This window comes from Symphalangus syndactylus, chromosome 8 (assembly GCF_028878055.3).
Source record: "Symphalangus syndactylus isolate Jambi chromosome 8, NHGRI_mSymSyn1-v2.1_pri, whole genome shotgun sequence".
Taxonomy (NCBI): Eukaryota; Metazoa; Chordata; class Mammalia; order Primates; family Hylobatidae; genus Symphalangus; species Symphalangus syndactylus.
The window spans coordinates 110,166,278-110,310,456 of NC_072430.2; the positions used below are offsets into that span (position 1 = coordinate 110,166,278).

General features: G+C 45.6%; 1 protein-coding gene across 11 annotated transcripts; it reads left to right on the top strand.

Annotated features, from left to right (window-relative positions):
• Positions 1–4,718: 4,718 nt before the first annotated feature.
• On the top strand, positions 4,719–120,328 carry NRP2 (neuropilin 2). 11 transcript variants are annotated; one of them, XM_063645019.1, is made up of 18 exons: positions 4,719–5,296; positions 5,471–5,743; positions 19,899–20,076; positions 38,797–38,978; positions 45,084–45,314; positions 46,391–46,546; positions 48,517–48,686; positions 50,477–50,632; positions 62,990–63,134; positions 65,672–66,021; positions 68,228–68,372; positions 72,212–72,328; positions 75,320–75,460; positions 86,211–86,473; positions 88,032–88,128; positions 89,347–89,367; positions 114,783–114,833; positions 116,993–120,328. In XM_063645019.1, exons 2-18 carry the CDS (start codon positions 5,671–5,673, stop codon positions 117,295–117,297), a joined length of 2,781 nt encoding a protein of 926 aa, XP_063501089.1. In that variant the 5' UTR covers positions 4,719–5,296; positions 5,471–5,670; the 3' UTR covers positions 117,298–120,328. The 11 variants fall into 11 exon arrangements, with proteins under 11 accessions (XP_063501089.1, XP_063501088.1, XP_055146315.1 ...); XM_063645018.1 differs by having other exon boundaries at positions 4,789–5,296; positions 89,347–89,382; XM_055290340.2 differs by having other exon boundaries at positions 4,789–4,969; positions 89,347–89,382.
• The last annotated feature ends 23,851 nt before the right edge of the window (positions 120,329–144,179 follow it).

A 144,179-nucleotide genomic window follows, 5' to 3' on the forward strand; every position in this document is an offset into this window, starting at 1 on the left:
CGTAGAAAGAACACAGGATGGTAGACAATAATATGAACGTAAGCCAGCCCTTCTCTTCCTTAGCCAAACAGACAGTGAGCATTTTCAAATGCTGCCTTGGTCATCAGAACTTCTGCTGATACTGGGGTTCCTTTCTTGGCAAACAAGTATGGTAACCACAGAGATTGATAAGGGTGTGAATTTCTATGGGTTTCTATGGGAATTATTCAGCTCTGGTCTTTTGATTCTGAAGCTGAGTTGTCCAGCATGGTAGCTGGTAAGCACATGTGGCAATTTACATTTAAATGAATAAAATTAAATACAACCTACAATTCAGTGACTCACACTAGCCACATTTCCAGTGCCCAGTAGCCATGTGAACAGCACAGAGACCACCGTCCTTGCAGAAGATTTAACGGAGAGTGCTGTTTCAAGGGAGACGGTTGACTGGGTCTTTTTGATACACTTATGCCTCAAAGGTAGAAAAATTAATGTAGCGTAGGAAGATCAGACTCATCCGAAAGCCAGGCAAACTGGAAGAAGCAATAGGGCTTCTTTACATTCTTTTTCCAAGGATTCCAGGGAGGTCCGAATGAATTTTGCACATTTTGCTGCTGCTTTTTAAATTTTGTCTCATAAGGGCCCCTCCTACCAGATCCAGTGTTTGTGTCTGAGGAAGAAATGAGATATACACACACTATGGATTGAAGGAGATTTCAATATTTTATGGAAATCTGTAAGGATTCCAGAAACCCACCAAATAGAATATACTAGAAATATCAATTTAGAATAGAAATGTCAAATAGAAACTACTGGGCAATATTCAAGTATGCTGAAAAAAACAGTTGATTGTTTAAAAGGCGAGTAAGAAAAAAAAAAAAAACACCTTAGTGACCAGAAACCTGGACTTTGACATCAAACAAAAGAGAAGATAATAAATTAGGACCTATTCCATTTTAACTGAAGCTTTGCTTCTGAGACAGATGTAGCTAAACCTTAACTAGGGCAGTGTGGTAAATTACAGATTAACATGCAATTATGCCTTAGATCTTTCCTTTTCAGGGTGAGAGCTTATTGATGTTAGGGCTCCGATAAGGGGAAGCACTATGTGACACGTGATATCTATTGTGGAAGCATGAAACTTCTGGAGCTTTTAGATCGTGTGTTCCCGAGAGGCAAGACCTAAATCTCTGTCTTGCTCTCATACCTCTGGCATAGTCATGCATCCATGAACATTTCGTAAGTACAGTGGGATGAACACAGATGGAAAAGCATACCTGAAACGAACTTCTAGTAACCACCAATGGCTGAGTGGGCTGGTGGTGAAAGGTCTGGCTCCAGCTCATAAACCCATCAGCCGCTACTTTGAACATGTCCCTGCAAAGCTCCTGCCGGCATGAGGCGAGGCTTTTGGTGTTTTCAAATTGGCTCTCTGCAGTTGCTGCTAAAGGTCACAGGTAAACCCGGGAATTCCACCATTGCAGCATTTTCGAGAACTTGTTCTTGGTGGTTTTTCCAAGAAACCTGAAACATCTGCCCCATATTGAAAAGTACCCAGAGAGGAAACGTGAAGGAATACTTGTCCAGGTTTCCTTCAATGGAAGAGCACTTATGGAAGGCCGAGTGTAAATAGAACACATCAGATCAGAAGTTCCCAACTACTGGTCTGTGGAGGCTTTGCATCAGAATCACCTAAAATGTGCGTTAAAAATACAGATTCCCAAAGACCACTCCAGACCCAAGGAATTTCATCTGCAGGAAAATGGTTCCCAGGGATCTGAATTTTTAACACGTGCTCCAGGTGATGCTGGTATACCCCTAAGGTTTGGGACTGTCTAGCTGGGAACACTTAACTTTCCACGGGGGTGTGGCTTGGCAACAGCTTTCTCTTAGCATCATTTACGAACCTGTTTCATGTTCCCCCACATCCCTTCCCGTCAAAGGAATGGAATGTGGGGTGGATTATCTAGTATTATTTTACAATTAAGGATAATGACATGAAACATCCTAGGTGAGTCAGTGATGTGGCCAGGAATCTCAGCTTCGCTAATTAGCTGTCTTCTAGTCAGCTCAGTGTTTTTGTTCACAAACCCGATTTTTGACACTGGCCTTTAGGTAGGCAGGCTTCCCTATGGGCCAGGGATGTGGACTCACAAAATACTGAAAATCACGGTGCCTACCTAGCTCTTTACCACTATACCTCTGGTGGAAACCAAACCAACTGCAGTCAAACCCTGAGATCCCAGTCTAGAGGGAAACAAGACTGGCAGGTCTGAACCAGTCCCGGTGTGAAGAATTTCCCTAAAGATTTGTTTTCCATGTGGCACATGTGAGATTTGTGTTTAGTTCCCAAGAGTCCTTGGAAGTCTTAGGTTAAAACAATTCTAAGCCCTCCCTGGGCCGATGGGGTCTTGTTCAGAGAAGGCTGGGGAGAGATCGGCCTCACTCTAAATCTTCTCTAGTCTGATAAAGGACTTTGAACTCCTTGGAATTAAAAGCACCACCAGAAGTGTGACCCTAGGTGGTGTTACCATTGTTTATTGAGTGCTGCCCCCTAGAGGATTAAAAAATGGTCTGGCCGCTTGAGTCCCCAGGGATGGAAACCTGAGACTCACTCTCTGTCCAACTGCAGGAAATGAGGCCTTCACTCAAGGGGAGTGGGAAGTCTTGCAGCCCTGGTACAGGGGACTCCCAGGAAGTAAGTGAGGGTCCCCCGTAGGACACCGCTGAAAAATGAAAAGTTATAGTGTGGGCAACCAGGTCCAGGAACAAAACTGATTCTGACTTTTCTGTAATCTGGAAGCAGCCTAATGGGGACCTTCATCCCTGAGACCCCAAGACCAGAAGTCCAGGGTTGTCATTCTTATGGTTCTCCAGTGGGCTTAGGTTTACTTTTTCTCTCTTCTTTTCCCCTTTCACAGTGCCCTTCACCTAAACCCTGGCTACATTATTCTCAGAAACAGGAGTCTCCCACATTGGGCACTGGCTAAAATGGTTTGGCATGCCTGGTGAGTGGTGGGGAGAGGTGATACTAAATGGCCCTCTCTATTCAGGGACTGTCACTACAGATAGTGTTCTTTGTCCTTAGATTAGCATCTTGGGAATGACATAAACCGGGATCTCTGCTTAAGGTTAATAATCCAAACTGCTCTTTTATTTTGTTAAATATTTAAGGCTTGGAGTCATTCTTTACAATTGAGCTTTAAAGAGGAGAAATGTAAATCTGGAGTTTTTAATAATATAGATGTGTTCTCAAGCCTAGAAAGGAAGGAAGAAGGAAGGAAAGGAGGGAGGAAGAGGAAGGAAGGAGGCAAAGAGGGAATGTAAGGTAGCATTTAGGCTAGCCAGGAGACATGCTCCCTGGAAGAACTCAGAGGCCTCTGTTCTGTGCCTTTCCCAACCAGGCATCTGAGATTAACAGTGTGATACTCAGCCTGTGGGTTTCCACTCTAAAATCCCACCCCACCCCCCAACACAGCTTGGCTCAACTATTTGCAAATCACTTCTGATTCAATTTTGTTTTGGTTATCTCAGTGTAAATAACAGTTAAGTGGGAGTTACAGATTTTTCAAACACTAAAAGTGATAAACAAAGCTAATGGGCAAGTCCAGATAAGGAGGGAAACCACCCAGAAGAATCCACAACTACAAGCCAAGAAGAAAATGGGTAGTCAGGTGTGTGTTTCTTGTCACCGAAACTGTATTTTTCTTAATCTACAGAAAATTTTACTTTCTTAATTAAAAAAAATCTTAATCTGTAAACATCTTTCTGAATTTTCTTATTTTTCATATACCTCTTTTGTGGCATAAAAGGTGTACATGTGCAGGGTGTAATTTAGGCTGTTTCGGTCGGAGTTTTTATGATAATGTAGTAATAGGTGTCTGGTGAAGCAAGACAGTTTGGAATCCACAAAGCCATTCTCAGAAACAAAGATACAAGTGTTTCCCCAACTGTTAGCTTGCAGTTCCCTCTAAACAGTTTTCACGCCTCCATTTAAAAATAGTTGGCATAATGATGTTTTCTTTCTCTGGGCTTTGTGACCACGTTTCCATGGGGGAAAATGTGAATAGACGTAGTTACAGTAGCATTTGGATGAGACGCCTTCAAGCATCTATACTTTTTCAGGGGAACTTGATGGAATCCAATTTAATTACCTGAAGAAATTCTTCGCTGAAGAAAGTCTTTCCTCTTTTTAGGATAGTTACAAGTTAAAGGCGCAGGGGTAACGAAATCCTAACCCAGAGAGGAGCAGAGCATGTTTGGGACATAACAAAGGATCTGAGTAGTAAACGTAGCGAGTGTTTGGGGTTTTATTCAGACCGGGCTGACGGTGTGTGTTGCTGCCACGCACCGCTGCCTGTTCGAACGCATGGCTGAGCTGCCGACCGGCTCGCTACCCCAAACACCGTACGCCACCCAACTCCTCTTGTAACACCATTGCGCGTGGCATTGTGTTGGGTTCTGCGTGTGTGGCATCGGAGTCGTGGAATTTAGGGGAAACAAGGCTTTTCCCCCCTTCCCCCCCCTCCCCAGGTCTCCCTCGGGTGGGGGCGACACGGCCAAGGGCAGTGCGCCCGCCCTGGGGGCGCTTCTTCCCCAGGGCGTTACGCACCGGCGGCCCGGCGCGGAGGTGCGCGGGGGCGATCGGGAGATGCGGGGCGGGCGAGGGGCGGTGGGGTGGGCGCCGCCTTAACTTCGATCCTGCGGCGGCCGGAGAGAAGCCGCCGCCGCCCCGCCCGAGCTGGGTGCCGCGGCACAGGGCTCTGCGCCGCGCGTCTCCGCGGCTGCCTCTTTAATCAGGAACACAGAAGGGGCGGGCCCTGAGCCGGCGCGTAATCGGATAGCTCTGCCGCGGCTCTGACATCCACATGCTGCTCGGCCTGAAAAGGCAGTGGGGAGCCGGAGGGGAGGCAGAGATCGCGAGCGAGGCACCAGCCTGCAGCCGGCCACCAGCACATCCTCAGCCGCGCAGACACTCGGCGAGGTGGAGGTGAGGGCGGGCGCAGCGAACTCGGAGAGGGGCTCGCTCGCTCCCAGGCGATCCCAGCCGCCGCCGCCGCCGCCGCACCAGCAGCAGCAACAGCCGCAGCAGCTTCCTTCCTCAGACTCCCCTCGAGAGGCTGGCCAAGCGGGTGTAGCCGTTGGGGGAGGCTCCCGCCGGGGGAACCCGGCGAGGACAAGAGCAGGGCGGCCGCCTTCCACTCGGGCTGTCCGGCGGCGGCTGCCTCCGCCCGCGTGTCCGTCAAGGGTGCCGCGGGATGTGTCAGTTTACGCCTCTGAGATCACACAGCTGCCTGGGGGCCGTGTGATGCCCAAGGCAAGTCTTGGCTTTAATTATTATTATTATCATTATTGTTACGCTTGGCTTTCGGGAAATACTCGTGATATTGTAGGATAAAGGAAATGACACTTTGAGGAACTGGAGAGAACATATATGCGTTTTGTTTTTGAGAGGAAAACCGTGTTCTCTTCCCGGCTTTGCTGATTTCAGGAGCTACTCTCCTCCTGGTGAGGTGGAAATTCCAGCAAGAATAAAGGTGAAGACAAGCCACCAGGACTCAGGAGGGAAACGCTGACCATTAGAAACCTCTGCATAAGACGTTGTAAGGAAGAAAATAAGAGAGAGAAAAACACAAAGATTTAAACAAGAAACCTACGAACCCAGCTCTGGAGAGAGCCACCTTCTCCAAAATGGATATGTTTCCTCTCAACTGGGTTTTCTTAGCCCTCTACTTTTCAAGACACCAAGTGAGAGGTCAACCAGGTAAGCCACTGAAAGTTTTTTCTATTTATTGCAACATGGTTTCGCCTTTAAAAGCGACCGCTAAAGCAGGAAGGCCACGCAGAACGGCACAGAAGAAGGCTCCCTCAGTACTCAATCATTTAAAGAGAGATCCCAGACGGCCCTTCCTACACCACCACGGCTGCTAAAACCCAACTTTCCTCTCCTGCTAGGAGTGTGTGTGTGTGTGTGTGTGTGTGCGTGTGTGTTTTGAAACAGAATTTGGCGGTGTTCAGATGTCACATATGGACTGAATCAAAGGTTTAAAAATACAACAAAGCCTTTGCATTACAGTTTTGGGGAATTTTTTTTCCCTGTCTTGAAGCAGAACACATCTCCCTTGAGTTTCTCCAACTAGCCAGTGAAATATAAATCATTTGCATTCCCTCCACTTAGCCACATTAAGCAATGTTAACTGAAGGGCTTGGGAAAGACAAGAGTTTAGTTTTGGTTTTCAGATGCTGTAGATGCTTTGGAGAATGGCTGGTTATGCCTCAGAATCATAAGGTTCAGGCTGGTGGAGCAAGTTGGCTTGTGGCTGAGATAGGGGCTTGGGGTTGGGCGCTGCTGGCAACCAAGACGGTTGGTCTCTTCTCTCTTCATCCATGTGTTGTCTGGGAAAGTAAATCATATGTTCTTTTAGAAATTACTATTAGCTAAAACAAATTGCAGGCCCTCGAAGGTCTCTCACTCTTGTGAAGTGGTTAGAAACTTTTGAGTGGAATTTGTTCTCAACCACTGCCAAAAAGGGTGTGTGGACAGGCTGCTGTGGAGATAAGCATTTCGAGGCCCAGAACAGTCTGGGGACCGCATTTGTGGGGAGCGGCAAGGGGTATGCTCTGGAAAGGGGAATCCATGGGGAATGCAGTGGGGTTTGTGCTTCCTTCTGGGACCACTCTCTAGAGTGAGCCTCTCTACCCCACTGAGAACAGTGTCTGGAATCTAACAGCAAAACTCTTAGCAGCTGCTACAGGTGATTGGAGATGGAGAAGCCATCTATGGAGGAAATGGGCGAAAGAAAGGCGAAAAAGCCTTCCTGAAGTGCCCTCACCCAAGGCACTTGCAAGGTGATGGCGGCAGTGGTAGGGCTAACTCTGCAGCCTCCTGGGCATCCCCAGAACATCAGCTAGTGGGTCCTAGCCTTGCATCTGGTACTGTCACCCTTCCTTCTCCTCACGCCCCCCACCCAGCACACACACCACTTTAAGCTTGGGCATTTATTTGAGGGGGGAAGAAAATTCAGAAATGCCTTTGCCACCCAGATCCGCACGTTTGCAGCTCTTTCTTTGCCATAAGTGGTCTTCAGGGCAGCTGCAAATCCTACCAAAGGGATGGGTGGGGGTCCCACTTGGGGAGGTTTTCTGGGCCTCCCCCGTTCCCTCTTGCCTTATGTCTAAATTCCCAGCTTGAAGCGGAATTAAATTACCTCTCACAGACCTAGATGCTGCGTAAATTATGTATGTTTGTGTGATTCGCTGTGTGCGTGTGTGCACGCGCGCGCGCGCCGTGAGAATGCCCACAGTATATTATGTATTCAGACACGGACTCCGGTAGGCCCCAGCGCGCGAGCGCGCACACACTGGCACTCACACTGGCGCGCACACACATGCAACTTCAGGTTCCGTGTGCTGTGCGGAGCGGGAGGGGTCGTGAAGACTCAGGGGCCATCTCCTACCCCAGATGTTCGCACATCTGTCCCCGAGCGCTGCTTGGAGTGTATGTACGTGTGTGCGCGACACCCGCTTGGACCCACTCCCGCTCTGCCACCTGCCTCCCGCGCTCTCTGCAGAACCCCCTCCCATCCCAACAGTGCTGCGTCACTTCCAGAGAAGCCCAGAGGCGCGGAGTTCGGGGCAACCTCGGACCCAGGGTGGGATCTCAGGGTGGGATTCGAAGCTGGGACCTTCCAAGGACCTCCAGCTCCCCAAAATGCAATCTCAAGCCGTGAGCTGCTCAGACTTTCAGGCGGAGCAACGCACTGGCACCCGGGCAGCCGGCAGCGGGTGGCCAGGGCGAGGCCAAGCTACACCTCTGACTCACCCGGTGTGCGCCGGCCGGGAGGGGAGCCTGGTTCAGCCGCCGCCGCCGGCGACAAGAACCAATTCTGGGAAGGAGCAAGATGGGGCAGAAGGTGCGCGCGGGGGAGCAATTGAGCGAATAACACGGCGGCCGCGGCGCGCGGCACCTTGGGCTGGCGCGTGGCTGGGAGGCCGCATGGGCGACGCGCACCAGGCTGCCCCTCTCCTCACTGCGCCGCCTCGCCAGACCGCAGTGCAGCCGCTAGCCTGTCTCCCTCCCTGCCCCGGGCGCCCCCGCCAGTCCCCTGCGCTCCGCTCTGCGCGGCAGGCTCGCCGCGACCCCTAGAGAGACGGCTTTGAGTGGCGGGAGGCCGAGGCCGGCTGGCTTGGGAATCCAAGCGCTGGCCCAACTGGGTGATAGGAAACTGGGGTGGGATTTCGGAGAGGAGGGCGGAGAGAGGCGGGAAGCAGCCAGCTTGAGCCGCAGGAATGCGCGCAACTTGCACAGCCTCTAGAAGCGCGGCGCGCCCAGCGCCCGCCGGTGCGCAGGAACAGGTGAAGAGCACGCGGCGCGCGGCCATCCACGTGGTGGGGACGTGATAGCCCCTCAGCTCTCCTCCTAGCCCTCCCTCCCCTTCCCCGCCCCCCAGCGCCGTCTCTAACGCCGCATCGATTTGTTTGGGCTACGCAGCAGAAACAGAGCCCAGCGATCCATAAACATTCTATTAAGCAAAAATATTCCCAGCGAAAGCAAAACCGAGGCTGAAGCCTCCGCGAAGTTGGCCGTCTCCAACTACTCCATGCTTGTGCTCTCCTCCTCCTCCTCCTAAGGACACCCCCAGGGGAAAGCCTGCGGCATTTCCTCAACGCTGCCCGACGCCGGAAAGTTAGGTCTCGGCTGCAGCTCCGGTCTCCGGAGAAGCCTCTGCCTGCAGTCGCCGGCGGGTTCCCGCCTCCCCTCCCCAGCCGCCTCGCTCTTTGCTTTTCCACGTGAGAAAAAGAAATATTCACGGCCGATGCTTCGTTTTCACTGATTGATTTCTTTTTAATATCAACACAAGTTAATGGAGGCAAGGCGCGCTGTGATTAAAGGGCTACCCCCGCCCTTCGACTCGGGCTGGCCGCGCTGCGGGTCTTTCTCACCGGGTCTTTCCCACCGGGTCGCAGGCGTCCAGCGGCTGGGTGGCGGGCGCCGGTAGCCCTAGCGTTTGGAGGTGGGGGAGGGATTTGGAAAGGACTTCTCGCCCCTCTGGGAATCATCTGGGTTGGGGAACCGTCGGGAATCAGCTTTCCGGACCAAGTTTTAGGGGATCTGGCCCATATGCGTTGCGGTTTCTGCGGCTCCGGCTGAATTTCTTCTGAAGGGTAGGAGATCCACGCTCAGGTTTATTGGCGTGTGCGCCCTGCTCGGCTCCCCTCCCTCCACTTCCTTTCCTTTCGGTTTCAGACAGAGAGGAGAGCCCCCTGGCGCTAGCCATTCCCGATCAGCGCCCACTACGAACGTCCCCTTTGCTAGAGTTAATCATGATCTGCGGGGGACTGGGTTTTGCCCAGAAAACCATTCAAGTCCTGACAATGGGTTTCTTCGAATGGTGGCAACTCCCAACCCTAATGTCCCCACCTCCGGGACACATCGCTTGGGGCCAAAAGAACCCAGACCCCATAACCATCTACCCCTCCCCTCCTCGTCTGGAGAGCTTTGATCTATGCTTGGGTTTTAACGCCATTACCATGGACACGCGCAGATTCTCGGTCAATTCACCCTTCCGTCTGGACTGGATGATCAGATAAGAGGTGTAAATTGGCTGTGGGAGACAGGTCTGGGTTCAAACAAATCCTGAAAGAGAAGCAATGACGGTCTAGGCGCCGGATAAGGGTTTGAAGTGTTTCTTTTAGCCTGTCTCCCCAAAATGTGAGATGGCCATTGGCGAGCATAATAATTTGCAAGTAAACTGTAAACTCCTAGATTTTACGCAGACGGCCTGCTCTAGGCTCTAGGGATTGGTCTCATGCCCACATTAAATGGGTGCCCAGTAAACATTTCCCCCGTGATCAGCTCCCGGAGGTAGGGAAGCTGTGGCCAGTTGCCAGCAGAGCACGCAGTGCAAGACAGTGGCAAGAGGAGCACTCCCCAAAGGGCCCCGGGCGGGCCCCTACTTGTCCAAGTGGTGCCTGGTAGAATTGTGAATGCGCGAGCGCACATCAGGTTTGGAGTTTTATGTCATCCCATAGAGCCCTCAGACATTAAGCCACGGAGCACTCAACTGGCAAAATGAAAGACTGGAAGGCTGCAGTGACTGGAACCCAGGCTACCCAGACAGGACTCCTGCTGTCTACCAAATGGCTCTGATCCCCTGCTGTTGAATGTATCAAGTCCACATTCTGCAGCAGAAAGGCCAGTTCCTATCTTCCAGGCATAGAAAAAGCTAGGAATCCAAATGCCAATTCATATGCAGTGAGGCACAAATACAAATAACAGTGAGGGAGGGGTCTGGGGTCAATGAGGAGAGACACCAGGGACCAGATGATTCTGGGGACCCTGGTGTTTTTCATTTCACTCAAGTCTTCCTTAAAGCAATCAAGAAAATGAACTGACTCAGGGTGACCTGAGTGTAAGACAATTCTGAGTTGACAGAATTCAAGAGCCAGGTAAAGAGGTTTCCAAATATATTCTCCAAAGGTCCAGTTTGGAAAGACTTTAGGAACTTGAGCTGAGATCTTCCTTTTTTAAAAGATAGAGCAAAAGCAGAATATCTTTTTAATTTCTTGAACTGACAAGAAAGGACTTGAAAAGTGACATCTGGGCAATGGCTTGTAGTGTTATTAACATATTTGAGATATTTTATTATCTGACCATCATTTGCAACTGGATAATCTTTGAGGTACCTTCCTTGAGTGGCAGATAAGTATATTGGTCACGAGAAGTTAGTCTTTGTACTGTTCCTTCCGGGTAAGGACTTGGCTATTTGCTGGTTTTTGTTTTTTAATTAACCCATTTCTGGAAGATGCTGCAGAAGTTTGTCCTGGAGATCCTACAGTATTTTTCAAAGCTTTATCTGCCTTGATGAGCAATGGCCAAAGGCTTAATGGTTTCATTGCCTAACAGGATTCAGCGGAGTTGGATTCCAGGACACAGTGGCCTTGTATCATGGCTGGCCCTCCAGGAGAAAGCATCTTCTAAAGGTTTAGGAAGCTGTCAAGTTTAGATAAGGCTGAGCTCCGATCCTCTGGGACCTTGGTTGTATTAATAAGGAGAAATTAATTTTTAACCACTGGGAACATTGCCAAATTATGTGACCTTTGGCAGACCAGCTGTGCTATAAAAATAAATCCCCCATTTCTGAAAATGCTACTCCTATCCAGTAGAACAATAACAATGTGGCATTTAGGATAGAGAAGAGTAGGATTGAGAAGAAAGGAGAGAAATAGGAGTTGGCAAAAAACAAAACAAAACAAAAAAACAAAAAAACCCTTCAATGTTGTGATACATGGTTTCAGACCTGAACGTCCTATATCCATCACCCCTCCTCCCCGGCCCCATGCCTAGGGTTTCCAGAACACAGGAAAGAGGGCCAGGATGACAAGGAGCTGAGTGCCTGTGTGTACAGGGAGTGGAGAAGGTGTTAAGTGCTTCCAGCCCACTCACACCCCAGCCTCAAACACATCTCTCATTGTTCACACAGACAGAGTACTGGCACAGGCAGAGAAAAGGGGGTTTTCAAACAGGCAAAATGTTTGTCTTTTCCTAAATGCTACCAAGTAGGTTTGCCACTGAGAAGTTTTGTGGGGATCATCCCTGGCCTTCCCACCTTCTGAAACACGGGAACTAGACTGCCTGGGTTTAGAATCTAGCTCAGCCACTTGCTGGCTCCGTGATCCAAGTATCCTGTGTGATCAGATACTTAGTCTCTGTGCCTCAGTTTCCTTGTCTGTAAATGTGTTTGGTAACAATACCTACTTCATAGGGTTGTTAGGCTATGTCAGATTATGTAGAATACTGTTTGGCACATATGAAGCCGATTCTGAAGTCACTGAATCTTTAAAACTGTTTCAGTGGGGTTAATGGAATCTCGTGATCATAGAGAGCACACTATAACCATTGTGGTAAGTTGATTTTTATGAGAATTTAAAAATAATTCTTATTCTCAGTTCTTCCACCACCAAACCTCTGTGTTTTGTAAGCACCATATTATCTCTCGCCACGCTCTTCTTCAGAGAATATTCTCTGCTGGGTTCTTATCTTAGATTTATGTCTCCCTTGCATTTTTTTCCTCCTTCTTCTTCTGTTTTCAGTATTCTTACCTCCTATTTTCTTTTTAATCTCTCATTTCCTTTCCTTTTCCTCCCCTTCCATCCTTCAACACTGAGAGTGTGCTCAGCAGGGAACATTGTGTTTAAGGCGCTCTCCCGAATGTGTAATAACTTCTACTCTGGCACTAAGGCCCTTCAGCAGCTGAACTCAAAAAAGTCATCATAAAGACAAAATAGCTTTTACCCAGCAAGACTCTTAATAATCCCATTTCCCTCTGGGTCTTCATAAAGGAGTCATTATCTAACCCAGAAAAAAAAGGAGGGGCTGGGAGTAACAAAAGAGAAGCTCTCGGTAGCGCAGAGTGCACGAGGCTGCTGGCCAGCTGAGTGCACGTGGCCGTGGTACCCTGCTCCCGCCTCCACAGATCCTGTGATAACCAGTAACCAGTTCTGGAGAGTCTTTCAGCAGAGAAGATAATGGGAATTGCAAATTACTAGACCAAATGCTAATAATAATTGTTTGGATACAGGGGAAAATATAAAACAGATGTGCCCCAAAGGCATTCTAGGGGCTAAAGAAAGGAAAACAAGGAGGGGTTGAGTAAAGAGAGGTGGGCTGAAACCAAGCACAAGAAAATCCAATACCAACAAATGGCTTAGTGATGAAGTAATAGTCAGCATCTTCCTGGTGGTAGAGATAACCAATATTTAAAGTTGCCTTTGGAAGTGTGGGGGTTGGAGTGAAGGGGACAAAACCCCTGAGATAAATTAATTTTACTAATATTAAAATTAAAATGGCCGAGCGTGGTGGCTCATCCACCGCACTTTGGGAGGAGGAGGTGGGCAGATCACCTGAGGTCAGGAGTTCGAGACCAGCCTGGCCAACATCCAAGATCCCATCCCTGCTAAAAATACACACACACGCACACACACACACACACACACACACACACAAAATAGCTGGGTATGGAGGTGGGCGCCTGTAATCCCAGCTACTCGGGAGGCTAAGGCAGGAAAATCACTTGAACCTGGGAGGCGGAGGTTGCAGAGAGCCAAGATTGTGCCACTGCACTCTAGCCTGGGCGACAGAGTGAGACTCCATCTCAAAAAAATAAAATAAAATAAAATAAAATAAAATAAAATAAAATAAAATATCAATGTGCTTTGAACTTTATCATTATTATCTGCTATAGGGTGTTCTAGCAGACATAGTTCACACTAACTCTACCTTGACCTACTTGTGACTAGGTATTATTATCCCAGACAAGTTATTCAAACTCTCAATTCACCACTAAGACACATTTGCACTTAATAACAGCTGGGGGTGGGGAAGGAAGGGCAGTAACTGTGGCCGCAGAATAATTTCTGATAGAACTCTGAGTCTGTCCTATCTAGTGATACTTTCGATGTTCCTTTGGTCACTTCTTAATTGGTTAATTCACCAAATCTCGATGAGTCTGACTTGGGAAAGGCTCTGGTTTGATCCTGTAAGGCTTGCCACAGATGGATCAGCAAGGAGTCATGACCTCAAGTTGCTGGTGGCTCAGTAGACTGGATGAGGCCCTCCAGAACTCTCACACATCTCAGAAGATGCTAAAGAGCTTCAGCCTGTCAGATGCACAGAGGAGAAAGACCACTCCCAGTATGGGAGAAGAGAAAGGGCAGAGGCCTGGAGTGAGAGGGTAGGTGGGATTTAGAGCAGGGAAGGGCATACCAGGGGAAGGGGAAGGTGTGAGTAGAGAAATGGATGCTGGGTTGGTTTGGGGAACACTCAGAAGCTGCAGTTTAGAATGTATGGTGGGAAATAATTGCAAACAAGATTAGAAATAATAGCTTGGGCTCAATTCAAGGCCCAAATTGCTAGGCAAAGAGGTTTGGGTTTCACTTGCTAACCAATGGGGAGCCATTGATGTTTCAACATAAGCTTCAGTTAATCAAAATAAATGAAGACAATATTATATTACCTTTTTTTCTCCTTTGGTTTTTGGAGAGACCTCAAAATTATTCTTCTGTTTCCTTCCCCAAATGTCTCCTAAAATGGTCAGGAATTGTAATCCCAGATCTCTCATCAATGGCATCAAAATTGCATTTGCAATGAGGGCTGGAAAAGAGCGGACATAAATATAAACTAATGACATTATATCGGCTGCCCTATTGGAATTGCATTTGTTTATGATATAAGATGACAAATAACAAGGTTACCACAGGTGGCATGATTCGAGGTCAGGAGAGGTAATCGCATCAAACTTACATTTTACCAATTAAATGAGGCTTCATTTTTAGAATCTAGATTGAGGGGAGAGATGTTCTAAAGGCCCCATTTCCAGACCCAATTTCCAGTTCTCTCCTAAGTGAATTCATTGGAGGTGTTTTAAGAGAGGGGATTTGCTTTGTTCTTTATTCATTTCCAAACTCATATGCTGGCTTCCTCTCCTGCTCTCTGCTTCCCTCTCTCCTTCCCTCCTAGACGGCCCTTTTATTCAGATTTTGAACTTTATCACTGCAAAAGTTCAGAAGGATTTCCATTTGCTGTGCCTTCAGGAGTGCATCATTCACTGCCACCAGTCTCCATAAATTGAGTAGATTGCATCCCTTCCCAGTTGCCTTAGGAAGTGGTCAAACAGCCACATTCCTGGGCTGATGGATTGGCTCATTTCTTCCCAGCTTAAGCCAAGATACAGATTTTATGAGACTGTCTTGTGACAGGCTGAAGTTGCTTTGAATAAAACAAAATCCAGCCTCAGCTCACAGAAATAATTCTTAAAACGCAGCTTATCCCGGGTTGGTGAGCAAAATTTGGTTAAAACCCTGAGCCAACGACTTAGATGATCTGGGTGAGGGATTTGAAGAAACTCCTTTTGGTTTTTCTTTTCATGCATCACTGTTGTTGACATGCTCACACACAGAACTGTGTATCCATAATATTTATAAATATGCAGCCACAGACTCAGTTACAAAAAGAAACTCGTGTTAGTAGACCTGATGTGATTAAAGGAGACATTTGAACTCCCCATAATGCAAGACAGACATGTTTTCTGAAGAATCCTGCAGTTTTGTTTCAGGCTTACCAAGCAGATAGAACAGGGGTAGCACCTTGAATAAATGTCTTATTGTCTAGGAGGGTAGAGAATCTTTTGAATTTTTGGCTCAATGTATGGGTTATAAGATCTATTCCTGACCTCATTATATGGGCTTTGGATTTTAGCACTGGAACTGACCTTTAGAATCACCCCTCTCATTCTATAGATGAGAAAACAAAGGCTCAGAGTTGTCTACTGGCTTACCCAAGGTCACACAGCTTGCTAGTGGTGAGGCTAGACTTGATTACTAGGCTTTTAAATCCTGCCAGTGCTATTTCTAATAAACTTCCTGGTGGAGTAAGCGGCAAGGTGACAACCTCCTTTCTTTTTAAGTAGAGCAAAGAGTTTCTTCTTTGCCTTGCTACCAATAATTAAATGAAAACAATGCTGTGGAAATAGGGACAGGGTGGGATGATGCTGTAGATAAGAAATAAATTATAAAGTAGATAAAGTGTATTATTTTCAGAGGAAATGAGACCGATTGCTTTTCTCCACTAAGTGCCCTCAGGTATACATAGGAAATAGATGTCTCCTAGTCATCTGCTCTTTCTCTTTTCCATAGCATGTTAAAGTAACAGGGAATCGAGATGCCCCATTTAGGGGGTTTCAAACCATGTTCCAGGAAGCCCCGGTGGACTTGCGGAGAAGCCCTTCTGAGCTGACGGCAAGAACTAGGAGGCCTGGACACTATGCTGCTTCTGGCCACCTCCCTCCCAGCATCCAAGAAGAGCTCCCTTTTGTTTTCTTTGTACATGGGAGGTCTAGGTAGAGTTTTGTTCAAGAAAAAAAAAAGGTACTTCAAAAAAACAAATAAATTTGAAATCTACACACCTAATTCAGTCCATTCATTGAATTACAGTTTGTGAAGCTGAGCCCTAGAAAAGTCAAATTGAGTGAGTTAAGAGCTGGGTGCCATCTCCCATCTTTCTGCTAATGTCAATCCATCCCTCTCCTGGTAACCCAGTCCCATCACCCCAGACTCACCTTTTACAACAACTGGGCCCTCTAATCCCACATTCAGCCAATGGCCAAGTTTCCCTGGTTTTGCCAAGGACTTTTTCCTTCAGTTCAGCTAAAGCGAGGGATCTGATTGGTCTTTTACCAAGGTGTCGTGAAGTAAGCTATAGTAATCAGATTGTTCACTACAGTCAGGCTTCAGTATTTAGCAAATATTATTGTCAAGTTCAGGTTATACAGTGTTCCTTTAAAACAATGCCAACTACATTTTTCTAGAAGGCAGACCAGATTTCTAAGAGATCTTCTTTTCCCATTCTTAATACTTCTGAAAAATTAAATATTCGCAAGGAAAGTGATTGGGTTCTGTAGGAAGGTGGGTTCCTAAGTGAAGGGGTACAACATCCCTTGGCCTTTTCAGGGCTATGTTACCCCTAGGCAGTGGCAGATGGTACTTAGGCTACCAGCAAAACAACAATACTTAAGAAGGAGAAAAAGAGCAAGACAGAAAGAGTTTAAAACAATCTGATATTTTACATTTCAAATAAAAACACCTAAGTAGTCATTATAGGAGGAAAATCAGAACTTGGTGACTTCAGAACTTAGTGTTCTATTTCCAATTACATCTGGAGATGTCACTTTATTCCTCTCAGCCTTGGGCCTTTCTCAGACCTGACCTGGCTCATCCTGCAGGCTTCCCTCCCAGATGTAGGAGAAAATGCTCTAACAGTCCAAGCCTGGGTTTTGCTATCTCTCTTCGGATGATGAATTTGCCCCAGGTGAAAGGTATTCACGAAATAGTTGCAGAATGAAGTCTTTTGTCAACTCACTGAACGGGCTCAGTAGCTTAAACAGGGTCAATTTCCCCTCCGTATATGGAGATTGGCCTTAAGGGTTTTGCCCTGGAGTTCAACTCTCCTTTGGCTTAGCTTGACTCCTCTGAAACAAGACAGCAACCATGTATAAAGTTCATTGTGGAACACAATAAAGACCTACAAAGTAATGGATGGTATAGCTCTTCAGAAGAAATTTTAGCTGATTTCTACTGGGACATGTTTGTATTTAAGAAATGATGTGTCCCCAACCCTAGAAAGGAAAGATCAGTTATCAAGAGGAGATGTAGAATGATTAAGTGTGTTTTCTTTACAATTTTTACTGATATGTTTCAAGAATTCTGTTCTCTCCAAGAAAAATAAAAACAGAAATTCTAGTATTTATCTTTGTGGATATATGTTTGTGCAAGTGATGTGTGATATTTTATGAGAAGGTGTGAACGTGTATATAGGACTAAAGTGTGAATTACTGATACGTATATGTACTTGAAGTATGTTCAATATCTATGTTTGTGTGTGTTTCTGAGTGTGAATGCAAGCCAAACAAGAATGTGAATTTATAAATTTGTGAGTATTGAAAAGGTTAACCACACACAACTGAAGCAGATGTTCTAATGAGTTCTCTGATACTTCAATAAGGGCCTTGATTTTCTTCAGGTAAAGAAAGGATAGAAAAAAAGAAATGAATGACTCCTTTTTCTTTTAGTTTAACAGCAGACAGTACAGACTATCGGCTATGGGATATATATAGTTTAATTTTTTTTTTTTTTTTTTTGGTAGTGGAGAAATGATCGTTTCTGCTGTAGATGAGAAATTAAACCTTCCTGTGAAGAAGTTTCCTGTCTTTATTGCTGATCTGTGTGCCAGGTCTAATTACTAAAAGCTTAAACCTGGGGTGTGGGGAATTGAGGGAGAAAAGTTCCCCTTTCAAGAGTAATTGGAGAGAAGTAGAGGAAGGGATGGGGAAGGGAGGGAGAGAGTGTGGGTGGGGAGAGTGGAGAGTATGTGGAAACCATAACAGTTACTAAACAGGAGCTCAGCTCAGGTTTCCTCTGATGAATTCCAAGGCAAAAAAGTGTGGTTTGGGGTGAGTTGGTGGCAGGGCTGCAGTTTTCTGCAAAATAGCTGGCGGAGGAGCTGGACCCGGTAGAAAATTCCCCCTTCTGCTAGTTGAGTAAGAGCAGCTGGTGATCTATGTCCTTACACCTCTGCCTTGTCTCAGAGGACCACTCCACCCTATTTCATATGCATAAGCCAGGACCAACGGGCCTCAATTTGGCTGGCTAGATGACATTGGGTTCCCAGCATGGGGGAGTGGTGTGGGCACCTGGAAAGCCTGTGGGTATTGGCTGCAGAGGAACTGGGCCTCGTGGCTGGCCTCATGTGGTCTGGGTGGGAGGGATGAGCTCATTGTCCTCATGGGTTGGGGTGGGTGCAGGGTCATTAGGTAAGAAGATGATATGCTGCGTACCAGCCTGAGGAAATGGCTGCTTTTGTTTTCCACCCAGTAGGAAATGGACCTGAATTCATTCCATTCTGGGCAGTTCAATACGGCACAGTTTGAGCTTGTGGAGGCTTGATGCCGAAAAGGCTACTTGTGTGGATTTGTGTCCCAACCACCCGTGTGCAGCGTGCCCATCTTTTATGCATTTAAAGCCTGTCAGGCCGGTAGTCTAAAGCAGAGGTCTGGGAGATAGTAATGCCAACAGACATGGGGAATAGTAAAGTGCACCTGTAGAGTTAAAAAATGCATGACCTGTTCCCTCAAAGAGTGAACACAGGAGAAAGACCCATCCTGGAGGGCGACTGCTGAGTCGTAATACATAATTCACGGGCCCATGCTGCTCCATGCAGATGGCGATATTAAATCGTGATTGATGCTAAGAGACACACACATCTCAGGAAGGTCTCCGAGAGGCTTCTGAATATTTCCATGTCTCATGTGCCTTCCCAGCTTCTGTTCTACCGTGGTATTTAAGCAAAGCTCCCTATTTCCCAAGAATCCCTGCTGGGGATTGCGGAACTTTACTCCCGAATAGATGAGATTCCTCAAATGTCATCACCCACCTTTGGAGCCTTTGAAGGTGGCTCCCTTCCCTCCTGGGCCACATGAAGCTGTTTGCCTCCAGCCAGGCACTGCGGGTACAGGGAGCCAGCTCTTCCTGCAAACGGCCAGTTATGGCTGGACAAAGCAGCAGCACACTCTGGTGGTGGTGACCAGGCAGGAGGGACAGTGGGCAGACAGCGCAGAAGAAACAGATGTTCATTCAACTCAAAGCACCTTTGTCGAAATTCCAAGGCTAGAGCCAGTAGATTCTCTAATACAGATTTTTCCATTCGGTGTATAATGAAATAATAAATCAAATTTGCGGTATATGTGGAATTAAATGTTTGGGGGTTTTGCATTTTTTTTCTTAAAAAAAAATGTAAAAAGGCTGCAATCACCCTCCAGGGCCTGTTCTGGCCCAAAGCTGAAAGTGCTTCCTCTGCACCACATGTAATTGTTACCAGGCTCGCTTGTGGGTCGGCACCACAAAACCACCATTGTCAGTTCCCAGATCCCTGACTGCTGGCTGCCTGGGCTGGGCTGGGAGACACCAAATAAAATGAAGGATTTATGAGATAAAGATAGAGATGGGAGGTTGAATGAGGAGAGGAAGATGGGCCAAGGAGGGGAGGCAGGAAAGGCAGGGAGGCATGTTGAGTTTGCAGTCCTCTTGTTTTTTTAATCACAGACCATGTAATTGAGAATATTTATGGCCATGTTCTGGAATACTTTCATCTGTGTGTGTGTGTGTGTATAGTCGGGTGGGTAGGGGGGAGGGATGAGCTGGAATAATCTCTTCCACCGAATGAGTAAGTAGGTTAGTCTTCTGGACTGCCATAAAAGGTCTGTAAAATAGTTTTAATCAGACACTGGTACAGAAGAGAAGGAGGGAGTGTGGGGGGAAGAACGCTGTAACATATTTGAAGTTCTTTGGGTTGTTGATTTCTCTTTCAGACCCACCGTGTGGAGGTCGTTTGAATTCCAAAGATGCTGGCTATATCACCTCTCCCGGTTACCCCCAGGACTACCCCTCCCACCAGAACTGCGAGTGGATTGTTTACGCCCCCGAACCCAACCAGAAGATTGTCCTCAACTTCAACCCTCACTTTGAAATCGAGAAGCACGACTGCAAGTAAGCACCGTCCTGTCCCACTGTGTATCCCATCCGTGAGATGCACACGCTCTGCCCCCACCCCTGCTCTTGTCACTTCTATCACCCCTCACCCCAAGACCTGCTGCTAACCAGTGGTGGATCCTGGCCCCAGAGGAAAACCTCAAGGGGCATTCCTTTGCCAGGGAAATAAAGGTGTGGCTGATCCCACAGTATGGTGGAAAGAGCCTTCTTGAGTGAAAAGTAGAGAATATTACCCTACCTCCAAAAGCCGGTAGTGGAGGAGAATTCCCCTGTGGTGGCAGGGGCTGGACTACAAAACTCCACCTCTTGACTTTGGGTTACCTTGCACTTGGACATCTCCCCATTTCCACAGCTGCTACATGTATAAAGCCCACCCGCTTCCTTAATAAGATAGTAGCTGTATCCCCAAGTGGAGACTTCCCCCACATCCAGCCATGCAGGACCAGCCTGTTACCTTATATAGTGGTAACTGGTTCCCTTATAGAAAAGAAAAGGGTGAAAAAAAAAAATCTAAGTAGTTCTAAGATTCATATTGGTTCTTGATAGCTGTGCTACACAAGTTAGAGTCTCAGTGTCATGGATTTAACAAACACTCTTCTAATTGCATTACAAATATTAATCCATTTACTTTGCACAGTGGGCCCTGGGAAGTTAGTGCCATTATGATCTCCATTTTGCAAAAGAGAGAAAACGGAAGCACAGAGAGGTTAGGTCAGTCACCCAAGGTGACTCAGCTGGTCCTACAACATTGGTTCTGCCACCCTGGAAACGTGTGGCTTAGGAACTCCCAAGTGGACATTTAGACGCTTGGGAGTACTTTAGAAATGCCATGTTACCACCGAGGTCCCTCAAAGTTAAGGGTGGGAAGCAGGCAGCATGTCTAGAATGCAGATGTGCTGTAAGCTGTCTACTGAGCTCCATCTTAAAGTCTTTTCTCGTTGGAAATAAAGCGAGAGTTTTTGTGCAGAAAAGAATGTGCCAACAGTCATATTCTGCCCCAAATGAGCGCCTGCAGCATGCTGTTACTCTGATAAGTATTCAGTGCTCCCATGTGATTAATAAATGTCTAAGCCTTCCTTGCTATTAAGCAAGGAATTGCAAATACTGAAAAATTAATAAAGGGGCCAGCTGGCAGGACAGGTACCAAGGAGAAGGCAAAACTCCTACAGGCCAGGTCTGGGCCAGCACTTCCTCATGGAAGAAACAAGGCCCCTCTTTAACTAGTGCTAGACTGTTAGGCTCAGTGAATTGATGTCATTATTATCCCCCTAGGACTAATTTGCACCTACATAATGGTTTTCTCATAACAAGAGGTAGTCTTTGTTGAAAACCAAAGGGTTTCCCGGATGAATGCCTCATGTGACGGAAGAGTCATAAGATGAAGTTTCTAATCCCAGATCCACTCTTGACTCAACGGATGACAGAGAAACTCACCAGTTCCTCTTTGTCTAAGTTACTTGAGTACCCTGGATACATTTGCTCTGCATCCCAAGCCTTCTGATTCCCTGACAGTGAACTTTATCAAACATTTCTGTTAGAAGAGCTTCTTTATAAGGTGTTTTGGGCTCTGATTCCTCTGGCTGGACTGCAGAAGGTTGGCACAAACGGAGGCATAATATACAGAGACAGCCTGGGTCTGAGCTCAGAGAAATTTGACTAAGCACCTCTCTCTACTAAGGGCCAAATTCTGTTATGCTTATGCCAGCAAATCTCCCAGGGAAATTGCCAAGAGGTCATCCTATGTGTATTCATAGTGGCAGAGGGAGAAAGCATGGCTTTTGGAAGGAAAAACTTAGAAGCTAGTAAGCATGGCTTAAAACATGTTGGGAAGGACGAAAGGCCAGAAAAACACGCTCCTGCCCTGACTTTGGGCTGCAGGGTACCCCTTCCAGGGACAGGACTCAGTCCCAGAGATGGGGAGAACTGAAGGTTGCCAGAGCCTCTGACAAGGGGAAGAAGAAGGCATTGCCCCTTGCTGGAGGTGGAGTAGGGGAAGCCAGCGATTTACAGGGTTATCTTCTGGCTTATCATCCTCACTAAATCACTTCCTGTTTTTCTCCCCATTCCATGACCTCATGTGTCTGGGTTGAACCTAAAAAGTGAAGGAGGTCAGAAAAAAATCTTTCTGGGGTCTGTTTCTCCCAGTGCCAAACTGTCAGAGAGGCTCTGTTGGGATTAAGCCTCATCCACTTAACCTTGTCATTAATTCTCTGTTCCTCCCCCCATTTCTCCCCCACTCCCCATTTCTCTCTCTTTCTCTCTTTCATTAATTTTTGTATTTAGAAAGACACATCTGGTTTTCTCAGCCTCTCACTCTTCAAGGTATTTTTGACATTTCCCCTGGCCATTTGCATTTGCAATAAATGGGCTTCCCCTCCCCACTGCCTTGTTTCACTTTCTTGTGAAAGGAACAATTAATCTAATTGAAGTCCTGGAAGTTCTGTCTTGTTCCGGCTCTCCCTCTCTCTTCCATACTGCATTTTCGTTCCAAGGGAGCTCCTGGGTTTGGAAAGCACTCACTCTCCAAGGAAATTAGCCTGCTTTCTCTTTTTATTTTGGGTGCATGCTTCAAATTGGATTTGGCTCTGCAGGCCCATAAGGTGGATAATTCTCAAAAGAAAACTGCCTGGGCTGGTCTTCCTATCACAGAGCACAGCAGCAATGCCCCAGCAAAAAGGGGAACTGAGCAAGAAAGTCAGGAGAAGCAGCCAGCTCAGCTGTGGAGACAGAGCAGTGGTCAGCACGCCCAACCTCGTGTTTGCCCGGGTTCTTCCTACGTGCAGGGTTAACTGCAAAGATTGCCCCGAGGCCTGGAAACAGGGCCCTGATATGAAAGAATTTATCCTGGGCTGTGGCCCCTGGGCCCTTGGCTCCCTGTATACCTTGAACTCTACATCCCAAAGGTTGAGACGGTTGCTGAGTAAACCCCAGATAGACCTTTTCCCCTAACCGTTGCTTGTTAACTTTGTTCCATCGAAGCTTGCTGTCTGCTTGGAAAATTTCACTCACAAGCCGCAGCTCTGCCTGACTCAGTGCAATCCAAGGCCACCATCTCTGGTGAACTTCCCTTGACTCCTCCCTCCAGTCACTTGCAGAAATGCAAATCCTGGGCACCCACAGGCTGTTTTGGGGCCTGTATAGAAGCTGTGGGCAGAAACCAGAGGCCACTGTGGTACTGCTGGACTCCTGCGGCCAAAGGACAAAAGGGTGAGACTACGGACCGTCTGGGCAAACAGAGAGAAGCCACTTTATTCCCTGTGGAGTGGAGGATGCTAGGATGTTGCTGCTCCGGGCAGACAGAGGCCTTTCGCTTGAGTCATCAGCCAACAGACTGAATGTTATGGTTTTAGAAACCCATACACAAAGTTGAGTGTTTTTTTCCATTTCTAAAATTTAAAATGTATGTATTTTTAAAACACCCACCTGCATATAACACACAGCTTGTTCAGGAGTTCTCAAACAGCCCCAGCACCCACCCCATCCCAGAGGCTCAACCAAATAAAACCAAAACCAAGAGGCTGGGTCCTTTTAAGCATTGGTAATTTCTACCTGTAATCCCAGCACTTTGGGAGGCCGAGGCAGGCAGGTCACCTGAGGTCAGGAGTTCGAGACCAGCCTGGTCAACATGGTGAAACCCCGTCTCTACTAAAAATACAAAAAAAATTAGCCAGGCTTGGTGGTGCGCACCTGTAATCCCAGCTACTCTGGAGGCTGAGGCAGGAGAATCACTTGAACCTGGGAGGCAGAGGCTGCAGTGAGCTGAGATTGTGCCACTGCACTCCAGCCTGGGTGAAAGAGTGAGACTCTATCTCAAAAAAAAAAAAAAAAAAAATTGGTAATTTCTAGATGGGTATCTCAATGGGTCTCAGAAAGTGCAAAACCCACTAGCAAGAAATGAAAGAACATTTCTTAGGCTAAAAACCTCAAGGAAGTCTACATAAATGATTGTATGTGCTATGTTCAGCACAGCAATATCTCATTTACCACGTATCATTGAAGAATGACATTCCGTTTAGGTGAAGTGTCCAGATACTGAAATATCCACCTTTAAAGTTCTTAAAAAAGAACTTTAAAGAGTTCCAAGAGTTCTTTTTAAAAGGATTTCTAATAAAGAACATTCTAAATCATGTGCTGCCCTTCCCTATCTTTTTAAAACCTACATTGAGAGGAGTCAACTTTTTCTCAATGATTCAGGCTTCTAATTCTAAGCTTCACTTTTGTGACAGCAGCCAGTATTGCCATAATTGGAACAGGCAGATTAAGATTTGAATTTTTATTGACCTTGTAAACTTCCCAGGCCTCAGTTTCCTCATCTGCAAAGCTGTCATAATAATAAATATTTTGCAAGATTGCTCTGCCTTTTTATGTAGGTGCCCAATAAGTTAGCAACTGTGTTAGCATCATTGGACTTTGTCAGGGGACAGTTTGGGACTTTCTATCAATCCTCCTGCTTTCACACATCCTATTACGAGTATGCCTGTCTCCTATAGCCTTCCCCTTCTGACTTGTCTTTGCTTTTTTATTGGGTTATCAATTTTGCTTCAGGAGCCCTTGTTGTCTCTTGGGAAGTTTGAGTTATGGGACCTAAGCTTTGCCCAAGCCAGTGCAATCCCAAGGCCAGCATTTCCAGTTGGCTTCAGCCAGCCAAGCTTGCAGCAGAGTTAGGACTGGGGAGTGATCCCAAAGTGACAAAGCGTAAGAGCAACAGAGGATGGAGTTCTCAACATCAGTGTAGCTGCTCATAATCTTTTCTTTTAGGCTCCCCCACACCCTCGTATTCTGCATATTCAAGGTTTTGGATGTTTGCCTCTAAGTGTCCTAGATAAACAAGGTGCTCTTGTGTTTATTTACAGCCAGAGGGGCCCTCTATATCTTAGAAGATGTGTCTGTTTCTCCCAAAGTAAGAGATGATGTCTTAGAAAGGTAGCAGTTTCCCAGTTGATAACCTGATCATAATAAACAGAGAGATCAGACCAGACCTCAGTCATCTGGCCCTCCCCACTCAGCCAGCAGTGTTTCCCTGTGCTCAGTAAACACCGTCGATTCCCTGCAAACAACCAAGCGTAGTCTTACATCTGCGTGAGCCCCCTGAATTCCCAGGGCTCCAGCCCTCCTTCCCCTCCCTCCACGGTGTCCAGCTGCAAGCTCCCATCTTCCTCCCCTGAGTTTCCTTGCTTCCTGCAGTTCTCTCTTATCACCCCCTCCTCTGAACTCCCAGAGCACTTGATGTTGCCTGAGTCCCTTGCTTTTTGTTCATATGTGGTCATCTTGAGTTCTCAGCAAGTAAATTCTACAAGGGCACAAAGCATGTACTTCATATCTAAACTCCCATGGCGCCTAGTCTAGGAGGGTGCTAGGCAGGTGTGTGCAGGTGATTTAGTGATATTTTTTACATTGGAAATGCCAAGCAATAGGTCAGCATGAACTGAATCTGTGTTGGAAGGCAGACAGATCTGTTTTCCCTATTTGTCCATCTAGGAATATGACATAATCTTAGGGAGTAGGACACAGGCCAAGAATGTCACTAACTGATTTGGGACATGAGTCTCTCACCAACAAAATGGTAATAGACCATTCATTCATCCATCAGGAAATAACTATTAAACACCTACTATGTGCTAAGCACGTTGGTAGTATTGGGAATACAGTGATGAATAAATCATATTCTTTTCCCTAAAGTCACTGTTACTTTTTCCATTTTACAGATGAAGAAACTTGGACTCAAAGAAGTTAAGCAACTGGCCCAAGTTTCCACTCCCATAAGTGGCAGAGAAGGGTTTTGAAGCCAGATACCCTAGTTTTCAATCTCTGCTTTACTCTTGTGCTGTCTGCCTCCCCGACATCACGCATTTGGCAGAGGATATGATATGGACCTGTTATGTGGGCCCACAGCATCCAGGTCCAACCTAAGCTGGGAAGATCAAGGAAGGCTCCCTGGAGAAGGTGATGCCTATACGAATTCTAAAGAAGTTGGCCAGGCAGCAGGGAGTGTGTTTGGCTGGTGTCATAGGCAGACAGCAGCATGCCCAAAGACAAGAAGGAGGGAGGGTTTGATGCCTTCAGGAACCAAAATAATTGAACATGCCTGAACCCAATTTCTTAACCAGTGAGCATTGTAAGGGTAGAGTAAAAGGGGCGGTCCTTGTGACTTGCTGACACAAACCCTTTTCCCAGTGAAGAGGTGCCTGAGCAATACTATTTAATTGTATTTCCTGGCCAGACAACTTCCACCATCTCCTTAGGAGACAGGGTGGTCAGGAAGCAGGAAAGACTGAGATGATGGGGACTCTCTGCTGTCCCAACCTTCCCTGTCCATCATAGGGTCTCTGCAGCCTCATACCCTATGTCCAGCGACCCCCCAGTGGAAGGCCTGAAAGTGGGGTTTGGCCTGGGAAAGTCCAGGTAACACTTCAGATTAAGCTCCTCTTGTCAATTTCCTGCTACAGAAGACTTTCTGAATCCAAGTCTCTTTCCTATGAATAGAGGGCGGGAGGCCAGATTGCCCAGTTGGAGCTGTGGCTTCAGCTGGTGTCCGTTGAAGTCTGAAAAGCCAACAAAGCATAGCGAGAATTCTGTGTGGTTCAAGAGGGTGCCTTGTGCTTGTTGAGGAGAGGCTGTTGGCTTGATCACTCACAACATTATTACTGACGTTATTATTTACTGCCTGCCCAACCACAGAAATATTCTGATTCCCCTAAGGAACCAGTGAGCAGTAATTCTTTTCTGTATTGCAACAATCCTCCTAATGACAGAAACAGATCCACCTCCAGGTACGCGGTGGACAAATGGGAGCAGCTGGCTGCTGGCCCCACATTTACCAACCTTGACCAAAGGGTCCACCCAGCAACTCCACCTCGCCCATGGATCAAGGGGAAAAACAACTCACAGACTGTTCTCCTCCTCTTACCAAGGTTAAAAAGCAGCTGGAATTACTTTGGGCAGTTTGTTTTTAAAAATGAGTGTTGCAATTGTAACTGTCTCAATGCAAGCTTCGCTGTGGATGCCCTTCTTAACAATATGCTTTATCTTCTGACTGAGAAAATCACTTGAGATTTGATCATGCACAATCCCACTTGTTCTGCCTCTCCAGCCTGGCACCTTCTCCAAACCCAGAGATCCCAGAGGGCCAGCATCTCACCCCATGTAACTCCATGTAATTCTCCCATCTAATTACACCGGCTGAGAGTCTGTCTTAAGAAATTCAGTGGGAGCTCCAGGTGTGGAGGGGATAAAGAAGAGATGGAAATATACCAAGTGAAAACATCAGATTTTTCTAAAAAGGGATTTGTGTATTTTCCTGGAGTCATGAGTCCTATAGAAAAAAATTTATATTCTTTTTGTTTTGTCCTTTTTAGTGGCAAGGGATTTAAGCCTTTGGATTAAGAGAAACTCAAAAGATAATTTAATTCCATTCTTCTACTTCTGCCTGGATAAATAATTCCAGAAAAAAGAAAAAGGTATCAGCTGCCCTTGTCTTTCCTTCCAGAAAAGAGCTTCTGTAATCGTCCTTCATTATGGGACATCGTGCCTCACAACTCATCTCAGTTGATTGCAGAGTAGATGGTTGTATTTAATTTACATAATCAAAATTTTTTTTTCCTAGAAGGAGAATCCCTGAAAAATGTTAGCTGGGTCAAAATAAAATTTTCTAAAAAGAAGAAGGAAAAGGAAAAGGAGAAAGAAATGTGAGTTGGGCTTAGGTTTGGGAGGGCAGCAGAAAAGCATGACGTTTTTATGCCTTTTTTCGAGCTTTGTAGCAAGCATCTTGGCAGTCTCTAATATTTTTCTACTTTTTTCCACTGGGGACTCAACTGTATGTTTGTGGGTCACGTGGAGGAACTCTCAGAATTAGACAACAATAGCAAACATTTATTGAACTCTGGCCAGACATCAGGTCCTACCCTAAGAGCTTTCTACGTTTAACCTCCACAGCTGGTATTGGTACTACTGTTATCCCATTTAACAGATGGAGATACTGAGGCCCTGAGAGATCACACAGATAGTAATCGTGGGGCTGGGTTTGAAGCCAGGCAGCCCACAGCTGCCTTTGTATACCTGTGTCAATCTGCTTGGAGCTGTCATCTGCTGTCCCAGTGCTTAGGTATTTGGGGCCTCTCTGATTTCTTTAGATATCCTTGACAAGCCTTTTCTTTTCCTTTTCTCTTTTTATTCCTTTTCTTTGCCTCTTCCTGGCATGCAGTCACCTCCGGATGCCAGCGGGGCAGTCAAGGAGAGAGATCTCTTTCTATGTCTTTAAATACAAGCCAGAGGCCTCTCAGTCCATCGTCTCTCTCTGCCTCCCTGTCGTCTACCTCCTACTCCCCCAATCCCCCCGCAGCCCCGCTCACCATCCTCTTCAAATTCCCTGCCATCCTCACCACCACCTTCACTCTCTATCTGGAGTCCAAACATGTGAGGGCCAGTAATAGATTGTCAGCGGAAGTAATTGATTCCTCACACAGAGAGAATTCGCCTGCCTTTAGTGTCAATGGAGCTGAACCAGAGTCTTGGAGGGTGAGCGAGACATGTAAACAGTCCATGGCCCAGCTGTCAGGACGAAGCCAGACACACCGGAGAGTGAGCGAGGGGGGAAATGGTGGAACAAATAATTGTTTTATTGGAAAGGAAAGGAGTAAATAATATTTCAGCCCAGGAATTGGCAGTTTGAAAGAGATGGTTGAGAGCTCGGAGCAGAAGGATTCGTGATGCAGGTTTTTAATGCAAGAGATTTTCTTTGTCTCAAAGTAGGAGGTTTCGTCCCCACCCGACCCCCCCCATTATCATCATTAAAATAATTACTGTAACAATTACAGTTGATGAGACCTCAGGTTTATACAGCACCTTTCATCTAAAAGTTCAAAGCGATTTATCTATGTGTCATCTTTTGAGAGTGGTAGGAGGGTAAGAAAGTATTATTTTGGGGGGTCATCTGCTGGGAAACTGAGGTCCAAGCAGATACAAGATTTAGTCCAAGCCTCAGGGCAGGCTGCTGGGTTAAATGTTGGGGTACTGAGTTATCTTCTGGGGGCCTTTTCTGCTGTACTCTTCCCTGCCTGGGCCTTTATACACATGTGGCCCTTGAAGCTCGTCCCTGGCACTGATGCCTCCTCCCACGCTGCCAGGGCCCCCACTGGTCGCTACAATATTGTGGCCAACCAGCCAGAAGCCCTGTGCGCAAAACAAACAGCCTGCTTATGGCTGTGAGATGAATAGAGATCCTTCAAGGTCTGACTCACACAGCTCCCATCCTGCTCAGAGACTTCCTGTAATCTGGTTCCCTTTCTTGTAGAAGCTCATGTCCTTTCTAAACATCTTTCTTCATGGTCTTATGAGGCTCTAGCCAGGAGCACCCAATATTCCTAAATGCTTGCTTCCTCCACCCCCAACAAACCCCGACCTGTTCTCTCAGAATGGAAAGGGCATTTTGGGGATGGGGAGAGAAGGTGAGTGCTTTAACATGCCTCAGGTGGCCCGGGCTGCCTGTGCAGCATGATTCTTCAGAATGCAGCTGTCGAGAGCATAGTCACAAGCGGAAGCAGTTCCAGCTGACTGGCCCCTGAGTGCTAGATTCAGAGTCTCCACCCTGGCGTGGCAGCAGCCCCTTCCTGCTTGGACATTAGTGCAGGCCCATCATTTCCACACCATGGTGTTTTTTGCACAGTAGTGACAAGTTTGCCCCTGGAGCCAGGAGAAGCTCCAAGCTCTGTAATCTGAAGCTCCAAGTAAATGAACTCCAAAAAGGGGGGCCCATCACACCTGCCACCTACTCTCAAACTGTCCCCTACTTGGATTTCTGCATGGCATGTTTTTCAGATGAGTTTTGCATCTTCCAAGTTTTGTTAGGGAGGCTGCATGCCAGCAAAGGGGAATAGAAAAATGATATGGAGCCTAAATCCCTGGAAAAACAAAAAGGACTTTTCTGTTGCTGTGGTGGATTCCCCGGTGCCCAGTACACTTCCGTTCCCAGCAGGCTCCCGTTTTTTGGACAGATGGGGAAGTTATGATTTGCCCTCACAACTGGATCCCTGGGAGCCAGAATTAGTGTGAACACCTATTCCGGAGGGAACTGTTCACCCTGCCAAGTAAAGGGGCACTGCCAGCACACCAGGGGCCCCAGATGCTGTGCTCTGATTGCCCTTCAGTGGTCACCCATGCAGGCAGCCCCACCAGGCACAAAGGCATGATTCCTGTTCCCTTTTGTCAAATGAGGCAAACTGAGGCATGCAAGTGTGATTGACCCAGGCCAGCACAGGAAAATTTAGTGAGTCCTGGCTCTGCTGGGATTCACCTTTACACCTGCTAGTGCTGCTGCTGCTGCTGCTGCTGCTGAGAAAAACAGAAATGGAAAGAAATTGTGGACTACTCTTCCTTTGCACTCTGGTATCATTCCAGAATGCTAGCAAGGGGCCCTTTAAGTTGACTGCAGAGGGTGAGGATTTTATAGACACAGAGCAGACCAACGAAAGACCCAACACTCATGCTGAAAGCAGCCTGCCCCAAAGCCTTAAACTTCACATTGGCACCAGTTGCCTAGAAAACCATTCCTTACATAAGCAAACATGTTTCATCCAAGTGGCCTCCAGTGTGTGTGCTGGTCCAGAAGCAGAGCAGACCCGTGACCACACAGCCTCAGGAATGTGCCTTGCTGGCCAGCCGGGTCAGCGAGGGAAATGGTATTCACCCAAAGGACCAGTACAGAAGTGGGGGAGGCTTTGTTGTGTGCCCTTAATTCTCTGAAAGTTCACCTTCAGAGAGACTTATCAGACGCGCTGTCTGGAGTGGCCTCCTTCCTCATGTCGGGAGGCATTCTTGGCAGCCTGCTCCATGAGGAACAATGAGATTGGCGGGGCCCTCACCATCATCGCAAGGCCTTTGCGGAAAAAGAGCCAGCAATTATAAATAGATGTTATTTGTCGTTTCCATTTTCTTGCCTTCAAGGTTTTGTGGAATAATTCCTTCAGTTTGTTTTGGGTTATTCTCTCCATGTACTTCCTTTGGTGGGTGGTCAGACTTCCTCCTTTCTGAAGAGCCGTGGTGACCCTGGTTGTGAGGGGATTGTGGATAAGCAGCTCAAAATATCAGCGATTTGTGGTGGGAAGAAATGAAGGAAGAAAATGCAACTGCAAACAGCCACTATTAAAAAGGCACTTGGTACCGATGCAGATACACAAAGAAACACAGAGTTTGGGAACTGTTGGAGCCTTTGGCGTTAAATAGCAAACAAGAATAACAGCAGCAGTAACAACAAATGGCTATTCATGGAGCACGTACTGTGTGCCATACACTGTGCTGACCCATTTTTTTTTTTTTTTGAGACGGAGTCTCGGCTCACTGCAAGCTCCGCCTCCCGGGTTCACGCCATTCTCCTGCCTCAGCCTCTCCGAGTAGCTGGGACTACAGGCGCCCACCACCACGCCCGGCTAATTTTTTGTATTTTTAGTAGAGACGGAGTTTCACCGTGGTCTCGATCTCCTGACCTCGTGATCCGCCCTCCTCGGCCTCCCAAAGTGCTGGGATTACAAGCGTGAGCCACCGTGCCCGGCCTGTGCTGACCCATTGATGGGCATTAACTCACCAGCCTCTTGGGAGCTTGAGCACCTTGCTATCTAAGACAGCAGATGGAGGACGGGTGGTTTTGAACATAGCCTGGGCTCAGAAACACAAGTTTGAAATAAAATCTCGAAAACTCAAGTGTCTGAAACACTTGATGGATTTGTGCAGGGGGATGATTTTTTAGAAACCCAGCCCCAAGAAGGGGGGTATTGAGACTGCCTCTAACTGTGCTTTTCGTTTCATCTTCTCCTGTATGGCTCCCAAGGTGTCATGTGTGTGTAACTCTTCTCTTCTCCACATCCACCATCCTGTTTTGTTTTACGCTGGTAATAATAAAAATAGCCAGGGGCTCTCGGGCGCTTCCTAAGGCATCTGGCACTGTGCTGGGCCTGCATGTACCTTCGCAATCCTGCCACCACCCCCAAAGGTGGAGACCGTTATTATGCCCATTTTGTAGATAATGAAACTGAAACTCGGAGAGGTTAAATACCTTGTCTGTAAACACACCATGAGCAAGTGCCAGAAAGTAGCTGGGTCTGTCCGCAAAGCCCACATGCTACACTTCCCAGGTTACACAACACCCTCTTAGGTATGTTTCAGTTAACAGTAATGTAACGTTTCTTTTGTCACAGACCTTTTCCCTAGAAAAATGTGCCTACTCACAAACACAAAATTTCAGCAAACAAAGATAGAGCTTCCCCAACCCACTTACACTTGTGTGTAGGCCCTAGTAGAAATCCCCGCATTTAAGAATATGTGCTCTAGATGATAGCTTAAGAGCTTATAAATATACGGGATGCTGCTTTCTCACTCCATGGGCCATATGTTCACATATGGATATATATGTGCTTATAAAAATACTCCACTTACAAAAATTAATATGTTATCCCATCTGAACTCTTGCAAGCTAGATTTCTGCTGGGTGAGTCTTGAAATCATGGATTCCAAATCCGCTCACTTTTCGTGTTGGTGATTTGTCTATTAATTTTGGTAAGTCCTTCAGCCTTGTTTAAACGGAACAACTCAAAAGAGCAAGATTCTGTTAAGTCTTTTACATACCTTATGCCCATTTTGTGGAAACCTAACTGAGGCCATAAGGATTCTTTACACCTGGTACCTGCTAATGCTATTGTGCTATGGCAATCTGGTATTTTCATTGCCCTCAGATCTTCCTCCCACAAGGAGACAAAGGGAGGAAGGGGAGGTCTCTGTGCCCTGGAGTTTGACTACTTGGGTTCAAAGCCTGTCTCTGACCTTTCCTCCTCATGTAAACTTGGGCAGGTCACTTAACTTCTCTGGGCCTCAATGTCTGCATCTGCAAATGGATAGTAATTGTAACAGGGCCTGGTTTGGATGAAATGAGGATTAAATGAAATAATATCTGAATCAACGGCCTGGCCCATAGTAAATGCTCAATAAAGTGTGAACAGTTTGCAGATATACCAGCTTTTTAGTAAATGGGTGGTACAGATACAAGGCAGAAATTCAAGGAAATGAAATTTACTTTAAAAAGTCTGACCTGACAGTGAGCTGACTTCTCCATAAAGCCCAGGTGACTGTACTGAGCCTAAGGAGCAGGTGGCCTGGCTTCAGGCCGGAACCGAGCAGAGACCTCAGCACTGTGCAGATCTGCCTTGCAGCCTTTTTAGGCATCGTGCAGCTTCTTTGTTGGGAAGTTGTGTGTGACAGTGCTGTTTTTTTCCTCCCAATTTCCTCACAGGTTTTAATGTAAGGATTAATAAGACAATGTTTGTAGGTGTCTTTGAGCCTCCTGGAAGAAAGGCACTCCAGGAGGTGATAAATTCTCTGGCCTGGATAATCTACTCATGAAATATGGAAGTTTGAAAGTGTGAGAAAAATCTCAAATCACTTTGACAGCATTTTAATTATAGTTGATTTGTTTGCCGCTAATAGTGAAAATGCTGTCAGCATGATTTGAGATGTTTCTTCCACTCAAAATGTTATATTTCATGTTTTTGAGTCACCAGGCAACATTTTGGTTTTCAGATACAACCAGAATAGCTCAGTAAATGTGTTGGGGCACAAAGACAGAGAGTATAAAATGGATCAAACTCCACAGAAAGCATCATCGTAGCACGCGTTCTTCTTAACATGGAACACCAGCCTCAAGTCCCTTATTCGTTTACATTTATTTACTCAACAAAAAGTGAATGAGACCTCCTACATGCCAGGCACCAAGCAAGTGTCGTAAATTCAGCAGTGAAGAGGCAAGGTCCTTGCCTTCATGGTGCTTATTGTCTAGTGCAGGAGCAGATCATAAACAAATAGGTATATTGACCAGACCTTTCCAGATTGTGATCATAGCTATGAAAGAAGTAAGACGATGGTGAGATAGAGAATAAGGGCATGCCATCTGAAATAGGGTGGTGACAGCAGGCTTCTCTGAGGAGGTAACATTTGTACTTAAGCCTGAAGGATGAGCAACAACCAGCCCTGGAAAACAACAATGAGGAGTATTGCAGGCAGAGGAAAGAGCGCTTGCAAAGGTCCTGGGGTTGGAAAGAGCTCACCATATACAAAATGTCTGCAACATCTTATGATCTTATGATGAGCGGTGTGAAAGGAGGCCTTGCTTGGTTGGCAAAGGTGATGATGTCAGGACTTGGGCAGAGATGTTCTGATACGTACACCCAAAAGAAGGGGCAGAGTATTCTTCCTCGGAAGACCTAAGTACTCTTATCTTCAATACAGAAATCCCCTTCCAAGTGGTTCTGTGTGGCATCCCTAAAGCTGGATTCTGACAAGGGCCAGACATTTCGGTGCCCTGAGAGAAGGACCTAAGCTTGGTGAATCTTCCAGCACAGGCTCCGTTGACTAACCCAGCCTTTGGTGCCCTGCTGGGAAGTGTCAAGCGTGGAGACAGTTATGGAAACTAGAAAGCCCTTTTTCATGTTTGCCTAGTGATGAGAGGAAGAGATGAGATTGTTGCTTTTTCGTATCTCTCCCATGGACTCTTAAAATTAACTTCACTGTCAAAATTTCCCATGGCCTAAATGTAGGTTTGGGGAGAGAAATGTAAGACTTTGAAGTTGAGAAAGAAAGTAGAGAAAGCATTCTCTAGACAAATGCTCACCAGGCAGACGTCAGAATTTGTGAGGAGACAAATAAAAAGGCACTCAGGGAACCATTTTAGAGAGAAAATAAAGAACTGGGAGTAGAGATGGCTACTTCAGCTCAGGAAAAAAATAAATAAAACAATACAAGGTAGTGTTAAAGCTTTGAAAGGAATTTTTCATTTAGGAGAGATTATGAATAATGAAATGCAAACACTCTAGTTAATATGTCTGTTAGCTGGTTGATGTTGCCTTCTGGAAAACGAGTGATACGTTCTAAGACGAGCAGCTTTTCAGGTTATCCTACTTGACTATCACTGGGGTGAGCTCTGAGTCTGTACCCCAGATTCCTTTACCAAACACTGGATATTAGACACTAGATGCAAAGCCGTATTTATTCCAAAGCCAGAAACTTCCTAAGCCTCTGCCTAACTCTTCACAAATGAACCTGACAACACTGAAATTTCTAAGGAGATTTACTCCAGCTGTAGCAAATCCCTCATAATAAGAAATTTCCCCAAATGAGTCAGTCACACAGGAGGTAAATGAGACATTCTGTATGAAGTCAGCATGTCATTTGGAGTGTGCCCTTTATATAAAAGGCCCAGCCAGAAGACCATGTGGTTGAGTGGGGCTTGTCCAGAGGGCAGAACCAGAACACTGGAAGTTGGGGGAATTTCAGCTGCTGAATTGTAACTGTGTCACTTCCCCTCAAGCAAACCTTATAAAAAAAATCTAGTTTTTCTAAGAAGTTCAAGTAAGGTTTGTTGATTATTTGCTTCACAAAAGGATTCACCGGAGGGGTCCTTTAACTAACGAGCTCAGAGAAAAAATTTGTAGTATGATTGAATTATGTGAAGCAAAATGCATCAAAATGCATTTTGAAGGGATCAAAAATGCATCCCTTCTCTATATGTGTGTTAGATACATAAGGATGCATTTGTCGCAGGCAGCATTACAAGAAGGGATTTGGGGTGGTCTATATCCGTTGAGTAAATTGAGGCAAGCTTGTAACAGTGGCATTTGTTGGGCAGCCCTGCTTCATTGCTGATTCTGTTAATCCCCTAAATGACTCCATGGGTGATTAGGCAACCAGATAAAACCCTCTCACTTCTGATGAACAAGCCAGTGGGATGTCAGGGCCTCTCTTTGTCCTTCCTAGAGAAACTGGCAACACAAAGACTGGAACTATCTGGTGATCCTTTTAAAAAAAGTTTAAAAAATTATTTATTGAATGTGGGTCATGTCCCTGGCACTGTTCTAGATGTCCCGGCCTACTGTGTCTCATTTATTCCTCACTCCAGTTCTGTGACATGGATGATGATGGTGATGATGATGAACTTACTTCTACATCTGCTAAATCATGACAGCTGGATTCTTTTATAAAAAAAGAGAGTAAAAATTACCAATTATCCCACCACCCATGTCTGTCGCCATTGTTCATATTTTAGTAGTCTTTCAGACTTCCTCTGTGTGTTTGTGTAAGGAAATGTGTGTGCACCTTTTAAAATATACTTTTTAAAAATCTCCTTTTTAAAAAGTTAACAGTATAGCATGAACGTTTTTCCATAAAAACAAAAAATTCTAGACCTGCAGACTGTTGATTGTAGCAGGAGAGTATTCCATTTTATAAATATCCCAAATGCATTCACTCTCCCTCGACAGTTGGGCTTTGAAACCATTTATAAGCAAAATATCCTCCCACTTTTTATATTTTTTCAAAATATATGCACAAAGATGCATATGCGTCTTTGCACAATTGTCTGATTATTTTCTTAGGAAAAATTCCTAGCAGTAGGATTGCTGGATTAAAGGCTATGTACATATTAACTTTTGTCACATTTCACCAAAATGCCTTCCAGAATGTTTGAACAGATTTCCATTCCCGCTGATACTACACCTCTGCTCATTTGTTCCATCTCTTAAAACAGGGTCGCTTCTGCTCTGTGGCTCAGCCTCCTCGCCTCTGAAATGGGTGTGAGAATACAACAAATCACAGTTCACATTTACTTAGCACACACTGGGTGCCAGACTATGGACTAACACTTTATATAGATTAGATTTTGTCATTTAAGTCTCACATCAACCCTGGGAGAAAATTGTAATATCCCTACTTTACTCTTTTTCTCCCCATTTCTCAGGCTCAGAAAGGTTCAGTAACTTGCCTGAGGTCACCCAGCTAAAAAGTGGCCAAGCTGGGGTGCAAGCCCAGCTCCGTCTGCTTCTGGGATTGGGACTCTTGCGCTCTGGGCCATGCATTTCTTAGTCCAGATGAGTTGTCTGATTAATGAACATGGGTGGCAGAGCCTCTCAACCTTTGTGCACATTGCCAGGGCATCACCATTGCTCACAGGAATGTGTCTGTCCAGCAGTGCTTGCCTTAGTGTGAAAGTAGCAAGGAGGGGTTTTCTGGAAGGTTTGGGAGTTTCCCCTGAGAACAAATGAAGCGTCTTTTTACTTTTGTTTTGGAAATGAGGAAGCATGTTTTCAAAGTCAGCACCATCTCCCACACTGAAACCACAGACCTAAACAGATTCCCCAACCTCACAGTCTTCTCAATCTGTGACCATCTCTCCATTTCTCCCTGGGGGTTGCAACTGCCATTTTGACTTCTCCAGACTCTAAGGAGATTCAGCGCTTCTTTTTGGACTGTGGGAGTCCAGCCCTGTGGGGTCTAAGAATGAATTAATCCTGGCCCACTCCTTAGACTTCCTTTACAGGCCTATTATTTGAAAGTGGCTAAGTAACATAGCTCCTGGGGGCTGAAGTGAGGCCTCAGGCCTCCCCAGCTCACACCAGCCACTCCTGCCGGCAGCCGGCAACCCCAGATCCTTGTATGTGACAGGAACCATTGGCAGGCACATGCCAGAGAAGGGTGCATTCCCAGCCCTCTCTTTACCCGCAAGGAAGAGATTTCTTAAGTGTTGCTTTAACAGGTTGATGCAAAATAAATAAACAGAAAAGGAGAGAGAGGGAGATGGATGGTTTTCAGTAAAGCAGCGGCCAGCAGTTGGAAGGGAGCTGGTGGGGAGGAAGTTTCCCACCTAAGCAGTTGTGACAGGAGTATTAACTGGGAGCCCAGAAAGCAGCACAAACGCAGCACAGTGAGGACTGCCAGAGCACATGACGGGGCTGGAAAATGTGTGTCAAGATAAAATGGTGCATTATGTTTGCACCTTCCCATGAACGGAGCCAAGGGTGTCTTTGAGGTGCCTTCTTCCCAGCCCTGGCCGGTTTGACTGTGCTTCAAATGAGCACAGGCCTCCACTTCAGGAGGGCAGCCTGCCCTGCCTCTCACTGAGGCTAATAGTTGTGTGCACGTAGATGGTGGGCCCCTGGAGACTCACCCCTGCTTTTGGAGAAAGGTTTTTATTGCCTTATCTAATATGAGGCTGATTCCTTTTAAGAACACATGTTGACTAGACACTGCTGATGGGAACCTCGCAGAGTCATCTTAGGGAGGGCGGTGGCCCACGGGTGGGGAGTCTTTGTCACTAACAATTAAAGAAGGGATGGCCCAGGGGAAAATTGAAACGGGGCTGGAGGGAGATGGGAAAATAAACAAATGTCTCTGAAACATCCCCCGTGTGCCTGGCACAGTGCCTAGCCCCTTACGTATATATTTTTTTTCATTCTATCTTCTCCCCAGCCTTGCGGAGTGGATATTTTTATCCTCATCTTACAGATGAAGAAATTGATGCTCAAAGGGGTTCAGCAGCTTGCAATGTCACAGAGCTAAGAAGGAGAGACTAAGATTCTGAGAGAGCATAATGGAAATAAAAATGGTGCTATTGAAGGAAGAAAAAAACGTGTTTTGTGATATTTGATAGAATGATGCTCCTGCTCTTACGTGGGCAAGAGATAAGGCCTTCCAGCCATGTGTTTATTCACTCTGCGGCTTTCACAAAGCACAACAACCTGCAATATCTCTGTTTGCCAGTCTGTACAAGCAGACATAAGTGCCCTTCGCTTATCCATCTGAAACACCTGAACGTCTGCAAATGAATAGAGAGACATGAGTGGGAGCGACACAGCGGTCCTTCTCATGTCCTTCGAATGATCTTTTCTTGTCTGTGCCATCCCCACCCAGGTATGACTTTATCGAGATTCGGGATGGGGACAGTGAATCCGCAGACCTCCTGGGCAAACACTGTGGGAACATCGCCCCGCCCACCATCATCTCCTCGGGCTCCGTGCTCTACATCAAGTTCACCTCCGACTACGCCCGGCAGGGGGCAGGCTTCTCTCTGCGCTACGAGATCTTCAAGACAGGTCAGTGTGGTCACACGTAGGGGCCGGGAGATGGGCGTCTTAGAGAAGAAGGAGGGACAGCACCCAGTGGGCTGAGGCACTGGGTAAAGGTGACAGTGTCATCCAGCTTGAGCATGGTGAGAGGTTCAAGGTGAACCCAGAGACATCCTGAGAAGAAGAGCCAGCTCAGGTTATCCACCTGCTTAAGGTGGTGGGCTGCAGAGTGGAGGGGGGGGTCAAAACAGCCATTGTTTGTGGTATTAGACAAACAGAAAAACACTTCTTGAAAGAATCGGATTTTTGTATGTTTTTTAAAATCAAAATAATCTTCATGGGAAAAAGCAAAACTCTGATGACTTTCTCACGATTACTTCATGGTCTAATGTTGTCTTTATTTGGAACTACATGGGGCTAAGGACATAATCTTTTCATTGTCTGGAGTCTCTAAAGATCTTGCCATGACCTCCCAAATGGGGTCACACCATAGCTTTTAAATTAAAATAAGGTTCCTAGAAATTCCCCTTGGCAGTCCATGTTACCACCTCTGTCCCTTGAACCCCTACTCTCTAAATGCCAATGAACTTGACTCCCTGAAAAGCAATCAAAAAATAGCAGAAAAAGAGTCAGAGGGCACCACACTTGCTTTAAGTTGACTGCTTGATTTCCATCAGGTCCCCCTTAGATTACTTTAGGGCCTGAGAATATGGGCCAGTGCTCATTTCCAAAACTAAATACAGCAGACTGTTATTCACAAGACCCCGCTTCATCAGCTACACTCAAGCTCTCCCAGTGGTGTGTCCTCTTCTGTGATGTGTGGAGCTTGTTATCTCGAGGCTAAGGGAAGCATGTCCTCCAATCCTCCCCACCCGCCACCCACTCCCTTCCTCAGAGGCTCCCCTTCCATCTTCGTGTGTGTCTCCCCTCTCCCCCCAGGAGCCCAAGTTTTACAACTAGTGGATGGAGTCTGGTTCGAGGGGAGGTTGTCAGCCTTGTCATCAAGAGGCCCAAGACCGGCGCCTGCTGAGTTCAGTGTGAGGGGAACTATTCATATATATTTTCTTTTTCACTAAACAGTTCTTGAAAGGAAGTGGTAGCTGCTGAAAGCACTTTTTATATCCACTCTGTCTAAATATTTGTCGGATTTGTCTGCCTGAGAACAAGAACGTGGAATCAAATGAAGGGGTGGGGCAAGGGGACTGTGTCATGCAAGAGTGGCAGCCCAGGCTGCTGCAGGGCACAGGTCCCAAGAAGGTCTGTCTGCCTTGGGTTTTCATGCTCCTGACTATGATGAGGTCACAGGGGCTGACAATCTGTGTGTCCAGTGGCTCAAGCTGTTGTGAGGCCTCTGAGTAGCTTGATCCATATTCCCCTGAGTCTTGTGCAAAATTCAGATCAATGCCACCAGCACCAGTGGAGCATCCTCTGCTGCTGAGCAGTGGGGAGAATAAAAGAGAAAGAAATAAAAGAGGGTGCTTGCTCTCTTTGGGTTGGAGAGGCAGGTGTGCAAACCGTTTGCACGTAACAGATTCGCAGGTGATGTTATTGGATGAGTATGTATGTAAATTGAAAGGAAAACTATGATATGAGGCAGAATTAATAAGTGCAAAGTAAAGGTACAATTGACATGTGGTGGTTATGAAAATGGCGGAGCAGTCAAGTGGCTTAGCAATCGAGGGGCTCCAGAGAATCTATTCGATAGTAAGCTCCCTAGTGCTAATGCTGCCACTCGGCTGCACTGTGCTGGCCATGAAAGGAAAACAGCTCCAAGCAAGATCTTCCAGGAAGCTGGCCAAGGAAAGTCAGAACAAGGGTGAGCAGGGCCATGAAAACTCAGCCTTGGTCTCACACCACCCAACTTAGTATTTCACAAAGCATCGTGCTACATTCTCCAGAAAGCCACAGGAAAAGTCAATGTTCACTCTATCCATCATGCAAATTTGAAAGGAGGATATTAAAAGATAAAACATGTAAGAGGGTATCATAATTCAACATTGCTGTCTTGAGGACATGCCGAAGCAGGATTTCAAATGAAGCAACAAGTCTGTGAACTGCCTAGAAACAATGGTGCCAGCCAACAGAGCTAGGTGGCTTCAGCTTGGAGAAATGGGGTGGCCTGCTTTAAGGATTGGGGTTGCCTAGTGAAGAGATTGTAAGAGAAAGCCCTGCCAACAACAGCCACACTCCTGGCAATGTGAGAAAGCAGATGAGAGCCCATAGACTTCTCAGGGCCACTTGTACCTGCCATCATACCCGCCTGCTGCTGGAAGAGCAACCGTCTGCATGAAAGTCAGTCTTATATATGCCGGGCATGGTGGCTCACACCTGTAATCCCAGCACTTTGCGAGGTTGTGGCAGGCAGATCACCTGAGGTTAGGAGTTTGACACCAGCCTGGCCAACATGGTGAAACCCTGTCTCTACTGAAAATACAAAACTTAGCTGGGTGTGGTAGCACATGCCTGTAATCCCAGCTACTTGGGAGGCTGAGGCAGGAGAATCACTTGAACCCAGGAGGTGGAGGTGGAGGTGGCAGTGAGCCGAGATCATGCCATTGCACTCCAGCCTGGATGACAAGAGCGAAATTCCATCTCAAAAAAAAAAAAAAAGTCAACCTTGTATAAGGTGCAGAAATGTACAAGGGAGCAAATTTCAAAACAGAGAAGTTTAGAAAAATGAGCATTCATGCAGGTGCCTTGTCCTATACCCACATTTCCATTGTTGGAGTCAGGAGAGAAAATATACAAAGTTTACGTCATCCACAGAACATGAAAGAAATGGGTGGACATGCTGAAGAAATCCAAACAAACACAGCTATGTTTGCTAGTCGGATTCATAGAGAGGAAGAAGCAGGGGAAACTGTAAACACAGATACGCAAATAGCCATACAGAGGGCTCTAGAAGCCTTCGATGGTACATTACCCTGGTGAGGCTCTACTGTACGACCCACAGTGTGAGTGCAGACCAGGGCATGTGGCTGGCATGGAAGGTTCATGTCTGCCCTAAGTGCAGTGGTGTATAAAAGATTCTATATGTTACCAGACTGTCTACATTTAAAAGGGTAAGCCAGAACAACTTACATACTTAAAAGATCTCAAATCAAGATATCGTGAGCAGAAGAGAAAAAAAAAAGGAATTTTTAAACGTAAAATGTCACATTGAAAACAAAATCAGTGGAAAATGTGTGTTTGTGTGTGTGTGTGTGTGTGTGTGTGTGTTTGGTTTTTTCCAGAAGCTCCTTTAACCATAAGTTCAAGATCAGGTTTTCTTTCCTGTTTGCCTGTGACACTTCAGAAACTGACATTTCTGGGGTCATTCACAGAGGTAGAGAAAACTCGGAGTGCCTACTGCCTCCACTTCCTGAATTCAGGAAGTGAATTCACCTTCTGCGGGGAAGGCAAACTCAGCTTTGGGTAAATCCACCGTGTTTTAAATGTCTTGATACCTATAGATTCTTCTACTTGCAGAGTTATTGTAAAATTCACAGTGGAAAAACAGAGTGGACATTTTTCATAGCAGAGTCCTTTCCTATGAAATCATTCGCTGCAACCCAAATCCCCCAGCTTCTGTGGACAATCTTAGCCTTGAGTGGGCTTGAGTATTTGTTGACTTGAGTTCTTCATTTAACCTTTAAACCTTCTAACACATCTCAGAAAAGGATCTTGGATAAGGCAGATGTCTGCAAGAGCCAGCCAGCTTCTGCCTCCTTTTCTGAGATCTCTTCCTGGCATCTGCTATTCAGCTGCTTTGGTGATGCTGCAAACTGTGAGATGGTACGATTAGAGATGAATGCATGATGTTAACAGACAGGTTTGATTTTTCTGCATAAAAATAGATAAAACTGGACAAAAGTTTTTCCACCGCCTTCAAAATAAGCCAAAGGATATACCCATTTATAGCCATATATCAGAAATGCTTTTTTTTTTTTTTTGCCTTAAGTACCTAAGCTTGAAGTTTCTTTTCAGTCAAATGCAAGAGCTCAAAACCCTGGGAACTATGGATACTTTCAAATTTCACATTCTCCAAGCTTCTCTTAGACTCACTAGATGTCCATCATGGAAGCACTTGTGCCCCACCAATGACAGGAACCAAAGAAAGATGCCGCCAGAAAATTCCCCACTCCCGGGGGGTGGACATTCCCCTTGCCTTCTAAGGGAATGACAATAGAGCAAGCTCTAAGAGGGCATGTCAGGATGCTCTTTCTAGCTCTCAAGCAAGAAGTGAATAGGGAGTTAATTTCCTCCCAACCATGTGTGAGGCTCAGCTGAGTGGCCCGCATGAAGAATGCTGCACAGCAGCCATAAACTCTAACCTTTTCAAAATTCCTCTTGGCCCCCTGAAGACCCGCCAGCTGGCTTGGCTTTGCTGAATTGCCTCATCCTGGGCCATTGAGGAGGCCCTCAGGAGTCTGAAGCCCAATCATAAACAAAGCTGGGGGAGGCGGCCCCAGCTCATCCCTCCAGGACTAGCTGCCCATTGAAAACTCTGGGCCTGCCCTGCTGCTGCCATGCATATGAATGATGGGGTGCAGAGCCTCTGAGATTCGCTGCTTAGAGCCTCCACAGAACCCATGCAAAGGTTAGCCCTTGCCTTCGTGTGTTCCTAGTCTCTACCCTGCCAAAGCACAGCACAAGGCGGAAAGTAGGAAGTGATGGATGAATAGGTAGGAGATACTGGGATTTTCTGTCTGGTGCTGAAGAAAGTTGCAACTCCTCCATCCTGACTTATTTGCATGGCACTTTTTCCAAATCAGACATTTGCCTCTTTCCAGAAAGCTGTCATCAATAAAGAGACTCAATGAGAGGCCTCCTACAGGAGCTGTGGATAAAGGCATCGCTGCAGGCTCAGATCAGTGTATTGGCATCACCTAGTTATATTTTGGTGTGAGTCCCAGAGGACACTTCCTGCCAGTAAACACCTAGTTTATCGAGTATTTCTGGTTGGTTGTGTTTTTTATGCTTAGAGTGCCTATTATCCTCCTCAAAAATCCTGCTTCCTTTTCTTCTTTTAAAATCTGAACATAACGAGTGAAATCAATTCTAATTGTCCAGCATTTTCATTCGTCGCGTGAATGTGCATGAGCTTGTACTCCGTGGGTCCATGGGTCTGGGTTGCAGTGCTCCCGGGACCCATCTGTGGTGCTGCCCTGGCAAATGGTGGCTGGTTAAAGCACAAGGACCCTTTTAATATGACTCCACCTAGAGGCATTAAGAGATAGGGTGGCTGTAATCCTCTTATGAGCTGTTCCTGCTCCTGCTGCCATCCAAGCTTGCACCAGGATGCGAATGTGTGCCGCATTTAATCGGGATGCCTTCTTGCGTCCCAAGAAAGCAGACACAAGAGCTCAGGAGAGAAACAAGGCCATCCACACCACAAAGGAGCCAGAAGCCTTCCAAATGTCAGTGCACTGCTGCATTTTTCCAAACTTGTTGCCGGAGCGGCCTTTAACATCCCCAACGGCCTGCTGTGATCCACCAGCTAAAAACATCGATTGTTAATTGTCCGACCACTACAGAGCAGCTCGTTTTAATATAGTCATGACATGAATGAGACCCAAGCTCCCCTTTGCCCCTCCCCTGAGGCACCTTGGATCTTGGAGGGAGAAGGGGGCACTTCGTTGGCTGTGGTACAATAGGGGCTAGTGTTGAGGTCAGCAATAAATAAGGGGTAACATTGTTTTCCCTGCTGGCAATCAGCAAGGCTTCCTTAAGGATTGAAATAACTTACATTTCTGGAGTGAGCAGCTGAGTAATTGAGAAAGAAGACTCTGTTCCTCTTTTCAAGAGAATCCTTCTCTCTCTCTCTCTCTGTCTGTCTGTCTCTCATACACACACACACACACACACACACACACACACACACACACACACTTCTCTGTACCCCCACCCCACTCCCCAATTCCTCAATTGCTGCTCTCACTCTAACATGTAGGGCAAGCCAGCTGTGCCTCCCTAATTTATGAGGGCTTGAAACGTGCATGTGAAGAGTATGTTGCTTCAAGGGCCACTCCAGTGGCAACAAAAACCTCAAGAGTAGGGAGATTTGGGGCCAAACATTTAAATAACCCATGCGACAGAGGCCACGAAGAAAGGCATCTTCTTCTTAGTGCTACAGTTCTCTTTTACATACAGGCTCTGAAGATTGCTCAAAAAACTTCACAAGCCCCAACGGGACCATCGAATCTCCTGGGTTTCCTGAGAAGTATCCACACAACTTGGACTGCACCTTTACCATCCTGGCCAAACCCAAGATGGAGATCATCCTGCAGTTCCTGATCTTTGACCTGGAGCATGACCCTTTGCAGGTGGGAGAGGGGGACTGCAAGTACGACTGGCTGGACATCTGGGATGGCATTCCACATGGTGAGTGATGTCATGAGGCATTCCTCAGTAGCTTGGCCTTTGCCTGTTAATTGCTTTAGTGATGATAAAGAGGAAGAATAAAGACTTCGAAGCTCCTATGAGTTCTTATATGACCCATGGTGCCTTTCTCTTCTTCCCCTTCACTAAGGATAGCTTGAGAGAAATTGCAGGAAGGCTGTCTACTTTCTTGGAAATATTTCTTTAGAAAAGGACAGGAGACTAAACAGACACTTGGAAAGGATGAGAAAACTTATAGTGTTCATTTCTACTCCAAATTGTCAGGATAGAAGGTGGCTCGGTGGCCAACCCCTGTGACCAAACAGAAGGACTCCAGAGCCAGACTGGCCAGGCTTAACTCCTGGCTCTGCTACTCACCAGCTGTGCAACCTTAGACAAATTCCTTACCCTATCTGTGTCTTATCTGTGTTAAGTTAGCTGCTATCATCATCATTATTACTATAATTTTAAAATTATTATTAATATAGTCATAAATATTGAAAAGGTACATCACCCAAGGCTAAGAGCCACCAGTACTTCGCAGGTGAAGACCAACATAGATCTTGGGTCTAATCAGCATTGGAGAGGAACAAATCTTTCACTTTTGTAGTCATTGTAAGTTTTTTCTAATATAAATGAGACTTGATGACTAAGCAAAAAGAGCAATTTCATTTCCTGGGTAAAGCACAAGACTTAGTCAGAAAACCTAGGTTGGAGGCCCAGCTCTGCTATTTCCTAGCAGTAAGAATAAAGAAATCACATGTGCTCTCCAAACTTCAGTTTCTTCCTCTGTAGAACAGACACTGTAATGATACTTTTCCAGCTCATTTTCCAGGCCACTGAGAACAGAATGAAGCCAGTGAAAGTGGCCTGTACCTTTTTAATGAAAAAGTGAATGTGCTTTTTAATGTGCAAGAAAAATATTAGCTATTGTTCTTGAAATGTATCTTTGGTTTTTATGGCAAGATGTACAAAGTGTGCTCCACTGAATAAAATGCAATGAGGGGAAGGGAAAACGGAGTGAAAACCAAGTTTGACATTTTGATTTCCACTGACTTCTCTTTGTCTTGAATGTCCAGTTGGCCCCCTGATTGGCAAGTACTGTGGGACCAAAACACCCTCTGAACTTCGTTCATCGACGGGGATCCTCTCCCTGACCTTTCACACGGACATGGCGGTGGCCAAGGATGGCTTCTCTGCGCGTTACTACCTGGTCCACCAAGAGCCGCTAGAGAGTGAGTTGGCTGATTGGGAACCTCTGTCCTGTCCTTCCATCTGGGCTGTGAGGGTGTACAGGTGAAGAGGGGCTGAGCTCTATGAGAGAGGAGATGGGAACTCTACGGAATTTATGGTGGCAGCTGAGTTTAAAGGCGCCCACATCCTCTTGCCAGGAAGAGGTTGATGAGAAAAGAACACATTTCAATCTGGGTGCTTATTTCTTTAAAAAATATATATATGTGTGTAACAAGAATTAGCTATTTTCGGGGAAAGTCATGGTACCATCTCATACCTCAGTTTCCTCATCTATGAATGAAAGAGATGCTAGTTAGGATGATCTATACAGGGCCCCTCCTGCACTAACATTTTTTTAGTCTGTGGCCATTTTTTTCCCTCTCAAAATCTCAGGGGCCATTGTCAAAAAACTGAACCATTTTAAACCTCTCTTTCTCTGTATTTTTTGACATTAACCATCTCTGGGCCTGGGTAATGTTTTCCTGACTAGATTGGTACAACTGCTTAGACTTGGACTTCACCCTTCCACCAAAGATAGTTTGTGGAGCTTCTAGTATGTGCCAGGCACCAAGCAAGGAATTAAAAACTATCACTCTGACTGCAGCTGCTGTGGGACTTGCGGTCCCTCAGCACTGAGCAACATCTTCAAATCAGCTGCTCTTGGACATGTGTTTCAAATATACTGCCATTTCTACTTAAAAACTCAAACGATAATTTTTTTTTTTTTTTTTTTTTTTTTGAGACAGAGTCTTTCTCTGTTGCCCAGGCTGGAGTGCAGTGGCTCAATCTCAACTCACTGCAACCTCCACCTCCCGGGTTTAAGCGATTCTCATGTCTCAGCCTCCCAAGTAGCTGGAATTACAGGCATGTGCCACCATGCCCAGCTAATTTTTGTATTTTTAGCAGAGGTGGGGTTTCGCCATGTTGGCTAGACTGGTCTCGAACTCCTGGCCTCAAGTGATCTGCCTGCCTTGGCTGGGATTATAGGTGTGAGCCACCATGTCCAGCCCCAAATAACTTTAAAGACTAAAGAAGTACTTTTAAGAATGCTTCAAGCTATGGAAATCCTGCCCTGATTGCAGACAACTCACCATATATATAACTACAGACACGGCAGCCTGGCCTGCAGGAAGGTTGCTGGGTTTTGCATTTGTTTTTTCATCAAAGAGCTTCTGAAGATTGAGTGACAAAGAAACAGTATGGCAAATTGCACCAGGTCCCGTGAATGGCCAGTGCAGTCACAGAGTAAAGAATAGGTTGATACCTGATAAGGATTGCTGGCCCATCTTAGACACATACACACACACATATCGATCAGTGTTCATGGCATTCATGGAAGGACAGCAATGCAACTGACAGCACAGGGCCAGAGTAAGTGACTTCTGGGTCTATTTGTCCAGACAGGTGGTGCAGGGGAATAGAGAGTGACATGCATGTGCTCAGGGAGAGATTTCCCAAAGACAAGTATTTATGCTTTGTAATGTCTGTCTTCTGTGCCAGAACTCAGAAGACAGTTGAGTGAAAAAAGAAAGAAGCAAAAGTGCCTCCTGGGTGTTTACTAATAAAGCAGGCTTCCCACGACGTATCAGCTCACCCAAATCGTCACGAGTCTATCTCACATTTACCTGTATTGCAGTAATGGTGCATCTGGCATCTGTAGCCTGCAGCAGTAACAATTCTTGTGCTTTAGATTGTATTTTTAATTTGTATGATGATTCTCTTATTTATCCATAGCCTGATTTCTTTTAGGTCCCATTTAGTTTCTTTCAGAGCCAGAGGGGTTGTCAAGCTCCCTTGGTATAGTTGTTTTTATAACTTGGTGTAGTTGTTTTTAAATTTGAGCATATAATTAGGGTCTTTTAAATGAGGAAGTGCCTGCAAGGACTTGTCCCTAGAAGGGAGGCAGCATTTGGGGAATCCCGGGATATGAGGTTGGAAGGCCTAACTGCATTTGACCGTCTCCTTTCCCCAGACTTTCAGTGCAATGTTCCCCTGGGCATGGAGTCTGGCCGGATTGCTAATGAACAGATCAGTGCCTCCTCTACCTACTCTGATGGGAGGTGGACCCCTCAACAAAGCCGGCTCCATGGTGATGACAATGGCTGGACCCCCAACTTGGATTCCAACAAGGAGTATCTCCAGGTACTTGTGCAGACACCAGAGGATGTGCAGAGTGTGTATGTATTGCTGGGGTAGCTCCTCAAATACAGTAGACAGAGGACACAAAGAAAATAAACACAGCATACCTGAGAACTCCATTCATCCAAACAGATGTGTATGCCAGGCACTGGGTTACATGCTGGCATACACTGATCAGAGGGAGCCTGCCCCTGCCCTTGTGGAGATTACTGGGCCTGGGGAGAAGTTGTTTGGCCAGGATGCTGTTTGCCCTATCACTATAGATATCCAAGGAACATTCTATAAGCTGTTTGGATCTTCCTGATTCTTGGCACAGGGAGGCATCAGGGACATGGGGGGCATTCTCCTAAGGGGAGGTTTGTTGAGGTGCTAGCTGCACATGACAGCTTCTCATGATCTTTGCTATTTGGAGAGAGCCCTGCCAGGAAGGTTTTGCACAGAGCTATCAGAAGAACACACAGGAAAATGTCACTACCAGGAACAGAACTCAAGGTGCCCAGATGCTCAGCAGCATCTCTTCAGACCATTGTTTGCTTTATTCTGAATAAACCTTGCAGCTCATGTTGAGTAATCTTCCCGCACTGCACACTGCTCCAATTCTCACCCCCTGGGAAGAAGTAAACAGGGGAAAAGCAAGCTACTAGTTCCACACCAGAGCAGTGACTGCTTTTATGACACACGTAAGACAGCCTTGTGACCCACTGACAAGCCTGTCCTAGCTCTGATGCGACACAGTGACCTCTGCTCTAAGAAGGATGTTGCAAAGCAGACAACAGGAAAGGGAGAAAGACCACTTAGAAACTCCAGGGAGTCCACAGAGGTTCTAACAGCAAGCCCTGGGGCCATTTGTCATTGTCTCTTCTCTCTGCCTCTCCAAAAATCCATCTCCTCTCAGCCTGCAAAACTTCCAGAAAGTTCTGTATAACTGGCATCCCCTATCTTTGACCTTAATCATATACTGTCTCCTATTGCCATCCACCTGTTTCTCATATGTGTAGACGGCACTGTGTACTTATTCGAATGTTTAGTAATACTGAGCACATTGTAGGTCACCAATAAGTGCTTACTGAATTGAATTTAGCCAGTGTGTGCTAGCTACATTTTGGTCATTTGGAGACTGCCATTAAGAAACACCATGGCCAGCAAAGGAATGACATCCAGCAATTTCCAAATGGGTTTGGAATTGTGGGAGGGGAAGTACCATAAAATGTTGGCCATCCTCCTCATGGAGCAAAAGGTCAGGACTTGGTGCATAAGCCTAATTGCTTGGGCAGACTCTACATGCCCTTTGACCCCTCTGTGACCTGAGCAACTAAATACACAATGGAGCGAGAGGGTGTGGGGAGGGGATGCCTCTATGAGTGTGACTTTTGGAACTAGGGCATTATAAGTGAACTGGATTGAATTGGACAGGAGTAGAGTGGAGTAGATTCAACCTCGTTTCTTTAAAGCAGCATCTGCTTCCATGGTCCAAGGCAGGCCATCATTTACTAAGAAGGGATTATAGCTCTAGATGTTCAATGATTGAGAAAAATTGAGTATTGTCCCTTCATGTTTGCAAAAGAGAGAAAAAAGAAAAATAACCTAACTTTTCAAGGTGTCTGATTTAGTGTAAGATAATGAGAGTTTAATCGTCCAGTGGAATTGCAAACTGCTACTAATTACAAGCACATCTCAGTGAATCACAGATACAGGTTGGGAGCGAAGTCTAATGATTGTGTCCTTTGGAAAAAAACAAGACACTGCCCTGTGTCGAGAGTGGTGTTCTCTTACTCCAGCCCTCTCTTCCCCAGGTGGACCTGCGCTTTTTAACCATGCTCACGTCCATCGCAACACAGGGAGCGATTTCCAGGGAAACACAGAATGGCTACTATGTCAAATCCTACAAGCTGGAAGTCAGCACTAATGGAGAGGACTGGATGGTGTACCGGCATGGCAAAAACCACAAGGTAAATCCATGATCCTACCTTAAAGGCACATTGGACCAGGGCAAGAGGGATGGGATCAGGGGAGCTTTAAGCTGACCTCCTACAGGAGAGAGGGCCTTGTGTAGTCAGGCTCAGATAATTGATGGAGGCAAGGGTCGTGCTGGCCTTGAAAATCTTCTCTCTTAGGCTAAAGCGATTGGAAAACACTGTTTCTCTGACAGCCAGTTGCTGTTGCATCTTGCACAGCAGAGAGAGAGAGCTTGCAGTGTTCTCTGGCTTCAAATGAAGGAGAAAATGCAGCCCCAGTCCACTTCTCCCCACACAGGATTCACTGAACATTTATGGCCTGAGTCCCTTCCATATGCTGGGTTAACAATCACAAAACCACATGATACTATAGTTCAGGAGTTACCGAGCTCTGGAAATGAAAGGGCACAAATCCTGAGAGGGAATCACAGTGTCCTGGAGAAGGAAGAGGACAATAATAATGAGGAGAAATTCAGTTTGTTGGGGATGGGCTCTGAACTGGCAATCATGCTTAGCGGCGAGGCATTGAATTCTCTCTGCTGGTGCCTCCCGCGTCTGCGGCTCCCGGAGGTGTGGTCTGTGTGGGTGACGCGGGGCTTTTGTTGTATACATATGGATGAATGTCTGGCACTCCACTTTCTTAAGACACATGACATTCTGGGTCTGCAGCTGGCACGTGCGATGTGCTGGCTCTATGTGTATATACACAGCACACTCAGCCCATGGGGGCTTACTGCAAACAGCCAGGGGCTTGTGTTGGTGGGATTGGGGTATCTGTGATGGGAACACAGGGCATGGTGCCCCCTGCAAAGCAGGAGCTGGTGCAGAGGTCTGGAAGGAGAGTGTGATGTCCAGGGGATTCCTAGGGGCTGCCTCTCCTTCCCTAAAAAGGAGGTAGGGAGGGAGGAAGAGGGCCTCTCCTGTAGCATTACAGTTCCACCAAGCCCTGGTGTGTCAGTGTGTGAATCATCAAAATGGGGCACATGTGGCCAAGCCTAGGGAGGCCAAAGATCTTTTCCAAAGGGAATCTCCTCAGCCCCTGTCACTGCCCCGAGGCAGCTTGCTCTGGCTGGTGCGGCTGGAAACCTTAGACCCAGAAAATTCTGAACTGTGATGTTGGCAGTCTCACTTGGGAAACGGGAAAAGGAGTAGATTTTTAAAAAATCAAAATCACCATAGTAACGGGGCACCACTCATCTGAAAACCATGGCCTCTGGATATTACCAGGTATCTCACACACATGCACACAATTGCCCGATTTCCACGATAAGGAAAGTGAGGTACTTAGCAATTGAAAGATGCGCCAGGCCAGGTCTGGTTTCCCACTGACTTGGTTTCAGAAAGACTTGCCAAGCATCTGTCGGGAATGGCCAGCCTGAATTGACACTGGGTACCAGGAGCTTGGGGGCTGACATCTGGTTCCACCCCACCCTCTTCAATTATAAACCGGTAGATCTCGGAAGCTCAGCTAGCAGACGAGGGCCAGAAGCCAGGCAGGGGTGTTCCCCGGGGAGAGGAGCGGGGCTCACCTGATTGTCTCCCTGTCCAGGCGCAATGACTAAGCAGCATGGGCCCAGAGGGATACTGTAGCATAAGCTGTTTTAAAAGCATGCAGATGGACCAGGATGCTATTTAAAACATCATTTGTAGGAAATCTGCTTTTGGAAATACCTTAGCACTGCACATTTTCATAGAATGCTGTCCTCCCTGGCTTTATCCCCGGTATTCATTCTTCAGGAAAGATATTCCTGAAATTGAATTTAGCTTTCTTGTTTTCAGAATTATTTTTCTCAATTTTTTCATAGTGGATATATTCTCTCTCTTTTGCCTCCTCTTTCCCCACTTGGCTAGATTGATTTCCCCAGGAGCCAAGGGGTAACTTGAGAGGTTTTTTTGTTTTGTTTTTGTTTTCGTTTTTGTTTTACTGAATTAGTCGTGCCCAAATAAACGGAGTTGGGGCAGAGGAAAAGCCCTTTCTCTTCCCCATTAGAAATTCATCCTTTGTGTACTTAGAAGGAGGCAGGAAAATGGAGAGCCTGCCAATTAGGCATCGCCCCACTCTCCAAGCTCCTTCACCCCACTGCGGGTGTGGTGGGCGCCCAGGGGCTTTCCTTGTCTCCCCTGCAAGGATGGTCTCAGCTGCCCCTTCATTAGCAGATCTTTCGTTCAGATATCTGTATTTAATATGCAGATTCCCCCTCATTCACGGTGCGTCAGTGCAGCTCTCTGGGCTGTTGGGGTTGAAGTAGTTGAGTGAACCATGCCAAATAGATTTGTCAAGTCTGCCGCAGTTTGATTTGATGCCATGGGGGGAGGTGGGGGTTGGGGAGGGACTTGGGGGCAGTGGAGGAAGAGGCTTCGTCCACGCCGAGTGCCACCACTGAGTTTCTCTTTGTAGCTGCTGGATGGTGGGCACTGTGCCAAGCTAACTGGTGCTAAGTGGTGGGCTTGAAAGTGAAATTCAGACAACAGGAGTTAGCAGAAAAGCAAAGCAGAGATGAAGGCAACCGCCTGCTCTGCTCTGCTCTGCTCTGCAGAGCAGAGGGAAGGTTTGCAAATGCCTTCCCAGTGTGCAGGGAAGGAAGAGGGAATAGTGACATTTGGGACAGAAATGTGGGAACTCGATTTCAACTCCCTGGTCACTGTCAACAGCAATGCAGCATACCAAAGACCAGGGAATTGGGGAAGTCAGAGAAAAACAAGATTAATGAGCGCTCAAGGTGGCGGGGGAGGGCTGTGCTATGTCTTTGCAAAACACTGTTTACAATGTGGACCCAGACTGGGCTGAGACAAGGCTTAGGCCTCTGAAAGAATGCCTTCCTTCTTACTGCCAGGGGGTGAGGAAGACTAAGGAACTCTTTTCCAGCCTCCCCTAGCCAGGGAGCAGCGTGTTCTTGGTCTTTTCCCATCCAACAGGTCATCATGAGGTCGCCTGTGAGAAAGTGGTCAGTCACACTGTTGCTGGGGCATTGCCAGCCTCCTCCTGGCAAATGCAGCCTGGTTACACAGGCCACATGCACAGCGCATCCCAAATCTTTATCCAATTCCACATGCCATAAATATGGAACCTATGATTCTCATACAGGGCGGGTCCGCCTTATGTATATTTATGGCATAAACACAAGGCAGAGAGCTCATCTGCCTGATGGAACCCATATCCAACCCACGTGCTCCCTTAGATTATACAAATTGCTTTGCATACATTTCTTCAGAAACCACAAGCAGAAATTACTGCTTTTGGTTTCCCCAGCTATATTAATAACACCCTAGATGCAGACATGGCATTGTTAATACAATAGTAGAAGGTTCATGTATGTTTACATAATTATAGGCACAATTATGTACATACATACCAAGAGGGGTGCATGGAGAGCAATGGGAAGAGCTCAGAGGCACAAGGTCTTGGTCTAGGTCCTGCCCTCCTGAGATGCTGATTCCATGATTCTGCACTGGGGATAGGCTGTGCCTGGGGAATGGAACCACAGCTAGTGACAGGACACAGGAGAGAGACTATTTCCCTTATTTGTCTAGGCAAAAGCCCTTATCTTCAGTTCCCCCTCATTCAGTAAATGTGGGGATCTCCCTTGTTGACATAGCTCTGGTTGGTCACAGTGTTTCTGGGCTATTCTGATGTATTTGGAAGAAATCTGGGCTAAAAGAGAAAGTCTGTGGGGTGCCAAATGCATGCTATTGGTCAGATCGGGGATGGATGGGTGAAGATAGGGATGAGGTAAGACTTGGGTCCAAGAATTTTCAGAATTACCCCACAAGGAGTGGAAGGAATGCACTGAGCTCATCACATGAATGTAAGGATGACCTCCAAGGGACTCAGAAAATCCTCAGGCACCAGCTTATCCACTAGAGAATTTCACAGTTTCACAACTGTGGAATTGAAGCTCTTAGAGATTAAGTGCCTTGCTGCAGGGACTAGGAAACTGGAGACTTGGATGTCCAGACTGGTGCTCTCCACAATCCGGCCTAGGCCTTACTCTTCGCCTTGAGGGAAATTGGCTTCCTACATGTTCAGCCCAAGGACTGAGAGGTACACATTTTCCTGGAAAGCCTCCTCTTCAGTGAAGTTCTGCATGCAGGATGAGCCTGTACATGGCTTAACCCACTAGGCTCATTGTTGTGGAGCTGGGCTTCACCACAGAATCATGAGGATGGAGAGTTGAAAGGAGTTGCCATTTGTTTGATTTGGCCACATCCCTTCAAAACAAATAAACACTCCACTTCAAAAATCCTCTATCCTATATTTATTTTCTAAATTAAAACAAATCATTTTTAAATCAGAGACTTGGGAGGACAGAAAGAGTGGTGTCAGAAAACCAAACCCTCAAATCAGTTGGCTAACAGCTAGAGGCACATGATGTCTATTTTCAGATCTTCTTAAACAGGGCACCACGTGACCTTGGAAATATCTCTTGGTGGCTCCACGCCTCAGTGTTTCCACCCAGTCCAAATGGAATGGCGCTGTGGCTGCTATCAGCAAAGCACCTTGAGATCTGTAGATGGAAGGCTCTCTGCGGATATAATTAATGGAGTAGACCCACAAAGCTCTTCTTGAGCAGAAGCAAGTTATCAATTTAAAAAGTAAGAAGGCCCCATGGGATATTTATGGGCCTCTTTTAAAATCATAGGCCTGGAATGGACCACGATAAGTCATCCAGACCTTTCCCTGCATCTGATGGGGCCTGCATTGAGCTGCCTCAGATAAATGTCATCCATCCCAGCCTCACTGTTCTCTTAGGGATGCAATTATGCCTCCACTTGATCATTTAAGTTTTCAGGAAAATCCTTTTTTAAAAAAAACCTCCTGGCAGATGATGGGCTTCCCCTTATTCCTTTTGTGGTAGTAATTTTGTTTGTTGTATATGAGATTAGGACAATGCCTCACACTGTAATGGGCACCAGCCTTCAGAAGTCGTGGGTAGAACAGCATCATCTAACCATGGTTGTGTGTGCTCTGAAGGGGGCTGATACCCCTTCCAAGTTCAAGTCCCTCAGTTTATCTGACCCCCTCAATTATAACGAAGAAGAATCCAGTGCCCTAGGTAATTAAGTTTGTCCCTTATCCATTTGCCATGGGATGAGCTCAGACCTTTAGCCTCTCCACTTAGGAAGCTCAGGGGAAAATTTCATTATACAGAAGCTTGAACCTTTTCTCTATCAGGCTCCCGCGGCCAGCGTCACCCAGCTCCCGCGGGTGCTGAACTGTCTCCAGTAGCTGAGGGGCGCCTCCCTGGCGCTGATAGCCTTGATGTTAAACTCCCAGGCCCCGGCTGTGCACAGAGGCCAGTGACAAGGAGCACACAGAGGGGATGTGGAAGGGCGCTGTGATTTTGCTTGGGCTGAGGAATCATGTTCCTTGCCCCAGCCTCCACCGGAAGAGGCAGGCAGGTGGCAGAGGTCTCTGGAACCTCACCCCGTTCCCTCAATCTCTCCCCACCTGGGAGTTAAAGGCGCCTCCTTAAGAAAACCCAAATATCTGTGTTAGGAGGTTTCCAGGGGTGGAGGGCCCACCCCACCCAGCTAGAATGTCCTAGAATGTGCGAGTTTCTCCTTCCGTCTTCCTAGGAGGACATTGGCCGTTCCCCCCAAGCCCACTCATTGCTCTGATCCTGCGTTCCTCCCCCGCCTGCTCTTCTCCAGCCCCACCCTTGAGCTGCCCTCCTCCCCGCTCCTCCCTGATGCGTTCCTGTCTCAAATCCTGAAACCCTAATCCTGTTAGTATGCTGTGTTCCAGGGCTCAGAGTCTCGATGGGGGTAACATAATCCCGCAGTAAATCTAGCGGGCCCCGCAGGCCCACACAGATGGGGATGCGCACATCCCCGCCCCCCAGAACGCAGCCGCCCCTGTGCCTCTGTCTCCTCCTTCATGTAGGAAAGCTGCCTGATGACAAAAACAGCCCGAAAGTGAAGGAGGATGAGAGCAGAGGTCATCAGAGTCCTAAATGTGCATTTGGTTGTTAGACAGCTTCTTTGCCTACCGGCATCCCTACCTTCTCTTAATCTCTCTCTCTTTTTATATATATATACATATATCTATGTAATGTATACACGTGCATACACACACACATGCCTCTGACTCTATATCTGGCTAAGTTCCCCTTTAAAGACAATTTAAAAACTTGTTTTAAAGCTTCTTTAAAACAAGTTTTTAAATTGTCTTTAAAGGGGAGTTTTAAAGGAGAAAGATCAGGACCATGATTCACAAACAACAAAAAAAGCCCATTTGTCATTTCCCCCCCATTGCAACAGTTCCCTCCCCCTACTTGACTGTTTTGTGCAACAAATTAATTAAACAGGATGGCATTCATTGATTAGCAATTTATTTTTACGTGTAGACCCAATGGCTGGTTTTAGAGCAGATGCAAGGGAAGGGGGTGGCAGAGGGAGGACACACAGATCTGCAGTCAGGGTGAGTGGATGAGTCAGCACATTTGTTCCTGACACTAGTTTTAAAAACATGTTTCTGGTTTCCCCCAGCCTCTGCCCTGTGTTCCTGCCACTTTTCTCTTCTGCCTGCTTTGTTTTCCTCCTTCTTGACTGTCTGTGCCAAGTACATTGAAAGGGAGAACTTTGGAGGCAATGAAACATTTATTAGTGGAGAGAAATATTTATTTTAAAAAAGAAGAGGAACAGCTCATGCACAATGTCTACCCCAGGGCTCCAGCACTGCGCTGTCTTGGAAATATTTCCCTGCTTTCTTTGTAGTCCCTGGAGCTGGCTGACTTCAGATATTTACAGCAAAATAGAAGTAAACAGTAGTTCACACCATAGGTAATGAAGAGATGGGAGTGTGCAAGCTGAACGCTGAAGCCCTACTCATGTGAGAGGTGATGCACGTAAGGAGAGACTGTTTTTGTCCGCCAAAGGGCCTGCCTCATTTGGGAAGGGTGAAACAGCCAGCCGTGTCTCTCCTCCAAGGAGCTCAAACACTTGGACAGAATCTTCATCTTAGGCCCCAGAGGCAGGCATGATGACAGGTAGCATCTACACTGTCCTGGCACATGGGTATTGATAGCAAAGATGAATGGTATATAGGAAAAGGCTTTAGGCTGGGCAGAAAATTCCTCTGCCTAGAGGCCTAGAAGGTAGGAAGGCTGCAAAGCTCACTGTCCTCAGCTATGTCAGTCACTGCATGTTCTTCAAAGACAACTTAAGGAGGGGTCAGCAAAGAAGAGGTGACTGTGACTAGAAATGGGGTGGGAAGCAGAGAGAATGTTCTGAGATGGCCTCAGAAACCATCAGTGATGTGTTCTGGCTGGATGCTTCTTATTAGATTATATATATATGTAATTATATTATAGAATATATATATTCTATATATTATATATATAAAATATTATAGAATATATACATTCTATTATATATAAAATATTATAGAATATATATTACATTGAATTATATTGTCCATGCCTTGTGGACCCACAGGAATGGTCAAAATGCACTGATTTTCTTTGCCTGGGAGTGTAGATAACAACCAAACTGGGATGCTGGAGAGCAGCTGATTTAATTGGCAGGTCCCCCCCTCCCCTAGAGGTGCAAATCAGAAAATCCAGGAAATGCTGATGGTTTTCAGGTTCTGTGCTACTGAAAAGAAATCAGAGGTCTCAAGAATCAATTGAAAAATGCTGGATTATATTCAGAATTCAGAGAGGCACCAAATGGATTATCCAGACCACTTTGTGCCCTGAATTGCTTTTTAAACTTGGTTTGCAGAGATGCACTTGAAGAAATCTTTATGTTCAACTTAGCTCTTTTTAAACACGCACACACATATATTTTTAATAATTACAACATAATCAACACTAGAATCAGAAAGCTAGGGTCACCTTGAACATACTTGTGATTTTCCTTTGGGTAGTAAACATCCATACTAAGATCTTTCTTTTAAAACGAATAAAAAATGGGCCAGGCATGGTGGCTCACACCTGTAATCCCAGCACTTTGAGAGGCCAAGGCAGGCATATCACTTGAGGTCAGGAGTTCGAGACCAGCCTGGCCAACATGGTGAAACCCTGTCTCTACTAAAAATATAAAAATTAGCCAGGCATGGTGGCGCATACCTGTAATCACAGCTACTAGGGAGGCTGAGGCAGGAGAATTGCTTGAAACCAGGAGGCAGAGGTTGCAGTGAGCCAAGATTGTGCCACTGCATTCCAGCCTGGGTGACAGAGCAAGACCCCATCTCAAAAATAAAAAAATTAAATAAATAAAAAATGTATGTCATCTGTGACATCCAGCTTCTAAAGCAGATGTTAGCATTCCTATCTGAGTATAACATACAAGGCAACCCACTGATTTTTCTCAGATACCTCACTGCAAAGTTGTCGTCTAAAAATTGTTGGCCTGAAGGTGGGACTTGGGAGTAGTCGTGGCTTTTAGAACTTAAACTCTCCCACCTGTGCAAAGACCCACTTGTTACTTGTAACTTGGCTTACACGCTAACATTTGTCCTGGGTGCTATGCAAGCCTTGGAGGGAGGGCCAGTAAACTTAAGTGTCTATCTGCAAGCCTATTATCGACTTTATTTTCCTGAAGGAGAAACCAAGGTATCTAAGGTTTATTGATTTGCCTATAGTGATTCAGTGAGTCATCAGGGAATAGGGAATAAAACCAATTTCCTGGCGTCATTTCCCATGCACACAACCCCTTACCTTGCAATGCCTAGACTGGAAGCCAAGAATCCATCTCAGTGAATTTGATCAGAAAACATATGAAGGATGATTCTAAAACCACAGAAGCATTGAGAAAGTCATAAAGATGTATAATATATGATAGCGTTTACTAGCTATAAATAGGGGAGATGCGGGGAGAAAAATAGAGACCTTGTAAACCCATTGGGTCAGGATAAATAGAAACTGCTTAATATTTTATTAAAAATGGATTTTCATAAATTGCACTTTGATATCTTTGGGCAAAAGACAACATGTAAGGACTAAGGCGTTGTTATTCATTACTCTTTGTTATTAATAATTTGAACTGGTATTGAACGAACACATCAACAAGGTATAGTCGCCCGGTGAATGGGGCACTCCCCATGCGTTCTGGGCACTGTTCAAAGTGTATAAAAAAATCCACAGCAACTGTCTGCAAAAGCCCTTAGGCTGTAAGGGACAACGGGTAACTAAAGTGCCCTGTTGCAAAGTGGACACTGTTAGAGCAGTTCAAACCACAGAAAGTCATGTGAAGAAAGGTTTAGAAGCAGGGGGCCAGAGAGAACCCTACAAATCAACTCATACAATCCCCTCATTTAACAGAGGAGGAAATTGGGGCCCGAGGGAGGTAGAGATATTTGCCCACACTTATGAGCTAATTAGCAGCAGAGCGCAGCTCCTGGCTTCTGATGCACTGGTGTTTTTTGTGTGTGTGTTGTTTTTCCCACTATACCACACTCAGAGTGAGAGGTGTGTTAAAAAATCTAATAAGATGGTGTTCCTTCGGCATCCAAAGAACAGAAGGCAGATATGAACACAAAGTCAAGTGCAGACAAGAAAACAGTTCAGGAACTAGGCTTGGAAACGTGAAGGGTAATTTGAAGCTAAGTTGAAAAGATCCTTCATTTGATTCAAGGGTGGGAGAAGAGTGGGCAAAATGTAAGGGCAGAGTGAAGTTCAATTGAAGCAGTCAGGTAGATGGCCTAGGGGACACAAACTGTGTGCTTGCCTCCCTTCCTGAGTGATGCTACTGTAAGCAGAGATTAGGGGGTTCACCCAGAGCCTGTGGCCACATGTATCCATGGGAAGACTGACCCCCTCCCTCAGCTCATACATGTGAGTGCACGTAGCCCATGCCCATGTGAGCCACACTCATGCACACACCGCCATCCCAAAGACAGTCCAAATACACAATCATTTAGTCACTGAGGAAAGAACAGGTCTCTTAGTGTTGCCTGCCAAGGCTGAGAAATGCAGGGGTCAGATAAGATAAAATTGGATATTAACAACACATAAGACATGCTGTGTTTCTAAATGGTACCAGCGTGGTGTGTATACTGTGGATTAGCAGCACTGTTAAAGTTCAGATCCACTCAACTTTCCAATTATGCATTCACGTGGCAAGTAAAGCTTTTTTCCCCCAATGTGAACTCCTTAGCGTCTCCTGATGGCGACCACACACACAGTCCCCATCACCATCTTCAGAGAGCAGGCCAGTGGAGGCCCCCCCACTGCTGCTCACAGCACCCATCCGAAATAAGCAAAGTGCTGCATTTGCTTCTTCCTTGCCAAAACAAAACAAAAACAAACAGAAAGCCTCTGCCTCATGCTGAATTCTCAGAGAACTGATGAATTTCTTTTCTTTGGATCCAGTTCCCCATCCCTTTCCTGAGAGCTGTGAAGCCCTTTATCAGTACAAAGGAAGTAGGGTCAGGCACCACTCCCCTTGGGCCTTCTCCAGGGTGTCTGGCCCTAACTCTCTTTCCTTCCCTTTCCTTGGCTTTTCTCCTTCCCTTGCTATCTTGGTCTTCTCACTCCTTCTCATCTACAATCGCTATACAGGAAGCAGCAAAATCAAACGTGGGAGAGAGGCGTGACTAACAAGTTCTTTCTCGGTGCTCCCTGCTGTCAACCTTAGGACCCGGGTGGGAGGACCTCCCAGGGGAGGAGAGGGAGCAGCCGGCTGGGTGGGCCGGGGGCACCCCCAGATTTGGTGGACTTAGCACCAGAGCAATGGTTTAAACTGAATATGGGGGACCAGCGAAAATCTGCTTCCCTGTTTGTCTTCAGCAAGCCACTTCCCTTCATTTACTTGCAAAAGGTATGGTGTCTTCAGTGGTGTGTTATTAAATGGCTCTAACTTTTAACCTTAGCAAGCAGGAAATAGGGTTGTTAAATGATGGAGTTCACAGTTCATGGGGAAGAAGGGACTGTGTTGTCAGTTGGCTCTAGACTTCTGTGCTGCTCTTTGCCATTACTCAAAGCCATTCTAAGGTGGGATTATAAACTCACACTGGGAACACATCACGGGACAGTGACCCTACCTCCATTCAGCCCATGCCTGGAGACTTTGAGGGCCCCATGACTCCCAGCCACCAGCATAAACACTGCAAATGTGTTAGAAGAAACTACAAGCTTAAAACCTAAAAACTTGGCAAGGATGTTGGATCCAGACAGGCATCTCTGAGCCTCAGTTTCCTTATCCAATAAAGTGGAGATAAGAATATCTACCTTCTGGGGTACTATAGATATAATTGTTTATACTCAAAGGTATTTTGTTGCATCTGGCTGAAAAGTCTTCAAATATACCAGTTTCCCCAGTCCTCTTGTCCCAGCCCTGTTGGTGCCCCCAAACACTTGGCATGGCCTGAATATCAGGAGCCGAAGCATCTAGTTCTCCTAAGCAGGAGAAATCGCTGATGGTTGCAGAGTTGGCTGTAAGTAGATTTACAGAGTCCCTTGGTTGTTATAGCTATGACAGATACGATTTAGAAGTGATGGTTGGTTAGTTGGTTTTTCCCTCTACCCTTATTCAGGAAAACCAAGGGAAACTCACATATACTTTGCTCTAGTTACTTTTTTTTTTTTTTTTGAACAGAGAGCACAAAAAAGCATAAGGTCCATATGGCAGTTATTGATCTGGGCCATCTGGAAAGCCAGGACTTGCTCCCACCATGTTGGATCAGAAGCTGTTCCAAAAAGCCTTCCCTCCCATAAGAGATGTATTGGTCAGATGGGGACAGGGATGGATTTCATTACAGGGCGGGACTACAGTGAGAGGAAGCTGGAGCAGGACTCTGAAGGACTGTCTGCAACCCTGACCCTGCCACAAAGATCAGAGAGAACCAAGAAAGTGTTGATTGACACAGGGCCATTGTAGGTAGAGGGTGCCCCTCATCATCTCGCCCGCTTATGGGTAGGATGGCATCAAGTAACTAACAAAAACAACCGTGAAGCACTTTGCAATTAGAAAATGCTCTGCAAATATTCCTAGGTGCCTGCAACATGAGGGAGAGGGAGTGTCAAGTTCAAGCTAGGGAGTGAGGTCTGGTAGCCCTAAAAGATGATATTTTTACTTTATTTTAAACAGCTATTCTACTTTTCTCTTTCTTTCTTAGCTTCTCAAGTGTTTTCCTTCTTCTGCCTGCTCTCAGCCTGGAGGCAAAATTTTCCTTCCCTCTAAAAGTTTCTGGGAAGACCACTGATAATTTTCAAGTAGAACAGTGTGAGAAATTAATTTTTTTTACAGTGTTTCTTTAAAAAGCCCAAAACAACACACCCACTGATTATTTTTAAGCTTGAGGGAAAGAAAATTTGACAGAACTTTCCCATCCCCTCCAAAGACAGCTCAAGTGGCTGAACTACAAACAGGGGTTTCAATAACATGGTTTTGCATCTTACGCTACAGGTATTTCAAGCCAACAACGATGCATCCGAGGTGGTTCTGAACAAGCTCCACGCTCCGCTGCTGACAAGGTTTGTTAGAATCCGCCCTCAGACCTGGCACTCGGGTATCGCCCTCCGGCTGGAGCTCTTCGGCTGCCGGGTCACAGGTGAGGTGGGGGCTCCAATGAGGTTGGGGTGCTGATTGAGTCCTAGGTTCTGCTCCCTTTCAACTCTCTGCAGACAGCATGACTGCACCACATGACCTTCCCAGAAAGACTGGTTCAAGGACTCAAGTCCTATCAGAGTTTGTCTTTTCATTCATTCATTCAGTATATATTTATTAAGCATCTACGATTTCTATTAATAGCTAACATTTATGGAATGCTAACTAGGTACAGATGCCATTCTATGCACCTAAGATGTAACATATTGTATTATCCTCATAAGGACTCTATGGGTATTATTCTCCTCACTTTACAGATGAGGAAACCAAGACTTAAAGAGCTTGGTCACTCACCAGTAAGTGGTAGAGCCACGGTTTGAATCTAGGCAGTTTCAGTCCAAAGCCCTTGCTTTCAAATAACACTCTCTGCTGCCTCTCGGGGGCCAAGAGCTGTGCATGGTGCTGTGGACACAAAGGTGGGCACAACAGACTCTGTTCTGTGTGGGCATATGGACAAGTTGGGCAGACATACTGATAAACTCATAAATAAATATAAAATCAAAACTATGATCAATGTCTGGAAATAGAGGCTTATGGTCCTTGGAAGTACATTGTAGGGGATTTGACCCAGCCTAGGAGCTCAAGGAGGACTTCTTTGAGGAGGTGATGATTGAGGTGAGGTTAGAAGGCAAATAACAGACATTACCTGGTGAAGAGGGGAGGGAAAGTGCACCAGACAATGGTCACAGCTTTCTCAATGGCACGGTGGCAAGAGGGACCAAAAGACGAAGTGAGGGGCATGGACACAGCTTGTGGACTGAAACCCAAGGCATGTAGATTGGAGAAGACCAGAGTGGGAGTTGGGACATTATAGGAGGCTAATGCAGGGGGTGCAGATGGGAGATGATGATGGCTGAATTAGCCCCAGAAATTTATGGACAGACCAATCCCCTTTATCTTGTGGGCTCAGCCCAGGGCAGGCAAGTTGCCTCTTTGACCCGGAAGTGTCTTCAGTGTACATCCATCCACGTGCCTTTCCCCTAATCATTCCAGCTCTCATAGGGAGTGCTCCAAGGTCTGACCCTGTTTGAGGCTTCTAGTTAAAACACCTTGTGTTTGCACAGTCTCTGCATCTCCACATGCCTTTCTTGTTTATCATCTTGCCCACGCTTTCTAACAACCCTGTGAGGTAAGGTGGGCCAGGGACTGATGAGGAAACCAAGACTCAAAGAGGCTAAATAGCTTGCCCAAAGTCATCCAACTAGGAGGTGACAAGCCAGGATCTGAACCCACATTTTCTCAATTCAAATTCTCTGCTCTTACCACATTTACACAAAGACCTGTTTTCTTTTAATGGGATCGGTTTATGCTAATCCTGTCTAGGGGACTATTTTCTGTCCCTTCCCTGTTGCTGTTCCAGGCTAATCAGCAAAGATTTAGATAGAGTCATTCTCTGGAAGAGTGAAAGGAGAGAACCAGGGATTTTGAAGAAGGGGAACAACCTGGAGGATCTTTTTTATCCATAGCTCAGTTTGCAAGTGTGAAATGCGCATTGACTATAGACCCTGCCTTGCCTGACATCATTTATTCATGCATTCTCCACTCAATCATTTGTTCCACACATCTGATATGTCAGGCACACACTGGGAATGGGACATAGAGACAGGAACAAAACAGATGGGGTCTCTGACATCGTAGAACTTTCAGCCTAGTGAGAAAGATAGATAATAAACAAATGCAAGTACTGGATAAACTAGAATGTGCGTATGAAGGAAAACAATAGGGTGCTCTAAGGGAAACCAATTTAGTGTGGATTGAAAATTTGGGGACAGCCGTTCTGCGGATATGACACTTGAGCTTGGGGGTAAGAAAATATTAGTCTGGGGGTGACTGAAGAGAAAAGCATTTTGGGTCATGGGAACAGCATGTGGGAAGGATCCAAGGCAGCAAAGAGCAGTTATTTGGGAAGTAAAGACCTGATACTGACGCCAGGAAGGTTTCCTTCTACTTGGCAAAACAATCACTAGGAAATAGTTCAATGCTTAGCTCAGTTCCCCTGTGCTCGGTTCCCTGAGAGGGTCAGTGGGGACTAGTGTCATCGACAGGGATGTGCAGACACACATTCTGAGAGTCCTTGGTTAGAGCTGTAAGCACAAATAGTTAATGGCCATTGGATACTTAAATATGCCAGGCACTGTCCTGTGAGCTCTTAGTAACTAACAGAATCCTTGCAACAGCCCCCAAGAGGTAGGCACCTCTATTAGCTCCCCTTTAGATCTAAGGAAACTGAGGCAAAGAGCAATTAAATAATTTGCCCAAGGCCCTCTGACTAGTAAGTGGCAAAGTGAACATGAACACAGGCAGTCTAGCTCTGAGTCCAGGCTCTTAACCACAGTGCTGTATACATTCACCATGCAAAGAAATTAGTGCTGACTTGGTATATGACAGTTGGGCTCTTTTGCAGCTCCCTCCTTATAGGGGGTGGTCCCTGGTTAGCAGGTGTCAGCCATGACCTCTTGTATCTTCCTCTCCTCTCTGCAGATGCTCCCTGCTCCAACATGCTAGGGATGCTCTCAGGCCTCATTGCAGACTCCCAGATCTCCGCCTCTTCCACCCAGGAATACCTCTGGAGCCCCAGTGCAGCCCGCCTGGTCAGCAGCCGCTCGGGCTGGTTCCCTCGAATCCCTCAGGCCCAGCCCGGTGAGGAGTGGCTTCAGGTAGATCTGGGAACACCCAAGACAGTGAAAGGTGTCATCATCCAGGGAGCCCGCGGAGGAGACAGTATCACTGCCGTGGAAGCCAGAGCGTTTGTGCGCAAGTTCAAAGTCTCCTACAGCCTAAATGGCAAGGACTGGGAATACATTCAGGACCCCAGGACCCAGCAGCCAAAGGTAGGCTGTTCTTGGAGGGCTCTGTAATGTTACCCTCAACAGGGAGGCTAAGTGGGGTACAGGGAGTTGAGACCGATGATGTTCCATCTAAACAGTCGTCATCCAACTCCTGAAATCCAATAAAACAAATATCACTTGAGAGATTACTTTGTGCCAGGCACTGTGCTAAATACCTTATTTTTGACTCTTTGTTTGTTTGTTTTTGAGATGGAGTCTTTGTCACCCAGGCTGGAGTGGCAGTGGCCTGTTCTCGGCTCACTGCAACCTCTGCCTCCAGGGTTCAAGCGATTCTCCAGCCTCAGCCTCCTGAGTAGCTGGGATTACAGGTGCCCCCCCACCACACCTAGCTAATTTTTGTATTTCTAGTAGAGATGGGGTTCCACCATATTGGTCAGGCTGGTCTCGAACTCCTGACCTCAAGTGATCCACTTGCCTCGGCCTCCCAAAGTGCTGGGATTATAGGCATGAACCACCGCGCCCGGCCTGGACTCTCTTTTAATCGTTACAACATCTGTGCAAAGTAGATCTTTTTGTCACTCCCATTTTAGAGATGATAAACTGACACTTGATATCATGCCCATGGTCACACAGTTCACCTGTGATAGAGCCGATTCAGAAACCAGAAGTCTGACTCCAAAGTCCAAATGCCTAACCCCTACTGAACACTGCCTTTTTATAAAGTTCAACACTTTATACACTCTTTCAGATAAAGTTTCCTTGAAATTGGCCAGACATCTAAAGGGGATGTGGTTTTTGGAGGCCAAGCTATAGAAACTAGAGGTTGACTTCCAAAAATAACAATGTTTTTCTGAATGTCGCTGCATTCCTTTGTATTCTCCTAGTTTTGACTGCTCAGATCTTTCCTGCCTCTCAAACTGAGGCAAGGGAGAAGCAAGAGAAACTCACCCCGAGCCAGAAGCTCAGGCCAGTACAGCCTACTCCCCTGCCACCAGAGTGAAGGTCAGCCTTCAACACAGACACAAGGAGCCCCAGAAGGGGAGGAGACATCATGCCTCTGTCCCTCCCTGGATCTCCTGGCAGGCCAGGCTCTCTGATTCTTATCTCATTACCCCTTGTTTTTCTCAAAAGAACAGGTCCCTAAAAAAGGAGGGAGTGTTGCATGTCTCGGGGCCACCTTTGCTAAGCAAATGTTTCCATTCTGAATACAGAGGCAAGAGCTGGGTTGGAGGTTTTGCGATGCTGAGGTAAACTCCCAGCTCCCAACTCCAGAGGCTTAGAAAGGCTCAGGGCTTGGTAACTGGAACCTTGCATCGATGGAGCAGAAGTTGGACTGCAGGCTTCCCCAGGGAGAGCTGAGCCTGGTTTTTCTTGGGAAAGAAGTTGTTCTTTGCCATTGTGGGAGACAGCCCTATCCGAGACAGTGCTCCCGGTTCAGAATTGTGGACCCAGGGCATCCTGAAAACTGGAGTGGTCCTGCAGAATTCCTGGGGTCTAATCAGCTGCAGGCCCTGGCCACCCACTCCTGTCCTTCCCCTGGATGAATGTCTCCAAGTGTACCCTAGGCTGGTCCTCCACCCAGCTCCACCAAAACAGCCCCCTGCTCCCCGCATCATCAGTTTTATGTACTGGGGCTCCGTGTGAGGTTTCTTTTGACAGGAGTGCTTTCCCTAAACAAAGGTTTGGGAAACAGCCTAAGACTATCCATGTGTGACCAGAAGACAGTGTCACTGGCCTAGGGGTCATTTTCCCGTAAGGTTCTCAGTGAGCTAGGAACTATCAGTCAGCTTGGGCTACCTCAGTTGAGGCTTTCACGCATTAGAAAAAGAAGTATCCCTTTCCCGGTAGACCATTCCCGGTAGACCAGGAATTCAGAACGGTCAAAGATCGCCCAAACTGCCTTCCCCTCTCTCTAGCCAAAGTCAGCTGAAAACGCAGTTGGAGCCAAATTCTTCCCCTGATACTCCATTTCAGTCACCAGGTAAAAGACACAACCTGGAAATTGCCACCTTGGTTTCCTTCCTATTTTCCATAATTCTGGGTCCCTAACCACCTTCCAAATGAATAAAATCCTTGGTCTGAAACTGAAGCTCGCGTGGATCAGAATGTCCCAGTGACCAGCAATCAACTAGGAAGCTGCCTTCCTAGCAGGACGTGCGGGGCCGGGAGGAGAAGGGGAAGGAAAGGGAAGAAGGTGATAGGGACTGGGTCTCACACCAGAAGGGCTGAGTGACCTCTCTCCCTGCAGCTGTTCGAAGGGAACATGCACTATGACACCCCTGACATCCGAAGGTTCGACCCCATTCCGGCGCAGTATGTGCGGGTATACCCGGAGAGGTGGTCGCCGGCGGGGATTGGGATGCGGCTGGAGGTGCTGGGCTGTGACTGGACAGGTAAGATGACATTTCCTCCTCTTTGTATCTCACCCACTTGGTCCTCTGACCCTGACATCCCACGAGGCCCTGGGAGGGCTGTGGAGGGGGCAACCATCCCGGGAGCTGGAAATGCTGCAGATCCCTGCCATGTTCTCCTGCCTCAGACCACGGGTACCGCAGCCTCTGGACTCGGGACAGTTTCTCGAGGGATGTACTTTGTCTTTTTTAAGGGATCATTTCAGTTCTCCAACCCGAGTCTCTCAAAAACAAATCATAACCACACACCACCCACCCAAATTCAATTAGACCCTGGCTCTTCGGGCCAGAGGGCTGTGGCTGTTGATTTAGGGAAGAAAAAACCCCTCATGATAATAAAGTAATCGGTTTATGTCTGAATCTGGCCTCCAGATGTCAGTGGCTAAGAGACTTCATTTTCATTTTGGAGCCACATCTGTAAAAGGCATTTATTTGTTCAGGAGGGACCGTGTTGCAGGGAGCTGATGGGGGCAGGACTCCTTCTCATTGTCCTGCTCATTCCTGCCAGGTGGCCCAGGCCTGGGGGAACACCTCTCATTCTCCCAAATGAGGGTGAGGCCCACGGAGGGCGCCCAGCCTTCCTGGTTTCCGAGGGAGGGCCCTGCCCTTCTGAGTCAGGCCTTACCTTCTGTTCCGTGGGGCACCGGTCCTCCTCCCTCAGCAGAGCTGGCACCAGATCTTACCTGGAGCTCACTCACTGCCTGCCAAAAGGAGTTTGTGGGAGCCACTGGGGCTCAGGGACTGAGCCTGATGCCAGCAGGAGCAGCCACCAGCCTGAGCTATCCTGCCCTCCTCCGCCAGGGCCCCATTTTCCTGTCTGTGCCGTACCTGTCACCGGCTCAGCCGGCAGGATGGCATGAAGGACTAATAAGGGCATGTCAGAGAAGTGCTTTTGGCTCCCAGGGAGAAAAATGCTGCCTGTATGCTGGCTACGGCAGTGCAGAGGAGCCCTGTTGAGGCACACGGGCTGGGAATTGGGCCCAAATTAGCCTCCTCACTTTTGAATTGAAGGCAGCCCCAGCGAACACATCTTCATAGGAAGACACTTTACTCCCCATTACCTGGGGATGAGGCCAAAGTCCCCTGCAGCCTGCTAAACATGTGTCACCTGTCTTCTCACAGGTGCAGAAAACCTCCCCCTGATACAAGCTGGCTTCATTTATGTGCCCCGGAATCAGGGGCTCAGTGCTGTAGGGGATCCAGGAGCTTGTAAGCCAGTGGTTTTCACACATTTCTGCCCATGATACACAATTTAAAATAATTTTCCTTCACAACCCACTTCACTTATAAGCACTCACACACAGTGGTGTATACGGGGTACAGTGTATGTGTAAGTGCTTGGACTCTGGAGACAGATTGCCAAGTTCAAGTCCTGCCCCTGCCATTCACTGGCGGCATAACCTCAGAAAAGTTAGTCTCTCAGCGCCTTGGTTATCTTAGCTGAAAAATGGAGATGACAATAATCTGTCTACACCCTGTAGGGTCATTATGAGGATTAAATGAATGAATGGATATGAAATACTTAGACTACTGCCTGGCACCCAGCAAACCTGTTACGATAAATAAATGTAACTGAAACAAGAGCTTCCCAAAGCAATGGTCATCTTAACCATGGAAGTGCACTCCAAAATATTATAGTCGATATGTTTTAAATGCTGGTCATGACCTATTTGATGGATTCCACAACCCAATGATGAGAGCGTGCGTGGTTTGGGAAATATCACAGACCTGGGCCAATTCCTCTTTCATAGACAAGGAAACAGCCCCAGAGGGTAGAAGTCACTTGCCAGAGGTCACTCAGTGGGATGAAGTCCACCTCATTCTTCCCCCCATCACTTGCCCTTTGGTGCCACGCCCTCCCAGTCTGGCCAGTGGGACAGTTGCTAATGACCTCTTTCCCTCATTGCTCCCCAACCCCAACCTGCCGCAAATTACACCGGTGATGGTCAGCGACAGGTTTCTTATTTCAAAGCCCTGCCTGGCCATTCCTGGGAAGATCGGAGTTGAGGAGCGTTCCCCTCTGCCCAGCCTCCTTTCCTTTGAAGTCTCTGACATCTGGTTTCAATTTCAGGGGGAGCGTTGCTGTTTGATGGGCAGTTACCTTGGAGCGCCCAGTACAAACACAGTACAAACAGTATAAACACCAAGGCCTCCATGCCTGCCGTTCCTCCACTTTCATTTACACGCCCTGCCCTGCCCTCTGGTGCCTCATTGGCCCCTGGGTTTAACATTCTCTACACCAATCAGCTGACCCATTTTGCTACCTAACATTTCCAGAAACTGTTCTCCATAGGTCATGTGGCTATGTTTGCTTTTCAAATTTCCATCTGTTTCTCCCACTCATCTTTGGTTCACTTCTTCATCCCTATCCCAAAGGATAACAGGAAAAATAATGGTCTGGGCTGGGCTGAGCTGCTGCAGCTAAATACTTTGACAGGGCTGCTTCACCTGTTAGTTGGTTTGTTTGTGTTTCAGATAATTATGTTTTGCCTTACTGCCCTATAGTTTGCTTTACAATTGAGTTTCTATGACACAGTGACAAATTTGAACTTACAAATTAGGACGCTTCGAGGTTATTTGCTATTTACTGTGAGCAAAAGGCAGACACAGCAAAGGGAAGTATGAAAGGTTATGTGCGTAGTATTTAATAGCAGAAAGGTGGGAAGTCGACCGTGAAAAAGCTATTCAGCGTATTTAGCAATTTCCTCCAGCTCCTGGCTTTATTAAATGGTATCCTGAACGGTGCCTGACAAAGGCACCTAATCACATACAGTAGTGCAAAGGAGCATGTATAGAAATGAGAGGGACAAGGCACAGGCATCCTGTTGGAGGACAGCTCTGGGATGAAGACACCACCCCAAAACACATGGACTTGAGCACCAGTTTCCAGAACCCCTTTCACCCCACCCAGGGCCTGACTCATAGCTCCATTCACTCCCTCAATAGTTGCTGAATGAATGACGGGCGTGAGCAAATAAGCAAATGAATAGGTGAATGAATCACCTAGAGCTGAGGTCAAAACCCCCTGCCTGCAGCCAGGTTTGGCCTAGCCAGGGTTCATTGTGTGCTACTTAGTATAACATTTTTAATAAGTTGCCAACATGTAGAGTCTGGAGATTTTACTTAGGGATTTTTGCTTTCTTGTTGGGGGAAGAAAAGGGGGAAATATTTGGAAGACCTGGCCTGGCCACCCTGGGCCACCTCCCCTCCAGGCCCCAATCTGCTGGAGCCAGTCATGGAGGCCACCTTTAAACCAGGCATGTAAGATCCCAGCTGTCACCACCTCCTCTGTCTCCAACCTTCCCCTGCCCTCACCGCCACGTCTGCTTTCCTCACTTACAGTAGGTGTTTGGATCCAGGAAACACTTGAACTTGCCACGCCCTGACCTAAAGGCATAGCCCCAAATCACTTTCACCATGTAGAGTCTGAGCCTCTTTAAATCCATATTCCCGTCCATCCAGTTTTGTGCAAACATGAGCCAGAGTGTGCTTTGGTCCTTCCTTGGAGTCAGCGTCGCCTGTCGCCCTCTCCATTATTGCCTCGTGGCCTTTTGTGCTAACCTCGGGGCCTCTGCTGTGGAGTAAAGAATGTGGGTTTGTGTCCCTACCTCTGTCACTGCTGGTTCTGCAACCCAGGACCATTCTCATTCTACTATGGCGATGCCCCTGACTTCATTGACAGCACACAGACATGACTTCAGAGTTTCATGCACATGTGCGCATCTTCTTTTCCTTCTCTAGAGATGTTTGGCATCTTCCTCCTGCTGGGTTGCAACACAGGCTGGTACAGCATTCTCTTATCTTCCTTTGCCCTTACACAGACTCCAAGCCCACGGTAGAGACGCTGGGACCCACTGTGAAGAGCGAAGAGACAACCACCCCCTATCCCACCGATGAGGAGGCCACGGAGTGTGGGGAGAACTGCAGCTTTGAGGATGGTAAGCACGTATTGCATCCAGGTGGCATGGGTGCAGACTAGTCAGAGTGGGAGCTGGCCTGTGGCTGGGCAGGGACCTGGGGGTCCCCCAGATCAGAGATCCAAGGGATCTCAGGGAAGGGGTAAGAGAAGTGGGGGCACTTAGGGGTTTGGGGCAGTGGCTGTTTACAACCGATGTAGAAACATTTGGGTAGTGTAACAACCAGTGCAGCCCTACTGGTGTGAACCCACCTAGACATCAGGTGAGACAAGGATGACTCCGAAGAGAACTCCTCTTTTAAGAAGTCTCATTTGTTGAGCCCTCACTATCTTGCTTGTCTGCTAAAGGAAAACCATTCTTATCCTTAGAATTCACAGCTCTGATACTTTTTCCTGTTAAGCTGTGTGTGTATGCTACAGCCAAGTGAAGATACGGCAGTCATCTGGGTGATGGAGCGCGATAGTTGGGTTAATCCAGCAGTTAGCTGTGACTTAACTGTGTTTCCCTGTGTCTTTCACCGCCACCAATTTGAGAAAGTATAACAGTGATGATTCTATAAGACAGTGCACTGTATCCTCTATAACTGGAGTGCAGATCAGAGACAAAGGCAGAAATGTAAAAAGGCATCTTCAACCATTCCCTCAAAACTCAGGGGCTCCGCGTTTCTGAATGGGTCCCATCACATGGGAAATTCCTTTCATTTATCTTGGGAGTATATCCAAGTTAGATAAAAACAATAATTGGCAGAATCCAAAAGTCCGTCACATTTTAAATCATACTGCTAAAGTCACCAAGTATGAGGACATTTATAAGAAACCACAAATTTTGGAACACCTGCCATTTTGGCTAGAATGTTAAGCTTGACAGCCTCAACTTACAGTAAATTACTGATCATTATTAAATGTTCATTAAACAAAATGAGGGAAGATTGGCAAAGAGACTAGAGAAGTGATGGAGACATAAAGATGTAGGTAGATGGCAAAATCTGTGGAACCTGCAAGCACAGCCGTTTGACAGAGGAACTGCACTGATGGAGTGGATGACTCCAGAAAATGGCTACAAAGAAGAATGGGAGGAAAGCCAAGAATAAATGCTGAAGTTATGTGACTGAAAAAGCAATCATTTAGTGCATATGCTTTGGGGATTGTGCTTTCGTATTATTGTGTGGGTGGGGGACACTGTTGGTCGGAGTTAGTTGAATACAGAATTCTGACATTTTAATGAACTTATTTTTGTTTTATGGAGAGAAGAAGGAGACTTGGAGAATCTTCCAAGACATATTTCAGATAGTTTGAGAGCCAAAAGTGGAATGCATAGGGAGTTAATAGACGATATTGGATTTAGAGTTAGCTTGTTGGGGAACCTGGAGTGGGGGTTCTAGCTAAATGACAATCAAAGGAAAAGTTAAGGGTTCTGCTGCAAAATTTCAGAAGTTTATTTTTAATCTGGTTTTCCCATTTCTAGTGGTTTGTTTCATTTGAGGTTTCTTTGATGGTTCCTCCCTTTTCTTTTTGCAAAAGTTTTTTTTTTGTAGAATTTGGTTCCTGAGATACAGTATACATGTAAACATTACAGAGGACTTATACTATATTGAATTACTTCATATTTTTGAAGGGAAAAATAGAAATTCAGAAATTATCAGGAGAAGGGGATGGTAAGGGCTAAGGGCTAACTTTTCCAAGCCACAGGTTGATGCTTCTGTAATAGATTCCATGTGTCTCTTCTAAACTCAAGCTGACTTTGGCCAAGGGTGGGCAAACATTAAATATCCTGTCCTGGAAAGGGAAGGCATTTACAGGGCCTGGTGGCAATCTTCCTTCTCCCTCTGATGCCAGCAGTGCCCTGCCCCCCGTGAGGTGAGCCCTCCTCACCCCTAGGGTGAGTAATTTGTTTCTACCAGTCTGTGGCTCCCTTTAGACTTCCTAACCTGCATGCTAAGCCTTCCCGAGGGAAATTCCTCTCTAAGAACCCTGGGAAGGGAAGTGAGAAGGGCAGAGACCCCACTTCCTCCCTGCTACCAACATTAGCCAACATTTTTCTGCTGTCTCCACAGGCACTGCCGGCCAACAACCAAATTTGGGTTCCCATTTCCTCTTTCCCCACCTCCACACCACCCCCACTTAGTCACATATTTGGCATGAGCTCATACTGGATTTTTGGAGCTGGGTAGAACCTCAGAAGAAACTCTCTTGGTTCTGTCTTCAGGCTCAGGCAGGTGAACCACCAAAGCAGACAGGACACCATTGTGTCATTAGTTCCTGGATTCCCATAGGGAAAGCGTTCTCCAACTCCCGGGGTCACAGCCTCCAAGGATTCAGCACGATGGGAAATTATTTTTCCTCCTGGTCAGCACTGAGCTGAGCAGCTGGCTGGTCTGGTCCCTTCGATTTGCTCTTACCATGCCAAATTTCCCACCGGGCCTACCTCCCCATGGAGATGCTGGACTGTCCCAGTCTTCAGAAATAGAGACGGATCACAAAGAGGTGAAGTGTAGCAAACAAGCCTTCCTTGTTTCTGAGGTCACTTTCTCCTCACTGGGCAGAACCTCCCAGGGATTTCAGTCTCTCTGGATGCTAATGGGCTGCCCCATCTCCTCTGAGAGCCAGGTTGGCAGGAGATGAGATAATACTTTTTTTGGGAGCCAGCCTTCCACCAGGGCACTGGGGAGACATTCTTCTCTGGCATTTAGGGAACAGCAATTTTCACATTTGTCTGCTGTCCGAGGTGGACAGAAGAGGCTGATTAGAGCCTGAAGCCATTTGGTGGCCTCATTTATAATTGCTTACTATGGGAACCACTGGCAGACTTGGCTTTCATGCCTGGGAAGGATGAGACCAAAGCCTGACCCGAAAGCCAGCGATCGCCAAAATGAGTTAAATGAATAAGCAAAGGAAGCCACTTCTTTCTCTGTTCTCCACTCAGGCCTTGCCAGCCATTTAAATAGTACCGCTGTGGCTGTTCTCTGAACCCATTTCATTTGCCTTCCTTTGGGTTATTGTTTTCCCCTTTTAGACAAAGATTTGCAGCTCCCTTCGGGATTCAATTGCAACTTTGATTTCCCCGAGGAGCCCTGTGGTTGGATGTATGACCATGCCAAGTGGCTCCGGACCACCTGGGCCAGCAGCTCCAGCCCGAATGACCGGACATTTCCAGGTAAGCCAGCTGTGACTGAAGAGATGAAAGAGTTAAGGCTAGCCTGTTCCACATACTTCAACCCCAGATTCCCTTACAAGCTTCATAACTTCCCACCGCACAGCAATCCTCTATTCTTTGCCCACAAACCACCACAGTCTTTGCTCAAGATGTCACCTCAAAGAATAGCCAGTTGGTGGTTCCCAGCCTCTCTTCTGATTACAGCACAGCCTGGAAGCTGGGAGGGAGAGGGGGAAGCCAAGATAGAATAAAGAGGAGAAAGAAAGAAGGGACAATTGGGAGGCCCTAGGAGATGGGGCGAGTCAGTGTCCTCTTGTTCCCATAGCCAGCACCCACTGCTATTATCACAGAGCCCCTTGTCAACTTTGAGCTGGGTACTGTTCCTAAAATGGCTCATTGGGAGATGACTGGCCTTGAGTTTGATGTATACATCCTGAGGTTGCCATTGCTTCTACACCAAGTCAATTTGAGGGACCAAAATGCTGCCACACCCATGGGTATCTAGCAGAGCTGCCTGGCACTTGGCCTCTAGAAGAGTATTGCTCTAAGTCCTGGATACGTTGTTAAGCCCACCCTTTTAGTTTCAGAAAGCCAGATTTCAGAAGCTTCTCCTGGCACTGCTGACAAAAAGGGGTTGCCTCTATCCCTTCTAAACAGGTAGCAAGAGTTGTCTGCTATCTCCGCTGTTACGTGCTTTCACAGCAGTATGATGGTAAATGTTTAACAATAGGCTTTTTAGGGATTAAAAAAGAAACAACTGCTTTTTAACGTTTGTCATTTTCAGTGGTGTAAATACCCTTACCATAGCTCAGCTTAAGCTACCAACACAACATCGATGGAGATGGAGTTGAGAAGTCAGTAATAGAGCATTATATATATATATTTTTTCCCTATTGTGCAAATATAGTAGACACAAATGACTCCAGAAGTATAGCTACTGACAAAATGTATTAAGATAACTAGCAAGTGTTGAGTTTTGAGGATTTGTTACCTTTGTTTTTTAATACAATTTATTGAATTATAGCTTTATATAATTTTTACTAATGAATACATTTAACAACTGGCTTGCAAAACACTTGACAAGCAGCTCTCACAAGCTGGTACACCTTGGCTCTAGCACAGCACTGAATGACTTTGAATTCTCCCGTACCTCTGGCCTGGACCTGAGACCTCCACAAGCACTGGAGAGGAGAGGGGTGAATTCTGGAAATTTAGTAGATCAGTTTGGCAGGGTACAATAGGAAAAGGCTAGAAAATAGAAGAGGGAAAGGCACCTTCCCTTCTGCAAGCTTCCTTAGAACTGCTTCTCACCCCAAGCACTGGCGTGTCCCTTCTTCCCGGTGGGGGCAGTGGGACAGATGCTAGGAGAGCACTCAGAGCTGGCCTCCTGACACAGTCCACACTTGCTTCCCCGGAGGGTCACGGTGCCTGATCCGGAGAAAAACATTTTCATATTTCAAGTGTTTATCTCTTCAGCATTTGAGTGCTCAGAGAGATTAATATCTGAAGATCACCACGGCCTCAGGCAAAAGAAGAGAACACTTACCCCAGTCCAGCCTTAATCACCCTCCCTTCTCTGCTCACTGCAATAATGTTTAATTAATATAATGAGCCTCCTGCACGTTGGGAAAAAATACTTATTTTTATAAGCCAGCCAGGATTTTTCATTTCATTTCCACTCCTTTGAGGCTGCACCCAATTAATTCATGGTTGTTCCCAACCCCCATGTTTTATCTGAATGTAAAGAAGGTTTGCGGGGTCTGTGTAGGTGTGGGTATTCTAGTGTTAGTGTGTGTGTGCATGAGTGTGTTTGAGGTTTCTGTGCATGGGTGTGTGTGTGTCTGTGTGGTATGTACCTCAGCAGAGGCACTTTGAATAAAAGGATCTAGCCGGGGTCCTCTGCAGGCTGGGGAGGTTGGCCGGCTCTTATTCAGTGTCTGTCCTCAGGTTCATTCTAATGATCTGGCCTCCTCCCTTGTACTCTTCTAAGCATATTTTCTCTGGGAGTGTCTGAGGGCAGCCCTACCCAGGCCACAAGGCCACCAATTACTGAGTCACAGCTCTAGGGGAGCTTAAGTGACCTCCCTTTGACCCTGGTCTGGACCTCTGTTTCTTCACCCGTTCACCACCGCCTCCTCCTCGTCCAGTCCTGGCCTTCACCCGAAATCCCCTATGGTTGACCCTTGCTACTGGTTGGGAATTCTAGTCTTTGTCCTCCTTCCAGTTGATTCATTACACCCTGTGATTTGGGAGGGCTTTTCAGAGCAAGCTTACAAAGTGGGCAGAATTCCAACCTTTGGCTGAATGGATGGGGACAGAGGGAAAATTAGGGCCATAAGGAACTGCTAAATCTAATGTTGTTCCTCCCTTAAGATATTGAAAGGGAAAATAATTATTTTCCTATTCCAGAGGAATCCCTGAAGTTTGGGAAAGTGGCACTTGTAACCTGCCTCCAGGAAACAAAATCATAATATTGTTCTCAGAGCCCTTCCCTCTATCCTCTGATGACTTTATGAACTGTTCTCTGTATTTCCCATTTTCCTTCTCCTTACCGAGTTTGATACTGGGCTTTGAGCAGGAGAGGAGAGAAAGCCCTTTCTGTCCAGGGTGGTCCTTTCTTCTTCTTCATAGAAAAAAAAAAAAAAGGACAGGGGAGGCCCTGAGGGGATTGGGGAGAAGGGAAGCAGCTGGCTTGGTTGGGGGCAGAGCAACTGCTAATGGGTTCAGAGCGGCTGGCGCCCACGGAGTCAGCCTGAAGGCCTGTTGTGTGCCACACTTTGCCATCCACAGAGGGGACTGTCCCACTCTTCACGAGCGTCTGCCATATGCTTCATCCCCTTATGAGACAGGCAAACAGAAGTAATGAAATTTAAGAAAGGCGGTGTCTCTGTCAAGTGTAGGGGGCATCAGGGTGAAGAGAAAGGTGGATGGGAGAGGAGCTAGCCATGTTGAAGTACCCAACACAGGCCCTATGATTAGAAGGGCCTGTGGAAACTGCTTACATTCCTTGGATATTTTCTGATTTCACTGTTTTCTCATATTTTCTTTCTTTTTTTTTCTTTCCCTTTTCCTTTTAAGTAAGCAATTAGTTCTGTTCTTTTTGGCCAGTGGTTGCCTAAGGCTGAAAAGACACCCACTGGTTTCATTCCACTGTTGTTGTTTTTCAAGATAGTCTTTCAAGCCAATCAGAATTTCTGTTTTTAGCTCTTTGCTTGTGGCTTAGCTGCCTGGAGTGTGTTCACACCAGCCTCTGGGGACCCTGTTCCAAATTCACTGACCCCTGCTAGCTGCAGAGGAACACTCAGTGTTCTCTAAGAGGCCACTTTGGCTTTCCTCTGTAGCTACAATGACATAGGAAGCGCCCCCTTACTAGGAGACGGCATGTTTCCTACATTCTCAGGTGCTTTGAACATAGACAGAGTTTTGAGAATGATCAGAGCCCAGCCTTTAAGAACCAAGACAAAAACTCATAGGGCGGGCAGGTATCTAAAGCTGCAGCATTGAATATGGTAGACATGAGTCATGTGTGGCAATTTTATTTTAATTAATTAAAATGATTACAGCCAAAACTTGGGTTCTGCTGTCCCACCAGCCACATTCCAAGGCCACAGTAGCTACACTGTATTGGTCAGTGCATAGACAGGGCATGTCACTGTATACACGGCATCATCACAGAATGTATTGGCCAACGCTGCTCCAGTGCTTTGGACATTCACATGAGAGTAACCTCCAGGGGCCCTTGCTGATACTTTAGTTCCCTGGTTTTAGTATGAACCAAGAAGCAAGTAGTGGAGGGATGTGTCTTCTCTGGGATCCCTTGATGGAATGTTCAGTGGCTGGTATCTTTATAGCTGTCTCATTCTCCCCCACTGGATAGCTACAGTAAAGTAAGCAAGTAACATGGCATTAGGTGGTATAGGAACTATTGTGGTTAATCAAAAAGAGCACTGTAAGTAAGTATTAATACTAAGTAAGGTCAATAATTGTCATTATTGTGATTGTTGTAGTCATTATTATTGTCAGGAATGAGAAAAAGAAGACGAGATAAAGGGTACTAGGCCAGGTCAGCTTCAGAATCCTCCAGTGTGTGTTCCCCCTAAATATGTGCTCTTTTATTCGTGGGTTGGCCTTGTGAAATCTGATTACAGTATTACTTCAATGACTTTAAATCATGAAAGTGATAGATAGAAAACAAGCGAAGCTGATATTGAACAGAGCTTTGACTGCCTAGTCAAAGCCTATGGGATTGAGGGAACAGAACCTTTACTCCAGGCTCAAAAACAAGCTCAAGTGGGAGTAAGTCGAGACTCTTAATGTTATAAAATACCCAAATTTTACAAACGGTGGCTGGCTATTCCTTCAAATGTAAGTGGTAAGATTGTTAACACCTCATTGGGGCTATTTTGATGCAGATTGGGCCATTGAATGAATTCCGTTAGAGTGGGAGACCAGAGCCGTGATTCAGTGTGGAGGCGCACACAAGAAGATTAAGTGAAGTGTGGATGGGTATGGTGAGTGGATGGTTGCAGAGAAATCAGAGGAAATAATTGATGAGTGAATACACGCATAATGGACTTGATTTTTGACAGTGAGCAAGTGGTGACTGAATCGAAAAGCAACTCTGAGTTCAAAAGATCAGGTGGGACCGATGGCAGCAAACAATCCATTGAATTGCTGTTAGATTGAACTGTCTTCAGAAAGAGGTTGCTGTGGCTTGGCTGGTGCACAGACACTGCAAATCCAGAGGCAGAACTTCCTGGGCTCTGGACCATGATAGATAATTAAAGATCAGGAGCAGCTTGGCTAAAAGAAAGCCAATAGTCAAGGAATAATTTCATCTGGAAAAGAAAAGGATAGAAGGCCCTTCTTTAAGGAAGGTAGAAAAACGTCCCTGGCTTTGCAGAAAAAAATAACCGCAGGAAGAAGCTTTCTTTACCCTTTTTTTTTTCCTGCAAATCATGATTGGTTGAGTCCCCCAGCAGTGTGTGGATTGATAACGAAGGGACAGAATGACAAGACTGCCTCAATGGCAAAACCTTCATGAAAGCCGGCAGAGCGAAAAAACAGCTCTGGGTAGATTCCTGCAAGGACGAGGACGGAAACCTTCATGTCCACAAAATGGTCTACTGTAAACCTTGAGAACATCTTGCTAAGTTTATCCAAAGTCAGTGTTTCCCTTAACTGGTTGCTAATTTGAAGACCTAAGCAGAGATAGGCTGACCTTGGAAGGCCAGCTGAGGGCTGACTCACGTTTTAAGCATGGACTATGCAAAGAGACCACACCTCCTACAGCACTAAATATTCTTTCAGATGGTCGTTCTAGTAGGAGGGCAAGATGCTAGCCAGGAGATGTGCGTGTTGGACAGATGGTGTGTTTGGCTTTGTGATAGCCAGGAGGATCAAGCTGGTGATTTATTTCAGGGTTTGGTGAGGTGTAGACACAACTGATTCCATTGCTGTTGGGCCAGCTGCAGTCACGTGTTCACATGACACTTAAGCAGCTGAAGCCAGATGCGGCCGTAAATCGCCAGGTGAAATATCAAGAGACCTTTCCAGAGACAGCAGCAGGTTAAAATGCTGAATGGCCCTGTCCTCCGTACTTCCTCTTCACCCTTTTGAACTCCTGTTGTTCATTCCCAGGCGATTGTTTTCCCTGTATCATTGGCAACAACAGATGTTTTGGGTCAAGGACCCAGCAAAATGCCTCCCAGATATGTCAGGTCCAGGAGGAGAGGGATTGTATCTCTGGGACATTATTTCTTCAATCACTTTCAGCAATGGAACATATTTCCTCTCCACTGTCTTTTTCTTGGAAGCTGTCCGTTGCCGGCATCATAGCCATCAGCTACAAGAACAAGAAGGCAGCTTACAACAGGCAGGGCTGGTTCTTAGCTGGTCAGTTGTCATGTTCAGGCAACCTCTTGACAATCCAAAGGGCTTTACCTCAAGGTTCAAGTAAATAAAAAAGTAGCCCCCCGCCCCCACCATACCAGCTCTTTTCACTGTCCAAGTAATCAGTAGCCACTGTATGCCCAGAACATCTTCTGTGTCTGACAGTGGTGGGCCATAAATCGGGAGATTCCAGAAGAACAAACTTCAGTTGCAGCACATGTCTGATCTCAATATCTATGTGTGGGTGCCATGACTTAAAAGAGCTGAAGCATTTATAATAGCTTGGAAGAAGGGTCAGTGGGAAACCAACACTGCCCTAAAAAGCAGACATTTGAACCATGCCCCAGGAAGTAGACATTTGAACCATGCCCCAGGAAGTAGACATTTGAAGGGGCAAGGGTTCCTAGGGAAGCAAAGACTATGAGTCTTAATTCTTCACCAGTGAAAATGTCTCTCAGTTGGAGAACAGAAATTGGCTATGCTCCATCAGGGGTAGAAGGAGGACATGTCTCTAAATGACAGCAGGAAAACTTTAAACTGAATTTAAGAAGTTCCTGATGGTTAGGGTTGTAACCTAGAAAACACACTACAGACATGCCTATGGAAACTCCTCTGGAGAATTTAAAGCAAAGGGTAGACGGCTGTTCTCGGACGCTTTTGGCACGGTTCCTCTGGGAGGCAGGACTGGCCTGCCCTAAGATCACTTGAGGTCCCACTCTTGTTCCAGGATCGTGTAATATTTTATTTCATCTACTGTGAAGCAACACAAAAGACCTGTGGTGATGGAAAACTTGGGGCCGGCTGGTTTCTGGAGAAAGAGCAGATAAGGGGAACCAGTCTTATTCCAGAGAACATCTTTACTGCCCTCATGCGAAACATACTTCTTTTTGAGTCTTGGATTGGCCTTCCTGGGTTATTGGTGGTCTTTCTATCCTTTTTGTTTCCAAGTAAAATAAAGGCAAGCATAGGAGGGAGTGCGTAGAGTGATATTAATAGTAATAACTTTTCCTGAGCTCTTAATGTGTCCTTGTCACTGTGCAAAGCACTTTACATGGCTCATTCCATTTACTCTTCCCCCAACTCTATGCAGTAACACTGTCTTTGTATCCATTTTACAGATGGAAAGACTGAGGCTTTAAAAGCTTAGTGAGTTAGGCTGGGAGTCCAACCCAGATGAGAAGCTATGCTCTGGCAGGTTTACTCAGTCCAATGAGGATTCACATCCTACATCACTCCAATTCTCTGAGCCTCAGTTTCTTTTTGGTGAAAATGGAGAAGATGGTATTTATTTTGCAGGGCTAGATTTCACAGGGAAGGTGATAACAGAGGAGGCAGGTAAAGCCTCCCGTGCGATCGCGCACAGGCAGCAGGTGTTCGATGTGTTCATTCCTTTCCCCCTGCTCTTCTTCTCCCTTCCTTGGGCTTTTCCTGATCTGAGTCATTCCTTCATGATGTCCCTGGTTCTAATCAGGCCTCTGTCAGTGACAGGCGCTTTGCAGCTCAGCATCTCTCTGACTGATGTCTACTGCTAATTCCTTAAATTTACATATCATCTTTCTTCCCTGGAGCTCATAGCACTTAACAGACAAGTGGGGCACAAATGATTTAACAAAGTGAAATCCAGAGGCCTGCTCGTCTGGAGATTCTGCAAACCAGTGGATTAGCTCAGATGTCAGCACTGAATTATGATCCTTCAGCTGCTTGTGCTAAGCATGCCACTAGCATTAACTCCCTGGTCTTGCAATGGTCGCTTAAATCATGCATAGAGATTGTCATTTTATTGTGAGAGGGAGAGGGGAGAGAAGGAGAAAGGAGAGGAGAGGGGAAGGGGCTACCTTGGGGGGGTGGGTCACTGGAAGGGGCAGACTGTGAAACCTTTGGCCTGGCTGTACCTGGAGTTTTAGTAACAGGATGGGTAAATAGAACAGACCCAGATACAATCCATTCAGCCCAGTTCTTCACACCTCCACACACATTTTACTTACCAAATTCTAACCATGATGCCATGATTTCCCTGCTGCTTAAGAATGTAAATTCACACAAGTGACAGTATCTCTGCCAAACAATTTTCAGGCAGCAAGTGGGTCTTATTTGCGAAACTGTGAAGGAAGAAGGCTGAATAATAAATCTCTAAAATCTGGTTTCCTTTATATATGAGGTGGCAACAGTAAGGGCTTGGAAATTACCGGGAGCGTGGGAGCATTTAAAGGGTTCTCACTGGTGTCTCGGTACACTGGGTGCTTCCACAAGCCACCTTGTCATCACTGGTGCACCTCACCTTTGAAAGGGGCTGTTGGCTTGGGAGGGTAGAGGGAATTGTGAAGGGATTATATCTAAGGGATTATGAGAAGCTAGCTGATTCTCCTGTCCTCATTTCCAATGTATAGCCTCATATCATTCTTTAACCGTGTATTTATCATTCTCCATTCATCCATTCATTCATAGAAACAAAATTTTCTTCAGGAGTGGCATATATATAGCACTATCTAGGGGTAGAGAGAAGAAGCAATGTTAAACCTTATTATTTGTAAGACCAGCATTTCCAGTATAACTGGGGTGATAAAAAAGACACGAAAAAATCAGTTAAATTATAATGCCAGGCAGTGAGTGAGTACCTGCTGAAAAACATGGAAAAGGGCCTGAAGTCCTTTTAAAAACAAGGTAAAATCAGCAGTACAGTCAGTAAATGCTAGAGTTGTTGAGAAAAGAAGGGGATTAATGTTGCATGTGCCAGAATAGTTAGGAGAAGAACCAGCCAAAGAGACGGGGTAGGTGGAGTGGTTCGGGGAGTGGAGAATTACAGCTAAGAGGAGAAAAAGCAGCAACGGGCCCAGTGGGGAAGCCAGTTTGCCTCAAACAGAGTGTGACTGATTGCAAGGACTTGGGGCAAGCTACCTGCAGAGCAGCTGAAATAAAGAACTTATTGCATGAAGGTGGAAAACCTGCAGTCAGGTCTGGGCTCTGCCATTGAAGTTGCCTCTCTACCTTGGACAAATCCCTTTAACCTTTCTGAGCAGTTTCTTCATCATGTGCAAAGTAAGGTTAGTAAGTCCTATCTCACAAGAATACAGAAAGGAAGACATGAAATATTGCATGTAAATGTGCTTGTAACCTGTAAAGCATTATGCAAGAATGAGCTTTAATTATTATCATTAACAGCAGTAATAGTAAGATCTGATAGGGGAAGCATAGGTTTAGAAGATCTTTGAGGGTCTGATTTGGCATCAGTGTATCCTCCCTCAGCAGACACCTTTATTAATTCTCTTCTGTAGACAGCTGCCTTTTAGTTATCTGTGCTGATTTTGGCCTTGCAGAGGTCACACCTTATGGGGTATGTAGACAGACGTGGCTTTGGATGGTTGAGGAGACACAAACTGGAATCCCACATACGCATACTAAACTGGTCTCATTTGACTTCAGGGGAGCATAGCTTCTGAAGCACTCATCCCAGAGAGTCTAAACAGGAAGGGGCTTAGGGGAGCAGGGAGGTAGGTGAGGCAGCTGGGGAGCCCAGAAGGAAAGAGCTGTTTCTGGGCCACTGATGGGAGTTCCAGCACAGGCTCAGCTCTCACCTAGAAAGGTGAGGTCAGCAGGATTACTAACAGCAAAGCAGCCGTCCAGGGAGTACTGCATTGACTCTAGGCTCTAGAATCCTAGCCCATCTACCCGGACAAGTCCAGGATATTCACAGTCCCTGTGGAGTAAGAAAGCTCTGTGCACCTGTCCCAGGTTAACATGACCTCACACTAACATGATCCTAAGGCATCTGACATGCCCACGTTCCATGCTGCATATGTGGTAGAAAAGTGGCCCTGCCATCTTGCAGAAGTATTCGGCCTAAGATGCCCCTATGTTTCAGGGCCAAAAAGGGGTAGTGAGATTTCCTCACCAAATGCCACCTTGTTCTCTGTACGAGTGGCAAGAACAGTCCTGTACCAGTTGGATTTGAAGGTGCAGGATACACCTGTGTTCTGCGAGGCACGTAGTCTGCCAACAGCAACAAGAACTCAGTCTTCCACATGAGTGTCTGATGAATTTGAAACTAATCAGCCAAAAAGGCCATTCTCCAAACATTTGGATTGGTAAACCCTTAATTTCCCAGAACACATATATTCTCTGCTAAACACACAGCCTTTGTTAATGATAATGACAGCACCTTTATCACTGGAGCCATATGTGCCTGGCTGTCTCACAAAGGCCAAGTTAAAGCCTCCCTGAATCATCCCTTTCAGCTCCCACCCTCTATTCTGCTTGAAGGTGACACTGGGTTTCTGAGTCACAGTCACTAGAGCCCAAGCATCATCTAGGAGCACTGATGGAGACAGAAGGTTTTAAATGTCAGCCATTTGGACAGTGCCCAGCCAAGATGGCCAGCGCTGGAAGCATCAACCACCTGGTCATAGTCACCCTCCAATCTAGCAGCCCCTCACCCCCTATAATCTGTCCCCTTGTAATTTAGTTCATCAGATTGCATTGTCCCTTTGGGTGAGTTAATGATGAATAAGATGTGGGTCTGGACTCTCAGAATCTACAGGGAGAAGAAGGGCACACACGCAACCAGCCAAGACATAAGGCAGCCGTGCCAGGTGCTCCACGTGAAAGAGATGGAAAGGAAATGATACCGAGAAATAGGCAGGAGGGACCGATTTGACTTAGAGACTCTTAAGAAGACACAGCATTTGAATCAAGGCTCTGAAGGAGCCTTAAGAAAGGGTCACAGAGCCTGGAGAGCAAAGACATGAATAAACCAAAGACACTGAAACTCAGTCCCAACTTTCCCTTGGAGAGGCCACAGCAGCACACTGATGTCTTTCCCAAGTGTTTATCGAGAACCTCTGTTTGGGTTTGTTTCCGCCAGATGACAGGAATTTCTTGCGGCTGCAGAGTGACAGCCGGAGAGAGGGCCAGTACGCCCGGCTCATCAGCCCCCCTGTCCACCTGCCCCGAAGCCCGGTGTGCATGGAGTTCCAGTACCAGGCCACGGGCAGCCGCGGAGTGGCGCTGCAGGTGGTGCGGGAAGCCAGCCAGGAGAGCAAGCTGCTGTGGGTCATCCGCGAGGACCAAGGCGGCGAGTGGAAGCACGGGCGGATCATCCTGCCCAGCTACGACATGGAGTACCAGGTGGGGTGAGCAAAAAGGGAATCTTGTGATCCGTATTTCAATATTTCAAAGGGCCGAGCCCATTCATCATTAGGGAACGTGGTTAAGCGCTACTGTTTTCATTGTGTTTCTCACGTTGCTATGGAAACTGAATGACACTCTTATTTGTTATTCAGAATATGCCTATCTCTACACCCAGACTTGGTTCTTTGTTCCTCCTGTTGCCTTTTATATTGCTGAAATCTTCTCCAACAAATGCTTCTCCTCTCCATTTTATTTTAGATTGCTATCAGGTAGGCTGACAAAGCGGCACAGAAGTCAGAGAAATAAACACAAACAAACCCTCCACACACAAGGAAAGAGGCCTGTGGAGCCCCTTCAGATCTGGGGAGGAAACAGGATAATCTCCCAGACCTGTCCCAGGGAGCGTGAACACAGGAAGGGGAGCAGGGGCTGTTGGCGCTCAGTGGCCGGCAGACGTGAGAGGCTCCTGAGTGAGTGCTCTCTCTCTCTCTCACCAGCTCCCGGAATGGAGTTCTGTTATCTCTGCCCCACAGAGCAGGAGACTGAGGCACAGATGGGTATGTTCAGCCGTGGTTGCAACTTGGGTAGGAGTAGACACCCTGTGGAAGAGGTGACTGAGAACCAGCCAAAGCATTAACCTTCTCCTCCCCAGACGAGGAGCAGCAACAGATGGCTGGTGCCGCAGCCAACTGCTCACCCAGCTTGCCAGAGGACATGTGCTAGTTTGCAGAGAGGAACCTGGGGAGGGCGAGCATGAGGAATGACTGAAGACCACAGAGCTGAGGGGCTTCTGTGTACAGCCTGCAGTCCCTGTCCCTTGAGGCTGCAAGGCATCCTGAGACCCTCCCCACCCCCATCTGGGTTCCCACTTACTCACCTGAGTGCGTTGTATTGTAACTACCCGTTTGCATTTGTGTCTCAGCCGTTAGGTGGGTGAGTTTCTCTGGGCAGAGATCTTGTCTTACTAGGTTTTGTTACTATCCTTATGTCCAGCGCATAGTAGGTGCTCAGTAAACGGCTGGTGAAAAAACAAATTCTTTTCCTCCTAGTTGTAATAATGAAGCCCTAAGGCAACTTATAATAAGGAGCACAAATCAAAACCTATGTGCTGTATTTCTCACATTACCCCCACCTACTTGTGTCTTCTGAGTTTTCAAATACCTGGATTGGGCATTTGAAAGATTTATGAGACAGGAACCTCGAAAATAGTGAGGGAAGTTTCAACTCCCCTTTCAATAGTCTCTGATTATGGCCCTTTTAATCAATACATTCTAGTTACTGGACAACAATATCCACCCCCTTGTTATATTTTCTTATCCCCTTAAATATGCATTTGATTTGAACAAACTCATTTGAAATTAAGATTTCAAGAGCTGTAGCCATGTGGTCAACAGATGTGTACCAGGTGCAATAACACACACACACACACATACACACACACATACACACACACACACACACGCTTTAAGCTGCAGCTAACAGAAACTTGGAAATCCTTGCACTGTTTGGACTAGGAGACTCAGTTAACCATGGCTCTTATTCTTCCGGCTTCTAGATTGTGTTCGAGGGAGTGATAGGGAAAGGACGTTCGGGAGAGATTGCCATTGATGACATTCGGATAAGCACTGATGTCCCACTGGAGAACTGCATGGGTATGTGAATATCTGTCTCTTCATGGCTCTTTCAAATAAGACCCCAAGGGCTGGGATAAGCAAGAGGAGGCAGGACACCATTTTCCAATGCAGTCATTACCCAGTGGGTGGGGCAGCCACAGTCTCTGCAGGAGGTAAGGTATGGGCGTACTTGTGTCTTAGGCTGGGTTCAGGGTGGGAGGGGGTGTGAGGTGAGGGGACGGCTTATATCCCTGTTCCCAATCAGAAATAGATGTGCACTAAGTACATAGAGGTTCAGGGTGCCAAGACCCCATCAGCAAACCCCAGCTTTTAGCAAAGAAAATGCTAGAGGACGAGAGCAACTGCCAGTCAAAATTATATGCTGGAAAGGTTTGATGGATTTAATGGAAGTCTTCACTGGTGAGCAAAAATAGTACATATGTTATGTAAGAGTGATAACACAATTACCTGAGTAGTTCTTTTACGTGAATGAATTGCAGAGCAAACTGTGGCATTTGAAGTAAGATTTCAGATTTTTCTTTAAAACGAATACCCCTAATGCCCAAGATCCCAAAGTTGTTGTAGGATTAAACATTGCAGGCCAGGTGACTGGCACGAGAAGGATATCATAACGATCATCTTGGTCAAAAGCACCTGAGCAGCCAGTCCACCTGAGACACACACATTTTCTTCAGGGTCTCCTGCCGCAGATGAGGTCACCCTGACTGTGTCCCATCAGAGCCGTGGACATGCCTCAAACCAAGAAGGGAACCCTGAGAAGGCATGAGGGCTGCTTTCAGTCAGCAGAGTGGCTGCAGTAACTCACCAACTGCCTTTCTTGGCACAGGAGCCCTGGTGTGTGTGTGTGCTTGATGATGTCAGAAGCACCTGGGACCACCCCAGTCCCTCTGGGCAACTCTCAGGCCCCAGGCATCTAAAAGTAATCCAGGCTCTGAGAAAGTAATCAGCAGTAAGTGACTGATTACAATACTTTAGGGACCCATTTCTCTATGAAGGACTTTTTGTTCCAAAGCAACTTTGAGAATCCCACCCCCGCCTCCGCCGCCACCACCCCATGATGATGATGTGTTAGAGCCAGCCTAGAACATGTGGAAGATGTGGGGCACTCTCCATGGAGTGGTACAAAAAAAACCTAGTGCAGTCATGTTTATCATCATATTCATCTAATTATTCACTCTGTTCACCCAATTGTTTCTTCCCTTTAACTAAGTCCAATTTTTTGTTTGTTTTTTTCAGAACCCATCTCAGCTTTTGCAGGTGAGAATTTTAAAGGTAAAAAAAAAATTTTTTTTTTGCATGCTTTTTCCTTCCCCCACGTGATGTGAATTTGGTGGGGGGAATCAACCTCCAAATTTGTCAAATCTCTCAAGAGAAAAGAGACGCCACACCTTCCTGCCACTAGATGGCACTAGCAACACCTGTAGATGCGGGGAAGCGGATTGAGATCCTCACTGTCTCTTGTTTAATTAAAGTTTAGAAACCTATTAAATAGAGACAAATAGGTTACAGATAAACCTTTCAGACTTGCATTGTCCAATGGGGAGCAATGAGGCTGAAAATGCAGGGATGGTAAGAAAGGAGAGACTGTGGGAAGACTGAACCAAAAAAAAAAAATCAGTATAAATTAAAAGTGAAATGAGGTGGCAATGATTTATTTCAGCCTGAAGATGGTTTCTTTCCAGTTCCAGGGTACCAAGGCAGCAGTCTCAGTTAACTACAGAGCCGAGGGGCTTCTGTGTACAGCCTGCAGTCAGTACCTGCAGTCACCATACCTCAGTGTGATACGGTAGCAGGCCGCTTGTGAGGGAAAGAAGTTAGGAAAGAGACACAGAAGTGGTGGCCTCAGGGGGAAGAGTTTCCAGATTTAGGACCTGGTGTCCAGTCAAGGGAATAAGGAGGTGCATTTGATGACTGGAGCTAGAGCACTTTAAATGCAGGACTGAAAATCAGAAAGGACGTGTTCTCCCCCAAGAAAGCAGAGAGAGCAGAGCAAAGTGAGAAGAATTGGGGATGCTTGCCTTATCCAGGTAAAAAAAAAAAAAAAAAAAAAAAAGGCCTCCAGCCTTGGGTGATGGCAATGTTGTCTGTGCTGTTACAATGCACCATATTTTACATTTTGCCCTCTTTGCAATCCTATTAGCTGACACTGCTGAAGTTCCCACACTGGTTTCTAATGCCAAACATTTAGGAGCCACTCTAAACGTGTCACTGCAGTTGGCCTGAGTGTAAAAGCATACACAGAAACACCCTCACCGAATGATGGGAGTTCTTCATGACCTGTTTGATGCCAGCAATTGTGAGGATTGCTGTGCCCTCTTTGTACTGGCTGGGCTTACCCCTACAAGTGGCAGCATTGCAGAGATAAGGGCAGCCATTTTTATATCTGCCGTCTAGACTCGTTATCTTCACTCTCATTAATCTGTCCAGCTCTGGGCTAGAAAGAGATGAATTCCTGGTTTGCCACCTAGATGTGCTCCCTGACTCCAAATCATCTCACCCAATTTGCCACTCATCAGCTCTAAGCCAGTGAGGAACAAAGCTGCAGACGACAGGGGAATGACAGACCGACATAGAATATATTGCCTTTCTTACCCTTCCTCGCGTCCCTGAACCCCATGCCCACTCCCTGTCCCACAGTTCTAAAAGTATTAAGAGTATTCATGTGCATACACTGGGGCTCTCTGGGGGTGAGGTTTATGGTAATGTAAATCCAAAGTATTGGAAGGAAAGCTGAGAGCCAAACTGAACGACTTGGATTACAGTCGAATTCGAGTTCTAACCTTCAGGACCCAAGGTAATGCTTATGTTGGTGAAGTGAACCTGTGGATGCTGTTTCACCTGACTCTCTTTGGGTTGTGGAGACTCACATCTCCCAGAAAGGCTGGGTAAAGACGTGCCAGCAGCTGCTGCAGACACTGCTCTGTGTGCACACCGTGTCAGGCCATGACTGACAAGTACAGTGGCTAAGTGCTAAGTGCTTCACTTCCATAAGAGAATAAGCAGACCAGGGCATGTACACTCTCCTTGAAACTGTGCTTACCATGAGGCTTCACAGGCCAGTCATGCTCTCTTGTAAAAAATATATACATAAAATCTCATCTGAGTGGCAGTGCTCATTTAGCCAAAATAAACACAGGGCTTAGTAATTTGAAGGTAAGAATTTCCAGGGTGCTCCTGGTGGGCTGCTTTGAGGCTAAGCAAAGGTAGTGCACAAGTTGCATGGATTGGGCCATGGCTTTCGTCCTGGAGGATGGCAAGCATCTTTGGGAAGAAGAAACCAAGGCTTGGGGAGCAGAGACTTGGCCAATGGACACAGTAAAGAGCAGAATCTTAATTGGGAATGGAGAATTTCATTCACCTTGGCACGTTTTACATGGAGATCTGAGTTGGTAACCAGATGAACCTAGTGCCATGGGTCTCTTCTTTCTGGCTGAGACATGTTTGACCACAGCATGCAACTCTGCCTTGAGCAAACTTTGCTGTTTGAGAGAGGAGAGGACTGTGTGTTCCATCTAACCTAGTGACTCATATACTATTCCTCTTATGGTCAGGACAGCAGGAGTCCTCTCTTGATCAGGGCATAAAATCAGCCTTTTCACTCAAAAAATGGAAACAGAGAAATCAGGTTTGGGCAGGCAAGGTATGGAAAGTTGACGTTGAAACACTGCCAACCATAGGCATTTACACTGTTATACATTTTTCAAATTAGAGTGTTTTTCTTTTCCCTTATAAATTAATCATGCAACAAAAGTAATCTCATTCTTTAGGAACAATCAATGTACAGGTAAATCTTTAGGGAAATACAATAAAAGTGGCCTTTGGACCCGGAGTTATTAGATGGTCTCAATCTTTTATATTTTGAAGTATCTTTCATTTTCCGCCTCTTATGATTTCTTGCCATGCAATATTATTTTAAATTTAAATCATCCTGTGTTTTCTGCTGTGTGTGTGTATATACATACACACACACACACACACACACACACACACACACACACACACACACATTGTGTGCCAGGATGTGAGTCAGTAATGAAGAAAAGCCTGGAAGAAAAACAGATCTGTGCTGAGAAGGGAGAAAGAGAAGAGAGAATGAATAAACTGTGTTGTCATGTGATTTTTTAAAAAGACCCTTTTTAGTGGTTGTTATGAGTCACAGTTTAAACAATGTAGCCTGGGTGTGCATTCTTTTCTTTTCTTTTCTTTTTTAAAGCAGTGGCTATAAACATGGTGCCGTCATGTATCTTTTTCTAGGATTTGAGCTTTAACGAATGAAAAACCGTGTGTATAGAGGAGGGAAAAAAACGGAAAAGTGGTGTAATTAAGGTGATGGATTATTTCCTCTTACCCAATACTTTCTTTTTTCGATAAAAGAAACAAGAACAATAAAGAAGCCAGTAAAAATATATAAATCCCATAATCAGAGTTCTGGGGTTGTTGACCAGGTGGTTATTTTTAGCAGCTCACCTTGGAGGCAAGAGTTTTTGTTTGTGTTAGAGGCTGTGGTCTCTGAGCAAAGCAGGGGCAGAGAGACGATCTGGTGCCCTACCTGTTAGAGACTCACGGAAATCCCAGCTGGGTGCACCTGTGGAAGGTGGTTGTCAGAGGGAAGGATTCAGAATGACTGTCCTACGCTAGTGGATGCTAAAAGGAACATCAATATTTCCTGTTTCGGCTGGGAATGTGGGGTTTATGACTCAGACCATTCCTAAGGTCCAGGGGCCCCATTTCTTGGGTCTCCCTAGGGGCCTTTCTGCAGTTCTCCACAGTTCTCATCCAGACAAAACCAGGAGAAAGTGCACATCCACAGCTGTCCCTTGGGCATAGAGGGGAGCAGTATTAAGAGAGGCCCATTTTGGGGGTAATGCTGGCTGGCATTTGACTCTATTCCTTAGGCTTTAAGTTCTGTTTCTTTGGTGCCAACTGGCCAATCTCTGCATTTTGCACCTCCATCTCTCCTTTCCCATTCCCACCCTCACCCTCTATTGCCTGCCTCCCAAGGCTTTGTCCGCCAGGCTAAGGTCCCCCATCCCAGGGCCTGGCCTCACATTCCCTTTCTCCCTGGACTCCCTTCCTCCCACGCCTTCTTCTCCTAGAAGCACTTCTGAGATGCAGAGAGGGTTAAATGGTGCTTTTGCACATAACCATCTGATGAAAGGCAGAGAAGTGTTCCTAACCCCTGCCAGGGTTCCAGATAGGCAGCTGTAGTGTGTGAATCCTCCTCCTTGCCCCTACCCCCTTGTGTCTCCAGCTGCCAGATTAAGGCTAAGTGTTGCTGAGCAAGAAAGCATGGAGATCAGATGTGTGAAGCGGGTAACTGCTTGGCGGCCATCCTTGCCCGGGGGACACAGAGGTGTTTTTTGTGAGGTTTGCTGGAGCATGCTGCCTCTCCTGCTACAGAGGCCTGACACGTCCCCTCTCCATCAGTTTACCACTCATGTAAACAACTGCCGAGGCCAGCTTATCTATGGGTGGAAGAAAATGTTTTTCACCAACTTTTCTCTCCGAGAACACAGGGACAAGACTCAGTTTACAGAAAGTAGCGTAAGTGCCACCAAAGAGTGTGAAGCGTCCGAGACTTCAGCCAGTCAGAAATCTGAATTCGGAGGCACTTAAAAATGCCTCTAGATGTGGGAGCAATCCACATGGTTCCTGCCAACTTACTGAAAACATCCCGGCGCCTCCCGCCACACCATGCTCATAAGGCAGATGGAAAGAGTCGTTTCTCAGGGATGCCTTTGTGCTTGTGCGTCTTTCTTCCAAACACATCAGAGGGCGTGACCGCATTCTTCTACTATCTTCTGTAAACTTCTCTAGAGGAGCCAACCTTTTTCGTTTGTTTAATCTCACAAATTAAATAAACCTTTTATCTGAAGTGTTCCTTCACCAGCACTTCATTTTTAACCTGTACAGAAAGGACTGTGCAGACAGGCCAGTCCTAAAACAATTCTGACATGCAATGAGCCTTTTTTGAAAGAGAAAGAGAGAAGGCTTACCCTTGGTGTCTTTCAAAACACTTCTTTTGGAAACCTGGGTGACTCCCCCAGGTCCAGATGATATATCATAAATGCAGCTATAGTACATGCTTTCTCATTTCAGTGATTCAGTGAGAAACTGACTTGACTGAGACACGCCAATCCTCAGACAGGTTCAGACAGAAATAGGAGGCAGAAAGGAAGAGGACTGTTTCCTCTTCCCTCCCTACATGGTTAGAGCAAGGAATCTGCAAACTTGTTCTATAAAGGCCAGATAGTAAATATCTTGGGTTTTACAGGACATACTTTTATGTGGCATAAAAGCATCCATAAGCAATATGTAAACAAATGAGGGTGTCTGTGTTCCAGCAAAACTTGATTTACACAAACAGGCAGTGGGCTGGATTTGGCCCATAGGCCACAGTGAGCTGACCCCTGGGTTAGAGCACAGGCTGGGATTTTGTCCACCTGGTTCCAGCCGTGACTCTGCCACTTGCTAGCAGTGTACAGTTCCTCAGAGGACCCCGGGCCATCTCTTGGGTTTCACTGAGTGCTGTTCTGCCCTTCTCCACAATTATCCTCCAAGTGAAACCAGGAGAAAATCACTTGTCCTCTCAAGCCCTCAGGTCTCCCTTTGGAGGGTCATGAGGAATGAACAAAATGATTCATGTGAAGCCCATAGACCAACGGTTAACACACAGGAAATGTCCACTCAGGGTGGCCGTTGTTACAGACACGCTTCCCAATTGCACAGTGACCCTATCTGCAGGTAGGAATGACAGGAACACTACCTCCTTTCTTATTTTCTCCCATGCCTGGTTTCTCAAACTTTATTGTTTCTCAAAATTCAAATTCTTTGTGTTTGCATTGCTTTTCTCTAGGGGGCTCAGAATTTTTACAGATGGGAGCCTGTGCAACCTTGCAAATGCACTTGGAGTTCAGTTATTGACTATTTAAGTATCTGTTTCTCATTATCTCACACAATGGGAAAACTTTGTAGAGAATTTGGGGTGGGAATTAATGAAAAATAGTTCAGGAACTGAAAGCGTTTTCCAGTTGTAAAAAGACATGTGAGTAAGCGGTAGAAATTAGATCAATCAAAGGGAAAATTCAGGTCAACAGATCAACCAACTCCAGGCAAGGTTGAATTCTCACCTACACTTTCACCCACCTAGTCCAGGCTCCTTTTTTGTCAAGCAATGGCTCGATCACCCCAGATGGCTGAAGGGGCAAGTGAAGCTAAAATTGCACAACTCAGCAATTCGGGCATCTGGTGCAGGTGACATCTGCCTAAAGTGGGCGCCTTTTTCTAATTTCCCATAGAGGTGCCATATGAGCTAGCAAAATCTCTAGCACTTTCTGAAAATAACTCTCCAGGGAAGTACCAGTAGGTCATCAACATTTTCCAGGAGTCTGAACATTGGTCCAAATATATTCCTCTATGCCATCCGTCCATTTATCCGTCCACCTATCCATTCATCCATCCATCTGGCATTCATTGGATTGCTGCTGTTGTCTGGGAAGGTGCTCTGGGTGTGGATTTAACCCCTATTGATTTATCATCTTCCTTTTCTCTAGTTGGCAAACCACAGCCTCATTAGCATACAGCTCTCCGAGGCTGGAACAGAGCCAGATTCTAAACCAGCACACTCCACTTGCCTTTAGAGTTGAGTCTTTTTAGCTGGTGAATGTTCTCAGAAACTTCTAGCCCCCAACTGCAAGTCAACCAAGAGTTGCTTGTAGGGGATGAGGAAGGGGTTGCTAGTGGTATCCTCTCTTTTCTAACATTAACGCTATTTCTAACCTCTTAACATTAAAAGCATGAATTCACATAGTACTATTTCTCATTTCTCCAGACAAATGCCCAGAGAAAATGTTTAAGGAGCCAGTATAATGTCCCCCAAGTAGCTTTTGTCACTGAAGTTTTCTACATGTTGATAATTTCAGGGGAGAGAAGGATAAGTAGAGAAGGGGAAGAGGGTCTTACCTAAAGTGGAGTTTGTCTTTCAAGTAGAGCAGGATTCTGAGAGACTATCTCTGTGTCTCTGATTCTAAATACGTAATCCATGTACTAGGATTTCACCTTCCTCCCGCAGGTCCCCTTGATTCTCTCCATTGTGCCCTAACATTGTCTTTTATCATAAGAAACACTGTAAGAGAAGCATGAAGGCTTCATCCTTCTCCAGCCTGAGCACTTTAAGCCATAGGTGGTGTATTTTGTGTTGGAAACCAGCATTTTGGCTGAACGGAAGCAGACTTTTGGACAAAGATGATGTAGTGATGGAGGGAATGTGGGTAGTTGTGACCACGTTCTGCTTGACAAAAATTTGTGCTCCCACCTTTGTGGTCTGGTCAGGTACTTCTTTGGAGGGAAAGCTAATCCCTGAGGATTTATCACCTCCCTTTTCTTGATGGGTGAGCTGCGGCCTCATTAGAGGATGGCCCTCACTGTGGAGCCACATGAAAATCAGAGACAAACCCCAGGACACCCTTTGGGGAGAGAAGGAATGTCTCTGAGGAACTCCGGGGGCATCCCTTAACACTTTGATGTTTCCTGTGCATTTCTGTGAGCTCATATAGAAAATCCAGCAGCAGGATGGTTGCCAGGCAGCAGATCCTCTTGCTGACCTGAATAATGAGTTGACACCAGTTCACTGTGACTTGCAAGCTGGCCATTTCAAGGAGCCATTTCCAGCACCTTGCTTTCTCTTCCTCTCTGATTCTATGCATAATTTCCACCATGGCCACAAATATGAGAGAGAGAGAGGCCTTTCTCAGCTATGGTAATGAAACTAGTAAAAGGCAGAATTAGTTTGGGGACAAAGACAAAGAGGGTAGGCAATAAGGTGGGAGAAGATGAACATGTATAAAGGGACATTCAGGGGATCCTGGGATTCTGGGATCATTTCTACTCCAGGGGATGTGGATGTGGCTGTCAAGGTGTATGCAGAGCAACACATCCTTGTCAAAGCTCTGCCAATGTTGTGGGACTTCTGGTCACCCAAGAGGTACCAATGAACCTGCACCCTAGCGGAAGGGGATTCGTACAGCAGGAGAAAGCAGCGATGAAGAGCTAAGAAGTTGAGCAGGCTTTGAAATATTTTCCAAGAAAAATGTTCTCATTTTTCTATCACTTCTGAGAAGACATTAGAAGGTCTGACCCACCTCTCACCTATTCCCCAGATCAAAGAGAGGAGTTCTGATGTTCAGGCTGCAGAAATTAGAGAACACAGACTCAGAAATAGGAGTCTTAGCCTCAGTCCAGTGTGTGATTCACCAAGCATTTATTGAGTGCCTTCTTTGTATAAACCCTTAGGTATGGATGAGAGCAAGTTCCTCATGATGAGAGTGAGTTCCTCTGCTTAAGGAGCTCTGAATCTCAGGGTGGGTAGTGGAAGGAGGCATGAAAATATAAATGAGCCCCGTTTGCCTCTTGAGCAGAGGGGGACCCCCGTCTGCTCACAGGGTAGGACCACCAATGCATGAAGGAGCCAGCAGCACTTCCCACCCATGGCTCCCCTGCCGGGGCACCCCATGAGTAGAGAGGATGCATCTTTCCGGCTTAATGCAAACAGCTAGGGAGGCACTTTTCATAGGAGAAGCATATATCATTTTTCAGAAGTAAAGATCATGTCTGGTTTTGGCAAGCTCAAAAGCTCCTAGTCCCTTTCTGGGCCAGATTCTCATCTGATGCAAATCTTTGGGAGAATCAAGTTGTAACACTGCTTTGCATCAAGTGGGACTCCAGCCAGTCTTTCCCCAGAGTTACCCTGGGCTTAAATCTACTACATCATCTCCATAGCAACCAGCAGCGGCCAGTGAACGTGGTTGCCTTCTAAATACTCTGCCAGCTTCTCTTCCCTGCTCTGTCTTTTCTGTCATTAAGAATGATTTCCCTCCCTCTCTCTCTCACTCACTCACTCTCGCTCTCACATACCCTCTGTCATTTTGTGCCCACATTTTTTTTGTTGCAACTTCCCTTCCAATCTGCTTTTAAAAATCCTCCATCCAATTAAAAAAAATGAGGATGCATTAGTCATGACTTAACAGTGGTGATTGACCTGTCTAGGCAAGACCAGGCTAATTTCAATGGGCACAGAAGCCTTGGCAAGCCAAAGTGGAATTTACCTTCAAGTCTAGCCAGCCTAATTAATACATTGTTGCTGAGAATGCTGGCCAGCCAGACCAAATATGGTGTTTCCACCACTCAGGAAATCTGCCTCACTGAATCCCGGAAGTCATGTCAGCATCATTTACTTGTATGTATTTGTGTATGTGTATGTGTGTGTGTGAGAGAGAGAAGGAGATGGAGGGAGAGAGAATTATAACACTTCCATATATTATAAAGTAATTGTGGTTAAACAGAAAGAAAAGAGATGCATAATCCTACTGTTCTTGGTTGAATCCCATACTTACTATTTAACTAGCTGTATAACCACTTAATTTAACCTCTCTCCGCCTCTGTTTCCTCATCTGTAAAATGGGTCTGACAGTAGCTACCTCCCAAGGGGGTAAGTAGGAAATAATGCAATCATTGAGAAGTGCTTGGCAGGTGCTAAGGACTGAGTACCACCTTAGTCCCCCAGCCCCTTCCCTGTATGTCCCAAAGCATGTGTGTGTTTCTTTCTTTCTTTTTTTAAATTAGTCTTTTGATTAGTCTGCATGCTCTCAGCCTAGCAACACTCTTCTGTGTCTCTCCACCAGGGGGCACCCTCCTGCCAGGGACCGAGCCCACAGTGGACACGGTGCCCATGCAGCCCATCCCAGCCTACTGGTATTACGTAATGGCCGCCGGGGGCGCCGTGCTGGTGCTGGTCTCCGTCGCGCTGGCCCTGGTGCTCCACTACCACCGGTTCCGCTATGCGGCCAAGAAGACCGATCACTCCATCACCTACAAAACCTCCCACTACACCAACGGGGCCCCTCTGGCGGTGGAGCCCACCCTAACCATTAAGCTAGAGCAAGACCGTGGCTCACACTGCTGAGGGCCGAAGCAAGAACAGCACCCAAAACAAACGAGAAAGACTGCAAACACGTTGCCTCGATTTTGCACTTTTTTTCTCCTCGCCTAGTTTCTGTGTGAACTCTCAGACATCTCTCTCCCGGGTCCCCAACCCTGAGCACTCTTTATCAATCCCAACCATCCTCCTTGGGTTCATTTTGGTTTTTGATTTTTCTTTTTCCTTTTTGTTGATTCCAAACCAACAAACCCAACTCTAATGCTGCATCTTGGACTATCCGAAGAGATCCACCCCCAAGCACTCCACAACTCAAGGCTCAGCTGGTTTTGTTCCAGAGACTGGTTCGCTTGTTTTTTCCCCTTGCCTTATGCCATACCTCCTCTCAGTGGGCAGTCTGCCAGAAGATGTGAGGGGAAGCCTGGATCTGTGTGTATGTACACAGTAGACATGTGTGTGTGTGAATAGCTCTCTGTGTGTGGGTGTGTGTGAGAGAGGCTGGTTCATTGTGTGTTTGGGTGAGGGGTGAGTGTTCATAGAGGGCCCCTTTAACTCTTGTGTTACTTCTCCTGGGGTACATTTTACAAGAAAATAATATACTGTACAAGTTTTGTTTACTTGGAGAAGAGATTGAAGCTTTTTGTTGCCTTATCTAGCTCTGGCTGGGTTTCTGTTGGCTGTCATTGTCATCTCCAGGTACCTAAAGAAATAGAGGCCACATGGGATGCAGTGTGGCCTCTCCCATCCCTATCCCCATCCCCAACCCACCTGACCCAAGAGAAGGTTCCCCTAGCACACTCAGACAAGACCCCCTTGTCTTCTGGTGTCTTTGAAATGTCAAGAAAACAGCCATTGGGTGTCTGCGGAACCACCTCTCCAGCCCTGAAGCAAATCTGTCTCATGTTGCCTTATAAAAGAGAAGCTCATAATGAATGTTTAGTTTTATCAGTTACGTCCAATCTTGGAATAAGTCATAGAGAATAACAAGTCTGGGACTGATGTAGGAAAAACAGTAGTCTGTTTAAGTAGAGAGGAGGAGGAGTTGGACAAGAGAAGGGAGGAGAGGGAAGAACTGAAATGTCTCCTCACCCAGGGTGGTTATTGGGCCCAACTTGGGATTGGGTTGAGTATGAAGGTTAAAAACCATATACTTTGGTATTATATTGGTCATTGTAATAGCAGTTGTAAAATATGGGGGAAAAAGGGATCATTTGCTTTCCTTTCATGGTGTTAATGTGTGCCTGAATCTATAGCCGCTAAAATGTAAGGCTGTCCACCTGACTTATTTAAATATTATCAGAGAATAGAAAGTAATCATTTTTTAAGTGTACCAATGTGCTGCCCCTTAAAACATTCATGGCATCTGGCAAATAGACCCTTGTAGGCTGGCCTGGCATATTCACATGTTGCTGCATCATCACAGAGAAGGTCTAATGAAGATGAAACCATTGCTGCTCAGGTGTCTTCTCTAAGCAACAAGGGGAGTGGGATGTAAGAGAGAAGTTGCTAATGATACTGTACAAAGGACAGATTAAATAACGAAGTCAATTTCATTGATAGAAAATGCAAATTTTAAGATTCTCAGTGTACAAGGGCTCAGCCTCGGGAGCATTTATTTTTTACTTTCCTGCTAAAAATGCACTGGGGAGGTATAAAATTCACTCCAAAGAAGTTTGCCTGGGCCAAAAGCCTCCAGGTTCCTTCTGAGAACAAAATACTAATGATTTTTTTTTTTTTTTTTTTTTTTTTTGGCTGCTTGGGAGAGACTTTCAGCATTCTTTCACGATATCCAGATATGTCCCTTCAGCACACACACTCAACTTTCTCATCTGGTTCGTTTCATCCTCCCGAAAGAACGATGCTCTCCCACTCTTATTCTATTTCAAAGAGCTACTCTGTCTCAACCACAGCAGCCCTGCCAAAAAAAGACAAGATGAAAGGCTAGAGCATGTGCTACCTTGAGATTTCAAGAAGTGTCCTACCTCAGCTGAAGATGGAGAAAGAAACGGGGAGTGGAGAGGGGATCAGCCCAGGGTACCATGTGATGACTAATATGCCACTCATTAAGGGCTTTTATCTCGGCTGCCCACATCCAGTCATGCATTTGGGGCCAGGCATGCCTGCAAAATGATTGACATTCCTGTAGGCACCCCATAGAAGTGTGGCGTCGAGAAATTATATCTGGAAAATACAGCCAGTGTAGTGACCAGCTGAGTTACCATATACCCTGATGATTCCCCTTCTGTAATAGAAGATGACAACAACTATGTGAACTTTCTGTATCCTTATCTGATGCCCCAAGTGGCATCATCTTTATGTACATGCCTTAGCTGAGAATATGAGACTGCTCTAATCTTTGTGAATCCCTTCACACTTCAGCTGAGGATGTCACCTTCTCTGTCTCTCCCTACCCCGCAACCTCTGCCTTTGCTCTGTCTACCCCAGCAATTTTCATTGTGTTATCCAACTATGCTAAAAGGTCAGGTCTTCTGTAAAATGCCATGCTTCGCAGCTTTAAGAAGCAAAATTCTGTATTTCGTGGAGGGAGGGAAGGGTCACTCTCTTCTAAGAAAAATAGACTGGACAGGCGAATGCATGCATGCATGTGTTTAGAGTTGCTTCTCAGAAGACAAAGAGATGATAGCAACTATTAAAATATGAATGAATGAATGAGTGAATGAGTTGAAGGCCTAGCTCGGGCTGATAAAGCTTTTGCCTTAGTAGAGGTTTTATGTCAACACCTTCAGGAGGGAAGCCCTTATTTCTGGGCTGAACTCCCCTTCCTTGATATCATGCTAGCAATTGCCATCACTTAGTTCCTGGCGAAGGCAGAAAAAGAAAACAAAAAATCAGGATTGTCGTTGACAAAACTGGATGTTGAAGATAAAGTAAAATTGTCTCTTCCCTTGTCCCACATTTGTGAGATTAAAGCCAGAATTGAATAGGAAATACAGTACTATTTCTGAAGTTGATAGCCTATCTTTAAGAAGACCCTGTCTTTAAAATGAAACTAGCAGGCAAACACCTAAATAATCGAAAATTACCAAAGAACAACAACGAAACAAGAAAACCTAAAGATTTTTACTTCCTATTCTTATTCTCCTCTCCTTATTACTGTGACACCCCTTGCGTTGCTCAGTTGCCTGTGTGTCAAAATAACTTGTGGACGTTGGAAATTATTTGAAAATGTATTGTGTGGAATGTAATAAAATGATGATATTTTTATACAAACATGTGAGGTTTTTTTTCCCTTTGCCTGTGAGAACAAAGTTGAAATGTAGGCCTTGAGCAAACCGATGCTTCCAAAGTTTACACATCACCTTCTGAGCTACAGGGCATTTCTGTGGGAGGTAGGTGGGTTTTCTCCTTGAGGCTGAATGCCAACTTTTCCTTCTTTTTATTTTTATTACTGCTTGTTAGGATTTTTATCCAATTTGTGCAGCTGAGACAACTTTTATGATTGGTGTGGGATTTTGCAAAAGTTGCTAAGTGCTAAATTGCTAAATGAGATTCCACAAAATTTCTCTTGATGACAAATCCCGGGAGATTAGATTCTACTTTCAAAGGGCTCCGGGGGAGTGGTACCAGCTAAGCTGAATCCTGTACTCAGCTCTGCAGAGACAGATCACTTCCTTTGAAGAAGCAGCAGTGACATCTTACCCCTCGCCTACCCAATTATTACTTCCACAGGGACGTGAATCTCCCATTTACGAGCGCTTTCCCAGACAAAATGGGAACTTGTAGCATGTTCAGGGCTGAAAGATATTCTAGACTTCATTTTTGAACAGGTAATGATGATAATTAGATGATGACTGTGGACATGGAACTATCAGAGTAGAACATTTTATGAAAGGAACAACTATAAAACTTTGAGGAGAGGCACTTGGGGAAACTTACTCAAAAGGCCAGGTCTTTCTTGATGAGTATTTTTCTTTGGTCCTCCTCTTTGGATGGTGGCCTAGTTATATAAAATATTTCTATCAGAAGGGGACTGGATTGGGCGGGGTGGGGAAAAAGCCAGGAAAGACAACCTCCCAGCAGTTCATGGTTTCTAGATAGTGGTCAAGAAGAGGTCACAGTAATCTTATTTGCAGATAGGATTTCCCACCAACCCCATTCATGGGATTTATCAGAGGCCTTCTGACAACCTGGGAGCCCTCCTCAGGGGTCCGAGAACCATCCTTAAAGGTCCTGAGAAAATGTACATGTTCAGAAGATCCTATTTCTGCCAGAGTCCTGCTTTTCTTCCTATCCAAACCTAGATCCAGGAAGGAGTGCTTTTTACAGCTGTAAAACCTGTCCAAGTGCTGCTAAAAGGAGACAGGCTTCCGGTTTTTAGATCTTACTGGAAGTTGTTAGTACAGATGGTTCAGTATAGATGTCACTATCTGTCCTTTGCAGGAGAATAAAGTAGAATGTCTGTGATCAGTGCATTTTTTGTTTCCCCAGTGACAAGCTCAATTACCCCTTTTGTCTAAATAACATTTGGCTTTCCTTAAAGCCATTTGTTCCCATTAGTAAAGAATGAAATAAAAACATCTCAAAAGTGTTTATGTCAAACAAAGACCCAGGCTCAGTCAACATTTCCTTGAGCTGACCTGGGACCAAACTGGCCGGACTGAACTAAATTAGCCATCACTTATGCTTTGCTGGCATTACTGTTTTTGGAGCCACGTTTGGGAATTTTCCCACCTTGGTTCTAGTCCCAAGACTTATTTTAAGGGTACTTACTCCCCCTAAAAGGGCAAGGACTGTTAGGACTCCGATCTTAGATGTCAAACAGGGCGCTGTTACCACCAAACACTCCTCAGTGTGGCATTTCATGTGTAGCCCAAGCATAAATGTTCAGAAATTGTGTTTCCATGGATCATAAATACCAGATGTCAAGGCCTAGGCCAGTCTGTTTCTGCTCCTACCTGGTTCTTTGTGATGGTTTCAGTGTGTGTTCTCTCTTCACCCACTGCCCTGCTAGCTCAGATAACCGAAGCCCAGCCAAGCTGAGGTGGCACAGTGTTTATTTTCGTCACCCCTCTTTACGGCCTCTGCAGTTGATCTGAAACAAACGTGTGGCCTTTCTGTAATCTCTGATGAAAAGAGCTACATCCTGAAGTTTTGGCTTGCCTGCATTGTGGGCTACACATCTGAGCCGAACTGTAGATCTGTAGGTGAAGGCTTGTTTTTTCTCTCTAATTGTACAGATCACTGGGGCTCTCACAGCTGTAATTTGCCTTTCATCCACTTTAGTGACAGCCCAAAGAAAACACAAAACAAATCCAACCAGAGAAAAAGGGGGGGGCGAGGGGAACACCAGCTGATGATCTTACAGTCAGCAGGGAAAAGAACTGCCTTATACAAATAAATTAGTAGCTAGGAATAGTGTAGGATTTAATTAAGCCTGACACAGATCAGGTGCACCACAGTATGTATAGAGGTCAGATACAATCAGAAACCCACACCCTTAGGGGTCTTCAGGCCACAAGCCTGGGCCAGAGTATGTTTGCCCTGACTGCTTGGAGGTGTTCCGTTTGGATCCAAACCTAAACACTGAAGAGAGACAAGATTTGGGAAATCGCCAAGAGCAAAACCTTATTTAGCATGGTATGGAACAGTGGAGAATCTAGGTGCTTCAGCACAACCAAGCTGAAGACATTCTTGCCCCAGTCCCAGTGGATAAGAGACCTAGAATCATCTCCTCTCTACTGGGTAAAACAGTTGTTCTTGGCCTTTTCTGCCACTGACCCCTGAGAGCCCCAAAAAGCTAAAGTCCCGTGGGCATTGGACCAAGAAATAGGAAAGACCATTTGAACCGTCAACAACAGAGGTGCTGGAGGGAGGACTCAGTGTTATGTGGGAAAACCTCTTTTCTCGGAGTTTCATTGCTTGAGAGTGTATTGATACTGATGATACAGGGAGGCTGCTGGTGGCGGACTTCATAGTAACTGGCTGGGTTTCTTTAACTCACAAGTTAAACATGCTCAAAAAGTACAATAATACAGAAAAAGCAAAAGTCGATTTCATTGCTGACCAATCCCAGTCGCCTCCCCAGAGGTAACTGTGAGGGATGGTTTGAGGAGTTTGTTTCCAAGCCTTGTTTTATACCTTTACAAACATGTATGTTCATGTTGAGTTACGTGGTTTGGTTAAGCTGGGGTTTAGTTTGGTTTCATTTGGTTTTGTGTAAATGGTAGCACAGTGTTTGCTTACTATATTGGACGACTTGCTGCTTTTCATTTGACATCTTGAGGGTAATTCAGTACATACCAATGCGTCTACCCCATCCTTTATATCTGCAGCATAGCATTCCATATTGTGTTGATATGCCAGAGTGTGTTAACTGCTCCCCTGTTGACGAGTGTTCAGATTGTGTCTAGTTTTTTTTACTATTATAAACAATACTGCAATGAACATCCTTGAAATTGCTTCTTTGGGCACATGTTTTACAAAGGATAGAATTTCTGGGTCAAACATATCCCTGTTTTCATTTTAGTAGGTGCTATAAATGGCTGAGCTTTGCCATTTAAAATGAACCTGTCGCTGCTTGAGAGCATGGCAGAAACTAGTGGACTTCCTGGCTGTACAGCCCCTGCCACATCTGCGCAAGCCATGCGATCTCTATGCCTATCTCTCTTTCTCTACAGTGAGTGTGTTGCTTGCAAGAGAAGACCTTGGGCACTTTTAGCTGAAGTGAATTTTAAACTCAGGGAGTGTTTCTTCAGAACTTTCTTTTTTTTAACGGCCAACTTATGGGGAATACGGACCTGGCTCTAAGTGGCAGCTCCCCAGAGCTGTGGCGGCTGTGTCACTGGAGTTAATTCTGTCCCTGGGTTCAGCAGGCAGAGTCCTGTTCTCCATGATTAATGAGTTCCACTTGCTTTCTTCAAAGAATGCCTGTACTGTGCCTTGCTGTTATTTATTTATGTTTTCTACTAAAAAATTTATGTAAAAAACATCCCTTAAGGTCAGTATGCAGTATTGTGCTGCAGACTAAACTATTCCAGCAGCCAGAGGTAAACCTACACACCAAGAAAAAGTCTCAAATTTGAGAGGCCTTGGACCCCAGGCCCCCACTCTGGCCCTGAGAAGAGCAGACCTTGTGGACTTCCTTCTGAGGAAGTTCAGGGCTGCAATACCCAAAGGAAAGGCACTAGGCAGTGAGGTGGTTTTCTAGTGGGATGTTTATAGGCATAGGCAAAGCTACTAACCTCCACAGGGGCCAGTAGCAAGGAATGGTGGGTGGAGGAGAAGTCCAGAGACCTGTCAGTCCAAACACCATTTCTAGCAAAAGCACTGCCCTCATTTCTATGGTGTGCTGAGAGAAAAGGATCATAATGAAGTGGCTTTGACTTTTAACATAACGGAGTGTCTGTGGTTATAGAGGTCCTGTGTGTGCTTTCCCTGACCTGCCAAAAATCGAGGACCATTGCATCCTGGGCATGAGGCATGAGTGTTTAATTCAGGAAAGAAAGCAGCATGAGTTGAGATCTGGACAAACTAGAGTGCATCTCTCTCTCTCACACACACACACACACACACACACCCACAGTGCCTGTTTTGTCTTCTCTGTGTAATTGTGCAAAATTAAATCCTTTACATATCACAAACATTCCCAAAAACAAAGGCTCTGCTCCAGAATTGGAATGATAGTATAACATGCCATGGCTTTCAGCAATGCCAGTTTCTTTCTCCAGCAGCAGGACTCATTAACAGGATGCCTGGACTGGACTTCCCTGCAACTTATTAAAGAGCAGCTAGCTCCAGTAACGACGGGCGTGCAGAAAGCCTTGAGCCAGAGGCAGCCTTGACCAAAGTCTCATTCTCCAAAGCCTGCTAGTTATTGAAGCTTCATTTAAGCACAAAGAACCTTTTTGTCTCTTTGTGTTTTCTTACTGCCACCCAGGGCCTGTGAGAACAGGCATGAAGATTTCAGGGGCTGGTGTGGGCCTCCCCATGGCTTCTCTAGGGCAGCCCCACAGCTGGCATTGAGAGTGAGATGGTAGTTATTACAGCCTAGATGGGGCCAACATGGGTGTGTGAAAGCAGCCCCAGAAATGCCTCATTCACCTTGGCCAACTGTGGCCTAAGAGTGTGAGCCCCATATTAGTGTTTACAGGGGCCCTGGGCCCACAAGCCCATCACTGCTTTCTGGCTCTGCACCTCCTGATGTGGCCACTGTCTCCACCTCTTTCTCTGTGGAGGAGCTGGTCACCACTCATCTGCCTTTGTGCCAGGTGCAGTTTGTCTCCAACCTCCAAAATCCCCTTTCTGCACCTTCCCTCTCTCTTGTTGACCCCTTTTCTTCTCTGGCATCCTTACACTTTCTCTTCCCCTTCATCCATCAACGCCTTCAAAAAAGCATGGGTCAGATTCCTTCACACAAATGCTGCATGGCTACTTCCTCCAATAATTGCATTTTTACAGGGGACCACACCCGAAGCCAGGTCTCTTAGTAATTACGGTCCTTGGCCACCAGCAAGCTATTGGGGGAAATCATCTCTTGAATGGGCAGAGAGAGGTTCATTTTTGGTAGCTGTAAAATGATGTCACAGAGTCATTCATTCTCATTCATTCTTGTGTTCAGAAGAAGAGCCCATCTTTTAAGTATAGTGAATTCTCTTAGTGACATACAGGTGTACAGTTTCTTTTCAAGGACCTACAAAATAAGAGGGGCTATCTTTAAGAAGACATTCTTCCTCACATTGGAAGTAGATGCAGTTTTGATTCTTCAACTCCATTTTCTCACTTGTCCAAGGTTGTACCAAACCATTCTATCTGAGTGACATAGTGATGTTTCTAACATGCACACCTCAAATATTGGAACTAGAGGAGGGGAGAAATTTCAAAGCCCACTGGAAAAAACTCCCTGAAATAGAAAGATATATGACTTTTTCCCCTAGCATCTCAGGAAAAAATAAAACGACAGAAGAGGGGGAAAAAACAGCAGGTTTTCCCTGAAATGCTCTGTTTTTCCCACCCTCATGCCCTAAGAGAAGGTAGCCAACAAAAGAAATGAAAAGAGCCAATTGCTTGTTCACACGTCTACTTACAACAATGGAGAATAGCTGATTTTTCAAATACTTGAGGTAAAAAAGAGGTTCTAGAATTTTCTTTCATCAGCTTTGCTGTGTTTTTCCAGTCTGCACAATTGTGAAGCCTATCTTTATAGCCAAACATGTCTCTGGCTGCATTTTTCCTCTTTTCATGCCATTGTTGGGGCTCATTGGAGACATTCTGGCCTCAGCTGCTCATCCACCTCCACACTTGAAAGTACTACTAGGTCATTTCACAGTCTTCTTGTTTGCAGTCAGTATTTCCAATTCTTTTTAGTGTTTCCTTCTAGTTATTCAACTAAAAATAATAGAAACGAATGGCTAAATTCAAGATCAAACTCTTCCAGTAATTTCATACCAAGCCCCCTCCTTTTTTTTCCACACTTGAAACCATTTGAAAAATTCCAAAAAATATTTTTTTCCATGACCTTGCCTAGATTTGGCTGTGGCCCAAGAGATAAAAGCCTGTGATAAAGGCTCTTCTGATGGTGCTTCTAAACTCAAGCCAAACCCAGCAAGGAATGAATGGCTCTCAAGTAGCCCAACTTCTTAACGGAGGAGATTTGGCAAAGTTTAGATCAACACCTGAACGTTTGGCTCCTTATTGCAACTTGGATGAACAAACTGAATTGGGAAATTAAGTGTGGTTGGGAAGGGGGACCTTCAGCCAATACTAAATATTAAACTGAATTAAACCGAATTTTGAAGTGCCAAGAAGAATCTCCTTAGTCCTTTGTTATTTATCTTTTACTGAGGTCTCAGTGTTGTATTTCCTGCTGGGATTAAAAGAGAATGGCTGAGAGAAGTTTCTGGAGGCTACTCATCTGAAAAATCCAGCGATTTAACTGGCCCATGGGGTTCAGAAACTTGGAATCAAGTTTAACAAAAGCACTAAGTGGCCAAGAGCCTATCCCAAATAAATCACAGCCCCCAATCCAGGTGTTGAAAATCTACGGCTTACTCTCAGTTCTACTGCTGATTTATTCAATGACTTATTGTGCTTCTCTACCCTCCCTCCTCAATTTCATCTCTAAAGTCAAAGTGATGACACCTGGTACCTGTGAAAATGAAGGATTTCAGTGGTTTCCTGTGTGAAAGAGGCTCTTCGATGCTTGCCTTCAAGGCTGGTTGAAGTGTGGTGGGTTAAGTGGATGCGCTAAGACTGGCTTTCCATGAGGTTTTCTCAGCCCAGCCTCAGTTAACACAGAGGCTTAAAACTATAGGCACAATTTACCCACTTTATCAGTTCCTCAGTCACCAATTAGCAGGACTGAGTCCTGAGCCAAACGGGCAAGTATTGAACACATGGAACCTCATGGGTTCTCTTGACCTGTCCTTTTTGTGGTCTTCTCTTTCTGTGCACACCTTAAAACAAATGGTTTCAGGGAGTGGCCACTCCCAGGAGAGGACAGAGTTAGGGTGAAGAATGGGGCAGTGAGCATCATGGGGCAATGGAGCCCTTTTGTTCAGAAGTTGCCTTGTCTCCCTCAACCATCACCCTCTTCAAAGAGCCCTCATCAGAAAGTCCCTCATACCTTTCTCATTTCCTTCCTGTAAAGACAAGGGAATTCTAGAGGAGAGGAGAGCGTCAGTGCTTACTTTACAGAGGAGCAAACGGAGACCCAGGGAGGTCAATGACTTGTCGAGGCTCTGACACCTGAGGCAGAACCAGATGGGAGGTAGGCATTCCGCCCCCAGCCTAGGGCCCTCCACATCCCACGCCGCTTCCTTCAGTGCAGGGTGATGCTGCCACTGACCAGACTTCTGAGTGCCTCTGCTGCACACTCCAGATGACAACCCTGTCATCAGCTTCAAGCAGGCCTCTTAATCCACTGCTCAGGGTTGGCATGGAAGGGACTCTTCAAAGAAACTAGCACGTTAGTGACCTGAAATGATCTGTGTTCCAGGGCTGTCTTAAATCATTTATCCAAAAGTAACCAGTGGTTTGGGGCAGACTTCTCACTTTCCTGGCCATATTGTGAAGCTCCTTTACAATGCAGGAAGTAAACAGTGTCAAGGCCAATATACTCGCACAATATGCTCTGTGTAGACACAGAGCGAAGGCTGAGAATTTTCTGTAGGAAACTGCAGAAAAGCAAACTAATGAAGGAATGCTAATCCCAAATAATCTTAACTTAGAAGAAGGAAGAAAATGAGGGAGAGAGGAAAGATAAAAAAAAGTGTGTGTGTGTGTGTGTGTGTGTGTGTGTCAGAGAAAGAGAGAGTGAGAGAGAGAATGGAAGGGGCCATGAGAGAGGGCCTTCTTATTTGAGGACTAAATCATGCTCAGTAGGAATTTCCAGGCAGCAGGTTGGAGTGTCTTGGGGGTGTTTCCCCTGAGCAGCATGTGTGGTCTTACATTACCAGGCAGTGTTCCAGGGAGAAGCTTATTTCATTAGAAGAGGTTGGGTTTGTGACTGGATATGGCTGTCCACCCTTTGTGCCGTAGTGTTGCAATGTATTGACAAGCACACTAGAGAATATTTGACTCTTCTAGGGTGGAGGGTGTTTCTGGAACAGTCTTGTGGGGGTGTTTTCATAACTAGCCACCCTGGTCTCTCATTCCAAAAAATCAGGACAGCAGGAGATGAGTGAGACCTTGAATCATGCCTCACCGTGTACCTACTCTGTTTCTCGATGATGCAAAGAGAAGGGACACTGACCAAAATAAGGTGACTTTTTGGCCTGAGACTGATCTCTATATGAAAATGACTAGAGTTTTGTGAAGTTGGGTTGTATTTGTTTTTAAGCAGTAGCTACTGTGCCCATTTGATTACTCAAGCTCTGTAAAACCCCTTCCCGTTATTCATTCAGAGTTGACCTCTTTCTCTCACTGTGCTGATCTGCAACAGCTGGGGAAGGGGATAGGTGTCGGGGATTGGGAGGGCAGAGGTCTGACTCACATAGATATACGCAAGATGGAAGATTTGTGGCAAAGCTAGGCGATCTCTTTGAATTCCTTGATGAGCCTGATACGAATGAGTGCAAGCCAAAAGACAAGAGATCAGGCACCATGTTTGAAAGCATTTCTATCAATCAGACGATAAATGGGACAAAAATCCCCCAACGCCCAACTTGGAGCAGCCTCAATTCCACGGTATCCTCCTCTCCACTCCCACATTTTCCTTCCTGATAGTGGCTCAGGCTCATTTGCCCAATCCCTGCCCTAGACTCCAGCAGCACTTGGAAGTCCTCTCCGCAATGCCTCACTTTCTTTCATGCTAATTTGGCATGGATGAGTCTTCACTTCCCAACCACACTGAAGGGCCTTGATGGTAGACACCTGGTCCCTTACATCTTTATTTTCCAAAGTCGTCAGTTTGTTTCCTGGGCATGCAGTGAGCCCTCTTACTAAGTGGTGTTAGGCTGGTTAGTTGGTTAATGAAAACTGCCCTTTGAAGAACAATGTAATTTAGTTTCCTGCTCTGGGTGATGCCTGTCATGGAAAGCATGAAACCCCAAATTTCAGATCCCCACATCTTCATGTTCATGAGAAGCCCCTCAAAGCCCTACTCCATCAAAGTAGTGAGCCAGTGAAACAGGCAACCAAAGTGTGTATCCAGCCAACGCGGATCTGAGATAAGGCAGACTCTTTTATTTTATTAGAAGGGGGCAGTAGGGATATGGTGGTAGTTACAGTGTCCCAGCCACACCCAAAGAACTTGAATGCAGACTGGGGATCCACCCTGGCCCTAACACAGTATTTGAGAGTAGTATTTGTAGTCAGGCTGACCTGAGACTGAATCCACATGGGGGCCTAGAAGGAAACAGGGTCATGGGAGCACAAAGGTTGAAAGCGGAACTCGTGTGGGTGGTAAGATCCCTTCTTGACCTGCGTTATTCTAGAGGTGTGGCCCATTCCACCCTCCCTAGCCCATCTCACACTCAAAAACACACCCACCCACTAAAACAGAGTCCTGTAAGTTCCTCTTCAAGTTTTCCCCGTTGAAAACAAAATTCTGAGTCCCTGGTTCCTTTCTCCCACTCTCTTCTGATGTCTGCCCTGACTTTGGCAGCTAGGTCCGCCATCCTGTGGCTGCCATTTCCCTTTTCCAGGGAGCTGCGACCTCTACCCTCTGCCTTGGGCTCCTAGCTCATCATTCTACCCCCTGCTTCCCAGAGGCCAGTAGCTTTACCCCTTGGTTTTCCTGGTAGCATCTTACCTGCCACACCTTGCCTTTTCTTTGCTAGAACTACAGGGACCTGATGGGAGAACCACATTCCTTCCTGCCAGCCTCCTAAGGAAACAGGCTGCAGTTTACCTACCAGGCTCAACAGAAAAGGAAAGTGGCCGGCAAAGGGCAAAGACGCTTTTGAGAGAGAGAGAAAGCTCTTAATCAAACACAGATATCAAGAATATTAGCAAGGGGACTAGAGAAAATTGCTATCAAAGTAAACGGTTTTTTGTACAAATGTTCCCTTTATTTGTGTTTTCCCCAGTGTACCATTCTTTCTTTAAGGCTTGGTGAACAGATGCGCTTTTGAAAATGTTGATTAACTTATCCTTTTTTCGACCCCCTTCCCACTCACTCAAACTCAGGGGAGCAGTGATTATATAAAAAGCCAAGTCAAGCCACTGAAGTGTTCTTCTTCACCTTAAGCAGCCTTTGATTCTCCAGGTGCAGAAATCTCAGCTGCATCTGGGCAATTGATTTCATTGAGTCTTAGAAATGGGGCAATTCTTAGGAAATCATCTCATCCAGTCCTCAACCTCCAGAGACAAGAGGCCGTGATCTCCTGTGACAAAATGTTCTCAAAATCATTAGCATCCTTTTACCCTTTTTCCTTTAAGATCAATGCCACATTCACCCCTTTCCAGCCAGTGATCTATGGTATCCTAAGACTTCTTCCCTGAGGGTGTGAGATGGAGCAACATGGCATTCTAGCCTCCAAGAATTCATCACATCCTTGGCAGAAACAAGATCCCTAAAAGCAAGCATAGGATTTGGCCCAGAAGTCACTGGCAGGAGCCCCGTGGTTCTCATCCTAGGCTGATTCACATATTCTTATCCAGTGTTCTGCCTCTTTTACTGGTGAAGATGTTAAGACATATGAGCAGCCCATCAAACCAATTAATTGTTGGAAATGTGACGGTTTTCTTCCATGTTGGGTTTTGTTTTTTTCATATGGAAAAAAACCCTGTGGGTTGACTTTCACAAGCTCGATTTGATCCCTGTGACAAACACCACCTGCCTCTTGTTGATTCATGTTCACATCTCCCTTCCAAGGAAACAACCTGCTCTGTCGGGGCCTGGAGGAGAATGCAGGGAATGGGTGTTGAGGTTGGGAGGCTGGCGTGGCCTGCAGGTGCCAGTTGCTGTGCTTTAAACATGCCAGGAATGGGCTGGAGTTATGGAGGATTAGTGCCACGTGGCATCAATCTTTTCAAGTGGGGTCTTGGCAAGTTGTTTTGTGCATCCCTTACTAGTGACCGAGGGGGATGAGAATGTGCTTTAGCACTTTGGCCAGAAATGAGGAAGACTTCTAACATGATTGAAACCATGGCCTCCAGGAAAAGACTGAATTTCAAGTGTGACAGTGATGGATCAATGCTCAGTTCAGATCATGGTCAAGTAGATCTTCCCTGAGATGTAGTGCTGATGAAGGAAGCTTTCGGGATGGTCTAAAGTTCTTTTTCTCCCTCTTGTCTGATACTTCAGCCATTTGGGATTTTGATCTTCTTTTAAGCCTGGATTTTTGGATTTCAATTTATAGTAGTGACTTCAAGATTGTTTATCTGACTTGGTGGAACAAAACTCTGAGAGGGCCATACACATTCACTGGGGCTGTCTTGAGCTGACAGCTTGGAAAGGCACAATTAGCTTGTGAGATAGGAAGAAATGATAAGATGCTGCTCTTTGCCATGCATTTGATGTTCTTTATTAATGTTTTACCATTTTAGACAGATAATTTTCAGTGATTCTGATTTCTATAAGTTGGACAGCACAGTGAATAGAGAGACCTGTATTATCACCCTCCCAAATTATCATGAAAAAGAAAAAGATAGTGCTAATACTGGAGAAAACTCATAGTAAATTAACTTAGCCTGGCTAGTCAGATTGGGTGCCCATCTTTGATCTATTCTAAACCACGAAGAAAGCTAATAGGAAAAATAGACTTGGGAAGGATGAGAAATACTAGCACAGATATGTGAAAGTCAACAGGCATTATGACATGCCTTCCATTTCTGCTCTTAAATTAAAACATATAATGATGAAACAAGACTTCCTTAAACTACCATATGTTTACATGAAATCCGGAGGAGAAAGACTCTGATGCTTTTGTGCTCACTGAGATGTGTGCCTATGAAGCAGTGCAGCATGCTACACTAAATGGACATCCCAGTAAAGGCAGCTGCTGTTGGGCATAAGATGCCATTGAAGGTGCCTTAAATGAAACCTGTGTTCCTAATGAATGCCAGTCATTAAAAAGGCACAGTGGCAGGGGTTGCTTGGCACTGAAGACCCAGAGTTTCTTCTTATTTCTGTGTTACTGGTTGTGGTTGGAGGAAGATACAGGTCATCTGAAGGAGAACAATCAAGTAATGTCCATACTGAATGATCTAGAAGTGGAGGTGATTCTCTAGCTGCCTGCCAGAATGGGGAGTCATTCTCGTAAAGATTGCCTCCCTGCCTTTTAGCCATGGTGATAGAACTTGTTATTAACTTGTTTTGATTTTCTTTATATTATAGTGGACATCCCAGAAATACATGACAGAGAAGGATATGAAGATGAAATTGATGGTGAGTATTGTTATGATTTAGCAGATAATCGTGAAATTCAAGTTTGGTTATAAAGATGCCAACAAAAATAATGCTCAGGGTATCGGAGGGCGAAAATTTAGAACTATCAGTCAGAAATATATAAAAGAATCTGGAGAAAAATGAGGGAACCATCAATGGATCTGTCAGGGTCAACTTTAGAGGTTTAGAAAGTTCATTGAGTTCCTCTGCCTAATCTGAAACAGATCCCCTCTTTCCAGTAACTTTTTACCTGGATGGACTTCAAATCTGAATAAACCCTTTACAAGTGAAAGATCAGCTCCTCTGTATGTGTCATTGCCTGAATCTTTTGACCTTCTCCCAAAAATGGCCTGAGTGAATGAGCATAATGTGAATATTCTCCCAGACCTGCTGTGGTTTCTGGTTCCCTGGCTTGGGGGAAACCTTCCTCACACTATTCAAGATTCCAATTTGGAGCTTGTTGCAAGATTTCAGTTTCTTTTTCACACTGACCGTCTCGTATCTTTATATTTATTCCAAGTTCTATTTTTCCACTGCAAACACATATACTTCAAGAGGCTAGAGGGCCGCTGAGCAAATATGTAGATGTAATTTCTTCCCTCAACTCAGAATAGCACAGGTCTCTCTCTGGGCTTCTCTGAGTACCGGAGTTGATCTCCAACAGACTCAACAGCCAGATTCCACTTAAAGAATAACTGTAGACTAAGATTGATGCATTTAAGAGGAATAGTTTATAGAGCAGCTGCTTTTAACCTGCCTTTAATCAGAAACTTCATGCGTAGTTATAGAAACTGGAGCGACTAACCCAAACAGCACCTTGTTAACTGACTGCAGACTCTCCCTGCAAAACCCAGTCCAACACTCCTTTTATGGGCAAAAGTGCATGACCAACCTACATGGAGAGATTGCAGTAGATCAGGCAGAGGCGCACTGGGATGGAGTAGAAAGGGCAATGGGTAAGGAGGCAGAAAGCCTGATCTCCATTCCTGCTTTAACTGCTTGCTAAGCCTGTGACCTGGAGTGAGTTACCTAGTCGTCGCCTAATTTCTTTAAACCTCAGTTTCCTCACCTATTAAAATATATATAATATCCTGCCTTCTTCTTGAGATTATTAGGATATTTCAAAAAATGATGCCCAGATGTGGGCATGCCTTGGCCACAGTGTAGAAACGTAATTAGATTAGTCCGCTAGGGCTTCCAGAACAGAGCACCACTGACTGGGTGGCTTACAACAGACATACATTTTCTCACAGTTCTGGAGGCTAGAAATGTAAGATCAAGGTGTGGACAGGGTTGGTTCCTTCTGAGGGCTGTAAGAAAGGATCTATTCTAGCTCTCTCTCCTTGGCTTGGAGATGGCCATTTTCCTGTTCATACGATGTTCTCTCATGTGTGTGTCTCAGAATTTCCCCTTTTTCTAAGGATACCACTCTTATCGGATAAAGGTCCACCCTCATGACCTTATTTTAACTTGATAACCTCTGTAAAGGCCTTATCTCCAAATAAGGTGGTGAGGGTTAGGACTTCGATATGAATTTAAGTGGCTGGGAGGGGGGATACAGTTCAACCCGTAACAATAAGGCATGATGCCTTATTATTAAAGGAGGTCTGATGGCTGGGAAAAATCTGCTCCTTATATGGCCAGGAATGCCAAATTAGGAAACTCATCATGTGCAAATAGTCCCAGACTGTCCTTTCATTAGCTTGAGGAGGTTGGAAAGGAGGGATGTAGAGGTCGCCTTGAACACAAGACCATCCCAGGTGCTGCAGAGCCACCCCAAAGGTGCTGTTAAAATCAGAGCTTACCTAATGTAAGTCAAATTATTTAAATATCAGATACTTAGTACTTACTATGTGCCAGACACCAAGCACTTTACAAATATTTGTTCATGTAATCCTCCTAACAACCCAGTTGAGGCAGATTTTACTATTATCCCCATTTCAAAGAGGAGAAAACTGAAGCAAAGAGAGGTTCAATAGCTTGCCCAAAGTTACACGGCTAGGATGTGGCGAGGCTGGGCTTTGAACCCAGGCAATCTAATTCCAGAGCCTCTGCTGCTAACTGCTGTGCTCTGAAGAGCCTCTGGGCTGGGGAGGCTCAGTCACTTCACCCTGACATAGGCAGTACCTGCAATCTCTCATGAATTGTATGTATCGCAGATGAATACGAGGTGGACTGGAGCAATTCTTCTTCTGCAACCTCAGGGTCTGGCGCCCCCTCGACCGACAAAGAAAAAAGCTGGCTATACACGCTGGATCCCATCCTCATCACCATCATCGCCATGAGCTCACTGGGCGTCCTCCTGGGGGCCACCTGTGCAGGCCTCCTGCTCTACTGCACCTGTTCCTACTCGGGCCTGAGCTCCCGAAGCTGCACCACACTGGAGAACTACAACTTCGAGCTCTACGATGGCCTTAAGCACAAGGTCAAGATGAACCATCAGAAGTGCTGCTCCGAGGCATGATGGATTGCACCTGAATCCTACCTGACGTTTCATTCCAGCAAGAGGGGCTGGGGAAGATTACATTTTTTTTTCCTTTGGAAACTGAATGCCATAATCTCGATCAAACCGATCCAGAATACCGAAGGTATGGACAGGACAGAAAAGCGAGTCACAGGAGGAAGGGAGATGCAGCCACACAGGGGATGATTACCCCCCCAGGACCGCGGTGGCTAAGTCATTGCAGGAACGGGGCCATGTTCTCTGCTGGGACAAAACAGGAGCTCATCTCTTTGGGGTCACAGTTCTATTTTGTTTGTGAGTTTGTATTATTATTATTATTATTTTATTTCTTTGGTCTGTGAGCACTCAAAGAGGCAGAAGAGGAGAATGACTTTTCCAGAATAGAAGCGGAGCAGTGATCATTATTCTCCGCTTTCTCTTTCTAATCAACACTTGAAAAGCAAAGCGTCTTTTCAGCCTTTCCATCTTTACAAATAAAACTCAAAAAAGCCGTCCAGCTTATCCCATCCTCTGATTGTCTTATGACTTAAGGGATTTACTGTGGTGTAGGTTCTGCCAGCCAACCCTACAAGCTGCCATTTCCAGTCCTAGCATTTAAGTAGGATGTTGTTGCCTTTAACTTTTTTTATCCAGGGGAAAATTGCCATTTTAGGGTCAGCATGAACAGCTCTTTCTTGTATGCGATTTAAAACAAACCGGAAAGGAAACTTCACACGTCAAAATCCATAGAAGTGCCGGGACGAGCCTTAAAGTGCTTTGTGAGTGAATAGGAGCCATTCGCTAATTCTAGACCCACAGAGTCTGGTGGTGGGGCTTCCCTTGTGGGGCTTCTGGTGGTGGTTTTGCCTTTTCTTTTCCCTGCTCCATGTTCTTCTAAAACATATACATATATACACACACATACACATATTCTTCAGGTCTCTAAGCCCCTGGAAGCAGCATTGTGTGATATTTTCAAAGGCAGGGGAAAATAGAGGGAAAAATAGAGACTATTGGTATGTTCTCCCCATTAGTGAGATATTGTAACTGGTCACCACTGGACGGGAAGGAGAACAGTGGACAGGGAAACAGAAGCCCAACCTCTGTGATCATATGAGGGCCAAGGCTGAGCAGTGTAGACAGAGACCCTTTGAAATGCATTTGTCTCTCAAATAGACTAGTAAACACCGACTTCTCCCTTGGGTTACAAACACCATTTCAACCTTTCAGGAGAGTCAGAGCCAGGATGTACAAGAACTGATTTTAACCAGAAGTCCGCAAGTACTGTGGACAAGAATGCTTAACCATGCTGCTTCAGCCTTGAGAGACATAGGTTCTTACACATATGCACACACGCATACACACATGCACACACGCACGCACGCATGCACACCAATTTATGTGTTTTTTATTAAGTGCCTTGAAAAAATGAAGAAAAATGTATTTTCCCTCTATGTAAAAATTAGTGAATATCTTACGAATTAAGGCATCCTCTTTCCCTAACCCCGATGGCTCCATTCCCAAGTACCCCAACTCACTGCTGATCCTACTAAAGGAATGACCCCTTCTACCCGAGTGGTAGTCATAGCCCTAGATGACTCTCAACTACTCTTCAAAGGGAGGCATCAGGAATAGAATGAAACTGTGTGAAGGATAAGATTGTTCGCATCAAGATCCAAATCTTGATTTCATATTAACGCCTAAGGATTGCCTGTGTGCTGGAAATATATTTGAAACTCAACCAGTATGCCCAGCCTATTGCATATCAATGTCAGACCATTTTTGCTGCTGTGGTCACCCATGATTTCATTTGTCTTATACCCAGGTGAAAGGGGAAGGGTGAATGGGACTGGCTGGTTCCTTTAAATGTTAACTTATGGAAATGCTAGTTCAAATGGTAATGTCACAGTGTTTTGTATGCAGAGAGCAAGAGTTCAACCAACAGCTATTTATTCATGTGTGTATGTCTTTGCTGCTTTGAGTTCTCTGTATCTACTGTGTATGTGAATGGTCATGTGGGACTCAGTGGTGGTGTTGTGACTTTGACCTAGGGTCCGAGTGTCACAGCTGATCTTGGCACTCAGCACTCATTGGCACAGTGGTAGTTAGAGGTGAAAAGTAGAGCTGTCAAGCCCAAGGACTTAGCTTTAGGGCTCCCCCTGAGTTGGGCCCGCAGCAGAAGCAAGATTTTAACTAGCCCCTTTCCTCTTCACCCTCCCATGATGCACAGTGTTCAGAAAGCTGGTAAGTCCTAGGGATTTCCAGAAGTAGCCTGCAGAAGAAGATAAGTTGGAAAGTCACTCCACGGGTCCTGATGCTGTCATGCCCAGTGAGCCATTTTACAGTTCTCCAAAGTCTAGCCCTGTCTCAGACCTTCACTTCACCTGTAAGTTATGTACAACTCAACCTGCATCCCTCTAAAAGTCCTATATCCATATTCACCATTGGCTAATTTGAGGTCCTAAGTGGGCCTTGAATGCTAAACAGAAGCAGGGTATGCAGGGCTACATGTAGATACCTCACCAAGGCTGGAGGCTGGTCTGTCCTAAGACAGAAAGAAAGACAGCTGGGCCCAATTTTGACTTGGTGAGGGGACACCTTGGTGTGTTTGTTATCTTTACCTGTGGGTAGGCTAGCTGACCCATCTCGAGTCATTCCCTTTGGGAAACCCCACTCCCAGTATTGATCTCCTTTTTGCCTTGTACTAAATGACACATTACCTCCATGCTCTCCTGGACTAGGCGGTCAACAGGGCCACAGGGTTGCTTTCTGTCTTTGGTGGGGCAGGGGAGTTGACAGGGATGAGGGTCCAAGGAATAAGCATGAATGACAAGAAAACAAGAGAAAGAGTTAACCTGTCACATAGCAGGTTAACTTTTCCAGGGTTTGCAGTTAAAGGTATTCGACCATTCGCTGGCTGAGCCAGATCACGGGAACTTGAGAGCTTTTACTGTGATTCTTCAATGTAAAAAATAAACAACAATGTCAAACTGTGTTTATATGATTTGTATAAAGCCTTTTTAAGATTACTATTTAAATAAACATTATACCAGAGATATTTTTCTGCATCGTGGTTTATTTTTTTTTTTCTGCATTGTCTTTATTGGAGACAAACAGATCTGGGATAAGGGTGACCAAATTGTCTCACTTTGCCTGAGACTTTTTCAGGTTTTTAGCACTGAATGTACTGTTGAAATAGGATAGTTCCCTCAACCCCTTCACAGGACTCATGATAGGGTGGATTGCTTACTCAGCCTGCAGCTCTCAACCCCTTGTGGGAGAGGGAGAACACAGGAGAGCAGGTGCAGAGGCCAGGATGAGCATTTTTGGGCAACCAGCAGGAGCAGAACTCTGTGCGGGCCCGCGGCAGAGTCTAGGGGTTGCCCGTGACCCCTGGAGCCCCAGAGGGCCTGTGTTACAGTGCACTCTTTTAGCTTTGCCATCCATGGATGGCTTAAGTGTTAAACAGCTCAGTGTAGGGTCAAGATGACAGCCTCTTGCACCCGCACTCAGGCTCTTGTCTAGCATCCAGGAGGAATGAGGTTTCACAAATTTGAGGTTGGTGAATGTGGAGGATTTTATTGAGTGGTGGAAGTGGCTCTCAATGGAATGGGGAGCTGGAAAGGGGATGGAGTGGGAAGGTGGTCTTCCCCTGGAGTTTGGGCATCCCTAGCCAAACCCTTCTCCGAGATCCCATTATCAAGCTGTCCCTCTGAAGTCAAGCTGCTTCTCTCCAACATCTGGCTGCTGCTTCTCTCCTTCTCTGCTACTCTGCTGCTCTGCTGGTGGGGCCTGGTGTTTTCTATAGGTACAGGATGGGGGACAGGGCAGGCCAGGGTGGTTTTGGAAAAGGTAACATTCAGGCAGGAAAACAAGAATGTATGTTCTCACTTTGGGCCGCAGGTACCAAAGAAGAGGGTGGTACCCTTACCAGATACCACCCTCTTCTACCCAGTATTTCCCTGCCTCCTGTCCATATCACTGTGTCCTGGAAAACCCTTTGTCTGAGTGAGCTTGGTATAACAGGCTACCACAGACTTGGTGGCTTAAACAACAGACATACATTTCTTACAGTTCTGATGGCTGGGAAGTCCAAGATCAAGGCACCAACAGATTCAGTGTCTGACGAGGGCTCTCTTCCTAGCTTTTAGATGGCTGCCTTCTCTCTGTGTGCTCACCTGGCCTTTCCATAGATAGAGATCTTTCTGTCTTCTTCTTCTAATAAGAGCACTAATCCCATCATGAGGGTGGGACTTAATGACCCACCTCATGACCTAATCTAAACATAATTACCTCCCAAAGGCCCCAAATCCTAATACCATCAAAATGGTAGTTGAGGCTTTGATGTATGAATTTTAGAAGGACACAAACATTCAGTCCATAATACCCCTCAATCCTGGGCAAACTAAGATGGTAAGTCATCCTCTTGGGATAATGTTTCTTCTCAGCATTTGAAGCAGTAGGCTGATGGGCAGGTTGACTTCTTATAAAATGAAGATAGTGTGGGAATGGGTGATAGGCCATCTGGCCAGATGGGCTACTTTAACTCAGAGTCCTACCTGGTAGACTTCAGAGGCTGTGACCCGTAAAAACTCTTCCTCCCTGGACATCACCAGGCCCTGTAACTTTAGATTGTTTGCTCCTTCCTTTGTGGTCAAACCTTTGATTGTCAATGTCTCTGGTGTTTTCAGCATCTGTGATGATGCTTCTCAAAGTGTGGTTCTTGGCCAGCAGTGTTAGCATCATTGGGGTACTTGTCAGAGGAGATGTATATGCTTAGGTTCCAGCCTAGATCTACTGAATCAGAAACTCTGGGGGTGGGGTCTAGGGATTTGTGCTTCAGCAAAGCCCACCAGGGGAATCTGCTGCTCTTTCAAATTTAAGAACCACTGATCCAGTAGAAATGAAAATGTTTGTATCCTCCTAAAATTCCTACACCAAAGCCTCAATCCCCATCATGATGGTATTAGATGGTGGGGTCTTTGGGAGGTGATTAGGTCATGAGGTGGGTCATTAGGTCCCACCCTCATGATGGGATTAGTGCCTTTAGTGGAAGAACTATCCTGGCCTTGGGTGATTGAGGTGATTGAGGACCTTTTCACCTATTGGTTATTGGATTCAAAACTACCTAGGTAGTACAATAAGTTCCCAGGCAAAGAGGAGGGAGACACTTCATTATGAACCTCCCTCCCCATGGAAGCTCTGAACCTGAGCCAAATTTGCCACCATCCTGGGGCTCTGTTCACCCTGAAAAGGAAATTTGTTTCAGTCATTTATTTAAGAAATGTTTTTGAGCAGTTCCTGATTTTGTAAGCTCTTAGAGCTTCCACTCAGGGAGGGGACAGGAAGCAAACAGCCAAATGCAAGAGCATGATCAACAAAGGAGAAGGGCTGGAGATGGGGCAGGGAAGGTGAAGGGCCAGGGCACACTGCACCTTAAGGCCCCAGTGAGGAAGTGCTGTCTCTTCTGTATCATTCTTCTGCTCTTTTTAATTTATAAAAAGGGGCAGCCCCCAATACCACCCATTCCTCACTGACCAATAATGTTACCATAGTCGAATCTCTGCAATTTCCCTCTTTGCCCCTCTTGTGATCTTACGATATCTTGTGTGTCCTGGGATGCCTGTTTCTATCGTATTACTGACCCTAGCAACAATAACAGAGGTTAAAATGAAAGCAAATTTCTTCTTTCCTTTAGTTGAGCTTTTGGGTATTTTTAAAGCCCTAATAAACTAATAATATCTCCTGGTCCCTAGCCAGCAAGTGTTTACATAAGACCTTTTTTTTTTTCTAATCTACATCCTTCTGGAAATGTTTACATGAAACTCAGGGGAGGCAGGCAGGCCAGTGAAATGAGGTTGGAACAGAACCATTGTTGAAGAAAACAGGACCCATCTGGATGCAGAGGCCGCCTTTGCCCCTGTGACGTTGGTGGTGTTGATGGGGGTGTGGGAGGGAACCTGAAGAGGTTGAAAGATGACTCAATTTCAGTTCTCACAGCCTTCAGGCTCTAATCCCAGGCTGAGCTAAACAAAACTCTTGGGAAAAATCTCTCTCCACCCAGGAATAAAGGGTGTGAGATGGGGAGTGGGGTAGTGGGAGGGGGTGATGGTCAGAACAGCAAATGCAACCAGTGGTGGGGGCTGAGTGCTACCTCACCATCCACCCTAGGGGCTCACAGTAACTTAACAGTCATTCCCATCAACACGATGGGAAGAGTCCTGGAAGCTTACAGGTCGCCCCAGGCTGAGGTAAAGGCACGACTTACCCCTGAATTCCTATCTCTCAGAACTCCTGAGCCACCTTCGCCCACTGCCCACCCCACCTTTCAAGGCTGGTCCTCTTCCTTCCTGAGTTTTCTCAGTGACCCTCAGAGGCAGTTCCTGGTGGAAAGACATGCCTCCCATGTTCTCTCTGGAGGCCCAAGCAAGAGACCTCCAAGGGAACTAAGAGCCAGATTACTTCTGCAGCTCATCCAGAGAATAACACCTGTTTCCTCTCCCTTCTCTGCCAGAAAACCCTATAGGACAAGTGTGTGCGTGAGTGCATGCGTGTGTGTGTGTGTGCGAGTGCTGTTCCTGTCATCACAGTTTTACAAGTGCTATAAGAAAAGGAGGGCCTCTCACTAAGAAAACATATCCCACCTGGCCACAGTGAGTCTGAGCCGTCCCTCACCCCCTCTCCTACCCAGTGGCACCAGTGCAGAAGGGTGCCCTCTCTGCAGAGGACACAGCCCAGCTCAAACAGGGCCCACACAGTGTTCTGACCTGAGGCCCTGTCAGGCTCACGTGCACACTGAGGTGCCCAGGCCTCTGCAGAACGCCCTTCACCAGTAGAGAGGCAAAGCCCCGGAGACCGGGCATTCAACATGTGAGGATTTGGGGTGCTTGGTTCTAGGTCCCTTAGCAAACCCCTCACCAGACCAGCAGGCCCCGGCAGCTGTGTTCAGGCATGGACCCTTCTTTACCCTTGAGACTCTAACAGCCTCCCCAGAAACAGTGCCGTTCAGTCTGCAAGGTGCAGGCTGCAGCCTCCACAGCCCCCCAGGCTTCTCAGAACCGTCTGCAAGGCCAGGATGCCGTGGTTTGGAGCATAGCCCCACTAATTAATCTCATCCTGAAGCCCTTGACTGCCTCCGCTGGGAATTGAAGCACAGCCTTGCTGCACCTCCGCCTTGCCAAGCCTCACGCAGAACTGCCCGACAGGGCCTTGACTCCAGAGCGGGTGGCAGGCGGCCTTTCTAGATTTGCCTTCTGTCTTCACCTTTTTTCCTCCTCTCACCCCTCATCTCATCTTGCCTTGAACATTCGTGTTTCTATTCCCAGCTGACTATTTTTAATGCCTGTGGGAGTTCGAAGAAAGCTTTGTAGGGTTTTGAAACCCCTCAGTGCTCCTTTCCCCTTGAATATGGACATGATGAGGAGGCGGAGAGCACTGTCTCAGGGCTTGGGAGACCAGGGTTCAAGATTCGGTTCTGCCTCTACCTGTGTGACCTTGGGAAGGCCACAACACATCTTGGCTTTCCCATCTGTAAAGTGGACGTTTGGGCTACGTGGATTTTGAGCCCCCAGCTATACTATGACATCCTAGTCCATGAGGTGGTTCTGGCTGGTTGTCTGTATGTGTGTTGCACAGCCCAGCAAGGCAAAGCTCTCCGGATGCTCCCTTCCCAACATTCTCTCAGGCTCCCTTCTGCACAGATGATGGGGATGGCATCTTTGGGCTTGACTTGATGTTATTGTGGAGCTGGCCCCCAATCCCAGCTCCCTAGAGGCAGAACTGCTCTCTTCCCCAGAGCCCTTCATTCCTATCTACTGACATAGAAACTGACATGCTTATTTATCCCCCATGACCTTTCAAGGGAAGAACCGATGTATCCATTCATTTATATAATAAACCTATTTTATATTAAATGTCTAAACTGTGCCTTGCTAGGTGCTAGGAGACGTGATCAGCAAAACAACCTGGTTCTGTCTTCGAGGACTTACAGTCTGGAAACACACAAGTGAATCAGGAAACCACACAAATATAACGATATGGCAGGAGCTCCAAAGCAAAGTGCAGAGAGCTGTGCGTGTGTAAGCAGGGACCCGAGCATTGTGTCTTATGGGAGCTGAAATCCTAGGATGAGTCAGGTGAGCAGGGGCAGAAGGCAAAGATGCTGAAGCCAAAGGAAACTTGGCTAGAGCAAAGTAGGGGGTGAGGAGGAATGTCTCATTCACCTTTGCATCAGGACCCCCAGCTCACACCTGTGCATAATAAATGTTTGTTGAATGAATGAATACATGACTTGTATAAATTCCCCTCTGACAGGCATCAAGCTGCCCAGTTTGTACAGACTAAAAGATGAGTGTTTTTGTTCTTGCTTCTTGCTACCTGTTCTTCACTGTAGTAGAAAATGTGCAAGTAACCCTCCAAGAGTCTGTATGGAGAGATTATGCCATAAGTTTCAGCAGGGAAATGGGCACTATTAGTTTCTGTTTAAATATGATAATTTGGGCTAAATATAATATTCAGATTAAAATCCTGTTGAAACAGTTGGAAAGTTGCCAGATTTAGCAAATAAAAATGTCCCATGCAGCCACAGTATAGCAGTTCCTCAAAATGTTAAACATAGAATTACCATATGATCCAACAATTCCACTTCTAGGTATATATACCCAAAATAATTGAAAGCAGGGACTGAAACAGACACCTGTGCACTGATATTCATAGACACATTATTCACAATAGCCAAAATGTTGAAACAGCACAAATACCTATCAACAGATGAATGAACAAAATGTGGTGTGTACCTACCATGAAATATTATTCATCCTGAAAATGAATGACATTCTGATACATGCTACCACAGAGATGGACTTTGAAAATATCATGCTAAGTGGAATAAACCGACACAAAAGGACAAATATTATATGATTACACTTATTGAAAGTACCTAGAATAGGAGAATTTCTAGAGACAGAGTAGATTAGAAGTTACCATGGGCTGGGGAAAAGAAAGAACTGGGAGTTATTTTTTAATGGGTATAGAGTTCAGGTAATGAAAAAGTTCTAGAAATGGATAGTGGTAATGGTTGCACAGCACTGTGAACATATATAATGCCCCTAAAATGAATACTTCAAAAGGGTTAAAATGGTAAATGTTATGTAGATTTTACCACAATTTTTTAAAGAGCACCTTGATTTTTTTTTAAAGTCCCCTGTAATACTTGGGACATACTTAAACCGAAAAATTGCTCATTATCTGAAATGTAAATTTGACAAGATGCCCTATATTTTATCTGATAATCCTAATTGAAGAGCTTTCTCTTCACCATGGGATTCCTGGGACCTTCCCAAAATTTCAGGGCTGTATTTCCCAAACTAAAAATTTGTGCTTATGATTTGATAATAAAGAGTGTAGAAAACAGTTGCAGAAAGTCAGGAGGAGTCGTGCCTACCCTAATTATAGATTGAACCATAGACAGAGGCCACAAAATGACTCCCTCAGCCCTTGCTCACTCCATCAACGAAGAGGTAGAGATTAGAAATCTTGGTTGGGTTTCCCATCTGTTGTTTAATCATCATGATCCACAAATGCTGTAAAAGCTGGTTATAAACCCCTTCTTACGATTGACCACGTGGCTAGAATTACAGTTGCAGATGGCGATGCTCGTGCGTGTGACTCAGATGATAGCCTTGTCCCCCGCCATCAATGGATCTTCACACCAGAGTTGGTAAGAACCCATGGGGTGCCCAGATGCCTAATTGTACCACCATTTGCACCCATGCCTTCTCAAAGAAAGAAACCGCCTGAACAGCTCATTGTGCAGCACGAAACAACAGGTGCAAAAGGCAAAGGCCACTTTGGAGCCATTTGGACCAAAGAACGTGACTCTGCATAACAAGTGCCACAAACTTGGTGTGCCTGCATCAACCTGCCTGTGAGATGGGCTCAGCATCCTGCCACAGCCCCAGAGTCTACAGCGGTGTTCCAGGTGGTCCCACCTTCTCCCTCTCTCAACAGAATGAAAGGCAGCAGGGAGGGCATAGCACGAAGTGATGGGTTGCGTCCAATTCATTTTTACTAGGTGCTGACAAGTCACTGCAAAAGTCTGGAAATGTGTAGCACAGCAAAAACACAAGAGTCACAATGCACTGGTGAATGATTACCACAGGAGAAATTCATTACAGGCTGCTCTCAGCTCCCATCACATAAGGAAGTGTTACATTAACAAGATGGAAGGTCCCTGTGGTCCCCTCCCCAACACAGCCCCCACTGCCACCGCCTGCCACCCCACTATTTCAATTTGTGTTGCATGGTGGGAACAGAGCCCACAGGCGGGGGAAGTTAATTCTGCTGCACTAATCAAAAAGGGGGTCGCAGTGGCAGCCAAAGCCAAGCGAAGCAGATTTGACCTGTGTGCTGCATGAAATCCCTTCTGCCAGCCTGCGCCAGTTAGGACCATCATCTTTGGGCACCTAGATGTGGCACGAACACAAGGTGAGTCTTCTATTAGCTGTTCATGTAACTTGCTTCCTATGAAGAGGGCGTGTTGTTTCCCTATACCCTCATCCCTGGCCCTCATCCCTATTGGCACCCGAGTTCCCTTGGGTTTTTAACCTTTCCTCACACAGACACTGACGGGGAACCTAGTTGTTGCCAGAATGGAAGCTGTGCTGGAGACTGTGGGGTAGCCAAGAAGAATAAGACATGCTGGGCTTGGAGCTGCTCTGGAACAAGTTCTGGGGTGATGGGGACGGAGCACCTCCCATTTGTAGAGGTTGATAAATCAAGTGGCCTTTAGGTCCTTGCTCTCCAGTGTCACATGTAGTCTATGTCTCGTTCTTCCCTCTAAGCTCCCTTCTCCAATTACCACTTCCCACATTAAGGATTCACAGGCCACAAATGGAGGGTTAGCAGAGAGGCGACTGCGTGAGACAGAAGGGTCAACAGTTCTTCCTTAATGGGATTTCTGCTCCCCCAAGATGCCATTCACATGCAGAGGGGCCGGCCAAAGGGACCTGCTTTTAAAGTCAAATGCACGGCCAGGCCCAAGATGGACGGCTCTGCCCGGGAAGGGGGCTCTGGACAGGTGCCTTCCTAAGGAGCCCAAAACACTCAGTGTCTTGGCCTCGTTCCTGTGCCCCACCTCTCACCACTGAGAGGCCCGGTGAGTTCCTGTAGCAAACGGCAGCCTGAAGTGGATGAGCCAACCCCAGCGCACTCACCAGCCAATGCGATGTTAAATATTAAACCTCCCCATAGCCGGCCTGGGCTGAAAGCCGCCATTTCATTACGCAGCTTTCTCTGGGCTTAAGAAGAAGAGAGCTCGCCTCTCCCAAAAGCTCACAGTGGAGACGCACCCTCAGCCTTCTGGGCATCAGGGAAACCTTCAAAACGGTTCAATTTGTCCAAGCCCATCTATCTTTAATGTCACAGTCTACATTTTCTCCCCTCCTCCTTTTTCAAAGCAGCCAGAAAGGAAAATGTCACTGCATTTGGGGCCAATTCAAAAGCCAGGCTTAGACAAATGTTCTATTTCGTTCTCCCCAGCCCCCGTGTTTTTATCTCCTGTGGTGTTTTCAGGGACTGCACCTCGCCCCACTCCACTCCTGTGTTCACCTGGTGTCTTTCTGGCCCCCTCTATTGTGTGTCCTTCGCTCACCTTCTTCACTTCTCAGAGTCCTCTTCCTGACTGAGCCTCTGCTAGACAACATGATGTTGATTGTGTTGTTTTTGTTTTGTGTTTTTGAGACAGTCTTCCTCTGTCACCCAGACTGGAGTGCAGTGGTACAATCGCGGCTCTCTGCAACCTCCGCCTCCCGGGTTCAAGTCATTCTCTTGCCTCAGCTTCCCGAGTAGCTGAGATTACAGGCGTGAGCCACCATGCCTGGCCCATGATATTGATTTTTATGGGGGTAGTGGGGTCTCCCTGGGGGGATTGCCAGGTGAGGCTGCTGCCACCCCCTTCCACTTCCCAACCAGGTTTAGAAGTTCAGCAGCTGATACACGTAAATGTCCCCAGTTCTGCCTTTTAGAAACTATATTCTCCAAATTTGTCCAAAACACATGGAATTGTCCCCAGCTGTGGCAGATGCGGTTAAGAGCACTGTCGGCACCTCCCCTCCCCTGTGTGCCTTAAAAAGACCCTTTAAGCTGTGCAGGGCAGGTGGCAGCTCAGATGAAGATGACAATCAGAATGCATCGCTGACAGTCTCTGGCTCACCCAGGAATAGAGTGCCAAAGCACTGATTGATACCTGAGAGGGCAGCTGTCTTAGGGAGGACACAGAAGAGAGATAAGGGACTCAATCAGTGTCAGAGCCGTCCCGACACAACACAGCCATTAATCACTTTGGGTAAAGATTCTCGGCTGCTGAAGTGGAGAAGGGTGAGCAGGTAATAGAAAAACAGAGGGAGAAGCAGCTGTGTGGGCCGGCCAGCTCCAGGATGGACAAGGCGCTTGGCCTCACCTGGATGGATGGACAGGCAGGCCTGATTTGGAGATCTCCATCTGTCCATTCTCAGCCCAAGGAAAATGCCCACAGGATTTTCCTGAATTCATTGCACAGAATTAAAATATAATCCAGGGTGAACTTTAAAGTATGTGAATTATGTCTCAATAAGGCTATTATAAATATATAGACTCCAATCAGCAGCCCAGGACAGCTGCAGGGGAAACCCTCCTTCCCGCCGCCCTCCCACCACGTGGATGCAGAGGAGACCACTGCTGATTGCTGATATTCTCTCGTTGTCCTTACCCACTGGTACCTGAATGAGATGCAGCATGTGGTGAACCATGAGGAAAACAGGGCTCAAAGGCTCAGCATTTTGATGAGAAAAGATCCCTCCCATTCCAGAAAGCCGCAAGACTGCACTTCAGCAATTCCCAACCATATTACACATGTGATTAGTACTGGCCGAGCCCATTTTAGAGACTGTCTTTCAATGTGTTTTAACTAGACATTTTAAAACAATAACTCTGTTTTTTTGTCCAGGGAACAGAGATTCCTAAGTTGGAAATAATGAATGGATTAGTGATTAATTCATTGCTGACAGGTGTGGGGAGAAGCTGTCTGTAGCTTCTTAGCTTTTTTGTCCCCTTTCTCTCTTAAGATTGTTCTTTCTTATTTTAATTAATTTTTTTGCCACCCCAGCACTTCTCTTATCAAATATTCAAATAAACTAAACAAGTAGAGTATACTGAGACCAAAGTACTCAATATGGTGTTTAACTGGAATTGTAGCCTGTTTTCTCCCTGAGGGGTATCAGATACCTGGAAGCTTTCCCTGGGAGTGGAAATGGACTCCAAAGTGCATTTTTAGCATCTAGTTAATCTTCCTTTCAGGTGCCGAGGGCATGGCTTCATTGAAACAGGGAGCAGCCATTGGGTGCTTTGTGGTTTCTCCTGCCTTGCCTGGTAAGGAAGAGAAGTGAGAACATAGCGAGGCTGTGAATCTTCTCTCCATTCACTCTGCTCCACTGTTCGCATGCTTGTGTCTGTGCCACATGAATGCTCGACACTGGGGGCATGATCCAGCTGTTGGACATGCCAGGTCTGGTGACAGCTGCCTGCCCTCAGCTGCCAGCATCTCACTCAGCTCAGCAGGAGGGCTGCCATCACTGCCGATGCTTACAACCAAGTTTGGCACAAATATCCTGCATCCATGTCCTCAAACCCAAGCCACAGTCAGCGGGGAGGGGCAGGGCATGTGCTCATGTGCAAGGGCCACAGCACTAGCCTCTCAGCGAATGTGAACTTTATGCTCTGTCCTTTTCAAAAGAACACTGCTCAGAACAGCTATGGCGCAGTGCACTTTCTAAACTCGGGACTATCTTGAATGAGTGAGCAGTCCTGTTGACACTAGGTCTGCAATGGAGCCAGAGCTGTTGGCTACTTCAAAATGAGTTACAGGTTTCAGAACAACACTTGGTGCCTTCTAACAGTTGTGAGATCCCTTAGCAGAGACAGCCTTGGCTACCTTCTCAAAAGCAGCCACGTGGTTGAGCCCTGACCATATATTTATCCATAAATGACGGTGAGTACTAATAAAGAAGGAATGGAAGAGGAGTTTTTAAGGTGGGTCTCTGGAGGCCAGGTTTCATTCAGCCCAAAGTATCTTCCTCCAGATTGAAGCAAAGACAGAAGTAGCCTGCTGTGACTAATGGAGCTCAGGTGATTCCTTGCCAAGCATTTTAATAATGGGGTGGCTGACAGGTGGAATAGAGTGGGGATGGTGGAAAAGAGCAATGGACAGTAGGGACATAGTCAGCAGTTAGCTGGTAAAGAAATGAGCATTGCTTCCAAAGGCTTCCAAAACCAGGCAGCGGGGAATGAGGGATTCAGCCAGAGGAAAGATTTCCTGGTACTTCCCTCCATTTTTTTTTTTTTTGTCTCTCCCAAGTTTGGAAGCATCAGAGAGCTGGAAAATTGAGACGCAGATCCCTAAAGGAGTTCCTGTTTGGTGACCATGTATATGGTTTTTAAATTCTCAGGGATAAACTACTGGACAGCTATGAAGAAAAGGAGAAAGTTCTTTATGTATAAATATGAAAAGATCTTTAAGACATATAGTTAAACAAAAAATCAAGGTGAAGAACCATGTCTAATATGCAGGATGTGTAATTTGTAATTTGCAGAGTCCAGTGTGAAATGAAATTATAGGGTTCAAAATTATTAAGAATTTCAAGCCAGCAAAGCATGAAATCAACTGCACCACCCTCCTGCACTCAGAGCCCTGTGTACCTTCCACACTCCCATGCAGTCAGTCCTGCCGGTATGTTTCCATTGCAGTAAACGTAAAATGTTAAGTAAGAAATAAGTACAGTTTTCCTATGGGCAGGGGGGCTGAGAACTATGAGGAAGGAGGACAAAAGAGGGAGGAGAATTTCCACTGTATACCTATTTATATTTGTCAATATTTGAATCATGGAAATGAATTACCTATTCAAAAATTTAAATAATTTAAAAAAAGTCCTCAGGGCTCCAGAAAACCCCATGCAGACCCTAAGCAACAGATGGAATCCCATTGACATTTATCAGCGATTACATGTTGCTATGTGGAGGTCCTGCGCCTGGGAAGAAGCTATGAGAACAGAAGCATCTGATTATAATAACTGAAGCACCAGCTATCCTCTTTCTCACCCAGTCACTTGCTTGCCACTGGACGTAGATTTCTACGAAGCCAAATAAAACAGAAAATGTTTTCTCACTCTGTGATCTCTATCAGGTTCCCCTCACCCTTGTGAACTTTGCTAGGCCTCAGGCACATGGTCTACTGCTTATTTTCACAGCTGCCCTATAGGTTAATAAGTGCTACTCTTCTGAGCAGAGACTCTAAATCTCATTAAAGGAACAGGTTAGATGAATGCATCCGCAGTAACAGTAATAATCAGAAATAACAAGATGCTTCCAGTTTGACAAGACCCACTTGTGTGTCTCCACAATGGTGCCACTCAGAGAAATGGGATGCACCTTGTGTTAGTGTGTTCTCACACCGCTATAAAGAACTACCTGAGACTGGGTAATTTATCAAAAAAAAAAAAAAAAAGAGAGAGAGAGAGAGATTACTTGACTCACAGTTGCGCAGGCTGTATAGGAGGCAATGGATGGGGAGGCCTTAGGAAACTTACAATCACGGGGGAAGGCAAAGGGAAAACCAGCATGTCTTACGTGGTGGGAGCAGGAGGAAGACAGAGAGAAGTAGGAGGTGCCACACACTTTAAAACAACCAGATCTCGTGAGAACTCTATTACAAGACAGCATTCAGGGGATGGTGCTAAGCCATTAGAAGCCACCCCTATGATCCAATCACCTCCCACCAGGCCCCACCTCAAACACTCGGGATCACAATTCAACATGAGATTTGGGTGGGGACACACAGCCAAACCATATCACTCCTGAACCACAAATAATCAAATCAATAATAGTTTGCATGTATTGAGTACCTACAATGTATTAAATGAGTTATTCATTTAATCCTCATGATTCCTGCAAGGCAGATTCTACTACTTTTTGCGTTCTATAGATAAGGAGAAGTCCAAAAAGGAGAAGTAACTTGCCAAACATTGCCCGGTAAGTAAAGGGTGGAGCCAGATTTGAGCACAGACATTCTAGCACCAAAGACCATACTCTCAACCATTAATCACGAAGAAGAGAAGCCTCGCTTTTCATGTAAATGATCCATATAATAAAGATCATTGGCTAAAATGTAATACATCATCTTAGCCGGTCCACTCAACAAAATCTTCTACCCTCCAGAACACAACGGAGATAATTTGGAAGTAAGGGCTACAGATTTTTATTTCGGTAAATATGGCTATGAATTCTTTTGTGCCATCAAGTCAAATGAATGCTAGGCTTACCATTGTTTGAGGCCTGCATTAATGTTCAGTATGGCCCTGAATTCTCTATTCTTTGGAAACAACATTTCTAAGATGATGGCAACTTGACAGCTCTTGGGAACAATTTCCTAGGGACTTACCCACAAGATCTCCAAGTGATGCAAGAGGCTGCAGCAGTTAAGAAGAGTGAGGGAGGAATTACTTCCAAGAGTAAAGATAAGTCAAGAAAATAATCTAGAGTCATAGAAGATCAAGATCAGAGGCAGATTTTCACATTCCTGGGCTGAAGAAAAGACTCCAGGGCTTGGCTCAAATTGGCCATAGAAATTGTATGAAGGCGGAATTAAACCCCAACATTCCCTGGAAACTTTCCCCCTTCTAAGTTGTCTAAGACACCAAGAACAAGTATCGATACAAGAGAACTGTACACATATCTGTACTATCTATCTTGTCCTGCATTTATCTTCTACCAAATTGTGGTGTCTACTTTGATGAGAAAGTCAATTTCAGATCGTTCTGTCTCAGAACCAAAAACACTACAAGGCACAAGATGGGTCCTTAATATATGTTTGTTGAAATGGCAAATGAATGAATGAATGATTCATCAGTCAATTGATATACACCCTTAATCCTTAATAGCCATGTTATGCAAGTAATATCTCATTATGACAATTCAACCCCTCCCTGCAGCTCACCAATAAAATATTCAAACGTTTTTTATTCTAATGACACTTTGTGATAATTGCTAGAAATCCTACTCCCAGGAGGCAGGAGCCAAAGATGAAACCAAACCAATATCAGATTTCCTCATCAAGACTTGGAAAGTGAAAACAAAATGACTTGAATGCAATAAAAGAGGAATATTTTGCAGATCAGCTTAATATATTGCCCTTGAAGTGCTTAAATGTGTTTGTGTGATGTTGTCAAGTAACTACTCAATAAATACTTTAAAGCTTGTTTGGCTTGTTGAAATTTAAAATATTAAGAAAAAGAAGTTTGGCTGATTTTTGCAAATTCAATACCCAAAGTAGTGTAGAAGAAAATAAAAGCAGCTGGGATTTGTGTAGTTGCTAATTTAGTTGAAGAATAATCATCCATCTAAGCAAAAATACTTCCTCTGCCACATCTGGAGAAACCAGTTGTAGAGGGAAAGTGTGGGTTGGTTGCCAAAAGGACATATTCCATATTGAAGAAAATCTTAATTTTATGCAAATTGCATTCGATCTTTTATTTTTTTTTCTCTTTCCTCTTTCAAAGCAATGAAACACAGGAAGGAAAAAGGTGGTTTGGAGACTTTTATGGAATTGATAAAGTCATACTTTCTTAGGAAAGAGATTAGCTGAAACTTGGCCAGGTGATAAGACATTACAAGAAGGTCAAAGTATTAAAGATTTCCAATAAAAGCTGCAGGATGAGAAAGCCTGCGAGTAGCTTATAAGAAGAGACCAAGGGATTGGGGATTTTCAACATTAACAGGAATTGAAAATCTGGACCTTTACTTAAAGGAAAAGTAGAGTTACCTTTAAACAATGATTGACAATAATCAAAGTCTAGTGGGATAAAGAACCTAACCTGAAGACAGATTTTTTGGTAGAGTATTTCTTTGTACGTTGTTCTACGTTGAGTATTACTTTCTATATTGTTCTTACCATTTTATATTTAGATTTTTTTGTTTTTTTGAGACTAAGTCTCGCTCTTGTCACCCAGGCTGGAGTGCAATGGCGCAATCTCGGCTCACTACAACCTCCACCTCCCAGGTTCAAGTGATTCTCCTGCTCCAGCCTCCCAAGTAGCTGGGATTACAGGCACCTGCCAACCCACGCCTGGCTAATTTTTGTATATTTAGTAGAGATGGGGTTTCACCATGTTGGCCAGGCTGGTCTGGAACTCCTGACCTCAGGCGATCTGCCCACCTCGGCCTCCCAAAGTGCTGGGATTACAGGAGTGAGCCACCGTATAGTTAGATCTTTAATTTCCATTTCTGTTTTTCTCAAAACAAGTGATTCTCAAAACTTTATCTGCATCAGAATTACCAAGGAAGCCTTTTAAAAATGGAGATTCCTAATCCCAGATAGTCAAATTCAGTGGGTATAAGGTTGGGGTTCAGGAATCTGTGTTGTAACAAAGTAAAGGTAATAGGGCCTGGATAATTTAATGCAAGTGATTCACACCTCACTTTTGAGAAGTTACTGTTGTTAAGCATGTCCCAGGTACTGTCCCGGATCTCTGCAGCTGGAGCAACGAAGCGCTACCTACTGGAAATTTACCAAATTACAGGCATAATGGAAAGGAGAACTGAGAAATCAGTGTAGTGATTTTGTCATTTAACTGTGATGTTGTCAAATAACACTCTATAAATGTTTCAAAGGTTACCTGGCTTATTCAAATTTAAAATATTAAGAAAATTAAAATGGGTTTGAATGACGTTCACAAATTCATACTAAAAGTAATGTGAGAGAAAAATAATCAGTGGATTTGTATAATGACTAATTCATTCAGAAGTTTCAGAGTCCAGCACACATGGAAACAGGACACAGGAGGAAGGTTGGAAAGCTACAGAAACACATTTTACCTACTTTTCTATTCTTCCTGCTTCTTGCTGGAAGTAATGGGCTGATAATTAACCTCAAGCCAATTTGTTATGCTTCATTTTTTTTCTTTTTTTTTTTTTTTTTTTTTTTGAGACGGAGTCTTGCTCTGTCACCCAGGCTGGAGTGCAGTGGCGCAATCTTGGCTCACTGCAAGCTCCGCCTCCTGGGTTCACGCCATTCTCCTGCCTCAGCCTCTCCGAGTAGCTGGGACTACAGGCGCCCGGCTAATTTTTTGTATTTTTAGTAGAGACGGGGTTTCACCGTGGTCTCGATCTCCTGACCTCGTGATCCGCCCGCCTCGGCCTCCCAAAGTGCTGGGATTACAAGCGTGAGCCACCGCGCCCGGCCTGTTATGCTTGATTTAAGAAGTCACCATTTGGCTGCAAATCTGTTTTGCCCCATTTGCACATCTCTCCAGGTAAGGCACATCCAAACCTGCCTTACTCGTTCTATGTATGTTCTTCTGATTCCATTGCAACCTCTCCCTCATTTGAGAGGATGTGGGAAGGAAACTGAATTGAATGAAAAGGAAGTCTGTACCAGACAGCATTTTGTCCCCTCCCAAATACATACCATGACAACCATCAAGGAATAGGAGCTCTGGGTGACACAGCTTCCTCCCATGGAGAGGTGTTTGACTTGGGAAGTAAGACACTGCTATACCAACCTCTCATTTCTCCATTCATCAGCAACAACAGATGGCACAAGGCATCCAACCCTTGCAGGAAGCAGCTGCCTTACAGCATGGCATGAAAAAGCATGGAGCATTTGGCTTTAGACAGTAATTTACATGACCAACGGCAAATTACTTAGCCTCTCTATGCATCATTTTCCTCCTCTATTAAAGGGGTATTCTTACCTTCTGGGGTTGTAAGAATTTGAGTAATATATGCAAAATGCCTGGGATGTAATAGGTGTTCAATAAATGGTAGTTATTATTTGATGCATGAGACTTGGGCTAATGTATGTGTGAGCATTTAGTTATTAATTAGAAGGTAAATGAAAGCTGGCTGGAGGGAATTGCATTTGACCTTTAGCAAATTATTTCATTTAGATGCGCTGATGCAAAACTATCACGTCTTATGAAGAAAGACAAAAATAAATCGGGCTGACAAAAGACATTTTAATAAATACTCAATCTCCCCCCAACATCCTCTCAGTCTATGGCCACCCCACTATAATTTATATGCCATCTGAGGAGACGTTTGTGCCTTTCCCTCTCTTGTCATAGTCAATCGCTGGCTGATCAGGGGCCAGACTCAGCTGTGAAAAACCTTTTTGAGAATCTGCGTCTAGTGACTGCCCCAAAAAAGAACTCCTAATGCTTTTTGTTTTTCCTCCAAATAAGCTTGCCATCAAATAAGCTTAGGTGTATTGCCTAAATTATCCCCAGGCTGAGTTTGGCACAACTGGTGCAACATGATGCAGGGGCCTGATGCATTTGTTGCTCCAAAGGACCATTTTATTGAACGGCAAAGAGAACCTGCCACACTCCATGTAAAGCACCTTATGGGAGCCCATGTTATGGGAGTCCGTTTGTTTGCAGAACCGTGGTCTATTACAGGAAGGGCAGAAGCATCTGTGCCAGCCGATGAGAGGAAAGGGAAAAGAGAAAGTGACAAAGGCTTGTGGCAGACTAGAAACAGAAGAGACACATAGACACATCATTACCTTATCTTGCAAATTCTTGGAAGTCCACTATGTGTGCAGGAGTTCTGAGACTTGACAAATCAATGGGAGACAAAAGAAGGAGGGTTAATGAGAGGATGAGGATCCATGAAGGTGTTTCCATGGTGGAGAGCAATGCATGAAAGAAGTAGCAGCTTGCAAGAGACTAAGAGCGATTAAAAGGCTGGGGCTAGTCCTTTTTGGCAGAAAAGTTAGTGACAAAGAACTGACTGACAGCAGTAGGGAAGAAAAGAGCTAAGTCTACTGCACTTAAGGGAAAAAAGAATTAGAAAAGAAAGGAGAGCTGTAACAGGAAATCAATTGCTGATACTACCCTGCTGGAAATATTGCAGATCTCATGACTAAAAGGAAAGAGATTGGTGTTTTTCACATGTGATTCTCTCACGCTGTATAACACATGGGTAAATGGTGCTATCAGGGGACTCATCTTCAGTTTCTCTGTCTCTCAACATAGCTGGGATGAGGATGTATTAGAAAGTCCAACCCAATGAACTTTGCAAAAGGGCTGTGATTAGCTTTGGAAGGCTCTGACTGTGCAAGCAGCCAATATAATAAGCTCACTTGTTGTGACTGATTACAGCTATTACCATGCCTGCATATTTCTGCCTTCTAATGCCCACAGAGGAGCGGGAAGGAAAGTCAAGCAAGCATCCCTGGGACTGGTTTATTAAGCTAATATACCAGGCATTGCCCATTTTGCATCCTGAGAAGCCATCAAGCCCTTTGAACTTAGCATTTTCATTAGAAATCATCTATTTTAAATAATGATACAGTGAATCTTTAGACTGCTTTTTATCCAAGGACGTCAAAATACATTACTATTACTGCTGATTCTTAGCATTTGGAAGATGGTATTACATTAATTTTCTAGATGGTTAAACTAAAGCATCTAATGGTGAAATGCAAAATCAGCTGCAAAGGTAGGGAGAGTTTAGAGTACTCAGGGTCGAACTCTTATCATTTATCTCCATAACTCCATTTACTGTGCACATGCCAGTACCCAGAGGCACAATTATGAGCTAGGAGCACAAGACTTTATGAGTGTCCATTTGTAGAGGACATTGGTCATGTTGGTGGCTGCCTGACAACTTTCAGGTATGCTTTTGTTTGAGGAGGAGCTCACTTTCCTAGTTTCCTTTGCAGGGGCAAGGCAGACATGTGATCTGGAATCTACCAATCAGATGCTCTGGTGAAAGCAACAAGTCTGATTTCTGGTGCAGAAGTTGCACACAGCAAATTACAGTGTCAAGGCCTTGACGGTGGAAGCAGAAGCTTCCCCATCAAACCAGTTTGACAGCACGGTCGTAGGGATGTTTCTGGAAGTTTAATCTCTCAACTGGTTCTTCAGCTCTTAAAATGATTTTACAAACTCTTTTTAACAAACACTTTCTCTGCAAAATTAGCCAGACTCAGCTTCTGTCACTTGCATCTAAAAACCTGAAAAGTATTCCTGTATAGTCCATGAAAAATAGAGGTTTACAGACCTTTTTTAGTACTTTTAGATAGGTTGAAAACTGATTATCAGTCCATTTTGAAACTTAATTTCAATTTACTCAATTAATATTTGGTATTTACAAATATCTAGTATTTATTAAGCACCTACTATGTGCAAAACACCGTGCCAAGTATTGTGGGAAATATTTGCTGAGTGCCTGCTGCACAATACTTAGCACAGTGGCAGACATGGCCACTACCCCCAAGATCTTACAGTCTATAGGGATCAAACAGGAGCAGACAGACTAGGTCAGAGGCAGTTTTAGTAATTCAAGAAAGAGTTGATGGTAGTTTAGACAAGGGAATTAGGGGTGGAGATACAGGAAAAAAAGGACAGACCCAGAAGATATCTAGGAGGTAAAAATAGAGGGAATTTGGCAATAGACTGGATGTGGGGAAATGCAATGGGGTTGTAGACGACTCCTGGGTTTGTGATTTGAGCCTCTGGATAGACAGTGGTGTCCATCCCTGAGAGAATGTTGGAAGAAAACCAGATTTTGTAGGGACATGGCAAGTTTAGTCTCAAATGTGGTAAATAAGTTGCCTTTGGGGCATCCATGAGGCAGTTGCATATTAATGGATCTGGAACTTAGAATCCAGGACTGGGCTGAAGGCATGAAGGGTCCTTGCGTAATTGACGTAACTGTGTGAATGGGATTTCTTAGGGAATAATATAGCCTGAGAACCAGAGAGGACTTTGGATTTGTTCTTAAGGAGTATCAAGTATAGGTCTAAAAATTAAGGGAGCCACTCATCAATGGTTACCAAAAATCTAGTTCACCTATTTAAAAAAAAAAAAAAAGTAAAACACATTAATCGAAGAAACATGTCTTGATTCTCCAAGTACAAACTCCTCTATAATAATGATCCCACACTCAGAGACTGGCCCAGTCTACTACTAAGTTAATGGGCCAGGTAGGGCCTGTGGCACACAGGAAAGGACATGTCCTGTCTAAAGAGAGCAGCTGATTCTAAGCTCAAACAAGTTACTCCCATATATAATACCTATATCCAAATCCCTCTATTAAATTCCCCACTGTTTGAAATAATTGCCATGATTTTACATTTGTCTGAATTCACCTTGACGAAAACAGCATTAACCCAGATTTCTAGAGTCAGAGCCCGATTCTCTGCATCTGACTTGGAAACAATCTTCAGTTACCTTAAATTATTTTCCTTACTAAAGTCCCCTATTTTTCTATTTCCAAATGGCATTGATACCCACAAAAGACAGCTCTTCTACTGCTAGTGCTTTTCCTAGCTTCTAAAACTTCCCAAAATTATCTTCCAGTGTCTAAGACTCTAACCACAGTTGTCCCACCCTACAATCCCCTTCATTACTCAAATTCATCCTAAAAAAAAAAAAGGGTAACTTGGTATTCTGCCCCATGGTGTGGAATGTAAGGAAAAGCGATCAGCTGAACAAAGAGTAATCATCTCCTGGCCCCATAAGACAGGTTGGGATTAGGAAGCAAGAGAGTAGGTTCCTATGCTCCTACCAGCACATCTGAGTGGTGGAGCCCAGGTCACATATCTGCATTGCAGCTGCAAAGGAGACTGGGAAGGTGAGCTCCTACCTCAAACCTACGGATGACCTTTAGAAGCCAGAGACAGAGAGAAGGACAACAGGTTCTGGAGCAATGTTGAAGATTACCTCGGGCACAGGAAACGACGTGAGGAAAAACAGAAAGAGTGGGAGGAACTGGCTCTCAAAGTTAATCAATTCTGGCCTCTGATACTTTTGCCATTCAACATCAGTATATTTTCCTGAAGGTCTGGGAGATATATATATATATATATATATATATGCACACATACAGAGTCTTGCTCTGTCACCCAGGCTGCAGTGCAATGGCACGATCTTGGCTCACTGCAAGCTCCGCCTCCCGGGTTCACGCCATTCTCCTGCCTCAGCCTCCCGAGTAGCTGGAACTACAGGCACCCGCCACCATACCTGGCAATTTTTTTGTATTTTTAGTAGACACGGGGTTCACCGTGTTAGCTGGATGGTCTCAATCTCCTGACCTCGTGATCCGCCCACCTCTGCCTCCCAAAGTGCTGGGATTACAGGCGTGAGCCACCGCACCCGGCTGAAGATATTTTTTATTATGTGCATTCAGAATTTTTTGCCTTCTCAATATTCCTCTGCAAGAGTACATTGCATGTACTAATTATAACTGCCAGCTATTGACTAAATCTGATATGTAGGTGAACTGGATTTATTTCTTAGCTTAGTGTTACAACACACACACACACCTAATCAAGTTCTCCCTCCCCCTTCCCACCTCCTCCAATCCCAAATTATAATCATTAAACCAAGAAATGTGAAACAAAGCACACCATCAGCACATGTGTGTGGTAAAGCAGCCACTGCGACTTGCCCGGCTTCGGCATCACCAGGTGAGACAACCACACATCTTGCCTTGTATTGCAGCTTCTAAGGCACACATCCTTCAGGAAACACGATACAGGACCAGAAACAAGAGTATAATTAAAAATCTGTTGTTATTTTCTACAGAATCTTGGTTGGGGTGAGTAAGAGCTTGCCTCCAAAATTCCCTTTTTGTTGACATTTGGCAAGACTTCTGTCAACAAAATTACATCAACCAACACCTAGCAGTATCTGGCATGTGGTAAACACTCAATACCTGTTTTTAAGAATCAGCAGAAAATCCAATGAAAATGAGCCCTGTCTAATCTCATAATAAGTGAAAAAGTTAAAGCAGTTAGTATAGCAGTTAGTGCCAAGTACGTAGTAAGTGCTATATAAGTATGAGCTATTGGGGTTATTATCATCATCTAGAGTCACTGTTGCTTCTTGTTCACATTCCGGTCATCCAGAAGGCCCTCTCCCATTTCCCTCTCTCCTGTCCTCCCTCTTACTTAATACTATCAACTACAAATAAAAAATAATAAAATAAAAGAAATACTATCACAACTTGCAAGGAAATTTAAACCACCCCCTCCTCTCTCTCTCCTCTCTCTGTCACACACACACACACACATACACACACACACACACACACAGTAAGAGAGCATAGCCTCACTCTCATACACTGCTGATGGGAGTGTAAGCAGCACAACTCCTACAAAAGGCAATTTGGAAACAGCTATCAAAATTACAAATGCATGGCTAGGCATGGTGGCTCACGCCTGTAATCCTAGCACTTTGGGAAGCCAAGGTGGGCAGATCACTTGAGCCCAGGAGTTTGAGACCAGCCTGGACAACATGATGAAACCTCGTCTCTATTAAAAATACAAAAATTAGCCAGGCATGGTGGTGCATGCCTATAATCCCAGCTACTCAGGAGGCTGAGGCAGGAGAACTGCATGAACCCAGGAGGTGGAGGTTGCAGTGAGCCAAGATCACACCACTGCACTCCAGCCTGAGTGAAAAAACAAAACTCCACCTTAAAAAAAAAATATATATATATATATATATATTTTAAATTACAAACACATAGACTTCTCAACCCAGCAGGCTGCATTGGAGAGTTTATTTTACAGATTAACTCTGCACCCATGTGACATGTAATATGTACAAGATTGTTCACTGCAGTCTTGTTTGAAATGGCAAAATGGAAATAAGCCAAGTGTTTACCAGTAGGGAACTCACTAAATAAACTTTGTAATACAGCGATGAACCAAATTTTCAATGACGAAGACCTCTATGTACTTACATAAGAAAATCTCCAAAATATATTGCCAAGTTAAGAAAAAAATAAGGCACATAAGGACAGCCTACAAAACATCTCAAGTTTTGTATAAAAAAGCAGGGAATAAAAATGTATATTTCCATTTGTTTTACATTAATAACTCTGGAAAAATATGGAGGAAACTAAGAGGAATGATTGTCACGGCAGGGAATGGAGAATTAGGCCAATGAAGTGGGTGAGGGGAAACAGGGTTAAAAAGAAAACTTTTTACCATAAAACTTTTTATTGTCTATTCAATGTAGATGAAAGAGAGAGAGAGAGCGTGCACCATCTTTTTTTCAAGGAAAAAGGAAAGAAAACCTGGTCTTCTATCTGAGGCACTTATTTGCCTGCCATGCGCTATGGTTGAAGTTGATGCCCTGGAAGTTCGCCATCTTGAACAGTCCTAGTCCCCATTTTCCAGGCGTCTTCCCCTCCACACTTTGGGCTGGGCTGGGAAACTGTCCCTAGAGAGCTGGATCCCTGTGCTGACTAGCTTAATACAGTCTGTTGGGCTATGACCCTATGGGCACATGCATGTATTCCTTCTGGGACACAAGAGTATAAATTAAGAAAAATCTCTTGGATCACAGACTCAATATTATAACTCTTCATTTCTTTGCTTTCATTGGTTTCAATTCGGCCATTTAATAGGATTTGCAAATAGCTTTGTGTGGTATGATATTAGAGGTCAGAAGACTTCTCAATCCACCTAAAAATACATAAACACGCCACAACAAAAATCCATTAAAAGTAGAAATAGCTAATCTTTTACATAAGGAGAATAAATAATTCACCTCCAGGCTCTCCCACCATAAATCAGTTGTGCCCTTATCAGACACTGGTGCTGGAGTAGAAAAGTACAGCAGCTGTATTCAACTTCTGCAATAAAAAGAGGAGGGGGGAAAAACTAGGGATGAAACATTTATTTTCCTTCCATGTACGTCTCCAAACAGACTACATAATAAATGAGCTGGGAGAGACCCACGACTTAATTCCATGACCAATGAAAACCTTTTCTAACTTTTTACCCCAGGTAAAGGGTCTCCAGGATCTATCTGACTCACACCTTAAGGAGAGCAGCAGTGCCATGTGCCAGTCCACGG

Excerpts from the sequence above, each read along its gene's own strand:
- NRP2 (XM_063645013.1), top strand. The coding sequence starts at position 7,442 with ATGTTCGCACATCTGTCCCCGAGCGCTGCTTGGAGTGTATGTACGTGT. Across the intron at positions 20,077-38,796 it reads ATCGAGAAGCACGACTGCAA|GTATGACTTTATCGAGATTC; the intron begins GTAAGCACCGTC and ends ATCCCCACCCAG. Across the intron at positions 63,135-65,671 it reads CTTCGGCTGCCGGGTCACAG|ATGCTCCCTGCTCCAACATG; the intron begins GTGAGGTGGGGG and ends TCCTCTCTGCAG.